The following is a 140,292-nucleotide window of genomic DNA, read 5'->3' as shown; positions in this document are numbered from 1 at the left end:
ATATGAAGATGTGAGCTTTGTGATCATGAATTTCAGTTGAGACAAATCAACCTGATTCCCTCTTATTCTATTTTAAATTTTAGTTTTATTTATTAAAAAATCTGAACATAATATCCATAATTATCGTATTATATGTAAGAGTTTCACTGCCCTAGAATTCCTCTGTGCTCCACCTGCTCATCCCTCTGTCCCCCATAACTCCTGGCAACCACTGATTTTTTTTAACTGTCTCCATACTTTTGCCTTTCCCAGAATGTCATGTAGCTGGAGTCACACAGTATGTAGCATTTTCTGATTGGCTTCACTCAGTTAGAAACATGTAATTGAGATTCCTTTATTTCTTTGTATGGCTTGATAGGTCATTACTTTTTAATGCTGAATAATATTTCATTATTTGGATATATTACAGTTTGTCCATTTACCTAATTAAGGATACCTTGGTTACTCCCAAGTTTGGCAATTATTAATTAAGCTGCTATAAACATTCTTGTGCAGGTTTTTGTGCGGACGTGCTGTCACGTTCTTTATGTAAATACTAAGGAGCATGATTGCCAGATTATATGATAAAGAGTTTGCTTGGTTTCGTAAAAAGCTGATGAACTGTCTTCCTAAGCAGTGTAGCATTTGCATTCCTATCAGCGTCACCAGCATTTGGTGCTGTCTGCCTTTCATATGCATCAGGCTCCATCTTCATAACTTTTCTGCATTTAAACTTTTAAAATAAAAGTTCTCATTTCATCCCCTGCTTCATTTCTTAAACATCCTTTAATGAGTACCTTAAAGTCAGAAATCTCCAGAAAATGAAAGTGTTAACTATATATTGAGAGCTAAAGACTGCAGAGCAAAGGAGTGATACTAAATTGGTGATGATTTAAAACCTCAGTTGAAAAATTCTTATAGCTAAAGAAGAGGTATGATATTTTCATATATATTTCCTTCTCTTTCAAATGTGTAAACTTAAGATAGTCTGGAGTATTGTATTCTTGGGAAAATCAGAGCTCTTCAAAAAATTGTTTATAATGTTTAGAAATTTAGACCTAACATTTTCATGGTAATTAGACTAGAGTAGACTTAGCTAAACAGAGCCATTTATTAGCCTGTTGTACATACAGCTTTAGACAGATGTATTAGATAATAAAGTACTGAAGGAAAATAAAATTGTAAAACTACTTTGAGGAGGTATCCAAGAAAATAAGGTAATTGTGGCATTTCTACTACCTACACTCAATTTAGAATAATAATAGAGTAATAAACATCACTGGTAGGTAAACTCACTGCGATAAGAAGCATAAAAGTATAGGTAGCAAATTTCAGTGAATATTAACATTCATTAATGAGCTCACACAATCAAATATTTAAAACCAAAGTACTTCAGTATCTCAGAGTTTTAAAGGATTTTTTTGTGTGTGTTTTGTTTTGCTTTGTTTCTTGCCAGCAGCCTTCTCCTTATTAATATAACAGAGGCCAGTGAAAATTCATATGAATAATTTTGTAAACACATTTTATAGAGCTAAATATTAATGTTCATAATTTATTATTGTAAATTATTCACAAAAATGAAAATCTAAAAAAGGATGATTTGAAAGGAAGGAAATATTAAGGGAAGTAGAATGAGTAGAGTTTACCTAAGTCATAAATTAGATGAAAAATATTTGCAATCAGTAGAGTTCTCAGACATTTCCCAACAGGAACAAAATGGGTATACAGTGTGCATAGTAAGAATGGTTACCACCTGCTTATGTACCTTTTGAAAAGCACAATACGGGGAATGTAGTAGTTCGGTTTAGAGCATATGAATGTCTATCTCTTTCTAAAAGTGCATAGAGGAGTTTGGGAACTGGTTTTCCAAGACAATCAAGCACAAAGCAAAAAGTATGTATGTAGAAGTCACAGTACTGGATTTTAGTTCTTATTTCATCATTTAACTGTACAAGACTCCAGCAGCTAACTGAACGTGTCCAACTTCATCCTCTCATCTGAAAGTATGAATATTCATAAATATTTCATCAAGTTGTAAGAATCAGTGTATTAGCATACATAATGGGACTTGGGCAGGGTTTGAAATATAGAAAATGCTCAATAAATAAGACATACTATCTTATTAAACTCTGACTGTCGGCCATAGATGAGTGGATGTTCTCTTAAGGGTTAGAGAGAGAAATTCTGCATCATTGTGGGCTTTTAAAAATTATTAGCTCACTTAAATTAATGTTATTTAAATTTTATTATTTTAATAAACTGTATACATATATACGCACATATATATACGTGTGTATATATATATATGTATATTATTCAGGGCTCTCCAGAGAAATAGAATCAGTAGGACACACAGAAATACGTAAGGAGAGACGCATGATGGGAATCAGCTCACATTTATTATTCTGGAGGCCCACAAGTCCAACGTTCTGCTGTCTGTGAGCTGGAGAACCCATCCTCTGCTTTTTGTTCTATTGGGGCAGCCCCTAATGAATTGAATGATGCCCACCAGCAATGGTGAGAGTGGACCTCTTTTGCTCCTGATTGTTTACTACAGGTTCAAATGCTAATACGGAAACATCTTCACAGACACTCCCAGAAAGAGTGTTTCCCCAGCTGTCTGGGCATTCCTTAACCCAGTCAAGTTGACACATGAAATTAACCCTCAGGCCAGCACAGAGGCTCACACCTGTAATTCCAACACTTTGGAAGGCTAAAGTAGACGACTTACTTGTGGCCAGGAGCAAAGAATAGCCAGGGCAACATGATGAGACGCTGTCTCTACCAAAAAGAAAAAAACACACACAGCTGGGCATGGTGGTACACACCTGTAGTCCCATCTACTCAGGAGGCTGAAGTGGGAGGATATCTTGAGTTCCGGAGTTTGAGGTGACAGTGAGCTGTGATGACACCACTGCACTCCAGCCTGGGTGACACAGAGAGATTCTCTCTGAATTTAAAAAAGTAAAACATGATATAATTCAACATAATATGTTGAATAATGTATATTCAACATTGTACCATTTAAACTAATATAATGCTTGTTGTGCATGTATCACCTCTCAGGAGCTTTCCATGTAATTCCTTAATTTTAAATTATTTCTGATTATTTTTATTCCCTAGCTGTAAGACCCCTCCTTACAAGATTATGAAAGATTTGCATAGAAATTTGGTTTCATCTCCAACAATTTATAGCACAAATTTGTCTTGTAAATAAAATCCAACCAGTAAAGACATAAAACAAGTTAAAATATTAGCTTTATTGTGAACTGAAAATGAAAATTTAATCAGTAATATTTTGAATCATGTGCATTTTATTTTCTTTTAGTAACAATCCCTGGAGTTAAAAAGAATCATGCATGGATATGTCAGTTTAAATGACAAGAGAAGGGACATTTGTTAAAACCCTTTTTATATTTAATAATGTCTGCTATTATGATAGAAAAAATTGTTTACAGTTACTTATTAGTTTCTTGAATTGTATCCTGGCAGAAATCCCACAATTCTTTTATCATGAATTGGAAAACATAGCACTTATAGAAGGTGACAATATTTAGACATTGAAAGATACATGGAATAAAAAAGCAAAAAAACTATACATCTTCATTAGACTCATTACAATATAATTCTTTTGCTTTTGAATACTATCGTATTAAATATTAAACTTTTCAGTTTGTGTTATTATGTTTAGAGCTGTATCAGAATCTACTTGTATGGTTTGAAATACTCATTTTGTAAAACAACAACAAAATAACTCATTGAATAAATCCCAGTTTGATGGTAGATTAGACAGAGGAAAAATATGTATCTGGATACTTCATTCTTCTGGCATTCAGTGTAGACTTTTGGCTGCTTCAACTGTAAAGACATCCAAAGAATGGCTTTCATGACAGCAGATTTGGCCTTTTCACATTTAACTCACACGTTTTGAAATAATGCACTTGCAAGATTAAAGCTGTGACTTAAAAAAAAAATCCAGTATGCCTTTGGTGGTTAAAATCATTTGGATGTAATACAATGTTTTATCAAGGACAATTAATTGCCAAAATCTAACAGTAAATATAAGTATTTTAATTTCTGAATATATTTTCAAAGTTCTTTGGAGGATAATTTTTGCAATATGTAATTTAGAAAAGTCGTTTAAAAACATTTTAATGGACACGTTTTAATTCTTACAAAGGGCTACCTAGTATAATTTATCTTTTTTATTTTTGAAATTAATTCATAGAACTCTGTATAAAGTTAAAACCATGACTAAACATTGAGGAAAAATTTTGATGACAATTGCTGCAAAATGTACTTCCGATATTAATCAAATAGGTTTAAAAACTAATTTCTAGCATCAGTTTCTCTGTGAACATACGAGCTTCTGTGTGTGGTCTTGTGTGTGGTATGTATCTGGAGATTTAGAATTACATAGACCAAAACTGCATCTTTAATAATCTACATGATTTTTTTAGATTTTTAAAAATGATTCAGAAGTTTGGATGTTTGCATATGTGGGAGGTAGATTTGGTATGATCATGCAAATCAAAAGGATTTTATTTTTCATGTGTTTAGCAGAGTATCATTAGTACTTCAGTTTTGTTTTTGTTTTTTTTAAATTTATTTTTATCATTATTATACTTTAAGTTTTAGGGTACATGTGCACAGTACTTCAGTTTTGAGTGCAAAAATTGGTTTATTTAGAGAATGTTCAATTGTGTTGTTGCAAGTCACTCTTCCAGGTTGCAGGCAGCCCATTATGAATAGAAAGATTCTGTTCCTTACAAGGGACTTCTTATTTCCTCTGTAACTTTCCCCAATGCCCTCCTCCCCAGGAAGGACTTACTCAAAATTTGGCAATGAAAACCAGTACCAATGGGAGATTACTTAAAGAGACTATTTTTCATAGAAGCTATTTTTACTTTGGTTGAAATATAAAAAGATCAGTCAGTTCTATTCATTTGTGAATTTTCACTAAATATTTTGACTCAAACCTATGTAGTTAACAATGCTGGATTAAAATTGATACTATTTTATTTTTTGGTGGAAACACTAGGCCCCATTGTTGAAAGCTCCTCCCCACTGGCTGAAGTAAGTTTTATGGAATTAAAAGGGCCAGTGCCGCACCCCTCTTATTTTTCTCTTTTTTTAACTTTCAGAAGCCCGGTAATAAAGGCTAGCATTTCGAAAGTTACCATGCATGGCCAGGAGAAGTCACAGGTTCAGAAGTGACTTCAGAAAACATTGTTTACACCTCTGACTAATCCACTAAAAGATATAAGAATAAAAAATAATAAAAATGAAAACAGAATCAGTAAGTCCTGAGGAAGCAGGGGAATCAATTTCCAGAGTTTCATATTGTTACTTAAAAGTGTTCAATGTTCAAGAAAGATCTGAAGGGATGCAAAGAAATAAATGGCCTATTCAGAAGTACAAATAAACTGTTCTTGAAAACGTTCTGATAGGAGATTCACTAGACAAAGATTTTAAAACAATTGTTTTAAAGATGCTCAGAGAAGTAAAGACACGGAGAAAATCAAGAAAGCAATGTATAAACAAAATAAAACAAAATGATAGAATCCTAAAAATACAAAAATATTTTGAAGCTAAAAATACAGTAACTGGAATAAAAATATTAGAAGATTTTAAAAGCAGACCTGAGTAGACAGAATAAAGAATCAGCAAACTAGAAGAGAGGACAATGAAAATTATTGAGTCTGAGGAATAGAAAGAAGAAAGATAGAGGATAAGTGAACAAAATTTGATCGATTTGTGGGAAACCATAAAACAGAGCAATATATGCATTGTGAGAGTCCCAGATGAAGATGATAGAAGAGGACAGAAAGAATATTTAAAGAAATAATGACCCCAGATTTTCAAATTTATTGAAAATTATGGAAATAAAGATCCAAGGAGCTCAGCAGCTCCAAGTATGATAAACTAAAATATTCTCACATCAAGACATATTCTAACAAAACTTCTGAAAGACAGAGAATATTCAAAGCTAGAAGACAAGTGACTCTTCTAGCTTTACAAAGTGACTCTTCTAGCTTTTTACAAAGAACTCCTGACCTCAGGTGATCCTCCTGCCTCAGCCTCCCAAAGTGCTGGGACTACAGGCATGAGCAGAAAGTGGTATCTTTAACACATGGAATGATCCAAACTTGTTTCATGATAATTTTTCCAACCATGTACTGAGATATCACTACAAGAAAATTCAGTGTTGATGTTTTAGCATGCAGTGATAAATCTTTCTCCATATTGCATGGACCTTCTTCCTTTATACTGATCTCAAAGGGCAGAATGTAAAGTCCTATTTAACTGGGAGAAGAAATATATCAGTATTTAAATGTTCTTCCTATATACATGTTACCTTATTTTTATTATTTATTTATTTATTTTGAAACAGAGTTTCTCTCTGTTGCCCAGGCTAGAGTGCAGAGGCGTGATCTTGGCTCACTGCAACATTCATCTCCCTGGTTCAAGTGATTCTCCTGCCTCAGCCTCTTGAGTAGTTGGGACTACAGGTGCGTGCTGCCACACCCGGCTCATTTTTATATTTTTGGTAGAGATGGGGTTTCACCATGTTGGCCAGGCTGGTTTCAAACTCCTCACCTCAAGTGATCCACTCGGCCTCCCAAAGTGCTGGGATTACAGGCATGGGGCCCCGTGCCTGGCATACATGCAAACCTTATTCTATACAAATGTGTTTGTGTATGTATAATAGTTTAAAAACCAACATTGTATCTATAAATAACTCTTTATAAAATGTTTAGTTTTCACTGTAAAAAACAAAAGGCATGATAATTACTGATGCCAAATAATCCCTAAAGAGAATCTAGCAAAGATGACTCACTCTAAACCACAAAAGTTGCCCCCATCTTCTTCAGTTTTTCAAGAACTGCAAGACCCAGTTAGTGTTAACTGATGGGGAGGTGGTAATCAAAGCGTCTTTATGAAATATAAACAGTATTTTACATTTCATGGGTCTTGCTAATTCTGAATGATACCTAGGAGAAATGCTCATTTAAAATAAATAAATAACTGGGTCACTGGACATTAAAGAGATCATTTGCAATGAATTAAAATCTATAATAAAATTCACACCTGTTCCCATGCTAGTATGTTCTCATGCTAAATATATTACAGTGTTCTATGAAGTAGTCTCTTTATGTAATATCATAAAATAGATAAAATTGTTTTACAAAGATAAAATAGTTCAAAATTATAACTATTTTCAAAATTGATTTTTATGTAGAAATAATAAAAAAAAGCCCTTTCTCCTCCGTCTGCTATTGCATTTGGGTTAAACTAAAGTTCTTTAATTTTATTATCACATATACATGTTAAAATATTAATTTTAATCATCAACCCTAGAATAAAAATTAGACAAAAAAGTACATACAACATGAAAAAAATGAATTCAAACATCAACAAGTGTTTCTACCTAAAAAAATAATACCAATTTTGATTCAGTATTGTCAACTACATATAGTGAAAACATTTGGTGAAAATTCACAAATGAATAGAACTGACTGATCTTATATTTCAACAGAAGTAAAAATAACTTCTATGAAAAATGACATCTTTAAGTAAACTCCCATTGGTACTGGTTTTCATTGCCAAGTTTTGAGTAAGTCATTCTGGGGGAGAAAGGGGATTGGAGAAAGTTACAGAGGAAATAAGTCCCTTGTTGAAAGGAATAGAATCTTTCTATTGATGAAGGGCTGCTTGCAACCTGGAAGAGTGACTTGCAAAAACACAACTGAACATCTCTAAACCAATTTGTGCACTCAAAACAAATACTAAAGGTACTCTGCTAAACACAGGAAAAGGATAAAATCCTTTTGATTTGCATGATCATACCAAATCTACCTCCTGTATATGCAAACATCCAAACTTCTGAATCGTTTTTAAAAATCTTAAAAATTCATGTAAAGGATTAAGATACAGTTTCGGTTTATGTACTTCTAAATCTACAGAAACATACATAAACATGAACACACACGTAAGCTCATATGTTCACATAGAAAGTGATGCTAGAAAGTTCTTAAACCTGTTTGATTAATATCAGAAGTACATTTTTCAGCAATAGTCATGATAATTATTTTTCAATGTTTAGTCACAGTTTTACTTTATAGGGAACTCTGTGAATTAATTCCAAGAATATAGGAGATGGCCGGTCATGGTGGCTCACACCTGTAATCCCAGCATTTTGGGGGAGGCCAAGGCGGGCCAATCAGCTGAGGTCGGGAGTTTGAGACCAGCCTGACCAACATGTAGAAACCCTGTCTCTACTAAAAATAGAAAATTAGCTGGGCATGGTGGCCCATGCCTGTGATCCCAGCTACTCGGGAGGCTGAGGAAGGAGAATCACTTGAACCTGGGAGGCGGAGGTTGCGGTGAGCTGAGATGGTGCCATTGTACTTCAGCCTGGGCAACAAGAGTGAAATTCCATCTCAAAAAAATAAATAAATAAATAAAGATAAATTATACTAGGTAGCCCTTTATAAAAAATAAAATATATCTGTCCATTAAAATGTTTTATAAAGACTTTTCTAAATTACATATTGCAGAAATTATCTTCCAAAGAAGTTTTAAGCTATATTCAGAAACTAAAATATTTACATTTACTGTTAGATTTTGATTCACACTGAAAATGAATTACTCGTCCTTTACACAAAACCTTTTATTACATCCAAATGATTTTAGCCACCAAAGACATATAGGATTTTTTTAAAAGTCACAGACAGCTTTAATCTTGGAAGTGCATCATTCCAAAATGTGTGAGTTAAATTTGAAAAGGTCAAATCTGTAGTGAAAGCCATTCTTTGGATGTCTTTATAAGCAGTCAAAAGTTTATACTGAAAGCCAGAAGAATTAAGTATACAGATAACACAGTTTCCTGTCCAATTTAGCATCATACTGGTTCAATGAGTTATTTTGTTGTTGTTTTACAAAATGGAACATTTCAAGATTCTGACACAGCTCTAAATATTATAACACAAACTGAAAAGTTTAATATTCAATATAGTATTAAAAAGCAAAAGAATTATATTTCAATGAGTTTAATAAAATGTATGGCTTTATTTGCTTTTTTATTCCATGAATATTTCAGTGTCTAAATATTATCACTTTCTATAAGTGGTGTGTTTTCCAATTCATGATAAAAGAATTGTGGAATTACTGCCAGAATACAATTAAAGCAACCAGTAAGTTATTGTAGACATAATTTTTTGTAATTTTTAAGTAGTAGCAAACATTATTAAATATAAAAAGGGTTTTAACAAGTGTCCCTTCTCTTGTCATTTAAACAACTGACATATCCATGCATGATTCTTTTTAATTCCAGGGATTGTTATTAAAAGAAAATGCACATGATTCAAAATGTACCAAGATTAAATTTTCATTGTTGGTTCACAATAAAGCTAATATTTTAACTTGTTTTATGTCTTTAGTGGTTAGATTTCATTGATAAGACAAATTTGTGCTATAAGTTTTTGGAGATAAAACCAAATTTCCATCCAAATCTTTCAGAATCTTCTAATGAGGGTCTTAACAGCTAGAGGATAAGGTAATCAGAAATAATTCCAAATTAAGGAATTATATGACATTTCATACAGGTGATATATATACACAACAAGCATTATATTAGTTCAAATGATCCAATGTTGAATATACATATTGTCATGGTTAATTTTTTTTTCTAATTCAGACAGAGTCTCTCTGTGTCGCCCAGGCTGGAGTGCAGTGGTGTCATCCTAGCTCACTGTGACCTCAGACTCCTGAACTATCTATAGTACTTATTATCCACACTGTATACCCATTTTGTTCCTGTTAGGAAATGTCTGAGGAACTCCTACTGGTTGGAAATATTTTTCATCTAATTTATGACTTGGGTAAACTCTACTTGTTCTCTACTTTCCTTAATATTTCCTTCCTTTCAAATTCACCCTTTTTTATTTTGTGAATAATTTACAGTAATAAATTATAAACATTAATTAACTATAAAATGTCTGTTGCTTTTGTTTTAATAAGGAGGAGGCTGCTGGCAAGAAACAAAACAAAACAAAACGCACACACACACAAAAAATCTTTAAAACAACCTTCAAGATACCCAAGTACTTTGATTTTAAGCATTTGATTGTATGAGCTCATTAACGAATGTTAATAGTTTTTATTGAAATTTGCTACCTATATTTTTACGCTTATCACTGAGTTGTTTTGCATACCAGTGATTTTTATTATCCTATTAGTATTCTAAATTGAGTGTGGATAATAGAAATCCCATAATTATCTTATTTTTATTAGATTCCTCCTCAAAGTAGTTTTACATTATTTTATTCTCCTTTCACAGTTTATGATATAATAAATGTGTCTAAATATGTGCAATAGGCTAATAAATGGTTCTGTTTAGCTAAGTCTACTCTAGTCTATATCGTGAAAATGTTAGGTCTAAATTTGTAAATATTATAAACGATTTTTTGAAGAGTTCTGAATTTCCTAAGAATACAGTACTCCAGACTATATCTGAAGTTAACGTGTACAAGAGAAGGAAATATATATGAAAATGTCATAACTCTTCGTTAGCTATTAGAATTTTTCAGCTGAGGTTTTATATTGTCACCAATTTAGCATCACTCCTTTGCTCTGCAACCTTCAGCTCTCAATATATAGGTAACACTTTCATTTTCTGGAGATTTTTAGACTTTAAAGAACTCATTCGAGATTGTTTAAGAAACAAAGCAGGGGATGAATTGAAGACTTTCATTTTAAAAGTAAGTGCAGAAAAATTATGAAGATGAAGCCTGATGAATATGAAAAGCAGACAGCACCAAATGCTGGTGAAGCTTATAGGAATGCAAATGCTACATTGCTTAGGAAGACAGTTCGTCAACTTTTTACAAAACTAAGCAAACTCTTATCATATAATCTAGCAGTCATGCTCCTTAGTATTTACATGTAGAAATTGAAAACATGTCCACACAAAAACCTGCACAAGAATGTTCATAGCTTAATTAGTAATTGCCAAACTTGGAAGCAACCAAGATGTCCTTCGTTAGCTAAATGGATAAATTGTAATACATCCAAATAATGAAATATTATTCAGCATTAAAAAGAAATGACCTCTCAAGCCATAAAAAGACATAAAGGAATCTCAAATACATGTTTCTGAGTGAAGCCAATCAGAAAATGCTACATACTGCATGACTCCAGCAACAGAACATTCTGGGAAAGGCAAAAGTGTGGAGACAGTTAAAAAACAGTGGTTGCCAGGAGTTGTGGGGGACAGAGGGATGAGCAGGTGGAGCACAGAGGAATTTTAGGGCAGTGAAACTCTTCTGTATAATACTATAATAATTATGGGTATTATGTTCATATTTTTTAATAAATTGAAATTTAAAATGCAGTTACTAAGAGGAAATCAGATTGATTTGTTTCAACTGAAATTCATGATCACAAAGCTCATGTCTTTTTATTTCCCAGAAAAAAAATATTTCCTGCTCCATTCACTCTCATCCTTTCCCAGAGTAACAGTTCATATTTATTTTCTCTCCTTCCCATTTTCACTCTTTGCTTGATGACTTTGTTTTCCCTTTCACTTGCAAAAAAAAAAAAAAAAAAAAAGTAATTAGACAAGAACTTCAAAATCTCCAGTTGCTACGTCTGCTCACCTTCATATATCCTTACCTACATTCTGTTATCTCTCCTTTTCATATGGGTGAATGGTCTTTGCTTCTAAATAATGTCCATCCCTTACTGTAACTAGATTCTGTGTCTTGTTGTATTAGTCAGGATTCTCTAGAGGGACAGGACTAATAGGATAAATGTACATATAAAATGGGTTATTAAAGAGTATTGACTCACACAGTCACAAGGTGAAGTTCTACGATAGGCTGTCTGCAAACTGAGGAGCAAGAAAGCCAATTTGAGTCCCCAAATCCCAAAAGTAGGGAAGCCAACAGTGCAACCTTCAGTCTGTGGCCGAAGGGCCTGAGAGCCCCTGGCCAACCCCTGGTGTAGGTCCAAGAGTCCGAAAGCTGAAAGAACTTGGAGTTTGATGTTTGACGGCAGGATGCAACCAGCACAGGAGAAAGGTGGAGGCCAGAAGACAGCTAGTCTAGCCCTTCCATGTTCCTCTGCCTGCTCTATCCTAGCTGTGCTGGCAGCTGATTAGAGGGTGCCCACCCAGACTGAGGGTGGGTCTGCATCTCCAAGGTCACTGACTCAACTATTAATCTCCTTTGGTGACACCCTCGCAGACACACCCAGGAGCAATACTTTGCATCCTTCAATCTAGGTGACACTCAGTATTAACCATCACACCTGTTATCTACTCATGCCTATCATTCCAGCAATTTTCTTGCTGCTTTTTCTGCATCTGAAATTTTAATTCCTCCACCAAGTTCTTCACATCAAAAAAACAAAAAAGAATGTATTTCATTTAATGTGAAAACAACCAACAAGTCTTAAAGAGCTAAGGAATAAATTTATCTCAGACATTTGATAACTTTAATTATATCTCATATTCACAGCTTATATTTATCAATATATTGTCGTAGGAAAAGAAAAAAGACTTCCCATAAACTAGAAGAAAATGTAAAATATAACCAACATATAAACAGCAATGTGTTAATATCCAGAATGTATAAAGAATAATACAAATAACACAAATAGTGAACAAAGGATACAGACATTATACAAAATATGAAAACATGAATAGACAGTTAATATATAATGCTTAATATTGGTAATCAGGGAAATGCTATTAAACATAGAACAGGATGATGTTTTACATTAGCCAGTTTGACAAAAATTTAAAATTTCAGTCAGAGAAGTTACAGGAGACTCTTATACATGACTTGTAAGTAATGAGATGGGGAAGGGAACATAGAAGTCACTGCCTCACAATCAATGGGGTTTACTCAATTCACTAGTCAGTAAGGTGTGCTGTCAGTTTCAAGTTTGACAATCATTTTAATGCTTTTTGTGAGAGTAATAGTTTAACAAAAATATAATTTTTATCAATCTCACAATAAATTTGACCTAACATTTTGAATTCCTTTAGACCCCATTATTTTATTAAGGCTAGTTTCCTGTGTTTTATTTTGTAGATACATAAAATAAAAGACAGAAAGATTTTGTAACATCAGTTACCTCTGGGAGTGCAAGTGGGAGGAAGTTGTTTTTTTGTTTTCTTTTTGTTTTTGTTTTTACTATGTATTACTCACCTTTTAAATATTACACTAGGATAATGTATTGCTATTCTGTAACAAAATTAAAATATAACATTTTAAACAGTTTTAAATGCAAGTAAAAAGTTCGGTAGATGAGAGATTCTGTTTCTAATCAGGAGCTAATGACTGATTCCACTATAAACAACTAGAAAAGTAGACAAATTATATAAAACAATCATTTTCAAACGGACAATCAGCAACTAAGGACTGTTTTTCTCCACTTGAGAAGAGAAACATTGTAAGGCCTACAGTAGCCCGTTATTTCTGCCTGGGGATACTTACTGGACCACACCATTGACAGCAGAACCCAGATGGAGCTTGGAAAAATCCCGGAATTGAAGAAAGAGAAATATTATTTTAGGAGGGCTAAGTGAGCATCTCAAATTTAAAGTAATGAACATACAAAGTTAAAGAATATACAAAGAAATATGCTGATTTCCGAATCAGCATAGGTTTCCCCTGAGTGGCCCAGGGACTGACTAATTGAGTGAGCATCCAGCCCTGGATCTCAGGTCTAATCTCCCCTGCTGACTGTCCAGGATCACCACCTTGAGCCATCTTCGTATCTGCAAATGACGGATTTTTCTCTGGCCCTCAGGACTGCATAAAGCTGTGCGACTACTGTGTACTTTTTATGAAAAGCACACAAAATTTCACAAGCAAATAGCATTTCCTGTGTTTTGGAGGATTAGGTGAAGCTTTGGAATTCAGTTATGGGTTAGACAATTTACTGGCTTCACCTTTCTCTGCATACCTGTGCCTGATTATTTTTCCTCTTTTTTATTTATTTTTTGTTTGTTTGAGACAGAGTCTCACTCTCACCCAGGCTGAAGTGCAATGGCTTGATCTTGGCTCACTGCAACGTCGTCCTCCTGGGTTCAAGAGATTTATAAAAGAACAATATAAATTCCTGTGGAATTCCCCTTCTACTTAAGAATTTAATATCGAATTAGTTTAACAAGGCTGCTTTTTTTGTGAGAGGCTGTGGTCGCGTTCAAAAATTAGAACAATGACTTGTAAAAATTCAACATTTTATTTATTCATTCATTCATTTATTTATTTGAGAGGGAGTCTCGCTGTGTCACCCAGGCTGGAGTGCAGTGGCTTGATCCTGGCTCACTGCAACCTGGGCCTCCCTGGTTCAAGGGATTCTTCTCCCTCAGCCTCCCGAGTAGCTGGGATACAGACATGCGCCACCATGCCCGGCTAATTTTTGTATTTTTAGTAGAGAGAGGGTTTCACCCTTTTGGCCAGGCTGGTCTTGAACTCCTCACCTTAGGTGATCCACCTGCCTTGGACTCCCGAAGTGCTGGGATTGCAGGAATGAGCCACCACACCCGACCAAAAGTCAACACTTGAAACTACCACCTGTTACATTCACTGTGTCTGTGATTGGACAGACGTTTTTCCGTGTCTGTGATTGGACAGATGTTTTTCCGTGTCTGTGATTGGACAGATGTTTTTCGGTGGCCACAAAATTAAAAAATGGACACAGAATACTCTTCAAAAAATTAAGGAAGTTCTATCTTCTCAAAAGGATTATAAGGCCAGGCGCAGTGGCTCACACCTGTAATCCCAGCAATTTGGGAGGCCGAAGTGGGCGGATCACCTGAGGTCAAAAGTTCGAGACCAGCCTGATCAACATGTTTAAACCCCGTCTACTAAAAATACAAAAATTAGCCGGGCCTGGTGGTGGGCGCCTGTAATCCCAGCTACTAGGGAGGCTGAGGCAGGAGAATCACTTGAACCTGGGAGGCAGAGTGTGGCGAGCCAAGATCGCACCACCGCACTCCAGCCTGGGCAACAAGAGCGAAACTCCATCTCAAAAGAAAGGAGAAGAGTGAGGATTATAAATATAATTCAAACTGGCATCTAAATTAATTTTGGTCCATATGTGTGTGCGTGCGTGTGTGTGGATGTGTGGATGTAAATGGCAGTAAAGGGTAAAAAGGAAAGGGGATAAAAAGGGAGATGGTCTAACATTTTCAGCACATTCTTTAAATACACAAAACGTACTAGAAACAATGGTGCAGTGAAAAAAAATTTCAAACTAGAAGAAAAAGGCAAAATTGACATTTTAAAGACTTTAGTTATGTATTATTAAATATATATTAAATAGAAATGTTATAAAATTTAGCGTCCCTATTTCCCAGTCTCTGTGAGAGGTTAGCAACCTAACTTTCCTAAGCCACAATTAAGCAAACACACCTGGCCTAATCACATGGACCAACCTGTCTCCTAATATCATGCAGGAAGCCTCAGTAGCTCATACAAAACTCTCCCTCCTTTCAACAGGTATGTCAACTGATACAATTACACAAGAATTGTATAAGATACTAGACAGAATCTCACAATCACACTCAGCCTGATTATTAACCCTTCTGCATCTTGCTCACCTAAATGTATCTACATTTTCTGTGAACTGAATAGCTTAGAAATGTATGTCATCTGTGTATTATAGTCTAAGTTATTGTAATACAGAAAGATGGACTTTCTTTAACTCCCATTTGCTGCCTAGAAATACCAATTATTTTTTGAGGATGGTAAGTGTTTCCAAGCATTCAGAAGTGGAGAGTGTAGGAAATCCACTGCAGAATGAAGTCTGTTTGTCATCCTCTCAGTTTCAACTGCTCTCCCTCCCGCATCTCTCTTTCATTGATGAGTATAGAAGATCAGTCACTTTTATATGAAATGAAAATCAATGAAACTAAGGTGTTGATTTGATTATCCAACCAACCATTTATTGAGTGTTCATTACAAGTCAAATTGTGTTCTGGAGAACAGCTCAGGAAATGAATGTTTGACATTGATGTACATAACAGAAATAAGAACATACCATTAAAAAATCAGACCTCTTATGACAATCCAGATTCTCATGTAAGTTTTGTGAAGCTCTTTGAAGGTGAGAATGTAACAATTCAAAAAAATTATTTAAACAAGTCATTCTTGAGACAGAAAAATGGAATTAGAAGATCATATATGGTTATTTCTCTAGCTGAAATATTAAGTGCTGTTTTTAGTCAATTGACAGCCATGTAATTCTTAGTTTTATATACTAATCATCAGAAATTAAAAACTTTAAAAAAGAATCCTGTCTCATTCTACTAATTAATTTTAAAATTTCATTTATTTGGTTATATTTCTCCACCTGGCCTTGAATACTTCTTGCCTGCCCAGCATTGTTTAATTAATGTCTAATTTGTTTACTTGGTTTCGTTCCTTTTTACCATGTTTGGTACACTTCTTATGAAGCAAGCGCGTAGAAATGTTTACAAGTTTATGGTCCTCACTCTTCCAAATCCCTAATGGCGGCACCCAGCAGATGCATACCACAATATAAACACATACACACACAAACCCCTACACACCCATACTCACCTGCACACACCCGCACATACCCATACCCACCTACACCCAGGCACAGCCGCGCACACCCAGGACCCGCACACACCAGGCACACCTGCACACACCCACACACACCTGGGCACACTGACCCGCACACAGACATACTGCACACATGCAGACTCACCTACACACAGGCGCGCACACACACACACCCATACCCACCTACACGCAGACACACAGACACACACCATCTCTCCAGTGGATCAACACATAAAACACTCTACAGGCAAAGACATTGTACATCAGCGACTACTTAGTGCATTACACGGTTCAGTAAATTATCAGGACTATTCAATTGAGGTGCGTCTACAGAGATTTCTAAAGCTATTTGAGTGCTAAGCTATCTAACTAGTGGTTGGGACCCTATTTGAATAATGCATTAAATACAACTCTTGAGGCTCTGAAGAATTTCTGTGCTTTCCGGTGAAGGAGTTACAAGATCCTGAAAACCCCAAGTTTGTTATATCTTTTAGTACATAAAGCTGATATCAATATGAGGATACTTTGTATTTACTTCTATTTGTGTTAATTTTTCTCTGCTTGTACGTTTTTATCTAACTGGGAGTAAGAAACATGTTAGGAAAAAAGAAGACAAATAAAATTCCCTTGATTACACTGTGCTTTGGCTCAGTAATCCTGCACTGCACATACACACTATAAATCGGTGTCTTGGGGGACCACTTTGGTATTTCATTTTAATAGCTCATTCTGGAGAATATATTTGAATGGATCGTGTATTACAGCGGATTTAAATGACCCATATAGAAACGAGTTTTCAAAAATATGTCTGAAGCCTGGATACTGCCAAATCATTTATCATCATAGATTAATAAAATACTAGCCATTAGTTACTCAGAAATTGTTCAATATATCTAAGACAACTTAGACATAAATAGTTATGAGTGAGTATGGCTCATCATCAATGTCTGTAAAAATTAATGCTGTCATTTATGGTTGATAAAAACTAGAAATTAACTTACTTTGATAGAGATAAATGAAACTGAAAGCAAGAAAATAGATGTGGAAAAATGTTTGTTTTATAGATAAGATTTTATGATGAAATTGTGTTCAACATGAATCGAATGTGTTTTGTATGCTACATCAGCAGTTAAATCATGACAGAATTTTTAATATTTCATTAACTTCAAAATGTAACTTACCAGTGAAACAATCTAATACAATGAATTGGGATAATGGGTAAGGATTGGTGTAAGCTGAAATCAGTACTACACTTTTAAAACTATGTTTCTTTTTGTATAAATACAAACACCATAGAAGCTGTCAATAAATTAATTGTACAATGCCTATCATAATACTTAAAGTTGAAAGAAAATCAATAAATGTTTAGTGAATAGAATTGGTGAATTGCTTTCATTTTATACAATTTTCTGTTCATTTTAGGGCTTACCAAAATTTGCAACTCTGAATAAGGCCTAATTATTCATTCCTTCAAATAGAACAAGACTCCAAGAATAAATGTGTGCTTTTTTTCACTCAAATATTCCAGTCTCTATCTGCTCCAAATCATACTAATCTTTCTAGAGTCTGGGACAGGTCCTGGTCTCAAGGGCACTGTTACCACCGTCACCATCTTTTGTGCCTCAAGGTGTTCAACCTTTCTTTTACTAGAATGGTTTTGGAAAAGTCTCGTTTCATAATACTTTAAGCACCTCAGATGTCTCTTTCACTGAAAGTCATATTCTTTTTTTTCCAGAAAATCGTATCAACCTCTACCTACATCTGACATCTCAGTGTAATTCTTGACATTTCCTTCTCCTTCACGTCTCCATTTCCAATCACCAAATGTTGTCAGGCTTTACCTTCTGTTTCTTCAACGAATTTTTCCCTATTGCCATCATGGATTCCAGCCCATCACTCTCTCACCTGGGCTACAGTGAGCACCTCTAAAGTGCTTTCCCTGATTCTTTCTCCAAAAAAGGTTTCTGTGCTATATCCAGAATGACTTACTTGAAATGTAAATACAATTTACATTGTACATTGCTCTTTTAAAGACTCCCAAAGACTTCACATTGGTAGTAGGATAAGTAGCAAGAGTCCAATATTGGGTTCAAGTAGTACAAAATGTCTTTATTTCTCTCTACCCTCCTCTTGTGGCATGAACATCATTGATGTAAACAATTCAGTAATATTTTATTCCTTAAATGTAACACATTTCTTGTCTCCTGGACTTTGGTCTTCTTATTCATATGCTTTTCCCACTACCATCCCATATTTATATAATTAGCTCTTACTCTTTATTTTGCACATCAGTCATCCAGACCAAGGGAAGCCTTACCTGGTATCCCTAAATATAAAAGGCTTTCATAGCAGTGCATAGCTTCTCTCTGTAGTAGGGATTATTTCAGTTATAATGTTTTTATATTTTTATTACTATTTATAATAGATAAATCTGAGCATGCTCTTTGACAATAGGTCAAAAACTTTGATACAATTAGTAATTCAGTACATAATTTTTTCTATAAGTCATGATTCTAGAGATTGAGGAGAAAAATGCAGAAGATAATCTTTCACAAGTGGAAGGATAAATAGCCAAGCAATATTGATCTACCCATACATCTCAAAAACTGAAGATATTCCCTGTTTTCAGGAGGAAGCAGGGACAGGGAGTTTCTTGCTTGTTATCCTTCCAACTCATTCTTTTTATGGAAAAAGTAATCTGATAAATGGCACAGAAAAGTTCGATTTTTACTGGTCTTCATTAATAAGGTGGTGATTCCAAGAAGTTGAAATAAAGAGACTTCAGAGCCTGTCTCTGTCAATCATTATCTTTGGGCTCTTGAAACTGCTTGTTGCACAAAATAGGGAGCCTTTGTGTAAGAGCCTTATAGGCAGGCTCAGTCCAGCTACTAGTTTCATGAATCCAACTTTTCCTAGCATGACAGAATGTCAGAATCCTGTGAGCCAAAAGTAAATAAAGATGAATACACAAATACACCCATGCGCGCGCACACACACACACACACACACACACACACACACACACACACACACACACACACACACACACACACACACACACACACACACACACACCGGCTTCTTGCATTCATTTTATAATTGTTGAATCATTTATGAGAAGTGGTTTGATTTTGTGTTTTCAATCTACCAATACTTGCATGGGCTCTGGCTGCAAAAATTTAGTCAGACTTTAGCATTTGAGAAACCATTCCCTGCTGAGAGAGAGAAGATCTAGATACAGCCTTTACATGATCAGTAGACATGTGAATGTTTTTAACCAGAGGGAGGAAAATGGCTTTCACATGGTTGTGTAGCTGGTTTTAACAGTAGCCTGCAGTGGCTTTTTCACAGACATAAATGTTACTAGTTATTATTAGGCTTCAGAGCATTAGGTTGTGGTTTTAATTTGCTTATGTTAGACATGAGACAGTAGCACTATCCTAGATGCCCTAAATATTGTTCCTTGTTACTTTTTCCCACTGAATCCAGAGGTAATTTGAGGTCTGTATCTAAAATGATCTTATATTCATGTGCTTGCCATAGATTTCTGGAGCTTCCGTTCTGAACACGGTCTCAAGTTGGCTCTTGAGGGCTAATTTCATTACATATGTTCATAGGCATAAATTTGAATTTATGGAGGATTGTCTTGTACATCTCACAGAATCTGGATTTACTACCAAGAGATTGTAAACTTTATCAAAAAGAAGATAAAGAGGAATAAGAGTTCTTGCTGTATAGTTCTTGCAGGTACATGGTTTCTCAAATGCTAACTCACCTTCTTTGAGTTATGCCTATCAATGCTTCTCAAAATAGCGAGAGTATGAAATGTCTGTAACTAGTTCACAATGAGAGAAGTAGCTTTTACTAGAAATTAATACATTACTTTTTCATTTAGTAACTATTCCTACAAAAATATGTTTGCTGAATAAATGAGCATGCTTATTGACATACTTGATTTGCAGTTTGTGTCAGCAGTCTAGAGACCAAACCCTAAGCCCCACTGAAAAGTTGAATAGAATTATTTGACAGTTAAGTATCACTGGAAAAGCCTGGCTCTAGGTCTCAGGAAGTGATCCGGTTGATCATGTGTTTTCAGTGTGTGGTCATAATACAACTGTGTATCAGTAGTGTACCTTAGACACTTTATGCACTCTACATATATTTTCTCATTTGATCCTTCAGTACATGTATAAGATGGGAAATAGACTTTTACAATTGAAATGTACTAGTTTTATTACCAGAAAAATAATGAAAAATAATGTTAGCATAAAATGTTGCATTTCAGTAAGGCATTGTAATTCCAAATTATTTTGTTAACTCAGTTGAAAGTGGAATTTTTCCTTGAGCATGCTATTGAGTTTAATTGTTCCAGTAAGGCCAAAGACCAAAAACCTCATTACAATGCCAATGTTATAGAGATCCTTCTTCCAATTAAAGTTACCAAAGATAATTGCTCCTGCCATAATGAGAAGATACTGGGTAAATTTTTTTTAAAAAAACCCATATTTTTGTTTAAAGCCATCAAAAAACTGTGGGCCTAAAGTTTCAATGGACTAGATTTCAGAGAAAAGCCCTTTCTAGGTGATAACAGATTAGCAGCGGAGTCTATCTCTGAGGACATTTGCTGAACACTGGGAATACACAAAATATTTAATCTACAGGGAACTGCAATAGGGACTGAAAACTAGAAAGATCATGTGGTCTCGCACCTACTTATTTTCACTTAAGAGACAGGGTCTCATGTCACCCAGGCTATAGTGCAGTGGAGTGATCATGGCTCATGGCAGCCTCAAACTCCTGGCCTCAGGTGATCCTCCTGCCTCACTCAGCCTCTCCAGTAGATGGAATTACAGGCACACAACATCATGCCTGGCTAATTTTAAATTTTTGTTGTGGTCACAAAAACCCAGTATGTTGCCCAGGCTTGTCTAGAACCCTTGACCTCAAGTGTTTTTCCTGCCTTGCCCCCCACCCCTCCCTGCGCCAAAGCACTGGTATTAATTACAGGTGTGAGTCACCACACCTGGCCTCCCTAGCATTTAGATACTAAATTCTGTTGGAAAAATGAGTGAAAAATAAAAGTAGTATTCTTAGTATTTCCTTCCCATACACCCATGGGATTGTTTAGTGTATCTTATATCTCACATAGAAGACCATTCCTCCATCAAACTATGCAAGAGAAGTATCAAAATTTGATTTTTGCCCTACAATAATCTCTATGCTAAAGCTCATTGTTTGATTTTGACAATGTCTGTTTTTATATCATAGTTGCAGAAAATCATATTCTTTACTTCATGAGATATTATTCTTTCCTACAAGTTTCTCTTTGTTTCACATATTTATTTGATTTTTCTTTTTCCTTATCCCTTGTCATACACAGGCACTCTAATGTGTTTGTTTGATATAGGTTCTTCACTCTCAAAGAAATCTTACAAAATAAGAAAGTTGTTTTCTGAGTGTGTGTATGTGTATGTACATGAACGTATACATTTTTCTTAAAGAGTATTGTGCCATAAATATAACTTTATTTCTATTTTTCCCATGGAGCATCACATCCTTCATGCATCCCCACACTGCTGTAGGTTATTTTAGGTTTGTTTATTCCCCTGTGGCTGCTGCATAGTTTTCAATAAAATGAACCAACCACATTTCTCCTATCCAGTTTCGCAGTAGAATTCACATTGATACCTCACTAACAAAAGATTCACTTCCATAAATAGTATCCTTAGGAAGACACTGGTCATGTGTCACAATTTGTCAGGGGCTATGTTAGTCTGTTTGTATTGCTATAAAGAAATACCTGAGGCTGGGTAATTTATTTTAATTAGAAAAGATGTTTATCTTGGTTCAGGGTTTTGCAGGTTGTACAGAAATCATGGCAATGACATCTACTCTGGGTGAGGTCTCAAGAAGCTTACAATCATGGCAGAAGTTGAAGGGGAGTCAGTGTGTCACATGGCCAGAGAGGGAGTAAGAGAGAAGAGGGAGAGGTCCCAGGCTGTTTTAAACAGATCTCTCATGAACTCACTGAGCAAAAACTCACTTATCACCAAGGAAATGGTGCTAAATCAAGCTTGTCCAACCCACAGCCTGTGGGTCAAATGCAGGCCCAAACAGCTTTGAATATGGTCCAAGACAAATTTGTAAACTTTCTTAAAACATCATGACATATTTTTGTGTGACTTTTTTTTAGCTCATCAGCTATTGTTAGTGTTAGTTTATTTTATGTGTGGTCCAAGAAAATTCTTCTTCCCATGTGGTACAGGCAAGCCAAAAGATTGGACATTCCTATACTAAATGATTCATAAGGGATCCACCCCATGATGCAATACCTCTCACTGGGCCCCACCTCCAACATTGGGGATCACTTTTCAGCATGAGATTTGGAGGGGACACACATCCAAACTATATCAGGGATATATACCTATCATTCAGATAGGTCATAGAGTATGCGTTTTATTTTTATGTTTTTGAGAGGGAATCTCACTCTGTCACCCAGGTTGGAGTGCAATGGCATGATCTCTGCTCACTGCAGCCACCACCTCCGGGGTTCAAGCGATTCTCCGGCCTCAGTCTCCTGAGTAGCTGGGAATACAGGTGTGTGCCATCATATCCAGCTAATTTTTGTATTTTTAGTAGAGATGGGGGTTCACCATGTTGACCGGGCTGGTCGTGAACTTCTGACCTCAAGTGATCCGCCTGTCTCGGACTTCCAAAGTGCTGGGATTACAGGTGTGAGCCACCGCTCCCAGCCTCAGGGTATGCATATTTTTATATGTCCTGCCATGTTATTTTCCAAAATGTTTGCAGCCATTTAATTTTCCATCCATTGCCCATAGAGGTTGTTTCTCCTCATATCCTCATCACACAATGTTATCTAGGATTCTTACATTTTCTAAGCAAGTGGTGAAAATACAGATCTCATTGTATTTGTGCATATTTGTGTTTTTCAGATTGCTAATAATGTATTGAAATTTGTTGGCCCATTTTTCTATTGAGTTTACTATCTTTGTTGATTTGAATATTAATAATATTTACTTTCCCCTATCTAGGCATTGTCAACATCTTTTATTACTCTGTTACATGTCTGCTAACTTTGTATGCCAGGCTTTGTTGAAATGAGTCTTTATGATTCTTCTACTTCTTCTAGAGTTTATGTATTTAATTAATTGTTTTGGTTTAGCAAATCTTGTATTAAAGTGTAACAACAGACCAAAATCTATGTTTGTTGGGTTCATTCAGAGTTAGAATTTGGATACCTTTTTGGTGTATAAATTCTTTTATCATAATAAAGAATGGCGATCATAATGCAATATGATTATTTCTGATAATCCTTATTGTTTTGTAGTCTACTTTGTTTATGTGGACAGGAGGACAAGACCTGAATGGCCTTGACAAACTAGCTTTCTGTACCTTCTAATTCTCAGAATAACTGTAGAATGTTCCAAGAAGACAATCGCCTGAGATGAAGAGAAAAACTGTCTGGGACAGTCTGGGCTCTGTTCTTGTTGCTCCTAGAACAGGATATTCCTGAAACTCTTAAAGTCAGAGAGCCAACTAGCACATGGGGTATAAAACTTACAGTGGAGAACTCCTTAGGGGTTCCTCAGCTGCAGTACACAGTGGGGCATGTGCAGAGGAGAGTCCGTCAACACTGGGCAACTTTTCTGACCTCAAGGGTCAGGCTTGCCATAGAATTTAGGCTTTTGCTGATTCTTTCTGCCCCTCTTTGAGTAATAAATTTGGTTTGCCTGACTTACTGTGTGAGCATTCTTCTGTTTCTGGAAGCTTGGTTTATATAAAACCTACTGCTAGATCTAGGAATCTATGCAATGTGGAAGTGTCATAGAGGTAAATAAGAAGCAACTTAACTTGAGTTGAAAACTAGCATATATGACATGGGTCCACTGCACCAAGGGGCAAAATGATCCTGCCATAAAGGCCACATATGACTATTCCAGACACATTCTCGAAGAAGAAGGATGCTGAAACTCAAATCTGAAGATCTTACCCAAGCCAACAAGAGGCTAATAAAGCAAGGGAATTCCACTGTACTCTGATTCAAGAGTGCAAGCTTCATCTCAGAGAAGAGCAATGCAATGGCCCCAGCGATCAGACCAGAAAGACCCTCTGCTACAGACAAAGCAGAGATCTAGAGAACAGCATGAAGACAATAAGAAACTTGAGACTCACTTTCCCTTTGTCTTCAGGCCACAGAAAGCCCAAAGCATCTGAACATCTTCTTGGAGGCATTTTCCTAAAAGAGAGCTATTGAAACTTGAAGAAAAATGTGAATCAAGAAACTAAATTTAAAGATACATTATTTTCTCCAACCATTCCTCACAAATTAACCACAGAATGAGTCTAGTGAGATAAAGCATATCATTTACACAAAATGCAGGTTATATGGTCTTTATATGAGCAGAAACATGTTCAAATTTTACTCCTTAAATGTATTTCTTTTACTACTAGAAATAGTAATTTTCACTTGATCATTACTTTATTTTATAATTATCTCTATTTAAATTTGTGTTAGCCCACTCCTGGGTATCTACTTAAAGGAAAAGAAGTCATATGAAAAAGACACTTGTACACACATTTATAGCAGCACAATTTGCAGTTGTAAAAATATGGAACCAGGTTAAGTGTCTGTCAGCCAATGAGTGGACAAAGAAAACGTGGTATGTATACAGCACGGAATACTACTGAGCCCTAAAAAGGAACCAAATAATGGCATTTGCAGCAACCTAGATGGAGTTAGAGATGATTATTCTAAGTGAAGTAACTCAGGAATACAAAAAAACAAATATTCTGCGTTCTCACTTATAAATGGGAGCTAAGCTATGAGGCTGTAAAGCATAAGAATGATATAATGGACTTTGGGGCCTTGGAGGGAAGGTTGTGGTGGTGAGGAATAAAAGACTACACATTGGGTACAGTGTACATGACTCGAGTAATGGGTACACCAAAATCTCAGAAATCACCACTAAATAACTTCCATGTAACCAAAAACCACCTGTTTCCCAAAAACGATTGAAATGAGGTAATATATATGAAAACAATGATAGTCTTGAGGTGCAGCATTCACCGGGTTTTGTATGGGAGAAAAACAGAGCTAAAATCAAACACATGGACAGGCAGTCAGAATAGTGTCCATCATATGCATAGTAAAATTAATATGAGGGCAAACATTCATGAGTGGAGTCCATTTGGAATAGACTGCGGTGAGGATGTATGCCTTAGGGCCCACATAACTCATGTTAGGGAGAAAACATATAATTTTACTCTATGTGAAAACATCTTTGCAAATAAGTCAATCCATGCTGTGCAGATGCAGTCCTGTACTGTAGAGTTAACTAAGAATAAGAATCATCAAAGTGGAAAAACCTCTGCCCCCTCTCCAAACTCTGCTTCACACAGGAGTAGTACTACTGGAGAGAAAAGCCGTACATGTCCCAAATGTGGGAAAGCCTTTACTTATCAGTCATTTCTCATGAGACATATGAAAACTCACACTGGAAAGAAACCTTATGAATATAACAAAAGTGGGAAAGGCTTTAGATATTCCCTACACCTTAATAAACATTTAAGAAAGAACATTCTGGAGAAGCCCTATGAATTTAAGGAATGTGGGAAAGACTTCAGCAAGCCTCAAGACATGCACGTATAAGGAGTCATGCTGGAAAGAAACCCTATAAATGCGACAAATGTGGAAAAGACTTTGCAAAGTCATTGGAATTAAAAGCTATCATCTTAAGAGATACAATAGTGGGAAGCCCTGTGAATGAAAGGTGGCAAAATCATCATTAATTTTTTCAACATATTGAACATGTGAGGAGGACATACTGGAAGGGAGTTCAATGAGTTAACATGCATGAGAACATCTTTCCTAAACTCTCATATCTTACAGAAGTGTGAAAAGAAACCCTGTGAAAGTAAAGTCTATGGAAAGCCTTTCATCTTCATTCACCTTGAGTAGGTGTTTGTTCTCACAATGGAGCGAAACTATGAAGGTAAGGAATATGACAAAAAAAAAAAAGCCTCAGTATTGCCTCAGACTCGTAGTTCATACAAGAAGTCACACTGCAGAGACTTCTTATGGAAGTAAAAAATGTAGAAAAGACCTCTTTAAACACTTATCCCTCTTGTTACACATGATTCCACACCCTGGAGGGAGACTACAATTGGAATAAATAAAGAAAGCTTTCAGTTCCAGCTCTTCACTTATTGGGCATGAATGAGCACAGGGTAGGACTGAAGCACTGTAAATGTGAACAGTTCCTGCCATGCTGTTATCGTTGTCTTATCCCTCAATTAGAACTCAAATTCATAATTTTGTAGTTTTTCCTTTCCTAAAAAATGGTACAAGATGATGGATATCTGTCTTTGCATCCTTTCAGCTCTACCACCTTAATGTTGCTATGTAGTAGTTTTGTTACAATTCACTTACATACACATGGTTTCATTTTCAATGTGAAGCCCTCTTTGAACTCTATTCAGTTTAGATTTAGAAATTGTGTGCTCCATGATACCTTTTTTGTCTGTTTGTTTTTATTGGTCACTATTTGACTGCATTGTGGTCAGAGTACTCAGTTTTAATGGTACCGATTTGGGGTACCCATTATGACTTTCATTTTGGTCTAATGTGGTCAGTTCTGTCCATTTCCCTGCCATATCCATTATTCTCATCTTCTTTACTAAGGGAACATAGATTCACATTTTAAAAGGAGCACTGTTGAAATGCCTTTATTTATTTATCCTTCTTTTATCATTTAATTTATGATTTTTTTGAAAAATGGTCTCACTCTGTCTCCCAGGCTGGAGTGCAGGGGCATGATCAGAGCTCACTGAAGCCTTGAACTCCTGGGTTCATGTGACCTCCCAGCTCAGACTCCTGAGTAGGTAGGACTGCAGGCATAACAGGTGTGCACTACCACGCCCAGCTTTTGTTTTGTTTTTGTAGATACTGGGTCTCACCATTTTGCCTGGACTGGTTTCAAATTCCTGGACTCAAGTGATCCTCCCACCTTGGCCTCCCAAATTGCTAGAATTACATAAATGAGCCACCATGCCTGGCCCTGATTAATGTCTTTAAGAGTTTCCCAGTTTTTCTCATAACTGCAGTGAGCAGAGCTTATAGTCCTGGCCAATGTGAAATGCAGAATTCACTGGTTTGGATTTCTGAAAATCTGTTTGGAAAGGGGAGAGTTATTGTTCCTCTTTTCTCTTCACCAAGTTCCCTTTGCTCTCTCTGCTTGCTGCTCTCTGGAAATAGGATGAAATGCCCTGAGTTGGGTTTAGCACCTTGAAGGCCATTGGAATGATGGTCCCAGTAACAAAACCTTCAAAATACAAAATTTCTCACTCCCCAATGGCATGTTGGGTATCCATGGCTGCCCTGGACTATTTCAGGACTTACTTCATGAAATTAACCCCTTGTAGAATTAAGAACCATTTTAGCAGAGATGTTTATAAGAGATTAAATGATAAACCTAAAAAATGAATAAAACATACTGTAAAAATAAAGAGAACAAACCAAATGGGCTTGCAGATTCTGACTGGCCACAATCATCCTTGACGCTTGTCCCCATGGATGCCTCACCTACTGTGACACTTGGAGAGCTGGCAGCCATCACTCAAGGAATAAAAACACATTGGCCTCTACTGCAGCATCAGGGAACAAAGCAAAAACAGCCTGTCAGCTCTCAAGAGACACACTTATGTGTATAAACATATGTTACATAAATTTATTCAGTGACTTTGAGATATCTTACACTAAACAGATAAAATTAATTCATTAATTTGCTAGTGCAAATTTCTGGCAACAGTACTCCAACTCCCCATTATTTATCCAGGGCTTGAAAATTGGCACACATCACAGATCCTTCAGTCATTCTCTGAATCAGGAGGAGAAAAGAGGAGAACAAAGAGAGCTCACTGTATGTGCCAGGCACTGGGCTGAGAGCTGCGCTTACATCGTCCCACTTGATGCTTGCCGTAACCCTGCAAGATAAAAGTAAAAACTCACACACACGCAAACTCACACATACACACACATGCTCAAGCACACACTAGAAACTACAGAACAAAGAAAGCATTGGCAACTAATAGAAGTATAGTGCTGGCCAAGCACAGTGGCTCATGCCTGTAATCTCAGTGCTTTAGGCCAGGAGTTCAAGACAAGCCTGGGCAACATAGCAAGACACCATCTCTACAAAACATTTTCTAAGATAAAAATTATTTTTAAAAAGGTATAATGCCTAAGGGCTCAGGGAAGCAATACCTTTATGGTTGTATGGTAAGCAGCAGGCAAGGCTGCTTATCAGACCAAAGTGGTAGTAATTCCAGGGTTCCTTTGCACACTTAGCCAGGAGCCTGGTTCACTTTAACCTTTCTACAGCTCTAAAGCTCTGGCAGGTGGGACCTAAGCATAAGAGAAAGTGATATTATGCAGGACTCTCTTGACTTCAAGTGAGTCCTTGACACACTTAACCTAACCCGATCCAGCAGATCATTGAATTATTTGTCGATCACAGCTAAAAATGTCCATGAGTAGATGGCTTCTGGCTCAGTGGGATCAGGGGTCAACTAATTTCAACCAAGGCTCATTCTGTCCCTTCATTTCCTGGGTCAGCTCTGCTTTTCAGGCAGGCTATTTTGAGAGAGCAGCAAAGATGGCCCCACATATTTCTTATCACTTACTTCCTTGCAAGTAGCTATTCCAATAAAAAGAAAGCACTCCATTCAAGGCAGTTTCATCAAAAGTGCAGGGATGACTTCCATGAGAACAGCTTGGATCACATGCCCATCCCTGAATGAATTACTCTGCTGATCTGATTGCCCAGGGTGGGTCAGCCCTTCCCAAATCACATGGACTAGAAATGGAAGAGTGGTCCTCCCATGGAAAAAAAAAAAAAGAAAGGATAGTGGGAAAGGAATATGGGTGGGATGGCCTCATCTCTTTATAAAAAGTATGACCATATTTGTATTCTTTTGTACACTCATATAGTCACTGGGAAAAAAATTGAGAAAAACCCACACACGACTTTCTACATGCCTGCGTGCTTTGTTTTCAACACCGAGCTGTGATAAATTTAATTCTTAAAACAAAACTTTGAAAACGAATAACAATTTGGACAATGGGGACACTTAGCTGATGCAACATAGGTAAGCAGTTCTTCCTTTGTGCCCATGAAGACACAATTCCCAGGAGCCCCCCTGTGGTCTCCTAAGACAAGCATGCAGGCTGCCCACTGGCTGCAGTTCCACCTTTCCTTTCCTGGACTCTTAGGAAGAAACAAGTTCTGAATTCAGCTGAACCGAGTTCAAGTTCAGGTGCTGTGACTCACTGGGTAAGTCTCTTGTTCTCCTTGAGTCCCATATCTTCATTGGTAAAATGGAGAGGTAGAGCTATTGTTAGGTTTTGAAGGCAAGGCAAGGGTTAAAGAAAGACAGAGAAAGAGAGTTGGCAGCTTCAACAGCAACACCTTTATTGCCAACAAAACCCTGCAGAGGGGTAAACCAGCTTAGTGTCAGCACCAACTGCCGCTCACAGGCTGGGGTAATCATGGGACTGGGAGGGAGGGGTCTGGGTAGTAGAGCTTGCTGCCCAGCAGGATATGGCAAGGATGTCCCTGCATTCAGGCTGTTGGGCCTTTGCCCGGGAGGATGTGGTAAGGATGTTCCTGCAGTCACGTGGTTAGGAAGGATGTTTCTCACAGCCCGAGTTCCCATGGAACGTTTCATTCTGACCAGGGTCTGCAAAATGGCTGGGGGTTTACAAAATGATACAGGTTAGACTAACAGTAACATCTCCCAGGTATATGGTTCTTCAAAGTAAACTTCTCTTTAGCATTTACAGTGTACCAGACAGGGTGCCAGGACCCAGGCCACAGGGGGAACAGGACAGATGAGGCCCCTGCCATCCTGGTGTTCATGTCTGATGAAGGAAGCTAACAGGTCATAAGACCAGGTCAGATGGTGGTGGTAATAAAAGCCATTACCAGACTGAGAGGAACTAGAAAAACTGAGGAAGCTGTTCCAAACACAGTGAAAGGGAGAGACCCCTCGAAGAGGTGACTTTTGAGCAGAAGCCTGAGAGATGTGGAGGAGGCAATGGAGAAGGACCAGCCCCCGGAGCCATCCCAGCAGTAAAGACCCAGCACCAGGTGGGCAATCAAATGTCCTGACCTGTGTGTCCTTCATGCTTCCTTCCTCAGTGGTGCACAAAGAGAAACACGGGGCAATTTTGCGCAGGGTCCATGGAGGAATCAAGAAGCAGCTGTGCTGCAGAGCTGGGGTGGGGATGAAATCTGGCCCAACAGTGAAGCTAGAAGCAGGTGCTGCTTACCACTGACCGCAACACAGGTCATGAAGCATAACCAGCCCCTGAAGGCACATCCATGGCCAGACCAGCTGACCAAGCTGTCAACATCTTAGTAGAGATCCCAGCAGATCAGATGAGCTGGTTAGGGGGAAAAAAAACAGGAAAGCTTCAGAAAATTCCAGAGGACACATGACACTTAGCATGAACTTCCCCCAAGTGGGATCTGTTTGGCATTGCTGGTTCTAAAGAGTTGGTACCACCACTCCCACCTGCCTGTTACCCAACCAGGGAAACACTCAGGGTACGGTCCACAGAATCAATCCCTGTGGAAGGGAAAAGGGTGTTTCTCATCCAAAACCAAGGGAGGGGACCCAGAAAACCACTCATAAGGAGCAGAGGGGCCTGCAGGGAGAGACAGGTTTCTGCTGCTCATTTGGGTATCTGCTTCCCAGCGGGAAAGGGGACCATGCAGGATAGAGGGGCTAAGGGGACCCTGGGCTGTGGGGCTAGGGGAGCTGCTGCTGACTCACTGGCGGAGGTGAGCCACAATACGAGGCTTAGAACCCCTCCCTGCAGCCTCTCCAGTCTAATAAGGGGATGGTAGTGTGGTCAGCGGGGGCATCCGGACTCAGTCAAAGGGCACAGGGAGTGATGTCTCCTCTGGCCTCCTCTTTCAGCTGCAGATTCTCCCTATGAGTTCCTGAAAAAGCTTCTCTGTGGCTCCACAAGCCTGGGGGGTGGTGACAGTTTCCAGATGACCCTAACCCCAGGGCCCTGTGCCATCCTTCCTGGTTCCCCCTGGCCCTGCTCACACCTTTGTAAACAGGTTTTTCTTAATGACCCTTCAGCTGCTTTGAGGTCCCTCCCAGCACCTGACTGTCACATTGCCCAAAGGGACCAGGCTTCTCGGCACAGGAACTGAGGTTCCTATAGGCACAGAGAAAACACTGTCCGTACGTTGGAATGGAGTCGGGAGTGGAAAAAAGAATGTTTGTTCTCAATGCTTACACTTACCAATTGTTTCCTTTTATCACATGAAGACTGTGTGGCATTTTGAAGTAGAATTAGTAATCTGCATAATTACAAACTATGTTCTTAAAAGAAACTGCTCAGTGCCATGCTTGACACAAGGTGGAACTCCAGGATGAGATGCGTGAGAAGCCAGGGTGCCATGGTTACAGACAAGGACTCTAAGTGCAGACTGCTTGGTTCAAACCTGCACCAGCAGTATGAATTTTGGCAACTCTCTTGTATTGCTCTTTGCCCCAGTTTTTTTCACCTAAAAACTAAAAGTAAAAACAAGGTTATTGTGAAAATTAAATGAATTAAATAAGCAAAGCACCTACAACAACACCCCGAGGCACACAATCAGCACTGAGCATGTTTTTCATTATTACTCTTAATGAGGTAAGAGTGAGAACACAGGCGCCAGCCAAGAGCCTCTGGCACAGGTATGAGATGAAACTTTTAACATCCTCCATTCATTCATTCGACCCTGATAAGAGGGGAGTCTCATGCAAGAGGAGCAAGCATTCACCTTGGGACAAGACAGGCAATGGTCAAAGTTGAACTCCACCACTGTTCAGCTGTGTGACTTTGGGCAAGTGACTTTCCCTCTGATCCTCAGCATAATGACAGGTCTATGAGGATTGTAGAAGCTGACAGAAAAATGTGTCTTAGTTTGAGTTTCCTGGAAGTAGATTCAGAGGAAAAGATTCAGATACAAAAATTTTATTTGGAGATGACTCTCAGACAGTAATTCTACTGCCAGTTCTTCCTTAGGGTGGTAATCCCAGGAAATACCCGAAGAGGAGTGGGAAACTGAGACAGGAAAGGAATGCAGCAGTTAAAGGGACCCTCATCAAGAAAGTTTCCACTGTGGCAGCCAAGACTCAGCCCTGCCAGGTACTTCTGAGAGATAGCACAGAACATGTGTCTCAGAGTCATCCCACCCAGAGCAGGGAGCTGGGGTATTTATCCACCAATACCCACCAGTCACTCCTCAGGGCTCCTTCCAAGGACATGATTCCTCCTGAACGCCCTGCCTGCACTGCACTGCAAGTGTCAGAACTTGGGTTGAGGGCAGGGGAGCTGACAGCACCTCTAAGCAATGAGCAGGAACACAGCTGGTGTGGACTGTTTCAGTCACTCAGTGACTCCAACACACACACACACACACACACACACACACACACACACACACACCACACTCCAACACAACACAGGGCATATGTACATACACATACATGCATACATGACCGTTACCCACTTATATCCTGGTGAATCCATGGGATAGATGATAAGGTGGGAATCAGAGGGAAGAGCAAAATAAAGGGGAGTGGAGATCTTAGGAACAAAATGCAAATTTAGGCAGAAAATCCAGGGGGAAGAGGAGTGGTCTGGACACCAAATGCCTGCTGGGTGGCACCTGCTCTGCATTCACTGTCAGGCATTTCCCAAGCAGCTTTGTGAGGTAGAAGAAATTCCCCTCAATTTACAGGTGGCAGAAATGTAGTTCAGAAAAGAAAACTGATTTTACTGTCTCATAGAAAGTTAGTGGGTGATAGATATGGACTCCCAGATCTTTCTGTCCACAAAGCCTACAAATTCTCCCTTGTTAGGCAGGCCGCATACCAGGCCCTGCTTCTGGGCTCTTCTCCTTTTCCTGTTAGGCAATCATGGAAGAATTGACAAAAACATTTTCCCCCTTCACCACCTGGAGCAGAGCCAATGAGAGGGGCTGGGGAACAGGCCATGAGGCTCTGCACCCACCATTCAATGTCTTCAGGACTGTGGCCCCTCAGGACTCTTGCAACACGTGCTGGCAGCACTCCTGGTGTCTGGGTGTCTTGTGAGGTTGTACAGGATCAAGTAGAGGCCACTGGCTGTGCTGTCGTATCCTAAGAGGCAGCCATGCAGGCTTGGGTCTCTTGGCTGCTTCAGCACCAGAGGATGGACAGCGGCAATGCAGTGAGGCCCTTGGTAGAACGGGAGGAGGGAAAGAAAGGGCAGAATGGAGTGATGTAGGGTCCATCCACCATGTCGCTGGATGGAGAGACCCCTGTTCTCATAGTAGCCCCACACCGGGACCACTGGCACTCACGAATATGCCAGCCTCCATTTACATGTCCTCATCTGACAACTCCTTGCCATTTTCATCCTGGAGACAAGACGTCTGAACACACTAGCTCTCAGGGCACCTGAGTGTAACCTGAGACAGTCTCTGGAGACCGTTCATCCAAGCAGGATCCTTCCCTTGCCATCTCCAGACCTGCCCCACAAGCTCCCTCCCTGGTCTCTTGGCTCTTGTTCACTCCTTCCAGGCAGCCTTCTACAGTCATCTCTAAAACATATCTGACTGTCCCTCCTATATCCAGTACCTTCCATGGCTCCCCAGAGCCCTTCAGATCAAGTGCAAGTTCTTTGATCAGACACTTGACCTCAAGCTCCATTGTACCTCCTCAATTAAGATCCTGGAAAAGCCACCTTGCCCAGCACAAGTGCATCAATAAAGTCCCAAGTCTTGAACGTGGCCTTGGCCTTGAGGAAGTAATCAACACCCTGGCTAGTGAGGGTGCATTGCTGCTCCAGGATGATGGTGTCTGAAGTTGTGCACCAGGTCACAGGCCCTGCAGAAGCATCGCCCCTCAGGAATGGGTAGTACAGGAAGTCCATGCACAGGCAGATCTACTGGTGCTGTTACACTATGAGGGCACTAAGCTCCAAGATGGTGGCAATATATTCACTGGATTCCTGTAGGGTGAGTCTGGGGAGAGGAAGCAGCTCCATAACACATATGAAAACCTGGAAGCACTTCCCAGCCAGAATCTCAGGACCACATTACACCCAGAAACAGGTGCCCTCTGAGCACACTTCTCTCTGCCTCCCACTCTGAGCTCCCTCCTGACCCCACATGCCCCAGCCTGGCCCAGAGCTTGGAGCCCAGTAAGTGTTCAGTCCATGGTGTTGACTGCTCCCTGGGCCAGGAGAGCCCTTGGTGACTCTGTGACGCCTCCTGTGGAACCCCTGCCTCTACCTTGGGACCTCCCAATTCCCATGGGAAACCCTCACAGCTCTGATTTGTGCCACCTGCCCTGGGATCCTCCAGCCCCATAGGCCTTACTTGATGCCTTAGCCCTCCCACAACATGAAATGTTTCTCAGAAGGTGGCTGATGTCCAGGGCCATCTGTGGATGTTTGCTGGGGACCTCTTGCTGATTTCCTTTGTGGTCTGTAGGGCAGGGCCAAGAGGAGAAACCAGCCCAGCCTCAGAACAGACAAAAAGCTCACCGCCACAATGACAACCACCACCTAACAGTCAGCAGTGTTTCTGGAAGGAAAGGAGGTTTAATTCTGCAGAAATCTCCTTGTTTGGCTTCTTTCTGAAGACAGGGAGGGTACCAATCCCTGCATACCTGCGGTGCCTACATTACCATCTGTGCCTAGGATGTGCAATGGGCCCCTGCTCCCACTGCAGGGTTGACATTCCCTCCACCTGGAGACCTGGGCTCCTGACATTGCCTGGCCTGTTTGTCCTGCTTTGGATGAGTGTGGAAAGGCTGTACCTGGTATTTCCCTAGGTCCTTGGTTTCTACCTTCTAGACATCCAGCAGGAGTGACCATGCCCAGCACCACACCTGAAATGGGATTCCCTTGTAGAGCAGCTGAGACATCTACAGATGGAAGAGTGCTCTGGTGAGACAGGCCACAGGGGTCTCTGGGGAGGATCAGGGGCTGGAGGATTCTGGAGGTTTCCAATCTTGGGCTCTGTGGGAACTATGATCTGGTCCTATTTTTTTCATTTAGGTCACCAAGAGACAACCCCTAACCCCTGAGCAAAGCATGGTCCAAGCTCTGGCATGAGATTCTCTTCCAGCAAAACGATGCTTGCAGGGACAGGAACAAAAGCTGGTGACCAGGCCTGTTGTCCCCCAGGTAAGGACAGTGTGCTACCCACCCTTTGAGAGGTGGTGGCAGGCCACAGCACTGGGTGCCTTTATCAATGGCTCCGCAGACACCGGTTATGGAGGTCCCATGGAGGTCCTCCCCTCTCCACATTACCTTCTTGCTGCTCCTAGATTTATTCTAGTCATTAAGCACGTTGAGTCATTTTTCTGTGCATTGGATCTGACATTTTTGCTCTCAGATGAAACATGACAAAGTAAGCCGAGCTGCCAGGATTCCTGGAGGGAACCTTGGACGCTGGGTCTTGGGCTCCAGGGCACTGATGGGACTGAATCAGAAGGAGCCAGGGAAGGACAAACACTGGGGCTCAGGCCCTATGACCCAATGGCCATTTATGGCCTGTCCTAATGGCCCCAAGACACCCTGTCCTCAGGCCACAGACACCATGGGCTTTGGTCAGGTCCCAGCCTCCCAGTAGTGTCCCGGCACTAGCAGGTGCTGACCCCTGAGCCACAACCACAGTTCTGGGTTTGGGGTTTGGTAAAACCACATCAGGGACAGAGTTCTGGGGCCAGGTTTGGCAGGAACCAATGCGCCTCCCAGGGATGGTGTGTCACTCCTACTTGCCATGAAATGTGCACATAGGCTGTCCCCCTGCCCATCCCATCCTTCTGGACAGAATGGAGGAAGTCAGGGAACAGGCAGGGTGGACAGCTGGGGTGCAGGGAGAGGGAGGTGCATGCTGGGAGCTCAGGCCCTGTGAGGGCTGTGGGGGCATCAGGTGGAGTGGGCTACCCTCAGTGCACTGGGCAGGTCTCAGGCCAGGCTCCCTGGACCCCGGCTGGGTGATGTGGTCACTCCCTGGGGGACTGCTGTCAGGCCCTTGCCACCCACCCTGGGCAGTACCATCCCATCTCAGGACTGGACTTTCTGAGTCCTAAGACAGGACAGTGCTGCCCAGGCCTGACAGACTGGGAGGACCTATTAAGTCCTCCATCCCTAGCCCAGCCTCACACACAGCAGGGACAGTCTCCTACCTTTAACTTCAGGGCACTGACTGACCCATCTCACTCTAAGGCAACCAAGGCAGAGCTGAGGACCTGTGCTAGGCTGGGAGCCAGTCCCCTCCCTAAATGGGCCTGAGGGAAGCCTCATCCCTTTCCCAGTGCACTGCAAGTTTCAGCCCAGGAGACACATAGGGAAGGGAGGATGGGGCCTCCCCACTGGCTGACCCTGGAAAAGCGGGACCTGGGAGAAGAGGGAGTGCAGGGCTGGCAGGGGATGCTCCAGGCCCATGGAGAGCTCAGGCTGCACAAAGGGGCTGCCCCTCCTGGGCTGGAGGCTGTGCCCTCTGCAGGATCTGAGGAAGTCCAGTCCTGAGATGGGACAGTGCTACAAAAGGTGGGTGGCAAGCACCTGAGAACAGTCCCCCAGGGAGTGACCACATCACCCAGCCAGGGTCCAGGGAGCCTGGGCCAAGACCTGCCCAGTGCACTGAGGGTGCACCTGGAGCCCACCCCACCTGATGCCCCCACAGCCCTCACAGGGTCTGACCTCCCAGCATGCACCTGCCTCTCCCTGAAACCCAGCTGCCCACCCTGCCTGTTCCCTGGCCTCCTCCATCCTGTGCAGCCCATAGACTGTGAGCATCTCTCCAGCCACTCTGGTCCTTCCTTTACCTTTGTCCTGTCAGAATCTCTGAGCAAGATCTCCCCGGTCCATCCAAACACTGCTTTGTCCACTTGTGACTGGACCATTGAACACCACTGGGCCATCCCAGCTGTCCACAGGGCCCTCGATAACATGCATTTCCCCTGACATCTCCCAGCAGTGCTCAGTAGCCCCCACTGACCAGGTCCCTGCTGACCAGATCCAGCATATCAGATCCTCCCCGACCACACCCTCACTGATTAGACCCCCATCACCAGGCCTCACTAACTAGATTGCCGCTGACAGGCCCACAATGACCGGGACTCCACTGACAAGGACCTTACTGACAAGGCCTCACTGGCAAGGCCTCACTGACCAGGTCCTTACTGACAAGGCCTCACTGATCAGGTCCTTACCGACAAGGCCTCACTGATCAGGTTCCACCGATCATGACCCCATTGCCTGGTCCCACAGATGAAGCCCCACTGACCAGGCCTCCAGGGAATAGCCTGTCACTGATCAGGCCTCTGCTAACCAGGCCTGAGGTGACCAGATGTCCTTGACTGGGACCCTAATGAGTATGCCCCACTGAACAGGCATTTACTGCTCACATCCCTGCTGACCAGGTCACCCTGTAGACCAGTGCTACAAAAGCCACCACTGATCAAGTCCTCTCTGACCAGGTCCCCACTGATTAGGTTCCACTGACCAGCCTGCCCTGACCAGGGCCCCACTGACAAGGGCCTCTGCTGACTAGGTCCCATGTGACCAGGCCACCACTGAATAGCACCCCTTGACCTGGTCACCAGTAACCCAGCCCAATCTGACAAGGCCACCACTAAGTCCCAGCTGACCAGGTCTCAACTGACCAAGTCCCACAGCCCAGGTTTGCACTGACCAGACACCAAACATTTGTCTGCCACAAGGAACCCACTCACCAAGACCTGCACTACCAGATCCCTCTAATGAGACCCTCTCTAAGCAGACCCCTGCTGACCAACCCCCACTAAATAGGCCTCAGTGACCAAGTCCCACCTGACTAGGTCCACTGAGCAGGCCCACACTGATCAGGCCCCTCCTAACCACACCAGAAGGCCAAGTGTCAATGAGATGTCTCATATGGCAGGAGTAGGAGCAAGACAGAGAGAGGAAAGAGGTGCCACATCCTTTTAGACAACTAGATCACATGAGAACTCACTATCACGAGATCAGCAGCAAGAAGATTAGCCATTGGTGAAGGATCCTCCACCCACACCAACACCCACTGTTTCCAGACAGCAGCCTCCTGCAGAGGCAGAGCCTCTTAGGAAACTTCTACTGGGGCAGTGCAGAAGGAAAATACAGGCTTTGAGCCCCCACACAGGAGACCACCATTCTCCAGACCCCAGATTCATAAGCCCACCAACAGCTCACACCCTCCATATGGAAAAGCTACAGGCTCCCAACACCAGCCCAGCCCATGAGAGCAGCCATGTGGGCTACACCCTGCGAAGCCACAGGTACACTGTCCTAGTAGAGGTTTCCCATGAGCCTCTGCCTCTGCAGCAGGTTACTCCCCCTTCCTACTAGCCCCCACCATTCCAGCACCCTACTGATGACCTACTCCTCCCCACGCTACCCCTCCTTTTCCTTCCACCCCAACCCTCTCCCATCCAAGATTAAATCACCTCCCACCTGGCCCACCTCCAACATTAAGGATGACACGTGAGTTTTATAGGGACACACAGCCAACCTGTATTATTCTGACCCTGATACACCAGAACCTCATATCCTTCTCACAGAGCAAAACACAGTCATGCCTTTTCAAGTTTCCAAGTCTTAACTCATTCCGAATGCAAAAATTTCAAAATCTCATCTGAGACAAGGCTACAGTCCCTTCTGCCAATAAGTCCCCGAATTTAAAAGGGATTTCTTTTCTTTCAAGGTACAACAGGCATTGGGTAATATTTCTCAACCCAAAAGGAAGAAATTCCCCAGAAAAATAACACAAATGCAAGTCCAAAACCCAGCAGGACAGTATTCACTCAATCTCACAGCTCCATGATCATCAAGAGAACTCACTAATATGCAGACAGCATTAAGGAGATAGTGTTTAACCATTTATGAAGAATCCAACCCCCACCCTCATCTTTCACCCCACCCACAAAATAATCTCCCCCATTCTCCCCACACCCTTACCTCCAACATCCACTCTTCTCCATGATTAAATCACCTCCCACCAGGCCCCACCTTTAACATTCCCCATTATAATTCCATGAGAGTATTGGCAGGGACACAAAATCAAGTCATATTATTCTGACTTGGGTCCCCCCCAATCTCATATCCTTGCCACACTGCAAAATACAATGATGCCTTCTGTACAGTCCCCCAAAGTCTTAACTCATTCCAGTGTTTACTCAAATGTCCAAAGCCCAAAGTCTCATCTGAGACAAGGCTACAGTCCCTTCTGCCCATGAACCTCTGAAATACAAAGCAAGTTAGCAACTTCCAAGGTGCAATGATTGTACAGGCATTGGGTAAGCATTCTCAGCCAAAAGGACAAAATTTGCCAGAAAGAAGCACAAAACACAGATGGGACTTACAGACCCCATGCAAGTCAAAAACCCAGCAGGCCAGTCATTGAATCCTACAGCTTCCAAATCATTTTTTCTGAATCTGTATCCCACATCTGGAGCACAGGGGTGGATGACTGGGCTCCCAAGGCCTTGGGCAGCTCTGCATCTGTGGCTGTGCAGGGTCTATCCCCCACAGGTGCCCTCATGGGCTGGGCTGCTGTGGAGTGCCTGTGCCTTTTCCACACTGAGGATGCAAGCAGTTGGTGGTTCTATGAATCTGGGGTCTCGAAAATCGTGCATCCCTGTGTGGGGGCTCCAACCCTATATGTTGCTTCTGTACTGCCCTAGCAAAGCTTTCCCACGAGGCTCTGCCTCTTGGAAAAGCTTCTGCCTGAACACCCAGGTTTTTCTGTACATACTCTGGAGTCTAGACAAAGGCTCCCAAGCCTCTAGTTTTGTGCTCTGTGCACCTGCTGGCTTAATACTATATGGAAGCCACCAAGGCTTGAAGCTTGCACCACTGAAGCAGTGATGCAAGCTGTACCTGTGCATCTTTCAGCCATGGCTGGAGCTGGAGCTGGAGCTGCGGGGATGCCGGCAGCAGTGTCCTGAGGACGGACACAGCAGCACGACCATGGGACTGACCCAGGAAAGCATTCTTCGGTCCTAGAACTCAGGGCCTGTGACAGCAAGCTCTGCTGCAATGGTCTCTGAAATGGCTTCAAGGCCTTTTAAACATTGTCTTAGCTATTAGCACTGGGCTCCATTTCATGCAAATTTCTGAAGCCTTCTTGAATTTTCCCACTGAAAATCAGCTTTTCTTTTTGACCACTTGGCCAGTCTGCAAATTTTCCAGACTTTTAAGCCCTGCTTCTCATTTAAATATAAGTTTCAACTTGAGGTCATTTATTCAGTCACACAGAAGACCACAGGCTGTTCAAAACAGACAAGACACCTCTTGAGCTTTGCTGCCTACTTCATTTCACCAGATATACCCTAAATCATCACCCTTAAGTTCAAAGTTTCAGAGGTCTCCAGGGCAGGGACACCATCCACCAAGTTCTTTGCTAAGGCAAAACAAAAGTAACCTTGACTCCTGTTCCCAGTAAGTTGCTCATTTTCATCTGAGATCTTCTAAGCCTGGCCTTCACCATCCATCCTTCAGTCACTCTTTTAATTATAGCTATGTAACAAGTCTCTATGGTCACCCTTTTAATTTAACACATCTCTACAATAGTCCAAATTTTCCGTCATCTTTCTGTCCTCTTCCAAGCCTTCCAAAATGTGCAGCGTCTGGTCATTACCCACTTCTGAACCTGCTTCTACATTTTCAGCTACCATTGTGGCAGCCTGGCAATGTGGTAAAAGAAAAAAAGTCCATTTTCAGGGGGAAAATTCAAGAAGGCTTCAGATATTTGCATATAAAAGAAGCCAAATGCTAATAGTAAAAAAAAAAAAATGAGGAAAAAACCTTGAGGGCATTTCATAGCTCCACTCTACAGTACAAATTTTCTGTAACATTATTTTTAAAAGAGGTTTAACTGGCTCATGTTTCTGCAGGCTGTAAAGCCAGCAAGTGGCTTCTGCTTCTGGGAGGACTCAGGAAGCTTCCCAATCATACCAGAAGGCCAAGTGACAATGAGATGTTCCATATGGCAGGAGTAGGAAGAAGACAGAGAGAGGAAAGAGGTGCCACACCCGGTTGTACAACCAGATCTCATGAGAACTCACTATCAGGAGATCAGCATCAGGAAGATTAACCAATGGTGAAGGATCCACCCACACCACCCTCCACTGTTTCCAGCAGAAGCCTCCTGCAGAGGCAGAACCTCTTGGAGAACCTCTACCAGCACAGTGCAGAAGGAAAATATGGGCTTGGAGCCCCCACATAGGAGGCCACCATCCTCCAGACCCCAGATTCATAGACCCACCAACAGCTTGCACTCTCAGCATGGAAAAGCTACAGGCACTCAACACCAGCCCAGTCCATGAGAGCAGCCATGGGGGCTACACCCTGCAAAGCCACAGGTGCACTGCCCTAGTAGAGACTTTCCATGAACCTTTGCCTCTGCAGCAGGCTACTCCCCCTTCCTACTACCCACCACCCTCTCACCACCCTACTAACAACCTACTACTCACCCTACCCACCCCTTTTCCTTCCACCCCCGGCTCCCTCCCATCCATGATTAAATCACCTCCAGCCAGGCCCCACCTCCAACGTTAAAGATTACAATTCACACCAGTTTTGGTAAAGAAACACAGCCAAATCATATTATTCTGACCCTGATCCCCCACAGTCTCATGTCCTTCTCACAGAGCAAAATATATTCATGCCTTTTCAAAAGTTTCCAAAAGTCTTAACTCATTCCAACATTAACTCAAATGTAAAAAATTCAACATCTCATCTGAGACAAGTCTACCGTACCTTTTGCCTATGAGTCCCTGAATTTAAAAGGATGTTCTTTTCTTTCAAGTTACAATAATGGTACAGGCTTTGGGTAAGCTTTTTCAATACAAAGGGAAGAAATTTCCCAGGAAAAAAACCCAAATGGGGCAACAGGCCCAATACAAGTCCAAAACCCAGGAGGCCAGTATCCTTTCAATCTTACAGCTCCAAAATCATGAAGAGAACTCACTATCACAAGGACACCAATAAGGAGATAGTGTTTAATCATTTGTGAAGGATCTGCCCCCTACCCCTAATTTTCACTCCTCACCTGCACAATAAATCCCCCATTCTCCCTACCCCCCATCTTCCAACCCCCACTCTCCACCATGATTAAATCACTGTCCACCAGGCCCCACCTTTAACATTCTGATTACAATTCCACATGAGTTTTGGTAGGGACACAGAGCTGAATTTTATTATTCTGTCCCTGGCTCCCCAAATCTCATGTCCTTCTCACATTGCAAAATATAATGATGCCTTCCCTACAGTCCCCTAAAATCTTATATCATTACAGCATTTATACAAATGTTCAAAGCTTAAAGTCTCATCTGACACAAGGCTACAGTCACTTAGGCCCATGAGCCTCTGAAATATAAAGCAAGTTAACTACTTCCAAGCACAATGCTTGTACAGGCATTGAGTAAGCATTCCCAGGAAAAAGGAAGAATTTTGCCAGAAAAAAACAAAACACAGATAGGACTTACTGGCCCCATGAAACTCCAAACCCAGAAGGCCAGTCATTCAATCCTACAGCTCCAAAATCACCCTTTTTGAAACCTTGTCCCACATCCAGGGTACAGGGATGTGAGAGCTGGGCTCCCAAGGCCTTGGGCAGCTTGGCACCTGTGGCTTTGCAGGGTTTATGCCCCACAGCTGCCCTCATGGGCTCGGCTGGTGTTGAGTGCCTGTGACTTTTCCCCACTGAGGATACAAGTTGTTGGGGGATCTATGAATCTGGGGTCTGCATGATGGTGGCCTCCAGTGTGGGGGTTCCAACTCCATATTTTCCTTCTGCACTGCCCTAGTAGAGGTTTCATATAAGGCTCTGCCTTTTTGGGATGCTTTTGCCTGGACACGCAGGCATTTCCATACATCTTCCAAAATCTATAGAGAGGTTCCCAAGCCTTTAGTCTCATGCTCCGTCCACCAGTGGCTTAACACTATGAGGAAGTTACCAAGGCTTCTAGTTGGCACCCTCTGAAGCAGTGACCCAAGCTGTACCTGTGCATCTTTCAGTCATGGCTGGAGCTGGAGCTGGAGCTGCAGGGATGCAGGCAGCAGTGTCCTGAGGCTGCACACAGAGGGTGGTCATGGAACAGGCCCAGGAAACCATTCTTCTCTCCTAGGCCCCAGGGCCTGTAACAGCAATGGCTGTTGCAAAGGTCTCTGAAATGCTTTCAAGGCCTTTTCCCTATTGTCTTGGCTATTAGCACTGGGCTCCTTTTCATGCAAGTTTCTGAAGCCTTCCTCAATTTTCTCCCTGAAAATCAGCTTTTCTTTTTGACCACATGGCCAGGCTGCAAATTTTCCAAACTTTTGAGTTCAGTTTCTCATTAATGTAAGAGTTGGGACTCATTTAATGTAAGTCCCATCCAGAGGTCATTTCCTCCAACACACATAAGAGCACAGGCTGTTCAATGCAGACAGGACACCTCTTGAGCTTTGCTGCCCAATTCATTCCACCAGATACACAGTAAATCATCACCCTCAAGTTCAAAGTTTCACAGATCTCCAGGGCAAGGTCACTGTGCAGCCACGTTCTTTGCTAAGGAAACAAAAGTACCTTTGACTTCTGTTCCCGGTAAGTGCTTCACTTTCTTCTGAGACCTTCTAAGTTGGGCTTTCACTGACCATTTTCCTTTGAGCCTTCTGATCACAAGTGTTTAACAATTCTTTACAAAGATCCAAACTTTCATTCATCTTCTTGTCTTCGAAGCCTTCCAAACTCTCCTGACTTCTGTCCACTACTCCCTTCTGAACTGCTTCTACATTATCACTATCTTTGCCACAGCCTGGCAATGTGGTAAAGGAAGACAAGTCCATTTTCAGGGGGAAAATTCATGAAGCCTTCACATACTTGAAAGAAAAGAAGCTGAGTGCTGATTGTCAAGACAATGACATTTAATAATTCTACTTTGCACTACTAATTTTCTCTATGATCATAAAGAAAAGAGGTTTAATTAGCTCACGATTCTGCAGGCTGTAAGGAAACATAGTGGCTTCTGAATCTGGGAGGACTCAGGAAGCCTCCCAATCATACCAGAATGTCAAGGGGCAATGAGATGATTCATGTGGCAGGAGTAGGTGCAAGACAGAGAGGAAAGAGGTGTCACACCCTAATATACAACCAAATCTCATGAGAACTCACTATCACAAGGTCAGTATCATGAAGATGGTGCTTAAACATTGATGAAGGAACAACAACCCACCCCCAACTCCCACTGTTTCCAAACAGAAGCCTGCTGCAGAGGCAGAGCCTCTTGGAAAACCTCTACTAAGGCAGTGTGGAAGGAAAATATGGGCTTGGAGCCCCCACGCAGATGGCCACCACCCTCCAGACCCCAGATTCATAGACCCACCGGCAGCTCACACCCTCTGTGGAAAAGCTACAGGCTTTTCCAAACCTCAACACCAACCCAGCCCATGAACACAGCTGCAGGGGCTCAACCCTGCAAAGCCACAGGTGCACTGCCCTAGTAGAGGTTTTCCATGAGGCTTTGCCTCTGCAGCAGGCTACTCCCCCTTCCTACTACCCCCCACCTGCCCACCATTCTACTGGCAGCCTACTCCTCCCCACCGTAACCAACCCTTTTGTGATACCCTACCTTGTTTTAACCTGATCGACTCTCCCTTAGCTGAGAAAGCCAGACGACTCCATCTTGGCTCCTTCACTTGCAGCCGCTTACACACTCCCCTTCCTCAAGGACTTAACTTGTTCAAGCTGACTCCCAACACATCAAAGAATGCAATTAATGACAAGATACTCTGGCAAGCTATATCCACAGTTCCCAGGAATTCACCCTGTTGATGGTACCTAAAGCCCCCACATTTGTGTCCTGTTGATAGCACCCAAAGCCCCCATGTCTATCACCTTGCGATGGATTTAAAGCCCCTGCACCTGGAAGTGTTTGTTTTCCTGTAGCCATATTTCTTTTTAACTTTTTTGCCTGTTTTGCTTCTGTAAGATTGCTTCAGCTAAGCTCCCACTCCCCTTTCTAAACCAAAACATAAAAGAAAATCTAGCCCCTTCTTAGGGGCCAAGAGAATTTTGGGCACTAGCGGTCTCTCGGTCACCGGCAATAAAGGACTCCTGAATCCATCTCATAGAGTGGGGTTTCTCTACAACTCACTCAGTTACAACCCTTTTCCTTCCACCCCCAACCACCTCCAATCCATGATTAAATCATCCCCCCCAGGCCTCACCTTCAACATTTGGAATTACAATTCCACTTGAATTTTTACAGGGACACACAGCCAAACCATATTATTCTGACCCTGATATTCCACAATCTCATGTTCTTATCACAGAGTAAAATACAATCATGCCTTTTCAAAAGTTCCAATAGCCTTAACTCATTCCAAATGTTAAAAGTTCAAAGTCTCATCTGAGACAAGGCTACTGTCCCTGCTGCCTATGAGTCCCTGCATTTAAAAAGGATTTCTTTTCTTTCAAGGTACAATGATGGTACGGGCATTGTGTAAGCTTTCTCAATCCAAAGGGAAGAAATTTCCCAGAAAAATAATACAAATGGGACTGCAGGCCCAATGCAAGTCCAAAACCCAGCAGGACAGTATTCACTCAATCTCACAGCTCCAAAATCATCAAGAGAACTCACTATCATGCAGACAGCATTAAGGAGATAGTGTTTAAACATTTGTGAAGAATCCACCCCCCCACCCTCATTTTTCACTCTCACCCACAAAATAATCTCCCCCATTCTCCCCACACCCTTACCTCCAACCCCCACACTTCTCCGTGATTGAATCACCTCCCACCAGGCCCCATCTTTAACATTCACCCTTGCAATTCCACATGAGTATTGGTAGGGACACAGAATCAAATCATATTATTCTGGCCCTTGCTCCCCAAATCTTGTATCCTTGTATCCTTGTCACACTGCAAAATACATTGATGACTTCTTTACTGTCCCCCAATGACTTAACTTATTCCAGCATTTACTGAAATGTCCAAGGACTTACAGACTCCAAGTCAAAAACCCAGCAAGGCCAGTCATTGAATCCTACAGCTCCAAATCATCTTTAGATCTAGAGCACAGGCATGTGATGGCTGGGCTCCCAAGGCCTTGGGCAGCTCTGCACCTGCGGCTGTGCAGGGTCTATCCCCCACAGCTGTCCTCATGGGCTGGGCTGGTGTGGAGTGCCTGTAGCTTTTCCACACTGAGGATGCAAGCTGTTGGTGGGTCTATGAATCTGGGGTCTGGAGAATGGTGCCTCCATGTTTAGCGACTCCAGCCCTATATTCTCCTTCTGTACTGCCCTAGTAAATGTTTCCCATGAGGCTGTGCCTCTTGGAAAAGCTTCTGCCTGAACACCTAGGTTTTTCTGTACATACTCTGGAGTCTAGACAAAGGCTCCCAAGCCTCTAGTTTTGTGCTCTGTGAGGCTGCTGGCTTAACACTATATGGAAGCCACCAAGGCTTGGAGCTTGCACCCCTGAAGCAGTGATGCAAGCTGTACCTGTGCATCTTTCAGCCCTGGCTGGAGCTGGAACTGCAGGGATGCAGGCAGCAGTGTCCTGAGGCTGCACATAGATGGGGGTCATGGAACTGGCACAGGAAACCATTCTTCTCTTCTAGGCCCCAGGCCTATGATAGCAAGGGCTATCATATGCAAAGGTTTCTGTAATGGCTTCAGGGCCTTTTCCCTGTTGTCTTGGCTATTAGCACTGGGCTCCCTTTCATGCAAATTTCTGAAGCCTTCCTCAGTTTTCCCCTGAAAATCAGCTTTTCTTTTTGACCACTTGGCCCGACCCATCCAGACATCATTTCCTCGGTCACACAGAAGGGCACAGGCTGTTTGATACAGACAGGACACCCCTTGAGCTTTGCTGCCCAGAAGTTCATTCCATCAGATACACAGTAAGTCATCACCCTCAAGCTCAAAGTTTCACAGATCTCCAGGGCAGGGAGATCTTTGTTCTTTGCTACAGCAAAACAAAAGTAACCTTGGCTCCTGTTTGCAGTAAGTTCCTCATTTTCATCTGAGAGCTTCTAAATCTGATCTTTACTGTCTATTTTCCTATGAGCCTTCTGATCACAAGTAGTTAACAATTCTTTACAAAGATCCAAACTTTCCCTCATCTCCCTGTCTTCAAAGCCCTCCAAACTCTCCCAAACTCTGTCTGCTATCCCCTTCTGAATCTGCTTCTACATTATCAGCTATCTTTGTGACAGCCTGGCAATGTGGTAAAGGAAGACAAGCCCATTTTCAGTGGGAAAATTCAAGAAGGCTTCAGATACTTGAATGAAAAGAAGCTGAGTGCTGATTGCCAAGACATTAGGGAGAAGGCCTTGAAGACATTTAATAGATCCACTTTGCAGTAATAATTTTCTCCATGATCATAAAGAAAAGAGGTTTAATAGGTTAATGATTCTGCAGGCTGTAAGGAAGCACAGTGGCCTCTGCATCTGAGAGGACTCTGGAAGCCTCCCAATCATACCAGAAGACCAAGCAGCAACGGGATGTTTTATATGGCAGAAGTAGAAGCAAGACAGAGAGAAGAAAAATGTGCCACATGTTGTATAACCCTGTTATACAACCAGATTTGCTGAGAACTCTGTATCGCAAGGTCAGCATCAAGAAGATGTTGTTTAACCATTGGTGAAAGATCTGACCCCTACCACCCCCACCCCCCACTGTTTCCAGGCAGAAGCCTAAGGCACAGGCAGAAGCCTAAGGCACAGGCAGAGCCTCTTGGAAAACCTCTACTAGGGCAGTGCAGAAAAAATATATAGGCTTGGAGACCCCACACAGGAGGTTACCATCCTCCAGGCCCCAGATTCATACACCCACCAACAGCTTGCATTCTCAGTATGGAAAAGCTACAGGCACTCAACACCAGCCCAGCCCATGAGAGCAGCCATGGGGGCTACACCCTGCAAAGCCACAGGTGCACTGCCCTGGTAGAGGTTTTCCATGAGGCTCTTCCTCTGCAGCAGGCTACTCCCCCTTCCTACTGCCCACCACCCTCTCACCACCCTACTGCCAGCCTACTCCTCCCCACCCTACCCACTTGTTTTCCCTTCCACCCCTACCAACCTCCCTTTTGTGATTAAATCACCTCCCAGCAGGCCCCACCTACAACAGTCAGGAATACAATTCCCCATGAGTTTTTGTAGGGAAACACAGTCAAACCATATTGTTCTGACCCTGACACCCCCAAATCTCATGTCCTTCTCACAGAGAAAAATACAAACATGCCTTTTCAAAAGTTTCCAAAAGTCTTAACTCATTCCAGCAGTAACTCAAATGTAGTAAGTTCAAGTCTCATCCAAGACAAGGCTGCAATCCCTTCTGCCTATGAGTCCCTGAATGTAAAAGACAATTCTTTTTTTTTTAAATTTTATTATTATTATACTTTAAGTTTTAGGGTACATGTGCACAATGTGCAGGTTAGTTATATATTTATACATGTGCCATGCTGGTGTGCTGCACCCATTAACTCATCATTTAGCATTAGGTATATCTCCTAATGCTATCCCTCCCCCCTCCCCCTGACCCACAACAGTCCCCAGAGTGTGATGATCCCCTTCCTGTGTCCATGTGTTCTCATTGTTCAATTCCCACCTATGAGTGAGAACATGCGGTGTTTGGTTTTTTGTCCTTGCAATAGTTTAATGAGAATGATGATTTCCAAGCTCATCCATGTCCCTACAAAGGACATGAACTCATCATTTTTTATGGCTGCATAGTATTCCATGGTGTATATGTGCCACATTTCTTAATCCAGTCTACCATTGTTGGACATTTGGCTTGGTTCCAAGTCTTTGCTATTGTGAATAGTGCCACAATAAACATACGTGTGCATGTGTCTTTATAGCAGCATGATTTATAAATGGTGCTGGGAAAACTGGCTAGCCATATGTAGAAAGCTGAAACTGGATCCTTTCCTTACACTGCATACAAAAATTAATTCAAGATGCATTAAAGACTTAAACGTTAGACCTAAAACCATAAAAACCCTAGAAGAAAACCTAGGCATTACCATTCAGCACATAGGCATGGGCAAGGACTTCATGTCTAAAACACCAAAAGCAATGGCAACAAAAGCCAAAATTGACAAATGGGATCTAATTAAACTAAAGAGCTTCTGCACAGCAAAAGAAACTACCATCAGAGTGAACGGGCAACCTACAAAATGGGAGAAAATTTTCGCAACCTACTCATCTGACAAAGGGCTAATATCCAGAATCTACAATGAACTCAAACCAATTTACAAGAAAAAAACAAACAACCCCATCAAAAAGTGGGTGAAGGACATGAACAGACACTTCTCAAAAGAAGATATTTATGCAGCCAAAAAACACATGAAAAAATGCTCACCATCACTGGCCATCAGAGAAATGCAAATCCAAATGACAATGAGATACCATCTCACACCAGTTAGAATGGCAATCATTAAAAAGTCAGGAAACAACAGGTGCTGGAGAGGATGTGGAGAAATAGGAACACTTTTACACTGTTGGTGGGACTGTAAACTAGTTCAACCATTGTAGAAGTCAGTGTGGTGATTCCTCAGGGATCTAGAACTAGAAATACCATTTGACCCAGCCATCCCATTACTGGGTATATACCCAAAGGACAATTCTTTTCTTTCAAGTTACAATGATGGCGCAGGCACTGGGTAAGCTTTCTCAATCCAAAGGGAAGATTTTCCCTGAAAAATAACACAATTGGGACACAGGCCCAATGCGAGTTCAAAACCCAGCAGGACAGCATTCATTTATGAGAACTCACTATCACACAGACTGCATTAAGGAGATAGTATTTAATCACTTGTGAAGGATCTGCCACCCATCTCCATGTTTTACCTCCACCCATACCACGAACCCCCATTTTCCCACATCCCCATTCCAACTCCCATTCTCTACCATGATTAAATCACCTTCTACCAAGCCCCACATTTAACATTCCCCAGTACAATTCCACATGAGTTTTGGTAGGGACACAGAGCCAAATCATATTATTCTCCCCTTGGTCCCCAATCTCATGTCCTTCTCATACTGCAAAATATAATGATGTGTTCTCTAACGTTCCCCAATGTCTGAACTCATCCCAGCATTTACTCAAATGTCCATTTGTGAAGGATCCACCCCCCACCCCTGCCTTTCAGCCCCAACTGCACCACAATCCCCCAACCCTCCCCACCCACCTATAGCCCCAACCCTCCCCACCACCCCCAGCATCCATCCTCCACTCTCCACCATGATTAAATCACCATCCACCAGCCCCCACCTTTAGCATTTCCCATTAAAATTCCACATGAGTTTTGGTAGAGACACAGAGCCAAAACATATTATTCTGTCCCTGGTCCCCCAAATCTCATGTCTTTCTCATATTGCAAAATGCAATGATGCCTTCCCTAGAGTCCCCCAAATCTTAACTCATTCCAGCATTTACTCAAATATCCAAAGCCCAAAGTCTCTTCTGAGACAAGGCTGCAGTCCTTTCTGCCCTGAGACTCTGAAATACACAGCAAACTAACTACTTCCAAGGTACAATGATTGTACAGGCATTGGGTAAGCATTCCAAGCCAAAAAGAAGAAATTTGCAGAAAGAAGCACAAAACACAGATAGGACTTACAAACACCCTGCAAGTCAAAAACCCAGCAGGCCAGTCATTCCATCATACACCACCAAATCATCTTTTTGGAATCTATGTCCACATCCAGAGCACAGGGTGGTGTGATGGCTGGGATCCCAAGGCCTTGGGCAGCTCTGCACCTGTGGCATTGCAGAATCTTTCCCCTACAGCTGCCCTCATTGACTAGGCTGGTGTTGAGTGCCTGTAGCTTTTCAACACTAAGGGTGCAAGCAGCTGGTGGGTCTATGAAACTGGGGCCTGGAAAATGGTGCCTCCCTGTATGGGGACTCCAACCCTATACTCTCCTTGTGTACTGCCTGAGTAGAGGTTTACCATGAGGCTCTGCCTCTTGGAAAAGCTTCTGGTTGGACACTCAGGCTTTCTGATATATCCTCTGGAGTCTAGATGAAGGCACCGAAGCTTCTAGTCCTGTGCTTTATGCCCCTGCTGGCTTAACACCATGTGGAAGTCATCAAGGCTTCAAGCTTGCATCCTCTGAAGCAGTGACACAAGCTGTACCTGTGCATCTTTCATCCATGGCTGGAGCTGGAGATGGAGCTGCAGGGATGCAGGCAGCAGTGTCCTGAGGCTGCACACAGCAGTGGAGCCATGGAGCTGGCCCAGGAAACCATTCTTTTCTCCTAAGCCCCAGGGCCAGTGACAGCAAGGGCTGCTACAAAGGTCTCTGAAACGCCTTCAAGGCCTTTTTCCCATTGTCTTGAATTATTAGCACTAGGCTCCTTTTTATGCAAATATCTGAAGGCTTCTTGATTTTCCCTCTGAAAATCAGCTTTTCTTTTTGACCACTTGTGCAGATTACAAATTTTCCATATGTTTAAGCTCTGCTTCTCATTTAAATATAAGTTCCAACTTATAGTCATTTCTTTGATCACACATAGGTGCACAGGCTGTTCAATGTAGGCAGAACAACTCGTGAGCATTGTTGCTTAGAAGTTCATTCCACCAGATACACTCTAAATCATCACCCTCAAGTTCAGTTTCACAGATCTCCTGGGAAGGGTCACTGTGTAGTCAATTACTTTGATAAGGCAAAACAAAAAAACCTTGGCTCCTGTTCCCAGAAAGTCCTTCATTTTCACCTGAGACCTTGTAAGCCTGGCCTTCACTGTCCATCCTTCTGTTAGCCTTTTAATCACAACTATTTAACAAGTCTCTGCAATGGTCCAAACTTTCCCTCATCTTCCTGTCTTCTTCCAAGCCCTCCAAACTCTCTAACCTCTGGCCATTACCTAATTCAGAACCTGCTTCTACACTGTCAGCTATCTTTTTCACAGCCTGGAAATGTGGTAAAAGAAGAAAAGTCCATTATCAGGAGGAAACATCAAGAAGGCCTCCAATATTTGCATTGAAAAAAGCTCAGTGCTAATAGCCAAGAGACTGGGGGAAAGGCCTAGAAGTCATTTCATAGCTTCACATCACAGCATTAATTTTCTGTATGTACATAAAGAAAAGAGGTTTAATTAACTCACAGTTCTTCAGGCTGTAAAGAAAGCATAGTGGTTTCTGCTTGTAGGAGGACTCAGGAAGCCTCCCAATCATACCAGAAGGCCAAGCGGCAATGAAATGTTTCATATGGCAGGAGTAGAAGCAAGACAGAGAGAGGAAAGAGGTGCAACATCCCGTTATACAACTAGATCTCATGAGAGCTCACTATCAGGAGATCAGCATCAAGAAAATGGTGCTTAACTATTGGTGAAGGATCCGCCCACCACCCCATATCCACCACCCACTCAAGCCTGAGGCAGAGGCAGATCCTCTTGGAAAACTTCTACTATGGCAGTTTAAAGAAAACTATGGGCTTGGAGCCCCCACACAGGATACCACCATCCTCCAGACCCCAGATTCATAGACCCACCAACAGCTCACACCCTCAGTATGGAAAAGCTACAGGCACTCAACACCAGCCCAGCCCATGAGAGCAGCTGCAGGTGCTAAACCCTGCAAAGCCACAGGTGCACTGCCCTAGTAGAGGTTGTCCATGAGCCTTTGCCTCTGCAGCAGGCTACTCCCCTTCTGCTACACACTACCCTATAGCCAGCCTACTCCTCCCCACCTTACCCACCTGTTTTTACTTCCAACCCCACCCGTCTCCCATCTGTGAATAAATCACCTCCCACCAGGCCCCAGCTGCAACATTCGGGATTACACTTCCACATGAGTTTAGGTAGGGACACAGAGCTAAACCATATTATTCTGACCCTGATCCCCTGAATATCATATCGCTGTCACAGAGTAAAATACAATCATGCATTTTCAAAAGTTGCCAAAAGTCTTAAGTCATTTCAGCATTAACTCAAATGTAAAAAGTTCAACGTCTCACCTGAGAAAAGGCTACAGTCCCTTTTGCCTATAAGTCCATGAATTTAAAAGGGAGTTCTTTTCTTTCAAGGTACAATAATGGTACAGGCATTGGGTAAGTTTTCTCAATCCATAGAGTAGAGGCTTGCCAGGAAAATAACACAAATGGGATCACAGGGCTAATGCATGTCCAAAACCCGGGAGGCCAGTATCCATTCAATCTCACAGCTCCAAAGCCATCACGAGAACTCACCATCATGAGGAAAGGATTAAGGAGATGGTGTTTAACCATTTGTGAAGGATCCTCCCCCCACCCCCACTTTTCACCCCTCACCCCCCCCATAATCCACCCATTCTCCCCAATCCCCACCTTCCAACACCCAGTGCCCTCCATGATTAAATCACCTTCCACCTGGCCCGACTTTTAACATTTCTGATTACAATTCCACATGAGTTTCCATAGGGACACACAGCCAAATCCTATTATTCTGTCACTGCCTCCCCAAATCTCATGTCCTTCTCACTTTGCAAAATACAATGATGCCTTACTTACCATTCCCCAAGCCACTATGCTTTTCTTACAGCCTGCAGAACCATGAGCCAATTAAATTCCTTTTTGTTATGATCATACAGAAAATTAGTACTGTGAAGTGAAGCTATGAAATGCCTTCAATGACTTTTCCCCATCATCTTGGCTAAGACCCCCAAGCTCTTAACTCATTGCAGCATTTACTCAAATGTCTGAAGCCCAAAGTCTCATCTGAGACAAAGCTGCCGTCTCTTCCACCCCTGAGCCTCTAAAATACAAAGTGAGTTAACTACTTCCAAGGTATGATTGTCCAGGCATTGAGTAAGAATTCCCACCCAAAAGGAAGATTTTTGCCAGAGAGAAGAACAAAACACAAATGGGACTTACAGGTCCCATGAAAATCCAAAACCCAGCAGGCCAGTTATTCAAACCTACAGCTCCAAAGTCATCCTTTTTTAATCCTTGTCTCACATCCAGGGCACAAGGGTATGAGGGCTGGGTTCCCAAGGCCTTGGGCAGCTCTGTACCTGTGGTTTTGCAGTGTTCAGTCCTGACAGCTGCCCTCATGGGCTGTGCTGGTGTTGAGTGCCTGTAGTTTTTATCCACAAAGAGAGTACAAAGCTCTTGGTGGGTCTATGAATCTGGGGTCTGCATGATGCTGGCCTCCAGTGTGGGGGCTCCAACCCCATATTTTCCTTCTGCACTGCCCTAGTAGAGGTTTCCCAGGAGGCTCTGCCTTTTTGGCAGCATTCTGTGTGGACACCCAGGCATTTTCATACACCTTCCAAAATCTATATGGAGGCTCCCAAGCCTCTGGGCTAGTGCTCTGTGCACCCACTGGCTTAACACTATGTGGAAGACATGAAGCCTTATAGCTTGTACCCTCTGAAGCAGTGACACAATCTGTACCTGTGAATCTTTCAGCCAAGGTCGGAGCAGGAGCTGAGGCTGCCAGGATGCAGGTAGCAGTGTCCTGAGGCTGCACAAAGCAGCAGGGCCATGGGGCTGGCCCAGGAAACCATTCTTCTCTCCTAGGCCTCAAGGCCTGTGACAGCAAGCGCTGCTGCAAACATCTCTGAAATGCATCCAACGCTTTTTCCCCCATTGTCTTGGCTATTAGCACTGGCCTCCATTTTAAGCAAATTTCTGGAGCTTTCATGAATTTTCCCACTGAAAATCAGCTTTTATTTTTGACCACTTTTCCAGGCTGCAAATGTTCCAAATTTTTGAGCTCTGCTTGTCACTTAAATATAAGTTCCAACTTGAGGTCATCTCCTCGGTCACACATAACATTGGTCACAAATAAAAGCACAGGCTGTTTGATGCAGACAGGACCCCCCTTGTGCTATGCTGCCTAGAAGTTCATTCCACCAGATATGCACTAAATCATCACCCTCAAGTTCAAAGTTTCACAGATCTTGAGGGCAAGGTCGCCCTGCAGCCATGTTCTTTGCTACAGCAAAAAAAAAGTAACCTTGGCTCCTGTTCCCAGTAAGTTCCTCATTTTCATCTGAGACCTCATAAGCCTGGCCTTCACTGTCCATCCTTCTGTCACTCTTTCAATCACAACTATTTAACAAGTCTCTACAATGGTCCAAACTTTCCCTCATCTTCCTGTCTTCTTTCAAGCTCTCCAAACTCGCCAACCTCTGGCTGTTACCCACTTCCAAACCTGCTTTACATTTTCAGCTATCTTTGTTGCAGCCTGGCAATGTAGAAGAAAAAGAAGTCTATTTTCGGGGGAAACTTCAAGAAGGCTTCAGATATTTGCATTAAAAAGAAGTCCAGTGCTAATAGCCAAGACGATGGGGAAAAGTCATTGAAGATACTTCATAGCTCCACTCCACAGTACTTTATTTTCTGTACGAGCATAATGAAAAAAGGGCTTAATTGGCTCATGGTTCTGCAGGCTGTAAAGAAAGCACAGTGGCTTTTGCTTCTGGGAAGACTCAGGAAGCCTCCCAATCATACCAGAAGGAAAACAGCAATGAAATGTTTCATATGGCAGGAGTAGGAGAAAGGCTGAGAGATGAAAGTCGTGCCACACCCTGTTATACAACCAGATCTCATGAGAACTCATTATCACTAGGTCAGCATCAAGAAGATGGTGCTTAACCATTGGTGAAGGATCCGCCCCCCCAACACAGCTTCACCCCCTACTGTTTCCAGACAGAAGCCTGCTGCAGAGGCAGAGCCTCTTGGAAATCCTGTTCTATGGCAGTGCAGAAGGAAAACAAGCGCTTTGAGTCGCTATGCAGGAGGCCACCACCCTCTAGACCCCAGATTCATAGACCTACCAACAGTTCACACCCTCAGTATGGAAAAGTGATAGGCACTTAACACCATCCCAGCCCATGAGAGCAGCCATAGGGGCTAAAGCCTGCAAAGCCACAGGTGCACTGCCCTGGTAGAGGTTTTCCATGAGCCTCTGCCTCTGCAGCAGGTTACCCCCCCTTCCTACTACCCACCACCCTCGTACCACCCTACAGCCGGCCTACTCTTCCCCACCCTACCCACCCCTTTTTTCTTCCACCCCCACCCCTCCCATCCATGATTAAATAATCTCCCACCAGGCCCCACCTCCAACATTTGGGATTACAATTCCACATGAGTTTTTCCAGGGCACACAACCAAATCATATTATGCTGACCTTGACCCCCCAAAATCTCATATCCTTCTCACAGAATAAAGTACAGTCATGCCTTTTCAAAAGTTTCCAAAAGCCTTAACTCATTCCCGCATTAACTCAAATGTAAAAAGTTCAAAGTCTCATCTGAGACAAGGCTACAGTCTCTTCTGCCTATGAGTCCCTGAAGTTAAAAGGGCATTCGTTTCTTTCAAGGTACATCCAAAACCCAGCAGGCCAGTATTCAATCAGTCTCACAGCTCCACAATCCTGAAGAGAACTCACTATCAGAAGAACAGCATTAAAAAGATGGTGTTTAACCATTTGTGAAGGATCTGCCCCCAACCCCTGCCTTTCAGCCCCAACCCCACCACAATCCCCCCCAACCCTCCCCAACCCCCAATCCACCCCAGCCCTCCCCACCCCACCACCATCTAACATCCACTCTCCACCATGATTAAATCACCTTCCACCAGCCCCCACCTTTAACATTTCCCATTAACCTTTGGTAGAGACAAAGAGCCAAAACATATTATTCTGTCCCTGGTCCCCCAAATCTCATGTCTTTCTCACATTGCAAAATGCAATGATGCCTTCCCTAGAGTCTCCCAAATCTTAACTCATTCCAGCATTTACTCAAATGTCCAAAACCCAAAGTCTTATCTGAGACAAGTCTACAGTCTCTTCTGCCCATGAGCCACTAAATTATAAAGCAAGTTAACTACTTCCAAGTTACAATGATTGTACAGGCAATGGGTAAGCATTCTCAGCCAACAGAAAAAAAATTGCTAGAAAGAAGCACAAAACACAGATGGGACTCATAGAATACATAAATGTCCAAAACCCAGCAGGCCACTCACTCAATCATCCTTTTGAATCCTTGTCCCACATCCATGGCACAGGGCTGTGAGGGCTGGGCTCCCTAGGCCTTGGGCAGATCTGCACATGTGGCTTTGCAGAGTTCAGCCCCAGCGGCTGCCTCTCATGGACAGGGCTGTTGTTGAGTGCCTGTAGCTTTCCACACTGAGGGTGCAAGCTGTTGGTGGGTCTATGAATCTGGGGTTTGGAGAATCATGCCTCCCTGTGTGGGGGCTTCAACCCTATATGTCCCTTCTTTGCTCCCCTAGTAGAGGTTTCCCATGAGGCTCTGCCTCTTGGAAAAGCTTCTTCCTGGACATCCAGGATTTTCTGTGCATCCTGTGGAGTCTAGATGGGGGCTCCCAAGCCTCTAGTCTCTTGCTCTGTGCACCTGCTGGCCTAACACTATATGGAAACCATCAAGGCTTGGAGCCGCCTCTGAAGCAGTGACCCAAGCTGTACCTGTGCATGTTTCAGCCATGGCTGGAGCTGGGGCTGCAGGGATGCAGGCAGCAGTGTCCTGAGGATGCACGCAACAGCAAGGCCATGGAGCTTGCCCAGGAAACCATTCTTCTCTCCTAGGCCCCAGGGCCTATGACAACAAGGGCTGCTGCAGAGGTCTCTGAAATGCCTTCAAGGCCTTTTTCCCACTGTCTTGGCTATTTGCACTGGATTCCTTTTTATGCAAATACCCTAAGCCTTCTTGAAGTTTCCCCCTCAAAATCAGCTTTTCTTTTTGACCACTTGGCCAGGCTCCAAATTTTCTGAACTTTAGATCGCCACATGAAGTTCCAACTTGAAGTCATTTCTTAGGTCACACATAAGAACACAGGCTGTTCAATGCAGACAGGACACCTCTTGTGCTATGCTGCCTAGATGTTCATTCCACCAGATACATCCTAAATCATCACCCCAAGTTCATAGTTTCACAGATCTCCAGGGCAGGGTCACCGTGCAGCCACGTTCTTTCCTAAGGCCAATCAAATGTGACCTTGGCTCTTGTTCATAGTAAATTCCTCATTCTCATCTGAGACCTTTTAAGTGTGGACTTCAGTGTTTATCCTTTTGTCAGCCTTCTGATCATAAGTATTTAACAATTCTCTATAGCTGTCCAAACTTTTCCTCATCTTGCTGTCTTCTAAGCTTTCCCAACTCTCCCAAACTCTGTCTTTTACCCACTTCTCAACCTGCTTCTACATTGTCAGCTATCTTTATCACAGCCTGGCAATGTGGTAAAAGAAGAAAAGTCTATTTTCAGGGGGAAAATTCACCAAGGCTTCAGATATTTCCATGAAAAGAAGCTGAGTGCTGGTTGCCAAGACAAAGGGGAAAGGGCCTTGAAAGCATTTCATGGCTCCACTTCATAGCACTAATTTTCTGTATGATCATAAATGAAGAGGTTTAATTGGCTCACGGTTCAGCAGGCTGTAAAGGAAGCATAGTGGCTTCTGCTTCTGGGAGGATCAGGAAGCCTCCCAATCATACCAGAAGGCCAAGGGGCAATGAGATGTTTCATATGGCAGGACTAGAAGCAAGACTGAGAGAGGAAAGAGGTGCCACACCCTGTTATATAACCAGATCTCATAAGAACACACCATCATGAGGACAGCATCAAGAAGATGCTGCCTAACCGTTGGTGAAAGGTCTGCCTCCCACCCCCACCTCCCACTGTTTCTAGGCAGCAGCCTGCTGCAGACACAGAGTTCTTGGGAAACCTCTACTAGGGCAGTGCAGAAGGAAAATAGGGACTTGGAGCCCCCACACAGGGGACTACCACCCTCCAGACCCCAGATTCATAGACCCACCAACAGCTTCCACCCTCCGTGTGGAAAAGCTACAGGCACTTAACACAAGTCCAGTCCATGAGAGCAGCCATGGGGGCTCAAACCTGCAAAGCCACAGGTGCACTGCCCTAGTAGAGGTTTTCCAAGAGGCTCTGCCTCTGCAGCAGGCTACTCCCCCTTCCTACTACCCACCACCCTCCCACCACCCTACAGCCAGCCTACTCCCTCCCACCCTACACACCCCTTTTTCCCTTCCACATCCACCCCCACCCATCCATGATGAAATCACTCCCTACCACTCCCTCTCATACTCTAATCCCTCCAAACCCTTCCAATCTTTGTTTGCTACCCACTACTGAGCCTGCTTCTACTTTTTCGGATATCTGTATAGCAGGTTGGCTATGTAGCAATAACAAAAATCCCATTTAAGGGGAAAAATTCAAGATTTCAGAAATTTGCATATAAAGAAGCCCTGTGCTAATAGCCAAGACAAAGGGAAAAAGGCCTTGAAGACATTTCACAGCTCCTCTCTGCAGTTCTAATTTTCTGTATTATTGTAAATAAAAGAGGTGTAATTGATTCACGGTTCTGCAAGCTGTGAAGGAAGCATAGTGTCTTCTGTTTCTGGGAGGAGTCAAGAAGCCTCCTAATTATGTCAGAAAGCCAAGGGACAATGAGATGCCTCCTAAAGCAGGAGTAGGAGGAAGACAGAGTGAGGAGAGAGGTTCCACAGCCTGTTAAACAACCAGATCTCATGAGAACTCACTCACTATCAGGAGGATAGCATCAAGGTGATGGTCCTTTATCATTCGTGAAGGATCTACCTGCACCATTTTATGACTAAATCTTTTTCCACCTAGGCCCCACTTCTAACATTACAGAATATAATTCCACATGAGTTTTGGTAGGGACATAGAGAAACCGTATTATTCTGTCCCTGACCCCACGAATCTCATGTTCTTCTCACACTGCAAAATACAGTCATGCCTTGCCAGCAGTCTCCCAAAGTCTTAACTCATTTCAGCATTAACTCAAAGTTACAAAGTCCAAAGTCTCATCTGAGTCAAGGCTAGAGTCTCTTTTGCCTATGAGCCTCTGAAATAAAAGCAAGTTCACTGCTTAAAGGTACAATTGATGGTACAGGCATTGTGTAAGCTTTCCATATCCAAAAGGAAGACATTTTCCAGAAAGCTTCTTATTTCTATCTGAGACCTCCTCAGCCTGGCCTTCACTGTCCATGTTTCTGTCAGGATTTTTGTCACAACCATTTAACCAGTCTCTAAGATGGTCCAAAACTTTCTCATCTATCTTTCTTCTTTTGACCCCTCCAAACTCTTCCAACCTCTGTCCATTACCTGGTTCCAAAGCTGCTTCCACATTTCCAGGTATCTTTATAGCAATGCTGCAATCCTCATTTGCCATTTTCTGTATGATTTATTTTGAAAAAGAGGTTTAATTGGCTCATGGTTCTACAGGTTGGACAGGAAGCACAGTGCTTCTGCTTCTAGAAGGCCTCAGAAATCTTTCAATAATCATAGAAGGCAAAGAAATAGAGTTGTCTCACATGGCAAGGGGAAAACACAGAGAGTAGGGAGGTGACATAGAGTTTTCAGTGACCAGATCTCATGAGAAGTCACTCATTATTGTGAGGATCGTACAAGGGGATGGTGCTGAACCATTCATGAGAAATTTGCCTTCATAATTCAATCACCTTATACCAGGATCAACCTTCCACATTAGGAAATATAATTCAACATGAGATTTGGCAGGGACACATAATTGAATTGCATCATCAATCTTTGAGTATAAAGACATCCACAACAGGCTTTATCCCGCCAACTTCTTTGAGACTCTTTATAGGGTTTGAGGTCTAGAGCATATACACTAAAATATTCATACTTCAAAAAGCAATAAAGTGGTATTATCATTCTTTCAAAAGTTACAGTGGTAGCGTAGGCATTCATAGCATGATTTAGTTCATGTTTGCTACTGTTTCTATTCTATCACCATATTAACTGTTTCTTATACAATTCTGTATTCAGCTCGATTTCAGTTAAGCCCAAAACCATCCTTGAACTAGCTCTTTGCTAGTGTTATTAATCTGCTGTAGAAAGTATCCTTGAACTGGAAACAGTCCATGATCAAGTATCGAGTCATTCAACACTATCAATTCCTGGGTGACTTTTTGAAAAAGTAGTATCTCTTGTTGCAAGAAATGCTACATCTGTGAGTCCATGTCTCTCACTGGAATTGGATGGAAGTGGTGAGTTTCAGCCAAAGTGGCCAGAGAAATCCTGTTCCTGTGATTCCGACATCATCAGCCTCTTCACCTCTGTCTTCCCTTCTGCCACATGTTGCCTGCTCTCCGTGACTTTGGTAAGAGCTTCCTTGTGTATGTGGATGATGTCCAGGATGTTGGCCTTGTGTCCCTGAGACAGCACTAACAGGTCCATGGCTGGGTCCAGGTCCTGCCCGGACTGATTGGCAAAGAGCTCATTGATTGTGTGGAAGGCATCTATACTGAAGTGGATGGCCTGGTCCAGCTCCAAGGCCTGGCTAAGGCTGAAGGAGAACTGGCAGCCTTCTGATGCTCTTTCTTAAAGCCTGTCACCATCACCTGCTTGCATATCAACTCATTGGCTGTGAAGTTGAGGTGAAGGCCCTGTTGTCCATCTTCTTAGTGAGGCACTTGAAGCCATCAATCTTGCTCTCCCACTCCTAAAGGTTGAGTGTCACCCTGGGGGTGGGCTCAGGGCCAGGAAGAATCTGGCACTCACCATCTCATCCTTCTCAGCCTTCCTCTTTCCCTGTCTCCAGGCTGTCTCTTCAGTGCTGGTGGGGCATATCAGGAAGTGACAAAAGATGTGGCACTGTGCCTGCACCCAGAAGCTGGCCGTGTGGTTCATCCACCAGATTGGGCCGTTTCTGCACTTGAACATAGACGCCACTTCACCATAGATGCCTTCGACACTGTCAGTGAGCTCTTTGCCAATCAGCCCAGGCAGGACCTGGACCCAGTCATGGACCTGTTAGTGCTGTCTCAGGGACACCAGACCAACATCCTGGACATCATCCACATACCCAAGGAAGCTCTTACCAGAGTCCTCCTCAAGATGGCCTGTGGTCTGCCTCTTGGCACCCAAGAAGCCCGCAGTGCTATAGAAGCCCCGATGCATGGACTGGAGCCCCAAAGGCAGTGCACACCCTGTTCCTGAGCCTGCTGCTTATTTTCTCTCTGTGGCTCCATTTGCAGCACATTTGTTGCACTGAGGCCTGTGCATGCCAGGCAAGGCCAAGCTGGTTCCTCAAAGGGGAACCAGCCACCTCTGCAAGGGTGTGCCAGGAGCCGGTGGACCAGCCACCAACCTCCTCACTCACTACCAGTCAGGGTAAATCAGTTCTTCTGCCCTGGAGGTAGGGCCCTAGCACCATCTGCTTTTCCTCAGGCCTCCGCTCCATCAGCTGTCAGGTGGTGGTCACTCAGGCTGTGGGAACTTGGCCATCCCTGTTTCCTCGAGTGGGTGAGGGTGGTGACTGCTCCATCTGCTCCTGGCACACCCTTGCAAAGGTGGCTAGTTGTTCTTTGAGCCAGCTTGGCCTTGCCTGGCATGCACAGGCCCCAGGTACTGAGAAGCTGCTCTGAGTAAGCTTGTCTTGGGCCAAATTCTAAGTCTGGCCAGGGCCACAGAAGGCCAAGTCTGCTGGGTGGTAATCCTGGCTGCTGCAGGGGGGCCCATGGTGCCCCTCCCTTCCCACGGCTCAGCATGAGGTCCAACTGGGACAGGACCCTTTAGGTATGGGACTTGTGCCCCAAGAGGGGGCCTCTGTCACACAGGTTGGGTGAGAAGATGTATGGCATGCTGCTGGCTGCCAGGGCTGTTGGGATGCACGTTCACCCTTCCCTCCAGGGACCTCAAAGTGACCAGCTTCCTCTTTAAGAATGACTTCCCAAGGCCCAGGAGCCATCTGGGGCTGCAGGGCAGCTGGCCGCATGCTGCCCTGGCTTCTTCCATGTTGTGCTGGTCACTACCCACCAAGGGGGGTCAGAAGCAGGCACCATGCAGGGCGGTTGTCTCTGGTCCTGTATCTTGGTTATCATGGAGCTGGACTGGGCCTGGTGACAGGGCCCTGATGGGCTCGTCCTGGGTGGTCACGGGGGTGATCAGAAAAGATGCAGAATGGCATTGCTGTGAGGATGAATGAGATGACTGTCAGCACAGAACAGGCACCCGGTGAGTGTTCAGGGATTACCCTCAGTAGCTGCTTAGAGGCCAAAACCACTCACCTGATAGTGACTGTCCCCAGGCCAGGAGGAAGAGAAGAGAGCAGGTCCCACTCACCTAAGTCTAATCGGTCAGCTGTGTTGAGATGTGCCTCCTACCTAGAAAACGGTCCTTCATGCAGAGCCACTCACAGACACTGCTGTGTGTCTCTAACTGCTCCACAACACAGAGGTGATGGGGGCTCAGCAACAGTGACATTGTGGGGTGACACAACCCACCACAACGGGAGCCTGCTTGGATCAACATGTCCCAGAGTCAGTGCCCTCTATCCCCTGAACTGACGTGTGCATGCAATGTGTTTGTGCATGTGTGTGTGCCTGTGCGTGTGTGTATGCATATGTGTGTGTTTGTCTTGCTTCTCTGGCCAGGCCTAGCTTCTCCACTCATGGGTGCACCCAGGTCCTCATCACTGTCACCACCAGGGTGTGTGGCCAGCATTAGAGCCTCTACAGGTACTCCCCAATCTCTGCCCTCCCCACCCATGGTGGTCTTGGGGATGCAGACAGAGGAGGGGCACCCGGTAGAGCAGAGAAGGCTGGCACCCTCTCTAGGTGGAACACAGGTCATTTGTAAAGTTGTAGGTCTGCCAAGCAGTGCTGGATTCAACACATCTTCTCACCTTCTCTTTCCAGCCACCCTCCAGGGTGCCCTGACTCACCTTCCCTGCAGATGGAGGCAAGGGGGCTCCACAGGCAAACCCACTGCCTGAGGTCACATAGTGGCCAGCCGGCCAGGTTCCTACTGAGCAGCCACCCCTGACCAGGTTCCCACTGATGAGGCCCCTAATGACCACTCCTCCATTGACCAAGTCCTACTGACCAAGTACCCAATGACCATGTCTTCCTAATCAGGCCTGCACTTAAAAGGCCTCATGGACCAGACCCCACTGACCAATTTTCCACTGACCTGGTCCCCACTGCCCAGGTTCCCACTGACAAGACCACAGCTTACCAGGTTGCCACTCACCCAAACCCCCACTGAACAATTCTCCATGGATCAGTCCCCAGCTGACCGAGCCCCGCTCTGACCAGGCCCTCACTGACCAGACTCCAAGCCACTAAGGCCCCACACTGAGCAGGCCCCTGGTATACTGTATAGGCCCTACCAACCAGTTTTTCATTGTTTATGTTCCAACCGATCAGGCCCCACTAATAAGGCCACCACTGACCAGGTCCCCCCACTGACCAGGCTTCCAATGACTAGGTTGCCAGGTCCCCACTGATGAGGCCTTTACTGAAGAGGCCACCACTAACCAGGCCCCTGCTGATCAGGTCCCAACTGACCAGGTCCTGATGACCAGGTCATGTCTGACCATGGTCCACTGACCAGGCCCCTGAGCAGCCGTGCTCAAAGTCTTATTACAATGACCCCCTCAGCTCACAGACCCTCCCTCCCTGCATGTGTGCCCAGAGGTCAGGCCCTGGGGATTTTTTTGGGACACAGCCTTTCCTCCAAGACACAGGGAGAGAAAATCAACCTCAGGCTCCAGGTGCTGAGTTCCACACTCACCCCCAAAGGCCCTCTGGGCCCATCTCAAAGGAGACAGTGAGGTGGCCTGGCACCGCCTGGACATGCCATCTATCCTATTCCTGAGTGTCAGAGTGTGAGGAAGGGAGGGGCATTTGGCAGATGAGACGTGCTGTGCTGTTGGGTCTCCCAGGGCCCTTCCCACAGAACCCCAATCTAAAGATACAGCACAGAGGCTACAGGAAGACTAATCCACAACCTTTGAGGCTCAGCCAGGGACCACAAGAGGACTGTCCCCAGACAGCCAGAAGGCCCCTCGCTAGTTTCTTTGTACCTCAGTGGATGTGGCAGTTGTTCTTCTGTTGGGGACCAGTGAGCATGCACTGGTGAGGGCTTGCCTGTGCTTCCTCAGTGGCTCCACCTCTGCTTCTAAGAAAAATTACTCATTCCAGCGCTGGGGCAGAGAAAATACAAGATTAGCTTAGAACATCTTCTGCCAGAAAGTAAAAAAGTGCTGACAGAGTAACAGGGACAAATCAAAAAGACATAAAGTCAGCTTGGAATGTCTACCACTGGCCTAATCTTGGGGAATTGGAGCACCAGAATCATGAGCTTCCCTTCTCCTTTATTTATTGGTTTTATTTCTCCACGTACAACAAAGAAGAGAATAAGAAAATAATCGTGGCAACCATTGTAGTAATAAGTGTTCAAACACAAGTCATCCATGAAATGCTAAATCTAGTGGGTTCTGAGGAGTAACCAGATATTTACAGAGCCTCAAAGTATCTCCATACAAAATACAGTTGAACTACAAAAACAAAATTGTAGCATTAGCATGGACAAAACTGGCAGGTACTCCTTAACTCTCCTAAGTAATAAAAACTGTAAAATGCAAATAAGCCTTCGATGACCTTAACTAAAGTATCAATGATGACTTGGTTGTTTGGCTGTTTAAACAGCTGACATTTGGGCAATTTGAGTATGTCAAACTCAATAATACAGGTTTTCATTTTCAAGATCCACTTAAAACTTAAGGAGGCTAAAAAACATTATTTAAAATACCCTATAAATTATCATCGTACATATGATACAAAAATATCCTACTTCAGTAAATATTGTAATGTTATATATTTTATGAGAAACAATTAAAATGTTGTGTAAATAGCCCAGTAATAAAGTTTTATAATCTTTTAAATCATACAATTTTTCCTTAAGACTTTATGGTTAAACATTCTCTTTATTAGATGTGGCTTACCAGTGGATTCTAGAGAAGAAAATAGATGGGAGCAAGTGTCCAACACAGCAACAGCTGGAACGAAAAAGAAAGAATTATGTTCTTTACCTAAAACACTTCAGTTAACTAAGTGTGAGTTTAAAAACTAAAGAGTTGAGAACTTCATCAGAGTTAATAAGAATGGGAAATATGTATGTACCTTTACAATACAAAATTACTATTTAATAATTTACACATGGCGTTAAGTCTAATTGTGTTTAAATATCAGAGCTTTTTCATTCTTCATTCATGTAATCAACAGCCACGTGCTAAGGTACTAGAACCAGCACTGGAATTACAAGATGAAGATGGTATGGCCCACCTCTCAACAGTCATATGCTATAACCTAAAAAAAGTCGGACAGGCAGGTAATGTCCATATAGAGTCATAGATACCATGACAGGTATACAGCAGGGCACTACTGGAACACACAGAAGGGACATCTATCCCACTTTTATGTCAATATCATGGGCTTTCTGGTGGAGGAGATAACATAGGTTGATACCTGAAGGACAAGGAAAAGCTTGCCAGACAGAGGGAAGAGGTGAAGGCAAAGAGCCTGAGGTGAGGAAGAGCCCTGTGGAGTTCCACACCATAGAGTTTGGTGCTGGAGCAAAGGGCAGAGTGTGGTAAGTGGTGAGAGACAAGGCTGAGTAACTTGACAAGAATCACATTGACATGGGTGTTTTTATTTCGTGGTGAAAAATTTGGAATTTTTCCTGAGAACAGACATAAGCCAATGACACAGTAAATGACAGGAGATTTAAAATGTCACCTGTCAAGTGACTGCTTATAAAGGGTTATTGCTCAGCTAAGGATTTCAAAATGAGTCTGAGGTCTGTTGGCCTTCAATCTCTGCCAAAACCCTGAGAACCTGATGATGTCTTTGTTTTCTGAGAATCGTTTCAGTGTGCTGGCTGACAGTTCCATGAGGATGGCAAAAGGGAAGAAATTGCAGAGCCAGTGAAAAAGAGATGCACAGACTTCTTGGGAATTTTTTAAGCTATGGAACATGATGAATTTATGGTGCATAAGTACAGTCTTCTCTGTGAAAGTTTTTGTTTTCACATCTTTCATTAGATGTGTGTAAGAAAAAAATACTTGATGTAGTATCTACTAACCCAACAATGAAAAGGAATGCCATTTGCTATTTACACTTTATTTCTAAAATAAACCTAAATTTAATTAATAAATTTTGGCAACATACTTCCCTTGTTTCTCTAATTATTTTTTCTACACAGTCCGGCTCCATCTAAAACAAGTAAAAATAATAACAATGTTTAAGTTAAACAAGAAACATTATAATGAAAATAATATATCACTTACAAAATGTGGCCTTTAGTATTTTTAGTGACTAGACATAACTTGAAGTTTGCTTAAATAGAAAAATAATCACATAAATAAAGTAAAATTTCTACTTATTTTAAGCTTAGATAACAGAAGATGTATCTGTGTAATGCTGTTTAGAGTAATCTGACAAAAATACAGTTAATATTGGTCTACTGCATACACATGATTTTAGAAACGTAGTGTTTTATTAGTACAAAGGTTAAACAATGGCCAGGCATGGTGACTTATGCCTATAATCCCAGCACTTGGGAGGCCAAGGCAGGCAGATCACAAGGTCAGGAGTTCGAGAACAGCCTGGCCAATATGGTGAAACCCTGTCTCTACTAAAAATACAAACATTAGATGGGTGTAATGGTGGGCCCTGTAGTCTCAGCTACTTGGGAGGCTGAGGCAGGAGAATCACATGAACCCAGGAGGTGGAGGTTGCAGTGAGCCGAGATTGTGCCACGACACTCCTGCTGGGTGACAGAGTGAGACACTGCCTCAAAAAAAAAAAAAAAAAAAAAAAAAAAAAAAAACGTGGTATGAACCACAGCTAAACTACAATCAATTAGAGAGTAAGCCAAAGCATCTCAAAGTATATCATCAGTTCAGGCAATAACGTGCAATTTCTAAAACCTAACTTAAATGCAGCTTTTAAAGACATTTTAAACATGTCAGTTTAGTCACATTTATTGAATAAACTTAGCAAATGGGTATCTCTTGAAAATGAGAGCTCCAGGGAATTAAAAAATGTAAAGTTCCCATTTCCTTTCTGTGTTAAAACAGCTAATTATGATCTTTACTTAACATGCATAAGTCAACAGAATAACTCAGTATTTCACCAAATTGAAAACAAGAATTATATTAGAGAAATGCAACCCAAAAGAGAAACAGTCATGTAACTAACCTCAGTCAAGTAGTTCTTGCAGTTATTTGAAGTCTGAGGGTTTGAAGTAGGAATTCTTATGGGCATTTGGGGAATATATTTTCTGTTGAGTCCTATACTAGTACGATTTTCAACACAAGGTGACTCTGGGCCTCACCTTGTAGGAAGAGTGCTGAGAAAATATTTCACCCGCTCTTTCTCCATACGGACCTTGGTGCTGATCATTGCTATTTTCTTATTCAACCTGTAAAGATAGCAAAGACAAATGCTTAGTATTTCATTTTTCCTTAAATGATTCTTAATGACTTGCAGTTTTAAAAATCTTGCCTTGAGAGTAAACCAAATTACCCACTAAACAGTGTTTTCACACTGAAGATGTGTGACAGCATACCTGTTGTAAGGAATTATGCTTTTAAAATCATTCTAAAGAAGCACCTGTGTTTCTAAGGTGATTTATACTGAACAAGCAGCTCAAACAAAGCAGACAGGGAAGAGAAATGGCTATCAGTGATGTATGGCTCAACAGGTAAAACTTGCTGCCTTCTAAAATGGCTCTACTTGTAAGATTCTGAAGATTCCATTTGAAATACTTGTATTTAAAGTGTAACAACGTGGGAAAAGGAATATGCTGATTTGCTTGATTATAAGAACCACTTCACTAGAAATAATTATATCAAAACATCATGTTGTACTCCTTAATGTAGATTAAGAAAACTAAAATGAACAAAAAAAATCTAGGAATACTTGTTTAGTAAGCCAGTTTTAGGTTTCACCCTTGTACATTTCACCAATTATCTAGGACCAATTAAACATCTGGTAATGAGGAATAATTCAGAGCAAGGACTCCTAGGGGAGAACTAGATTGTTTGGTTGTTGATCAAAAAGAACTAAAGCATCTCTGAAGGCAATTAGCCCCCAGCACTGTGACCAAGGCCCTGGAGGTGGGGCTTGTTCTTTCTGCTTCCACACACCCCTTCAGGCTGAACAAGGTGTTGTTTTTTAACCACTTTGTGAATTACACTTCTTGAAATTCCTGTGATAATTATTCCCTATTTCACAAGGATGCCTTTCTGTAACATCTTGAATATGTTACACAAATAGTCTTTCTTGAGGCACCCTCTAGTGATAGATTGTGCCCAGAGTAGCAGTACCACTTGACACTTTGGGTTTAGGTTGTGATCTACCAAAAAATAAACTCATAAATATTACTATTTAGGGAAATTCTGACAAGTAATTTAAAACAAGATCACTTTATTAATTATAAAGCTTCAAAAATACTTAGTGAAAAAAACTAACAGATTAAGTTAACTACAAGAGACTTTTCAGGGGAAAAAAGCCATACAAAAGCAAAAAAAAAAAAAAAAAAAAAAGAAAAAAATGAGAGGAGAGACAGAAACTATCCTTGACTAACATTTTAAAGGTAAGATTACTTACTAACATTATTTTCCAAAATTACATTGTCAAATTAGCCTTCACTTCCTACTAGTATCCTGAAGCCATATCACTGAAAATTTTACTTTCAAAACAAATTAATGAGCTTAATTCATTTTCTATGAGTGTATGTTTGGACTTACTTCGTTAATTTTTTTGACATGGAATTGTTAGCTTTCAATGCTGCTGCAAAAGCTTCCTTATATTCTTCTAATTCAGTTGTAACTTCTTCATAAGTAGTTTTCATTTTGGAGAATTTACATTCCACATCTTTAAGTGTGAGTTCCTTCTTATTTAGTGAAGCCATATTATCCTTGTTTAACTGCTCTAATTGTTTTTCATATTGTGCTTGTTTCTAAAACAAATGAAAAGAATATACTTTTAAAACAATTATAACCTAATTATTATATGTTTGTTGCCTTTCATTTTGAGTCAGTGATTCAAAGATCCATTTTGAATATGTTAAAAAAAGAGGCTGAAGCTTAAAATGTTTATCAGCAGTATCAAAACTAATAACTGAATTCAGAATTAAGTCTGATTTATAAAAATTTGAAATCATAATTATGTTAGTATTAATGTACTCTAGTCATATAAAAAGCAATAGAATCCATTCATAATTTAAAAAAGTGATCAACGAACAATGTAGCTTAAGACCAATTCAAAAGTATCACATAATTTCGAAATCACAACTTTTTCTTATGCCAACTGGTCTTAATCATCAAATGACTCCATAGTAAGAATCATTACTCTGAAAGATTGATTTTGTTATAATAATAATGGAATTTTAAATATTTAAAAGAAAAAACAGATGCCATTTTTTTTCTAGAACTCTACAAAGCAAATTGCTACAAGAGAGGCAGAGGAAACACAATATACACATATCCAAAATATAATTTGCAGTGAAATAAAGGAAAGCACATTACAGATAAACTTACCTGATTTAAAAAACTAACCTGTAAATGGATTTCTTCTAATTTTTCTACTGCCTGCCTTGCCCTTTCATCTAGCTCCGATTTATATTCTTGTAGTTTACTAAGTTCTACCATATTGTTTTCCATATGTGTCTTAAGATTTAATATTTCTTCTTCCAACATCTTTTTATCCTCCTCGGGTTTTTCACATTCCTGTTGTACTTTTTTCATAGATAATAACTCCTGTTGAATAACTTGACTGTCTTTAGCTAAATTGACACATTTTGAAGATACAGCTTCCTTCTCTGCTGTAAGATCATCAAACTGCATGAATAAAATAGTATAGCTTGATAATGAAGTAGGCTGAGAATAATCTAATACAAAACCAATAGCAAATTTTGAAATGCATTTACTTGCAATAAAATGTTATCTGTAATGCAGTGGATTCTTCAAATGTGAACCCTTAAATTACTCAGAATTTTAAGAACAAAGTTAAAGCTACCATGAGTCACAAAAATACATTATTTACTATCATCATCTTTGCCACAGAAATTTGCACTTCATCTTACTTTAATTTTTCTGATAATTTATTTTTGTTCCTCCTTAAATGGCACTAAGTTATCCCTTGGTAAAAAGTATCTATCCCCCTTCCCTCATTATCATTTCCATAATATGTCAAAAAAAGTTTCGGAGATATCATATTGAGTTATTTAGGCCAAAGTCAATAAATGGCTCTAGGAATAAGACTTTGAAAATAATATAACACTCTATACTAGGCATGGTGGCTCATGCCTGTAATCCTAGCACTTTAAAAAGCTGTGGCAGAAAGATTACTTGAGGCCAGGAATTTGAGATCAGCCAGAGCAACATAGTGAGACCCTATCTCTACAAAAAAAATTTTTTTAAATTAGCTGGGCATGGTGGCTCATGCCTGTAGACCCAGTATTGGGGAGACTGAGGCAAAAGGGTGGCTTGTACCCAGAGTTCAGGGCTGCAGTGAATTATGACCACATCACTGCCCTTCTGCCTGGATGACAGACAAAGACCCTATCTCAAAAAAACACAAAATAATGAATCCTATAAATAAGGATTCTGATGCCATAAGCCTTTCCTTAAACTGCAAATGTTTCATGCTAATTGGAATTGCATTTTAAGAAGTAATGATTCTTGGGGTAAAGGCCATAGAATACAGCACCCAGAAATAAATCCACATATTTCCAGCCAACTGATTTTGGATGAACGTGCCAAGAACATACACTGGGGAAAGGACAGCCTCTTCAAATGAATGGCACTGGGAAAACTAAATATCCATATGGAGAAGAATGATACTAGCTTCCGATGTAACACTATATAACAAAATAAACTCAGAATCAATTGAAGACTGAAATGTAAGGCCAAAAATTATCAAACTACTGTAAGTAAACATAGGGAAAATGCTTGAGGACATTTGTCTGCACAAAGATTTTTATGGGTAAGACATTAGAAGCACAGGCAAAAAACAAATGATAGACAAATGGTACTACATTAAGCTAAAAAGCTTCTGTCCAGCTAACAACTGAGTGAAGAGAAAACTTGTAGAATGGGAGACAATATTGTCAAGCTATTAATCTAATAAGGGACTAATATCCAAAATGTACAAGAAATTCAAACAACTTGACGGTAAAAAAAAATCTGAGTTCAAAATTGGGCAAAATATCTAACTATAGTTTTTTTTAGAAAAAAGAAATACAAATAGCCAATAAATAAATTTAACAATGCTCAGTATCACTAATCCTCAGAGAAATACAAATCAAATCTACAATATGATATAATCTTGCTTCAATTTGAATAAATTATTATCATTGAAAAGATTAAAAAAAATGCTGGTGAGGTTCCAGAGAACAGTAAACTCTTACATGCTGTTGGTGGGAAGGTAAATTAGTGCATCCACTATAGAAAACAACATGAGGTTTCCTCAAAAAATTGATAATGGAACTGCCGAGGGATCCAGCAAGCCCACTACTGGGTATTCAGGCAATAGAAAAGAAAACAATAGATCAAAAGGATACCTGTCCTCATATGTTTATTGTAGCACTATTCACAATGGCTAATGTATGGAATCAACATACATATCCATCACCAAATGAAAAGACAAAAAACTGTGGCACACATACACAATGGAATACTATTCACCGTATAAAGGAATTAAATCCTGTTATTCGTGGCCACGTGGATCAGTCTGGAGGATGTTATGTTAAGTGCAGACACAGAAAGATAAATACTGCACATTCTCACTCCTGTGTGGGAGCTAAAGAAAAATTGAGGGCTGGGCAACATGGCTGATGCCTGTAATTTCCTAGCATTTGGAAGACAAAGGCAGGAGAGTCACTTGAGGCCAAAAGTTCCAGAGCACCTGGGCAGCATAGGGAGATATTTCTATAAAGCCAAAAATCAGACGAGTGCAATGGTGCATGCTCATAATCCTAGCTTCTCAGGAGGCTGAGGTGTGAGGATCACATGAATCCAAGAGCTGGGGGCTGCAGTGAACTATGATCAAACCACTGTCTCCTGTCTGGGTGACTACAGTTGCCCAGAGCCCAGACTACACTAGCAAGACCCTGTCTCTTAACAACAAAAATCTCAAAGAAGTAGGGGAAGGTAGTTTGGTTAATGGATATAGAATTACAGTTAGATAAGAAGAATGAGTTCTGGTGTTCTGCGGCATTGTAGGGTGAATATGGTTAACTATGATTTATTGTATATTTTTAAAAAGCCAGAAGATTGTGAATGTTCACAATTCAAAGAAATGAAAAATGGTTGAAGTAGTAAATGTGCTAGTTAGCTTGATCATTACACCCTATTTACATGTAACAAAATATCACTCTATAACCCATAATTATGTATATATGTGTCAATTAAAACAAAAGAGAAGCTACATTGATCCCATTTAAAAAGCAGAATATGGGCCAGCCTTACTGCCTTCCTCCTAATGAATAGAATGCAGTAAAAGGGATACCATGTGGCTTCCCTATCTCAGACTGCTTTCCCTTGGAACCCAGCCCCCAGATTGTGAGAGCACTCAGGCCACAAAGAGAACCTGGCAGTGCCAGTGTCAGTGTTCATGCTGCCTGTCCCAACCAAGGTTCCAGCCAATGGCCAGCATCAACCGTCAAACACGTGGGTGAGCAAAGCTTCAGAGGATTCCATTTCCCCAACTGATAGCTGTTCCTAGGGAAGCTGAGGGGAGTAGAGATGAGCTGTCCTGGCCAAGCTTTTTCCAAACCACAGGTTCATTAACAAAATAAATGTTTTTCTTTTAAGCCGCAAAACTCTGGGTAATTGTTAGAAAAATAAGTTTTAAAAAGAGACAACAGGAAACATAACTTATGCAGCAGAAAAGAGTCTCCTTTAAAGTAGGATCTAATATATGTTGAGGTTAATTTATTGATGGCAAACATTACTGAGAAGCAGCAGATAACCAGGAGAGAGACATAAGCTGCTGAGGAGGAACTTTTCCTAAAACTCCTTCAATTATGAACTCTGATAACAAGGCAAGGGTGTCTCCTTGCAGTTTCCCCTCAAGTTAGGAAATAAGACTGGGAAGCAAGAAGAAGACATATGGTATGAAAAAAAATTAGAAATACTTGGTTACACAATCAAAATCAGACATTTACCTGATTTAAATTAACTATAATTCTAAAAGATAAGCTTTGAGTATTTATTAATCAATCTAGTATTTAATTTTTATTTTCCTTTTCTCAATGAGGAAATAAGGAGACCATTATGAAATGATTTTTAGTCTTCACAGAAGTAAAATAAACATAGTGTGCTTTGAGAGTTAAGCAATCAAATGCAATTTCTCCTTTACCTTACTTCAAGCTTGTTTGTTTGGAGAAGTTAAGACCATCCCATCTCTATGTTATACCACAAGGCTTCTCTATAGCACATAACTTGGCTCTGAAATTTTGAAAGTCAAAATACTAATCTACTATGTGTCTCTGATAAATTGCCTGAACATTACCTGATTTTGAAGTGCTGAACTCCTAAGACATTTTCTTGGAATGAGTTAAACTTTATATTCCAAGAATCCTCTACTGAGCTAGAAAGCAGAGCTGTGCATCTCTGTTTCAGTAAAAGGCAGTCAATACAGCTAACTGTGGTTTCTGAGAATGCAAGATCTGCACCAAGAAAAGGATTAGCCACAGTGCTACCCAAGAGAACCAGCTACCAGCTGGAAGGAGGATCTGTGAACTGCAAGATGATGACTTCACTTGATTTCCACTGAAGAAAGCTGGCGGCTCAGACTTAAACTTCTCCTTCCTGGATGGTAAACACCTATGGAAGATTCTATGAATTATAATGAGTTAGCAAAACATAATGCACTAAATATTAGACTATGTCAGCAGATCCTGTGACCAAAACTTACTGAAAACAAAACTATAGCGGGAGGCAATGGAAAAGAGACTAAAGATTTGAATGGAGAAAAAAGAAATAAAGTGTGTCTTATAGGCCTGGCTTCCCATCATGTCTTAGAGTAAGTAAGGTATAAGCTGGCCAGAGACTCCTTTGAGACACAAAAGGTGAAGTTAAAGATATTCCACTAAATTTAATTTTTATTATGACATAAGACAACTGGTAATATGCAACATGATTGAAAAAACTTCTCAGTAAATTCATTTTGGCCTTGGCATAAGAATAGACATAAACAAACTAAGAATTGATAATCTAAAAATAAACTTGTGCATTTACAGTCAATTGATTTTATATAAAGTTAACAAAAGAACAAAATGGGAAAAGAATAGTCTTTTCAACAAATGGTGCTGGGGCAACTGGGTATCCATATGCAAAAAATAAATAAATTTGGACCAAATATCTTATTTAAAAATTAACTCAAAATAAAACAGTTAACTGTAACAGCTAAAACTATAAAACTCTCAGAAGAAAACACTGGCATAAATCTTTGTGACTGCATTTCACAGTGTTTTCTTAGCTATGACTCCAAAGGAAAAATGGATTCAATGGACTTCAAAATTGAAAACTGCTGTGCCTGAGAAGACATTATCAAGAAGTGAAAAGGTAAGACACTGAGTAGAAGAAAGTATTTGAAAAGCATGTATCTGATAAGCGACTTACATATATAGGATATGTAAAGAAGCTTTGCAATTCATAAGTAACAAGATAATGCAATTTTAAAAATGGGCAAAGATTTTGAATAGATGTATCTGCAAAGAAGATGTAAAGATGGATAATGAGCACATTAATAGATGCTTGATGTAATTAGTCATTAGGAAAACGTAAATCAAAATCACATGTGGTATCACTTCACACCACAGGATAAAATCTTTGTTCAATAAAAAAGAGAAAATCAGTGTTAGGAAAAATGTAAAGAAATTAAAACCCTTATCCAATGCTGCTGGGAATGTAAAGTGATGCAGCCACTTTGGAAAACAAACTGGCAGCTCCTCAAAAGGTGAAGCATGAAGTTACCATATGACCCAGAAATTCCAGTCATAAGTATATACTCCAGAAAAATAAAAATCATGCAAGCACCAAAACTCATACATAAATGTTTACAGCAGCATTATTAATATGAGTCAAGAAGTGGAAAGAACCAGAACGTCCATCACCTTTGGGTGGGAAAGAACCCAAAGGTCCATCCCCTGGTGAATGGATAAATAAACTGTTTGATGTATCCATACAATGAAATATCACTTAGCAATAAGAAGAAATTAAGTACTGATACTGTATCAGCAGGAGACAGCAAAATGCCTAGGCAGATATGGAAGGGTCCCCGGAGAATCTCCAACCAGCCCCACAAGTGTTTACACCAGATGTTAAGTGCAGATAAGGGAACCTGGACTTGTCTTGCCTGGACATGCTGGCAGCAGACCAGAGGCCAACATGCACTGGGGGGATGGGGTGGAGCCACCAGGAATTCACGCCTTATGCAGAGGGGGATCCCGGCCTCTTCAGCTCATGTGCTCCTGGTATTCAATTGTGAGGTGGAAACCTGTTTGCAGGTCCCCTCTCCTTGCTGAGAGCTTTCCTTTCACTTAATAAATTCTGTCCTCCTCACCCTTCAATGTGTCTGTGTACTTAATTTTTCCCGGTCATGAGAGAAGAACCCAGATGTAGCTGAACTAAGGAGAAAAACCCCACATCAATACCTGCTACAACACAGATGCAGCATGAAAAATTATGCTAAGTGAAATAAGCCAGTCACAGTAGTCCACTTGCTTTTTATTTCAGAGGCTTATAAGCAAATCTATATAAAGAAGGTTGGTGGTTCCCTACGGCTGAGGGAGGAAGGGAAAACTAGTGAAGATGGCTAAGTGATGTGGGGTTTGTTTTCAGGGTGATGAAAATGTTCTAAAATTGATTGTAATGATGACTGCATAACTCTCTGAAAATACTAAAGTCAATGACTCGTATATTTTAAATGAGTGACTTGCATGGTGTGTTCATTATTTCTCAATAAACCTGTTACCCAGCCCCCCCAAATTAATTTGGTACTAGTGGTCTGGAGACAGGTACTGCTTGGTTTCAGATCACTGGCCAGAATTAAAGACAGACATAAGAGAATCAACAGCATGTCCTTTTTATAGAAAAAAGGTTTATATTTTAAAAACTATCCTTTTCATTAGTATCAATTGTGTAAAATTAAATGAAAAATCTTTCTTTCACTGCTTAAAGCACTGAGAGATTTACATTGAGGAATAAGACCTTGTTTTCTTTGGCCCCAATTTCTATCTAAAGGGTCTGGGAATCACACCCTTCAAACTATCAAATCTCATCAGATAGGTTTTATTAACTCTTATAATGTGGCTTCCTTTCTGACCTGATTCTGGTGCAGCATCACAGAGAGAAGAAGCTGAAGGAAATCAAAATATTTTACCACCAAATATATTTTTCTGACATATTTTGAAATGGCTGCTGCAGGGTCAAGAGATTGAAATGGCCCTCATGAATGCAGCCCAATCTCTCCCCTTCTAGGACTCCCAGATCTGGGGAAGATTGACTAAGAGGCTGATGCATTTAAAGTCTGAAAAGATATATTTACCCTCTATTTTCTCCACATATTTTGGCAGAATTTGGGTTTTTCCATTATCAATATGTTCCCAAATTACGTGATTTTTAATCCCAAAACTGATTTAAAATTACCATATGTTGGAATATAAGTTATTCTCCTATAAAGATACGTGCATTTGTATGTTCATTGCAGCACTATTCACAATAGCAAAGACATGGAATCAACCCAGATGTCCATCAGTGATAGACTGGATAAAGAAAATGTGGCATATATACACCATGGAGCCATAAAAATGAATGAGATCATGCTCTTTGCAGGGACATGGATGAACTCGAAGCTGTTATCCTCAGCAAACTATTGCAGGAACAAAAAACCAAACACTACATTTTCTCACTTATAAGTGGGAGCTGAACGATGAGAACACATGGACTCGGGGAGGGGAACAACAAACACTGGGGCCTGTTGGGGTCAAGAAGGAGAGCATCAAGATCAATAGCTAATTCCTGCGGGGCTTAATATCTAGGTGATGGATTGACAGGTGCAGCAAACCATCATGGCACACGTTTACCTATGTAACAAGCCTGCACATCTCACACATGTAATCTAGACCTTAAGATAATTTTTTAAAAAAAATTACCTTATGTTTTGGCTTCTTAATCAGAATATCCATTTTCAGTTGATCTGTTTTTAAGTCTCCATGGCAACCGAAATCTTCATTTCCAAATACACTTAACATATTTATTGTCATTTCCAGGAGTTTCTTATATCTGCAGAAATGTACAGAATTAGTAAGTCAAATATTTTTTAGAGTAAATATTTAATAATTGTTTAAACAGATATTATGTTATAGCATATCAAAGAAACACATCTATAAACTATGATCTTTTCAGTTTCAACTGAGCATAGTTTGGAAGCATTCTATATGAAATTGTAATCTTAGATAAATAATATGAAGAACAGTTTTATGGCATATATGGCAGGTAAAGTGTTATTACAACAATACAGTTTTTTTTTTTTTTTTTTTTGAGGTGGAATTTCACTCTTGTTGCCCAGGCTGGAATGCAATGGTGTGATCTTGGCTTACTGCAACCTCTGCCTCCTGGATTCAAGTGATTCTCCTGCCTCAGTCTCCCTAATAGCTGGGATTACAGGCATGTAGCACCACGCCTGGCTCATTTTGTATTTTTAGTAAAGATGGGGTTTCACCATGTTGGTCAGACTGGCCTTGAATGGTCAGACTGGTCTTGAACTCCTGACCTCAAATGATCCACCTGCCTTGGCCTCCCAAAGTGCTAGGATTATAAGTGTGAGCCACCACACCTGGCCTAACCATACACTTTTTGTAAATAAACTATTCATATCCATGTTGGTATGCTAAGATAAAATAACCTATTAATAAATATAAGCCATAACCCAGAAATGAGTAACCAAGATAAAAAAATAAAACACATACATTTGAAAAAGACAAAAAATTATATTTTGATATCCATTCACAGTCTATAAGAAGAAAAAAAGTACACACAAATAGCGTCAAGGACATTATTCAACGTAGAAAAAGAGAAGACCAAGAAAGAGGCAGAGAGATGTGCGACGATTTAAAGACTTTGAAGGGGAGATCTAGAGATCTTTGCTGACATAATGTCAACAAAATGAAAGAGATACAAAACCATATAGAGAAAGGCAATGACAGAAAAATGTAGATTAGAATCAGAAGACCAACTTAAGTGCTCCATAAATAAACAGAAAAGTAGCTGTGTTCAGGGCTTCAAAGACACATTCCATTTTTTTTAAAAAAAATCTGTGATCAAAACATGAATGCTCATTTTACTTTTAAGTTATACATATATTTTTGTATATATGAAATTTATTTCTGTAAAACAGAGGTTTAATAATAAGTATACTTTGTGTATACAACGGAGGTATCTGTGTAAAATGAGTAAATTTCCATATGTTTTATATCTAAAAGAAAAAGAAGCAGAAACAAAATATAAGCTATATATCAAGATAAATTTTGATGTTAAAGAATGACACAATAGGTCTTCTTTAAAGAATTTGAATGCAGCAGAGGATACTACAAAAGGAAGAAAAGATGACCACAGACAGCAAAAATATCTTCAGAAATAAAAATTCGAACTAGATAATGAAGAGTGCACTTGACATTATATGTCCAAGGCTTTGTCATTGTTTTCAAAATCATTAAAGAATAAGTGGCTGGGCATGGTGGCTCATGCCACTTTGGGAGGCTGAGTCAGGCAGATCACGAGGTCAGGAGTTTGAGACCAGCCTGACCAACTTTGCAAAACCTCGTCTCTACTAAAAAATACAAAAATTAGCTGGGTGTGGTTGCACACGCCTGTAATCCCAGCTACTCAGGAGGCTGAGGCAGGAGAATTGCTTGAAGGCATAGGTTGCAGTGAGCCAAGATGGCACCATTGCACTCCAGCCTGGGAGACAGAGGCACTGTCTCAAAAAAAAAAAAAAAAAATAAATAAAAATAAAAATAAATAAATAAATAAATATAATATTTTGGCATTAAAAAATTTTCAGATTATGTTGTTTCTCTTTTATACATATTTTTAATACAATTTTTTTCATCCCAACCTTGCCCCAGCAGCTCAGCTGACTCCCAACCCCATGATGCACATGCCTATAAAGTTGTGTTGTGAGTTTCTGAAATACATTTTAAAATAGAGTTCATTTAATTATGAAAATGGAGACATAAAATGAATTTGTATCTCGGTTTTAGTCAAGTAAAATTAGAGCTAAATCAATTAATAAATGATTAACACGTTCTACAATATGAAAGCCATACCCAGTTGCCTCTTCTTCTAATTCATGATTTTTCTTTCTTATTTGATTCACATTATACTCCAGTGATGATACTAACACAAAAAGTTTCCTTAATTCTTCATTTTCTTCTTCAGGCTTAAAAAAAAGTGTTTAAAATTATTTTTGTAAAATCTAGAGACCCTCTTTTATCTTAAAAATATTATTTCTCATAAGTTGATCAGTAATATGTATTTAGGCAGGGGTATAAAGTGCATTTTATAAGCCTGATGCCAATAAGGGCAGATTTCAAAAATAGTCACTTTTCTTAAAACCGCTAAAAGTGACACATACTTTCATCATTATATTTTCTGAAATTTAAACTGTCAAAATGTTTGTTACAAACAAGCGTTTTTACACATAAAATACTAAGGGTTAGTAAAAAATGTGTAGTTATATTTACATTTTACTTTTTAAAGATGCTCTAGAAACATTGTCATTAATAGTTTAAGATATTCCAAGTTTTCTTAAATTACATCTTACTAAGACGATTTTTAGAAAACTCTTATCTATTTCCCATTACATTTTTGATCCTCATCTGTCTTCGGGCTGAGCTAAATACTGTCATTCTCTGTAAGTATTCACCCACAGGTTTCAGTTTTTCCCTTTCTCTTAACCCTTTCTCTTTAAATAAAGTTTTTTTCTATAATAAACAAAAACACAACTTTTGTCTACTTTTTGTGGTTTTTCTATTGTCCTGTTTCTCCCCTTCCATTGGACTCTGTGACACATGGTCTCATCCAGAAATCTATTTTTCATCACTTATTGTATTTTTAATATGGAAATCTGATTTTTAATAATTCCAATAAAAAAGTCCAAGGGTCATGAAGGACTTTATCCTGCTTTACTCAGCAGCAACTGTGAGCAGTGACCAAATGTTCCCTCTGCTCCTCTGACCCCGCTTCATTTCTAAATGCAGCAACCTCTGTTTTTCAGTCCTATTCCTTTCTGTTTGTTTTTGAGATGGAGTCCCCCACTGTCACCCAGGCTGGAGTGCAGTGGCACGATCTCAGCTCACCACAACCTCCGCCTTCTGGGTTCAAGCGATTCTCCTGCCTCACCCTCCCAAGTAGCTAGGATTACAGACGTGTGCTAATTTTTCATATTTTTAGTAGAGATGGGGTTTCACTATGTTGGCCAGACTGATCTTGAAGTCCTGACCTCATGATCCACCTGCCTTGGCCTCCCAAAGTGCTGGGATTACAGGCGTGAGCCACCATGCCTGGCTGCTATTCCACTTTTTAAATTCTCTCAGGACTCCTAAAATCTCAAAACTTTGACCTAGATTCCCTAATCTACATTTCCAGCTCTGACCTTTTTCTTGAGGCCTCTTCCTTCTAGTACACATATTATAGACAATATTCTCAACCACACGCTCAGACATTGCTACTTGGTGCAGATTACTTTTGTAGATAGTGAATCTTGTCTATTTTATGTTGGTTCTTATTGATGTTACTTTGAGTATACCGTTATTTTCTAATCTCAAAGGGGGACAGTCTCACTGTTACGATATTGACCAGTATACTTTGTCCTTTTTTTCTTTCTTTCTTCTTTTTTGGACCAGTCTACTTTGTCCCTTTTTTTCTCCTTCTTTTTTTTTTGAGATGGAGTCACACTGTGTCATCCAGGCTGGAGTGCAGTGGCGCCATCTTGGCTTACTGCAACTTCCACCTCCTGGGTTCAAGTGATTCTCCTGCCTCGGCCTCCCAAGTAGCTGGGACTACAGGTGCCTGTATGTACACCACCATGCCTGGCTAATTATTGCATTTTCAGTAGAGACAGGGTTTCACCATGTTGGTCAGGCTGTTTTTGAACTCCTGACCTCAGGTAATCCACCCACCTTAGCCTCCCAAAATGTTGGGGTTACAGATGTGAGCCACGGCACCCAGCCCTTTTTTTCTTTTATAATGAAAACTTTCCCATGAGAATCAGATGATCAATTGTTTGCCTTTGTTTTCTTTTAAAGAGTTTCCTTTTCCATAGAGATATGGCATGATGAAAGTCTTGTTGTAAAGTTTCTAAAGTTTCTTTCGGGGGACACTCAACTATATCATTGGGAAGCTCCAGTCAAGTAGACATCTCCCTTCTTCCCATTTGAGATTCTTCATCTCAAAATGGTGTCCACCAAATGTCTTCATCCAGGTAGTCTCTTGCTTAGAAATTCATGAGATAAGAACCTTCTTGAGAAGTTAGAGGCTATTGATTGAGATGGTTTAATGCTGTCCCTTATATGTTTTACTCCCAAGGCAGACATCAAAGTGGCTAATAATACTATGCCTGATGTCTAACTCACTTCTATGGGAATCTATACAAAACGTTTTATTTATGAGACAGAGTCTCACTCTGTTACCCAGACTAGAGTGTAGTGGCTTGATCACCACTTACTGCAGCCTCAATATTCCAAGCTCAAGTGACCCTCCTACCACAGCCTCCCAATGTAGCTGGGACTACAGGCATGCATCACCATGCCTCTAAGTATTTATTTATTTATTTATTTTTTAAAGACAGGGTCTCTTTATATTGCTCTGGCTGATCTCAAACTCCTGGGCTCAAGCGATCCTCCTGCCTCAGCCTTCCAAAATGCTAGGATTACTGGCATGAGCCACCTCCTCCAACCAGGTGTTTAACTGGGGACTAACATGAAGCACTTAGAAGAGTACGTGGAACATAGTGAGCTACATAAAATACTTGCTATTAGCATAATAATTTTATTGTATATCTTAACAAAATTGTGTATATTAGGCAGGTGGCATGCCAATGGAAGTAGTCTCCTACAGCTGCACTGAATCATTCTTCTCACCACTGAGAGTTGCAGCAAATGGGGGGCATATAATTTATAACTTACCTTTCTCTGTGCATGACTCAGTAGGCAATGACTATGTATGTACTACAATGTAAATAGCACCTCCTGGATTGAATAGTACATAACTGACATGACCAGCAGAGACAGGCTAAAGACACTGAGCTGAAAACCCTGGACTCTATTGCTAAATCAAGGCTCCTGAATCAGTTTCCTCTGAGCAACTGTTGCTGTGGTGCTGGTTCACAAGCACTCTGCTGAGCACTCAGATTGAGAAGCTGTGCTATTGTTCATCAGACAAGCTGCAGCCAGAACGGTTCAGCTGACAAACTGGTAGCAGTCCAGAAATGCACTTCTGGCTGCATAGTGAAAAAACACCAATTTAGATTCTTTTTCACAGTGAGAAATACATAAACATGTGATTGAATGATTCTCCTTTATTAGACTAACTGATTTAGATTTGATATTTAATTGCTAAAAATACATTTAGAATATAAACCTTACTGTGTCAAGGTCTCAAAGAACAAATAATTGGTATGGTATAAAGTATTTAATTGTATGCTAAAAACTTCTAAGCTAAAATATTTTCCATGTATGCAAGGATAGGTGGCATACATATTATATATTATTCCCCCATTAAGCAAATTTATACTGAGACAAAATTATCTTCCATAAAAAAATAAAAGCCATGAAAAATTAAGGACTAAGTTTTCTGCACAGACTAGACAACAATTCCTAACACATAAGGTCAATGAGAGTCAGAACAGTCAGAGAAAGCTTCATAAAAACAAAAAAATTGTCTGCCAGGTCTGAATGAATGAGGCTAGATGAACAGAAACTGAGAAGGCAGAAAGGATAGCATGAGCAAGACAAGTGCTGAAATCTGCCCAATTAACTCTGAGGATAAAGCCCAACGGCAGGGAAATAAAAACACGTGTCCACATAATAACCTGTAACTGAATGTTTGCAGCAGCATTTTTCATAATAGCTAGAAGTGGAAACTAACCTAAATGTCCATCAACTGATGAATGAATGGAAAACCAGTATAGCCATGCAATAGAGTATCATTTAACTATAAGAAGAAATAAACTACCAATGTGTGCTAAAACATGCATGAATTCTGAAAACGTTAAGCTAAGTGAAAAAGCCAGTCACAAAGGGCTACATATTGTCTAACTCTAGCTAAGTGAAAAAGCCGGTCACAAAGGACTACATATTGTCTAACTCTATGTATATGAAATATGCAGAACAGGCAAACCTACGGAGACAAAAGTAGATGGTGGTTGCCTACAACAGAGGTAGGTGGAGGGACATGGAGGAAGGTTGCAGTCATGCCTAGGAGATGTGGCATTGCTTTTCAGGGTGATGAAAATGCTGTGAATATACTAACAGATACTGAGTTGCACATTTTAAATGGTTGAACTGTCTGATACATGAATTATATCTCAGTGAAACTGTTTTTAAAATCCAGTGGTGACCAGATAATTTTCTCACCTCTCAAGTTTTGATGTACATACTATATCAGATCTAAATATTTCTATACTTTTATAGTATATTTTAAATAAAAGGCAAATAAAGAAAATGCGTAACTTTTCAAACAGTTTGTAAATTAACATAAAACACGTACATTTCAAAGAATAGTATAATGGTCTTTCTATACAAGTTAACTTAGAATCAGCGAAATAGACACAGATTCTGTGTCCATTCACAAAAGTGAAGAAATAAGACAATTTTCTGGAACATTCCATTAAACATTGTCCTCTGATTTAATCTGGCCTGCCTCATCATAGCAATACAAAAATTACTTGAATATATGTTTAACAGGAAAAAAGTCAATTTTCTCTGAGGAATGATGTATAATTATCAACTTTTCCAAGGGTACATATTGTAAGAGAAAAGGTATGCAATCCTTTTTCGAAATGGTAGAACAAAAGTCACAATATAAAAAAAAAAGTACATTTTAAAGATAGTAAAATGGAAATAATTAATTATAATGAAAGTACAAAATAAAGCTTCTGCCAAAATTAGTATCCTAAAACATGTTATATAATTCAACCAGCTATAGAATAACTGTCGACATGTTAAATTCCATACATACTTGACTTTCCACTTGAAATAATTTCTTCTTTGAGGCCTGTGTCTCACCCAAATTAATGTGACAACATGATGTACCTTCCAGTGGAGACTCTAACATAGTTAATTTTTTTAGGCTGTCAGCCGCTTCTTGTTGAAGTTGTCTCACAACCACCTGATAAAATATTTTTGTTACTGATTTTATAAATTGCCTTATTATTAAATTATGTTAATAACATTTAACTCTAACATACCTACGTTGAAAATTATCTCACACACATCAATTCACCTTCTTTTCATCACATGTACACACTTTTATTTATTACTGAATTCAGTGAGGGATGCAGAATGTGTTATCCTCCTGCCAAATTGGTATTCTCTTAATACAACAGATTCATCCCACCATTCAATCATCTTAGAAGCTCAACTCAACCTCAAAGTTCCTAACACATTCAATCAACTGTTCAAATCCTTCCAACAGATTCCTGTCTCAGAATAAAAGTAACATTCCAATGGCCTTTGAGGCCCTAGGTAAACAGGCCTCTACCTCCCTCTCTGACTTCAAGCTCCTACAATTCCCTCCTGTAATTACTCCATTCCCACTGTACGTGAAGCCTGCCACCCCTCTTTAGTCTGAAAATGGGGATCTAATGCCTAACTCATAAATCACAGGCAGCTACAGTATCTTTGTACTGGACAAAGTTATATTCAAATGATAGTCATTGAGCCTTGAAATAAAAATTATGAGCTAATTATTAATAAAAATATTCAAAGTAAATTATGAATACCAGTGGGAAGACTAAATCAAATATGGTTTTGCTAAAATTTACCACATTTACCCTAAATTATAATTTTATAACAAGTAGATGCCTTTAAAACATTACGTGGTCATAAAAATACGTAATTTGAGACTGACATATTTTCAGATTTAAGTTAAATTAATATGAATAATAATAAAGCTATACCAACTAAAATATATAAAAAACTACTTAAAGCAAGATATTATAAGACACAGCAATACACTTCAGTTCATCTGGGAAATCTAGAATTAAGTGTCAAAGCAAATCACTTAATTAAATTTTAATTTGAAAATACTCATTTCAGGTAAAATACTCATTTCAGGTGTAAACATTTCCATTTATAACTTCATCATGGTCTTAACATGTGGCAACATAAAGACATTCAAATTATTATTTCAGTAGTACAGGACTATCTACCTTAAAATATGACTCTGTGCCTAATAAAATGTCATAGGTGACACAATGTCTTCTCTCAAAGTAAATCATCTCTCACCTCTATGGAAACAAGTTATGTTTCTAAGCTGATATAGTAAACATATTTTTCCTTTTTTTTAATTAAAAAGCTTTGTTGAAATATAATGTACATACTATAGAATGTATCTGTTTTAACATAAAGTTAAAAGATTTTTAGTACATTTTCTGAGCTGTGCAGCCATCTCTACAATCCAACTTTAGAGCATTTCCATCACTGCAAGATCCCTCATGCCCATTAGCAGTCACTACCAGCTTCCAGCCCCAGCCCTTCGCAAACATTAATCTACTTTTTGTACCTATACATTTCTCTTTTCTGGATGCTTCATGTAAATGGAATTATACAGTATAGTAAACATACTTTTTATCTACTGATTTTTATATTCAAGTAGGTTCAACATGTATCCAGAACCAAATGTTTAAATTTTCTTTCTAGAAGTTTGAAAATATTTATCTTCCTTGATACTTACTACTCTTTCTGCTTTCTGTCTCATATTGAAAGAGACTTTCTTTTAAATTATCATATTCTTTTATTAGCTTCTTATTTTTCTCTTCTAGCATGAGGTCTTTCTTTCCACTCTCAATAAAGCCTCTTTGGATATTAATTACTATCTCTTTATGATCCTCTTTCTGATGAACATCAACTAGTTGCTGTTCAAGCCATGGATTTTCATGTTGGAGTTGACATATCCTCTCTTCTACACAGTTCCACTTTCCAGTGGATTTACTCACTTTAGCTTCTGCACTTTGATACATCTCTTTCATTTCCTTTATTTGCTGCTGTGTTTGGCTTAGGTCGTTTTGTACAGTTTCTAAAGCCAATGACTTTTTTCTGAGAGTATCTCTTGTCTTACAGAACTTATCTTTTAAGGTATTGAATTTAATTGGTGTTTTAGAAAGTTGTTCAGTAAGAAACTCATCCTTATCTTCTACTTCGGAAATATCAGAACTCATTTTTACTTGTTCAGAAACATCTTGTGTTCTCTCTAAAGCAAGTTTTAGGTTTCTTTCTGTTTTCACACTTTCACTGTGTTTACTTATAGCAGCAGCCTGTCTAGACTGATAAGATTCAATTTCAGCTTCCAGTTTTTTCTTGCTTTCTTTTTCCTTCAACAGTTCAGAATTGAGCCTTATATTCTCAGCTTTGAGATCATTAAGCTCTTGTTGATACCGGAATGCTGTTTTTGTTATCATTTCCTCGTTGAGTTTTCTACACTTTTCAAGGGCAGCATTTGTTTCTTTAGCAATTTTAATGTCCTTAAGATATTTATTTTCTTTTTCCAGGTTGTCATTTTTCATTGTGCATATTTCCTGTCTGAGTATAGCAATATCTGTCTTCAAAATGCAATTTTCATCCATCAGATCTTACATTTCTTCATGATTATGAAAATCCTAAATAAAACAAAAGAAAGTTTTAGCTAGTACTCAATAAAATAACATATCATGATTACCTTTGAAGTTAAAGAATAACCTGCACATCCATGCACTAAAAAGGTTACTGTAAGTGGATATCCAACTGCAGAAAAAGTTGAAGCAAAATTTTGAACCTTATAGAGCATAAATTTCAAAAAGTTCAGAAATTTATTTAAAGTCAATGAATTTATAAAAGTAAACACAGACACACACATGCGCACCAGAGAATTTTTAAGAATTTCAGAATTGGAAAAGCCTTTGCCTGAATTACAACAAACTCAAAAGTATAAATTAAAGCATTAACAAATTTGACTAAATTAAAATATATCAAAAAAATAGCATTTACACTTTGATATCTAACCCATACACCACCCTATAGTAAGAACCTTAGTTCACAAGTATTTGGACAGATAAAATTTCCCAGAGTTACTACAGTTCTGTTTCACTGATAACATTCTATTTCAATTTGACTCTTTTAACACTTTTATAGTCAGTTATAAGAATTACATTTACTAAATCATAAATCTAGACATTATACTAGTCACTCCTATATATATTCATTGATGAACTCATCTAGTTACCACAATTTTGAGAAAGAAAGGTTAAAAATATAAGCAAGCTACAGGATTTTCACCAGGACTTCTGACTCTACTTCTAGTTCTCCAACAGATCACAGTTACTTCTGTGGTGTAAATATATCCATACAAAAGAAAACTTTTATTTCAAAACACCAATGGTAAATAAGATAAAATTTATAGAGCTCTTCTTAGAATATCATGAGATTATTTGTGATTGCAATAATTTGTTTCCTTTTTATAATATTAGGTACGGTAATCAATATGAAATGGGGGAAAGTACAAGGAACAATTTTACTGGGAACAAAATCTTTATCAATAGGTTATCACTAACTATATATTATGGCATATTATTGTTTTCAAAAGCTCTTTGTAATAAAATAATATCCTATGTGGATGCCAAGATTTATAATAAATATTAATAATTGTACCTGTGTCATCATTCATTTTTAAAAATGAGATAACATTTCTGGTTTTAGACCTAAATAATATATATTAAATCAAATGGATATTATAAGTAACATTGATAAAATAAAGTTTAAAATATAGAATTTTTACTAAAGATTGATTTACCTGATTTGGAGTATTTCTTGCAGTCTTCGGTTTCATCTCTAGTGATTGAACACTCAGTTCAAGGTGTTTTGCTTCAACTTCTTTCTTATACTGTTTCTCTTTCCTTTCTAATTCTTCTCTATTTTTTTTTGTACAGCATATTAACATTTGTTTTTTCTTCATTTTCTTGTTTTAAGGTGCATCTGCAGATAAAGACATTTATCTTAAAATTCATTTTGTTAAAAAATAGAGTTCATCCTGTGATCTACCTCTGCAGATGTTGTTTATTATCCTAATAAAATTTCTATGTTCTGGATTATTTTTCCTTTGCAGTTCTCATATATTTAATTTCTCACTTCAACATCTTCAAAAGAATGCATATTTGAAAAGTAGTAAGGAAAGAATATTCTGCTAAAGTTTTTATTACTAGTCACTCTAGTATATATTATAAAAAAGGATACTGGAGATAATTCAGTAAAGTTACAAGTTCAAAATTACCTTTTCAAATCACACAGTCATAATTATTCCCTAATTAGAAAAGGTCATTTACAATCAATTAAAATTTTAAAGTTACTATTTATTGACGAGTGTATAAGTTCACTAGAAATAAATTTTCATCTTTATGAAATACTGCAGGTGTCTCTCCAAATGATTTACAGAGTAAGATGTCTCTCACAAAAACTATATCTGCAAATGACTGTCATCCAAAACTAGGCTAAAGAGTCTAACATCTGTTACCCCACACTTTTTATGATTCTTTCTTAATACTTTCAATTCACCTTCTTATTACATATATTTTATATATTTATTAGCCTATTGTTCATTATGTGTAATATATAATTAATGCCCTTAATAAGTGTGTGTATGTTTACACAAGTTATGTTTTCCGGGGAAATCTAGTCCCAGAAGTGGAGTTGTTGAGTTAAAGGGATGTAAGGTTATTTGAAATTTTGATACACAGCACTAAGTTACCCTTCAGAAATAATTTACCAATTTCATATACCAACAGTGCCAACAGTGTATGAGAATGCCTTTTTCCTCACATTTGCCAACACTAGTAATTACTTTTTAAATATCAGCATGACTTTACAAAATATATCGTATTTTATGTTAATTTACATTTTTCTGATTACCAGGCAGGGCTAAATATCCCTGGTAAAAATATAAAACTTGTTAATCATAAGGAATATTAGTCCAATTTTGAGTTAGTTTATAGCACAATGACAATTATCTCCTGTGAAATACTGGTGGCCAGGCACAGTGGCTCACTCCTGTAAACCCAGCACTTTGGGAGGCTGAGATGGGCAGAACACCTGAGGTCAGGAGTTCGAGACCAGCCTGGTTAACATGGTGAAACCTCATTTCTACTAAAAATACAAAAAATTAGCCGGGCATGGTGGCACATGTCTGTAATCTCAGCTACTAGGGAGGCTGAGTCAGAAGAATCACTTGAACCCGGTAGGCAGAGGTTGCAGTGAGGCGAGAACACACCATTGTACTCCAGCTTGGGCAACAAGAGAGAAACTCCATCTCAAAAAAAAAAAAAAAACCCAAACAAAACAAAACAAAAAAAACACACTGCTATAGGCTTACTTACCTATCATGCTCTTCCTTCAGTTTCTTGGGAAATTGCTGAGGATGTGTTTTCCCAATCTTTCTTTGTTGGGTTAATCTGTCAGCAGCAGCAGCAGATGTACTATGACATATATTTTCTGATAGTTGTATTTTTTCACTTTTGATTGTATTATTTCCTTCTTTGACCTTTAATAAAAGTAATATGAATAATAATTATTATTTTATTCAATAAAAAGAACTTTTTCCCTGATTTTTTTCACTTGATTCAGGCTATCACCATTTTAATAAGTATTTTGTGCTTACTTTAATTTTATCATTATACATAATTATAATAATTATAAGGTACTCATCATTTTATCATTGAAATTTTTGTCATGTCTGCTCATTTCTGTTTGAGTGAATGGAAGAATTTTCCAAAATTTCAAAAAGGCCTCTTCTCCATTTTGTGCTTTTATTCCCATCCACTCTTTGCTATCTGACATAAATGTTTATGCTATCTGACTGGCAGAAACAGAGAAATAAAAAGACACAGGCATAACATATGTCTTCTGTCTTTACCACCTGGATTTTACATGAAATAGCCAGTTTAAGAGGATGTGACTTTGTAGGGCTTCAGGAACAGTAAAGAAGTTTTCCCTTTTCTGCACTAAGCTATTCTTTTCCCCACTGCCTTTTATCTCTCTCTCTTTTTTCTTTAATCCTGGGATATCAAAAAAGTAAAGTTTCTCCCTGAACTATGGGAACCAAAGTTTGCCACAACACAAGAAGCAGAGTGAAACTGCTGAGTTTCTAGTGCAGAATTCTGGAAAATGAGATGCTTCCCAGATTTCACATTCAATTACCACAAAAGTTTATAGGTGGAAAACATATGGTACAGTTACCTACTTTAGCCCCATTATCTACTGATAATGGGAGTCAAACCAACCAAGACATATGAAATGTTTCATCCGGAGCTCGAGGTGGCATTCCCTAGCATTTCATGGCACCAAATAACATGATCCAATTCCATATTGGTGAATTACATAAATTACCAGATAAATTTATCAAATTAGTCAGATATATTAAAAGTCTAACTTACGCAAAGCAATTTAATGCCTCAGAGTGTGGAAAAAGGCCTCATCTGCTTTTACTTTGAAAGAAGAAAATCTCTAGATTTTTGTCTATCTTTAGAACACAAGGTACAGAACTCATCCTTCTACTAAAGAGTCAAAGGCTAAATTTTTGGCTAAGAAATTATGCTTCTTACATGATAAAAATCATACATGCTAAAACTTACCATACTTTATTAAACAACATAATGTAAGGTCTGATTCAACAGAAATATTAGAGAGTGGTGATTTTTTAAAATATGTGGAAGTATATATTTGTTTTCAAAATATTGGAAATGACCATGATGGGACTATAAGTTCAAACAGTTTGAGCTAAGCAGATAAACTTGCATGCATGAAAACACATTAAACAGACTCATTTGGCTGGGAATATTCGTTGCAACTCTCAAGGCTAGACGTGTTTTTGTGGCTCGTCTCAGTCATTGCTTCCCTCCCATTGTATTCCCATTCTATCATTAAATAAATGTAATTCATCTCTAAATGAATACAGAAAAAAGAATCTAGAATCTAGAGCTTATTTCTTTAGCAATTTCTTTATGTTGATCTGGTTCAGAAGGTCACATTGTATATGGCTGAATTAGTTTCCCAGCTCACACGCCACTTGGAAGACTGATAGGGAGACTTAGGTTGAATAATGAACAAACATTATGAGAACATTCTCCAGAACCGTTATTTAGATAGCAGAACTAATCTACTTTGACACATAATTACACATTTAGATAACCCCACTGTAACTTTACACATGAGATTTTCTTGAATAGAAAATCTGACTAAATCAAATAATTGATAAACAGAAAAAAGAAACAGCAAGTGAACCTCTGTCTCTTTGAAGTTGGACTTTCTCTTTCTCCAAAGCCAGGAACTCTACTTGTAACATGCCTACCTCATTCTTTTTTACTATTATTATACTTTAAGTTCTGGTACATGTGCACAACATGCAGGTTTGTTATATATGTATACATGTGCCATGTTGGTGACCTTGGAATATCTTGCTGTGTCTTCTAGCTGTATATTTGATGTTCTCTCACTATGTGGCAAAGAATAACTCACATTTTATAATTCAAGATTCATGCTTTTGTAGTTATTAGCACTGGGATTGTCATATAGTGGCTTCTGGAGTAAGCACTGTATTGGTTTTCTGTTTTTATAAGTATCTGTAGCAGCAGAAATACTGTGGCTTTCTATCTGAATCATATGCTTCATTTCTTTGGGGTGGGTAAACCACAAACCAAAAACACTTTCTGGATCTCTAGACTGAGGCCAAAGCCTAATGTCTAATTTCCAATTAGTGGTATTTGGGTTTATATTTTTTGCCATTTGCATGTCAAACTCAATCATCTTCCATTTCAATCATAATTACTGGGTTCCTTAATTTTTGAGTTTCTGCATCATTACAAAAATTTTCATCATCTGTGTTAGAAACAAGCTATGTGTCTGGTTTGTTATCATTTTTATAGTCTGATTTATTTTCATTTAAATGAAGCTTAGAAGATGACTGGTAAGTGTATTTCAGGGACCTGGAGTATGAATGGAATAAAAAGACATTTGACATGGGCTTCCTCTGTTCAGGCGCTGCCTGGAATGACACAGAGTCAGACCCTCCAGATGCATTTTTCTCCTCACAATCAGGGACCTGATTCGTCAGATTAGAGGGCACTCCTTTTTCATTCGTCCCTCTTTAGAGTTACTATGTAGGAGCTCTTCCTCAGGGCAAGCAGTAATTTTGGAGTTTTCAAAACTTTTACCAATACTCAGCTTGAACTTGTTTGCAATGAATTTTAAAGAAAGTCATGAATATACAGATAGATTCCCTTTATCACAATTCTTACCCAGTTCTGGTTCTTGAGACTTTTTTTTTTTTTTTTTTTTTGGCAGGTGCAAAATGGAAAACAAGTTTGCTTATTTTGTTTCTCAGATGTCTTTTCTGTCAGAGTGCAGGTTTTAAAATTAGCTTTAATCAAGTATAAACAAAGAAATATTAGAAAATAATTAAAATTTAACTGTGAAAATTAATCTATGTGTTGCTACTCTTAAATTATGGGATTGTGACTAAAAAGCGAAAAATAATTTGCCTTGGCTTAACATAGAACAGAAACATGAACTGGCAAGCTGAACTCTCAGTGTCTGTTTGGACTAAACTTAATGCATTATGTGTAAAATCTACCAGAAATGAATTCAAAGATGATAGGTAGTATTATAAAAGCTTCCTCTCTTACAAAGACTTTACCTCAGCATACCAGAAAGAGTGAGCCCCTACAGTGCATGTGTATTTCTGAAGATTAACTAGAGACTAGGCAAACACTAAATTATTAAGAGCCAAACTGAACACCAATAAGAAAGAGAAGCAAAATTTTAAATTCTAATTCAAATGATATACTATGATAGTGTTATGTATCTAGAGAGATTTTCTGCTTATATCCACTTCTAATATATTTTAAGTTCCAGTAGTGATACTGTTTGGATTTTTTAAATTTTAGTAATATTTACTACGTATTTATGTTGAAATAAAGTTATTGTTTGTACCCTGACACCAAAGGTCCCATTCTGCAAGGTAGGAGTCTCTTAATAGGCAACTGGGTTGACTTTTATGACCCCATTCACTCCCTGAACACAGACACAGAAGTCAAATGGTGACCACAAAACAGTACAAATCTTTAAACCCGGGACTGGTGACCAGCAATATAAAACTGCAACATCTGAACCACTGGCAATGATGACTCCTTTAACACTAGTTTAACTCAGTGGCCATCGTTGCTAAATTGTTCATAATTTCTATTTCTTAGTAATATGACCCAGTATTTCATGTTACCTTCCGTATTATGAGTAGGGCTATACAAATAAAAGAGCAAGATAATTCTGAAAATTTTTTGCCTCAATTCCAAGGGTAAAGACAGCTATGAGTTATTAGAGATAGTAAGAATTACCAGAATAACTAATAGTTACTAGAGATAGTAAGAATATCTTAAGTTTCATAACTGGTTAAAATGTTTTAAAAATTAAATATAAAATTATGATCTATTGGATTCTAAAGGTATAGTCTAAAAGGTCATGTCATTTGGACTACGCTTTGTTACTAAAGCAAAAAAAAAATATTAAACAAGAAACTTAAATTTTCATATACCTGTGGTTGCTTCTTTTCACTTCTTTCAAGCCTTTCTTGCTCTTCCTCTGAAGCCACCGGTAAGGCTTGTTCTGTTGACAAATTCATTGGTTTAGTTCAAATGAACTAAGAACAGTTAGATAAAGACTATAATCTTTATAAAATAAATAGAGAATGACATTTCTTTGTATTTTATATTTTGAGAGTTTAAATGAAGCTGCATGTTTACTGAAATATTTACTTCTTTAAGAAATACTTCTAATTATCCAAAACGTCAACAAACCACTTGGGGAGACACTAGATATCACCAGGTTCAAGCCATACAAAATCTCATGGTCACTCACAAATTGTTCCTCCCAACATAAATCAACAAAACTGTTGGAAACAAAACAAAATTTTGAGATACAGCCAAAATATACAATGTACATAACAGTATCTTTTTAACAAGACACTAATTGAGTTGGCAGTTACTAATAATTTGCAAAATTATTGTTTATACCTTAATTAGTGTGCACCCCATTTTTTACATCACGAGTGTTTTCCTCTGCTATTCTGAAAAATTTATTTTCATCTTTTAAGACTCAGAATGTATGCTGGGCATAATAGCTCACATCTGTAATCCCAGCACTTTGGAAGGCCATAATGGGAGAATTGCTGAAGGCCAAGAGTTTAAGACCAGCCTGGGAACCATAGATAACCTTGACTCTACAAAAAATTAGACAGGTATGGCGATACATGCCTGTAATCCCAGCTACTGAAGAAGTTTAGGTGAGAAGATCCTTCGAGCCCAGGAGTTTGAGGTTGCAGTGAGTCTTGATCACGCCATTGCACTCCACCCTGGGTGACAGAGTAAGAAGTTATCTCCAACAGCAGAAAAAGAAAAAGAAAAAAATAAAAAAGCTCAGAATGCTGTGTGAAGTGTTCCTTGATTCTAGCTATCTTTCTGCACACACACAGATGTCTGCTTCGTTGGGGTCCCTTAGTACTTTGTCAATTTTTCTAGTGTCACTTTACCACCTGAACTGCATATCATGTCTTTACATGTCGATCCCCTTTGCTGCTACACTGTAGAGGACAATCTTTTGAATCATCTTTGTATAAACAGTCTTAATTTTGCTAAATAATTCGTTATTGAGTTCCTGCTAAGTGTTAGGCACTGGGGTATAAGGAAGGAAAATAAAAGCTGTCAGGGATGGCTTTCCTAAAGATCATGCATGAGCCAAGACTTAAGAGAGTGAGGTTAGCCAGATTAAGTGAGGCAGAGGGCAGGAAAGGGTGAGCACATGTCAGGCAGCAACAAGGGAGGGAGAGAAGCCTCCAAGAGAGTATGTATTTCTCTGCAAAAGAGGAATGGTGAGGGGGCCATTACCAGCAGCTCAGTAATTCCAGAGGAAAAGGCAGATGGGGAAAGGTCTACGGATGGAGATTTGGGCAGAAATCAGTTTCTTATTCTTTTCTTTTTTTGGGACAAGGTCTTACTCTGTCTCCCAGACTGGAGCACAGTGGCATGATCTCGGCTCACTGCAACCCAGCCTCCCGGGTTCAAGCAATTCTCCTGCCTCAGCCTCCCAAGTAGCTGAGATTACAGGCATGTGCCACTACCACCTGCTAATTTTTGTATTTTATTAGAGATGGGGTTTCACCTTGTTGGCCAGGCTGGTCTTGAACTCCTGACCTCAAATGATCCACCTGCCTCAGCCTCCCAAAGTGTTGGGATCACAGACATGAGCCACCATGCCCAACCCAGAAGTCAGTTTCTGAAATCCTTTAAGATGCTTGGACATTAGGTATTCAGGAGTGGTTCATGGATCTATTTACATTAGAGATAATTAACTCTAAATACTGTGAGGAGCATAAAATTCTGAGGCATATAAATAAATGAACAAAGATAAAATATAAGGCAATCTTGCAAAGATGATGCAGGCCTGAGGAGATGTTTTCAGAAATATTTAGGATATAAGTATCAGTGGCCATTATAAGAATGAATTTTTATTGAATGAATAAATGTATATATCTGGGTCCCTAGAGAAATACACTCTGCTCACTACTTTACAAATTTTATCAAATGTGAATTAAGTTAATATACATAAACTGTTTCAGTTACTTGTATTTACTTTACACTTTTTCTGTTTCAGTTTTACTGTGCCAAGGAAATGCATTTGGGTTTTGTGGTGGTGGTTGTTGTCATTGTTGTTGTTTTTTGAGATGGAGTTTCACTCTTCCTGCCCAGGCTGAAGTGCAGTGGTACGATCTCAGCTCACGGCAACCTCTGCCTCCCAGGTTCAAGTGATTCTCCTGCCTCAGCCTCCCAAGTAGCTGGAATTACAGGTATTTGCCACCATGAACAGCTAATTTTGTGTTTTTAGTAGAGATGGGTTTCTCCATGTTGGTCAGGCTGGTCTCAAACTCCCCACCTCAGGTTATCCACCCGCCTCAGCCTCCCAAAGTGCTGGGATTACAGGCACGAGCCACCATGCCCAGCTACATATGGGGATTTTGTTTGAAAAGTTCTGTTTCCTGGATCTACCAAGCTCATGAGAAAATAGAAGCAAACAAGTCATTTGCATAGGTAAGAAACTTTGGATTTACAGCTTGTCATCACTACTCTAGAAGATTATCATGTTTTGTAAAACAAAATGTTAATTCTAGACATAAGGGGAAAAAGAAATTAAAACTATGGGGGTGGGTGAAAAAATATTGCGTAATTTATTACTGTTGACCTGATCATATGACTAAGGGCACTGAATTTAACTTGTATGTGAAGTAGACCCCGTATTAGCTGAAGTTAATCAGTAGACCAGGTGTTCTAGCAGAATTAAATTTGATGCTCTTGTGTTATCTTCAAATGACACAGCTTTCTGAAAACCCGTACTCCTAGTGCATGATTATCCATTAAGACAAGGTGATGGAATGTGTGAATACAGCTGAGGAGACACCACAAGGCAAATGCTCAATGGTTCCCATTAATATTGGGAAAATCAACACTATAAAACAGAAAGCCATAGGCATTATTTAATATTTGTTTTTGGAAGGTATTTTTAGTGACACTGCCTACAGTTGTACCGAATAATTGCAAAATTAGAGATGTAAAAATAAAACAAAGGCACATTGTGTTTGAGTAGGAAATCTGTAGATGTCTAGCTGGTTTTCCCATCCAGTCCCAAAATTCTAAATATAATCATGGTACCCACACTCAAATTTATGTTAAATAACAACCTCAATGAAATTACTCTTTCTCCTCATTCTCTTTGTTATTTATATGTTGCTTTCCTTAAGGGAAGAATACAAATGCCTTGCTAAGAAGCATTCTGTTTGGTTGTAGGCTGCATAAAGGGAGTAAGCACAAAGTACATTTGACCACAAAATGACTTTTTAAAAGTTAGAACTATGGTAGCATGAAGACAACCGAGGTAATCTAGAATAAAATTTTCTATGCTTCTTTCCCTTCTTTGCTCTCTTTCTACTCTAATAACTGTGATTCACGCAGGTAATGAAGAGTATAATTCCCTGATAGAAACACAGCTCCAAGATTAATCCTTTCTTTAACTATGAAGTTCGCATGTCCAAAGTCTGTAGTTGCTGTCTGATTTTTGGTCACTGATGGTGATACAGATATTTATCATCAACTCACAACTTTCCAAATCTTTGAAAAGTCTTACTATTGATGGTTCAACTAGTAGAAACATAATCTAAAATATCTGAAAATAAAGTTTTTATTTATTAGAATGTAAATAGTAATACAAATTGTAATAAGGTGTAAAAGTTATTTCTTCACTGAAGCAGTACCATGTTGTCCTCTACCCTGCAAACACACCACTCACTCATGGTCTAATGTATTTTAAAATAATTGCTATTAACTCAGACAAGTTTACTTAACTTGTTCTAAGCTTCTGTTATTTACTACAATTTACTTTCAATCACTCAATGATCTCTATTATATATGTTGTTTTCCATGAGAAATTTGTTTATTAGTAATTAAGATTCTTCAGGGATAAGAAAATATTTGAATAACTAAGTTTGTGCATAAACACATTAAGGTCAAATGCGCATGACATTATTGTGTGTTTCTGTGTACTAGAGACAAAAACTTCAAAAAAAAATTTAATGAATATACATTAAATTAAAAACTGCTTTCATTAAACTGAGATAATCTTCCCTCAATGCATGAATACCTTCAGAATTCACATAGACCAAAGAATTGTATAAAATATATTAGCCTTAAAAATCTTATCTGTAGCTGGCACAGTGGCTCCCACCTGTAATCCCAGCACATTGGCAAGCCGGGGTGGGCAGATCACCTGAGGTCAGGAGTTTGAGAGCAGCCTGGCCAACATGCTGAAACCCCATCTGTACTAAAAATAGAAAAATTAGCAGTGTATGGTAGCACGTGCAGGTAGTATCAGCTACTCGAGGGGCTGAGGCAGGAGAATTGCTTGAACCCGAGAGGCAGAGGTGGTAATGAGCCAAGACTGAGCCAATGCACTCCAGCCTTGGTGACAGAGCAAGACTCTGTCTCAAAAACACAAACAAACAAACAAAAAACATAAATGTTCCCATATAAGTCTATGTTCGCACAAGATCTGAAGAGTAAACAACACTGTGAGACAGGACAGACATATATTTTAAAAGTTATATTCCTGGTTTCTGTAAAAATAAAACGGTTGAATTTAAGCTTTTAAGACAAGTCAAGGAAAAGAGAAAAAAATGCAAAAGTGAAACTTGAAAGGTCATTTCCCCATCAAGGGCTCATGATCACTGGACATTCACAAACTATATTGTTCAAAACATTAGTTCTGAATTTTGATCCGAGTATCCTTGGAGTTTCAGTTTCCTTCAAGGATGTCCAAGAGGTCAAATAAGACAATATCGTTTGCTATTTTCATTTTTCTTTTCTGAGAACAGCACAGCAAACTTCTTCAGAGAAATGAATTGTCCTAACTTCATAGGCTAAAGGCTCACAAGTCATAGTTCTAAGGACATTTATAAAATATGGTGGTGCATGCTTGTATTCTGAACTTTTCAACTTTAAACTCTCATATAGTAAATATTAATAGATACAAACTGATTAAAGAAAAGCCCTCTTAATCTGATATTATTTTTCTTTTTCTTTCTTTCTTCATTTATCAGCAACAGGAGAGTCTAACTAAATGTGGTTAATGTGGTATAAGGGAATACAATGAAAAGTGTAAAATGAATTAAACCAGAGATAATCATATCAATGTGGATACATCTGGAAAATATAATACAAAATACACCAAAGAAAGTGGCAGAAAGGTATGTAAAGTGTATAACCACTCACATACCATTTTAGGACACAAATAAAAAATTCTGCATATTATTTCTGAGCATCACAATACAGTTAAAGATTTCAAAAGGGCATTGAAATGAAAAACAACCAACTTATGATGTCAGTAGCCTCTATGCAATCATGTTTTAAAAACCTTAACACCAAAAAGTCTCAAAATCACCATTTTAAAATACTGTGTCTACCAGTTATAAATGAATAATTACTTTCCTCATTTTTAATAGTCAAAGATGCCACAAACACACACATACACACACCTATACACACACATACACACACAGTCTTGCTCACTAGAACATCTGATTGGCTTCAGATCATCAGTGTAATAACACTAGAAGCAAGCCTCTAAAGTTAAAACAGAAACTGACACGTTAATAAGTAAAGCTTTCCTCTGGGTAAAGATCAGAACTCCAACTAGCATATAAATCAATGGAAATATCTTAGAGTCTCAAAATTCACTGCTTTGAATCCCTGACAAGTATAAAAATTTTATACTGAAAACTTCATGCTATTCAAAATATTAAAAGAGAAACATCTGAGTTAAAGCTTACATTTTTAAAATCTTTTTTGTGCTTCTAAATTTATTTTTATTCAAATATGGATACCAACAATAACATTTATGTCAATGCCTTCCATTCAATTTTGAACCAACAGAATTAGGGGTAAGAATAATGTGAGTACTTCCAATCATTTAATGTACTTATTTCCAGCATTCCATTTGTATTGAATATGTACCTGCTCTCAATGTCTGTACATTGTTTCTTTGTACTACTCCTTTCACAGCAGGATCTTCCATTTCAGTGCTAGGCTGAATGGGTTTTAAAAGAAAATGATTCATAAATCATATATATTTTATACAATATGGAGTTAGTGATTCAAAAAATATACATAATTAATTACCTTCAAGGAAGGATGTTTTGCAGGAAGCCCTACAAAGCAAAGGGGATATGTCATCAATTATATGTAAGTATGACAGGGCCAACCAAACATTCATGCAGTATCACTATCGAGCTGAATTCTCATGACTAGCTATAAAAATAATTACTTAAGGTTTTGAGGGTTCTTCTTGGCTTCTTCTTTTCATTGCCTAGGACAGCAACATGACAGAAACATAATGAGGAAAATAGGAATATAAGATTCCTAAAATGCACAGTTTACATTTCAGTAGTGAGATTATGTTTCAAATGCCTATACCTAAAATAGGAAAGCATGGATATCTCCATGAACATGTGGGCTGATGAGGAGCAAATCAAACCTGAGGGAATCAATGTCAAAGCTGATGGTGAATGTACAGAGTATTTTAACTCAACACATCAGAGGCATTGCTGCCAGCACACCACAAATAAATTCCCCTTGTCCTGTTGCTGAGGAAATACACAGTTGGGATGACAGTTCAGGTGAATGTGTGATTCACCTCTCATCAAAGAAAGTGTTCTACATTGATCAGCTAGGATACACACTTATGAAATGACAGCTAATCAAAGTACTCATTTTTCCCATGACCACATGGGCTACTGCAACACCTACATTTCTCCTATCCCCTCATTTGGCCTTGAATTAGAGCTCCTTGATCCACTTGTGCAAGGCGTTCCATAAAACACATCAAATAAACCATGTCAAATAAGCTTCCAATATAAAAATATTTATCAAAAAAGAAAACACTGAATTACCACGGACTTGCTGGATATGAATACACATTTATATTTCAAAATCAGTGCAGTATTTATTGAAAATGAGAATTTTGGTATTCACTGAATGAATTTTATAATATGATTGCTTTTAAAATTAACTGAGTTTGGTATATTATCTTACACTGTAAAGGACTTTTATAAAACAGCTATCATATCAAAGAACTGTCTCCAAAAAAATTAGCCAAAGCATCTATATGCAACTTAATCTCATCTTATTCACTCATGTCAGTGAAACTTCTCTCTCTGAGGCCTGACAGTTATCAAGTGAAATGAGCTGCTGTGGTTTACCCCAACTCTAGCACTCCCTCCTGCCTCCAGTACCCTCCACAGCAATAACCTCTTTTGTGAGACTGGGCATATGCTGAAGCAACTGCAAGTGAGTTGTCTCAAGTTTACTTGGCTTTAACTCCCAAGACCCCAGCAAATGTCTTTCTTTCCTCCCTCTGTGTCCTTTCACAATCCCGCTTCCTTTGAAAAAGTGATTTTTAGATCTGTCGTCCTGATGCTTCCCTTCCTAACTGCTTTTTATGGATAATTGTGAGCACTTTTTTCATCTGTATTCAGCAGTAGTATACACCTGTAATCTCTCTTTTTTCATCCCATTTTCCTTCCCCTGTGGCTAGAATCAGGCTCAGAAATAAAAGGAAATTAATGCTTTCCCTGGATTCTGTTATTTTTTAAATCGCTCTCCAATGGTTCTTTTTCCAGATTTCTCTAAAGGAAGGCTATTCCCTTGATATTCAGAGCTGTGTCCAAGGACCAGCACCCACATCACCTGAGTACTCATGAGAAATGCAGACTGCCATACCTGCTGAATCAGAACGTGCACTTTCCAGAAGCTCCTCAACTAATTCATGACAATCTGAATGCCCTGTTTTACACTTTATGTGATTCCATATTGGTTTACCCTAATTGCCCTTTTTGGCCTAGCCTCAATTTCTTCCCTATTATGTCCCTGAATTTAATACTACATTATGAACCATAATGTTTCTAATGAACTTTTAATTAGGCTATACCTTCTCTAATTAATTTCTTCTGCATAAATCACCCAACACTATTCTTTTCAATTATGTTAATTTGGCCTATATGATACTATCCTATGAGGTTACAACATTTTCTTTAAAACCAAATTATAGCCATACATGGCTGACCATTTATGGTGATGTTCATCTATGGTAGATAAAACACAGGTCTGTGTGGTAAAGTACCTCAATCCTTAATGCCTCCCCAGTAGTGAGGATGGCAGCAAGAGTAGGAAAACGTTTCTCTAATTCTCTGACACATGTTGGTACTGGAAGCTCACTTTATCTTCCTTCCTATTTCTAACACCCGGTTCCTCCTTCTTCTACAGATCAATTTGACTTTACTACCCTCCATTACATACATCCGCGTATGTGTTTTTATTTATTCCATGTACACTCTGCCCTCCTCATTCTTTCTTTCTCTTTTATTCATTTCCTCTTCCCTCTCTCCTGACTTGCCTCAGGTCTTAGAGTATCTTAAAATGGAATTCATAACTCAGCTCTTTTAGTGGTACTCCCAATAGAATCAACTGCTGACCCTTGGTTAGAGACACAACTTATCACCATTTCACTTCTCCTTTACTTATTATACAGTTAATAGGACATTTTCTTTAGCTATTAGACTCAATTAGTGCCCATATTTTCAAAGAAACATTCCATCAAATGAATTTTTTTTTTTTTTAGATGGAGTCTCACTCTGTCACCCAGGCTGGAGTACAGTGGTGCGATCTCCGCTTACTGTAAGCTCCGCCTCCCGGGATCACGCCATTCTCCTGCCTCAACCTCCCAAGTAGCTGAGACTACAGGCGCCTCCCACCACGCCTGGCTAATTTTTTTGTATTTTTAGTACAGATGGAGTTTCACCATGTTAGCCAGGATGGTCTCGATCTCCTGACCTCGTGATCCGCCCACCTCGGCCTCCCAAAGTGCTGGGATTACAGGCGTGAGCCACTGTGCCCAGCCTCCATCAAATGCCTTTTTAAATAAAATAAGGTTCTCACCTTCTCCTTTTCCATTGACTATTCTGTTTCCTTTTCCATGGGAAGGTCCACGTAAAGGCTCTGACACTTTCTCGGGGACACACTGCTAAGGTAATATCAAGAATTAGTTTCCATTTTAAAATTATAATGAGTTGCATCAATAGTTTCTTATCAATCTCTTTTTATGAAACTGGGTCTCACTCTGTCAACCCAGGGCTAGAATGCAGGGGCCTGATCATGGCTCACTGTGGTCTCAAACTCCTGACCTCAAGCAATCTTCCCACCTCAAATTTCTGAAGAGCTGGAACTACTGGTGCGTACCATCATGCCATGCTAATGTTTTTATTGTTATCTTTGTAGAGACAAGGCCTCATTATACTGCCCAGTCTGGTCTCAAATGCCTAGGCTCAAGTAAATCTTCCACTTCTGCCTCCCAAAGTGTTGAGATAAGCAGTGTGCACCACCACACCCATCCCTAATCAATTTATTTAAATCAATCTCAATGTTGCCCAGGCATGGTGGCTCATACCTGTAATCTCAGCCCTTTGCAAGGCCAAGGTGGGTGGACTGCTTGAGTTCAGGAATTCGAGACCTGCCTGGGCAACATAATGAGAACACATCTCTGCACAAAAAATACCAAAAGGAGTCAGGCATGATGGTGTGTGCCTATAGTCCCAGCTGCTTGGGAAGCTGATGTGGGAGGATCACTTGAGCCTGAGAGGTGGAGACTGTAGCGTGCCAAGATCATGCCACTACACTGCAGCCTGGGCAACAGAGCAAGACCCTGACTCCCCAAAAATTTCAATTTAAAATGTGAGAATGAAGAGAGATACAAGCAAAAAACAAGCCTAATTGGTCAATGAAATATGAGCTTAAGCCAAGAAAGAAAAGAAACAACATGAAGTACAATAAAGTACATGGGGAAATAGAACTATAATAGAGCCTTTTGGTCTTTCATATCCCTGATAATACTAATTAATATTTATGCTAAAATTAGTTTTTTGTAAGTACTTCTGTGATAGACTTTATTACTATAAGACATTCAATTAGCTAAATATGGTCATCTACCACTACCTGAAAGAACACTATTATAACAGAGAGAGAAAACTGGAACTTTCCATCAACTTTCCACCCAGAAAAAGAATTGGTCACCAGAATTCTAAAGAGTAATGTATGGCAGAGACATGAAAAAATGCTCATCATCACTGGCCATCAGAGAAATGCAAATCAAAACCATAGTGAGATACCATCTCACACCAGTTAGAATGGTGATCATTAAAACGTCAGGAAACAGGTGCTGGAGAGGATGTGGAGAAATAGGAACACTATTACACTGTTGGTGGGATGGTAAACCAGTTCAACCACTGTGGAAGACAGTGTGGCAATTCCTCAAGGTTCTAGAACTAGAAATGCCATTTGACCTAGTCATCCCATTATTGGGTATACACCCAAAGGATTATAAATCATGCTGCTATAAAGACACATGCACACGTATGTTTATTGCGGCACTATTCACAATAGCAAAGACTTGGAACCAAAGCAAATGTCCATCAGTAATAGACTGGATTAAGAAAATGTGGCACATATAAACCATGGAATACTATGCAGACATAAAAAAGGATGAGTTCATGTCTTTTGTAGGGACATGGATGAAGCTGGAAACCATCATTCTCAGCAAACTGTCGCAAGGACAGAAAACCAAACACCACATGTTCTCACTCATAGGTGGGAACTGAACAATGAGAACACTTAGACACAGGAAGGGGATCATCACACACTGGGGCCTGTTGTGGGGTGGGGGCAGGGAGGAGGGATAGCATTAGGAGATATACCTAATGTAAATGACCAGTTAATGGGTGCAGCACACCAACATGGCACATGTATACACATGTAACAAACCTGCACATTGTGCACATGTACCCTAGAACCTAAAGTATAATAATAATAATAATAATAAAGAGTAATGTATAGCTTGAAAAGGTATATTTAATAGAACATGAGTTGGGGCTAATAAAAAGCTTAAGAAATGTTAATCTAAAATCTCAATATTAAGATTCCAGTTGAATGATACTAGAAAATATATTGTAACCCTCTTTGCTACTGATGACCTATTTCTAATTTATTTCCTTTTTAATTATGGCATAATTTCTCAACATAACACATCAAAACTTATACACCCTTAAATATTAAAAAATAATACAAATGTAAGCAATATTTTAAATACAATATTTAATTGTTAGATACATTAGGTATATTATATTACTTATAACATTCCATTATATAAAAATTCATTTGTCTATTTATTCAGATTAAACAACTATTAAGGCTGAATGTCTCATGCCTGTAACCCCAACACTTTGAGAGGCTGAGGCGGGCAGAACACTTGAGCCCAACAGTTAAAGACCAGCCTGGGCAACAAGGCAAAACCCTGTCTGTACAAAACTCAGCCAAGCATGGTGACACAGATCTATGGTGACATAGCTCTATTGTTTCAACTCCTTGGATGGCTGAAGTGTGAGGATCACCTGAGCCCAGGAAACGGAGATCGGAGTGAGCCAAGATCTCACCAGTGCCCTCCAGCCTGGGTGACAGAGTGAAACCCCATCTCAAAAAACAACAAGTAAAATGCTTCTTACATGGAAGACTGTATTCTAGGTACTCCAGGATACACACAAATACGTTTACTGACCTCGGGTAGCCTATGGTATGCAGGAGCTTCCAATGATTGTTTAAACAACTACATAGAAAACCTTCTGAAATTCAAAATTTCAGAATATGATATAAGGACTTTGAGTGGTTATTTTATTTTATTTTGCTTTTTAAGATGTAGTCTTGCTCTGTCACCCAGGCTGGAGTGCAATGGTGTGATCTTGGCTCACTGCAACCTCCGCCTCCTGGGTTCAAGTGATTCTCCTGCCTTGGCCTCCTGAGCAGCTGGGATTACAGGCATGCGCCATCATGGTTCATTTTTGTGCTTTTTTTTTTTTTTTTTTCTTAGAGACAGGGTTTCACCACGTTGGCCAGGCTGATCTTGAACTCCTGACCTCAGGTGATCTACCCACCTCGGCCTCCAAAAGTGCTGGGATTACAGGTGTGAGCCACCACGCCTGGCCAAGTAAATATTTTAAATAAACTACAATGACAAAATTATGATGGTAAAGTCTTACAATATTGGTATTAAGAGTCTCTGCTTCTAGAACTGGTTATTTGCAGCAAAATACATGTTATTCAATTAGATGAAGAGTTTTATATAAACTCTTCATGGACAACTCATAAACCACACAAAAATCCCTTTGCAATACAAATTTTGAGAACATAAATTCAAATTTCTACATTTCCACAATTTATATTTTTAAATCAGATACACTGTTGCCCAGGCTATTCTCAAACTCCTGGGTTCAAGCAATCTTCCTGCATCAAACTCCCAAGTAGCAGGGACTACAGGTGTACGCCACCACACTCAGCTATTTTTCTACAATTTTTTATATTTTTTTAGTCTCACTGCAGAACCAATAATGTAAGTAGAGAAACAATCTCTCCTAAAAACTGTATGATACCAAAATAATAAGTTTCCAAGAACAAAAGCTATATGCTATGTGCTGAACATTTTGCCACTAAAAATTACCAGGAGGATTCCATAATTACTGCAAATAATTTGATCCACTGAAGAGTTATACAGGCATAAATATTAAGAAAGTCACACTCATATGATTTAAAAGTCAAAGTGTTAGTATTTATCCAAATAGACCTTAACCAAATTTCATATTTCCTCTATTGGAGAAAGCATTTTGTAATGTGATTTTCCTGTCGCTACTTATTTTCCAGTTCATTTTTTTCAGCTCCCATCCTGTCACAGAACTTATCAATCTTTGTTAGTTACCAAAGTTAAACAAATTTTTTGAATCAACTAGCCATATGTATGTTTTTCTCTGACCAACTTTCCATTACCACCATTAAACAATGATAGGTAAACCACTGCTAAATTTGAAAAGTAAATACTATGCAAAACTACATTCGGAGTGAGAAAATTAATTTTACAAGAGACCACTTTACCTTAGTAGCAACACTCAAGTCTTTGTCATCCAATGCAGGCAATGAATCCACACACAGTTCATGGAAAATGCTTGAGAGCAAAAATACACAATGAAAATGAGCAAGTTGATTTCTTTACAATTTTTTTTAACTGCCAGTTTATATCCAGCTTCCCCTCAAAAAAGGAAAACATAATCTGGGAAAATGTCAGCGATCTATATATTAAATTATGATTCTTGATATAATTAAAATATGTCCTCTGTTCTAAAAATAGATTTTAGTTACCTATTTCTGCCTCCACCTGTCTAAATCTATAAAATATTCAATGAAAACTAACCTTGAACTTCATAACAAATAGTGACAGTCAATATATTGGCAGAGCCTGACGATAATTTACCCTCACAAATTATCTGTCCTGAAGCTGAACTTAAAATTCAATTAATGGATGGCATAAATTTTGCTACCTAAACTGGAAGAAAACTGATGACCTAAAACAAGGTAGAAAGATGCACTGTCTCTTTTCCATGATCTATCTCTGGTTAAAAGACTAATCTGCATCACTTCAAAATGGCAGTCTTGATACCTCAACATGGAACCCACTTAGGAAGGTCCTATTGCTTTCCTTTGCCCTAAATCGGTACAGGAAATCCCCTGCAATATTTGAAATGTGTGAAAGCTACATGTACAAAAGTCAAATAACAAAAGTGTATATTCTTATTGAGAATACTTTTCCCAGAAAGATTAAAATATTAACAATTATAAAATCCCATTATTTTCACTCTATAGGTCCTACCTTATTCAGGTCCACATAAACTAGCAAGCCCTTAAAAATTTTCATAGGCCCTCAGACACCCAAGGAGAGAGACTGCCAGAAAAACAGAGCCCTGGTAGTTGTACCTCTATTTCCCTAAGTACTAAGTATCTGTCTTCCCATGGGCTCCCACTTCCAGATTCCACTTCTGCAGGGCTCCACAGAAGTCTCCAATCTTCAAATCTTCAGTCTATGAAACCACAGATTCCTGAAAGGATGGCCTCAAATGACCAGGAGTAGGAGCTCTCTATATCCCTGCTCCTAAAAAACAAGCTAACTGGAGTCTCCATCACCTGCCCCCAGCTAGACACACTACCAACTACCCAACTGAACTCCATGACTGATTTGCCAGCCAATCATGTCCCTGACCCAGCCTACATGGACATGGGAAGGACATCAGTGAATCGGGAACAGAGGCAGAGGTGAAGAGGCCACCAGTCCTGGGCCACACATCTATGTAGTTCAGCAATCTCCAGCCCCTTAGTACTCCAGGGGCTCTAAGCCACCCCTCTCAGAGTCAGGACGGATGTAGATGATACCACATTTCTATCTGCTGTAGACACTCTTTCCAGTGTCTCAAAATGTTTTAGCATCTTTCAGTAAAAATCATCAAGTTTGTCAGTCCTTGATTTAAAAAAAAAGCAGCAAACTTTTTAGAGCTCCATTGAACCTTCTATTTTAATGTGCCTTTGTAGATAATTCCCAACATCTTGTGTCCTTCATCTTTATAATTTCTCTTTATCAAACTTGTCATAAACCCCAATATTTTGATCTCTTATTGAAGAGTCCATACTCCTATCTAATCCAGTGTTGTTTCTCTTCAAACTTGGCCTTCCCTTGCTCATTCCATTCTTATCTACTTCCATTGGGTTCACCAGCTAATTCCATTCTCATACCATCCACTGGGTGCACCTGACTCACTCCCACTTGTATTATTAAAACACATGCAAATAGGATATAAAAAGAAGAAAGAGTACTGGGCTTTAAAATGAGTTCAAATCTCATTTCTGCCAATTCCTATGTCTAAAAAAAAAGCATCCTAATCTCTTTGAGCCTCACATTCTCTATCTAGAGAATCACTTGACCAGAATATTCAATACAGGTAAAAATACTAGAAGGTATTTTAATTCATTCTAAGATTCCTTAAAATTCTGTAAGTCTATGTCCTCTTGATTCTGTCTATAGGAAAACTGGGAATACATAGTCAGCAGAATTTGAAAAGATAATAGAACAAAAGAAACAGCAAGAAAAGCAGAGAAGAAAGTTCTAAAAAATCAAGACAAGATTATAGAAAAGTCATGGAAAAAGAAACAAGACTAAAAAAAGTATTATGGAAGTAAGCAGAAATACTTGCCTAAATGGAAAACCAAACTGGGAAGTCAAATAATTTCTCTCTAAGACTTGCCTAAACTTGCTTTTGTAAAACTTACAGTCCTATGGCCAAAGCTAAGTAAGATCTGCCGTAATGCCTTTGATGGTAAAAACAAGATACTGGTTACCACTGAAATTGTCAAATTTATTAGGACAAACTATTGGACTAACCACATTCTAAGAATAACCTTAAATGAGAGTTTAAGGTATTTAAGGTATTTAAACTCTCATTAATTTAGATGTTAATTAAATAAATGAATCTGATTAATCTGATTCAGACCTATACCTTGATCCAAGTGCTGCACAGATGTCTATCAATCTATGCTGAGGAGCAAGAGAAGGGATTTGGAAGCCAGGCAGGCTGACGGTCAAACTGTAGGTCAGCTACTTGTTGACTATGGGATTATAAGGCAATTAATCAACTGCTCTAATCCATAGTTGTTTATTTAATAGTAGGTTATAGGAACACAGATGTTGTGATGGCTTTATGAGATGATAAATGCATAGAAGATATTAGGATGCCTAGCCCAGTATACAACACTCAACAGATATTAGTTTCTTCCATCTATATTTTCTTAGTTAACATAATTTTTTAAATCTATAAAATCCCACCTGACTGTAGATTCATCAGAACTTCCAAAATCTATTAAAAAAAGGTAGAATGCATTTTAAATCAATAATAAATGTACAGAACATTAAAAGCATCAGAATGCACAGTGATGCATGCCTGCAATCCAAACTACTTGGGAGGATGAGGCAGGAGGATCACTTGAGGAACCCAGAAGTTTGAGACCAGCTTGGGAAACATAGTAAGATGCTACCTTCATAAAAAAAATTGTGCACACTTGTGTGTATGCTTTAGATCCTGTTTTTTGTTGTTGTTGGTTTTGTTTTGTTTTGGTTTGGTTTTTTATAGCATAAGACTGATGCTTTGTTACAAAGCATTCCTTTGGGAGCATGCCTGGGACCTTATTAGAATTAACATTAATTATACCTATTGGTAGGTAATTAATGCAGTAAGAACTCTTCCCTTTGTATTTATTAGATGCAAAGAAGAATACATTTATTAAAATTTGGTATCTACAAATGAACTGCAGTATACAAGTCATCCTAGCCAAACCCTATGAGATTGAGTAAAAATGGTATTGTTAGCAGAACAGGTGTGATGAGTCAACAGTGTCAAAGAGCATGATTTCTGGACCAAAATATGAGGAGCAGTTAAAACAGAGTATACAGTAGTACCCCTTATCCACTATATGTGCAGAAAGACATACTTGACATGTTTTTCTCTGCTCTCACGCCACAGCAACAATCATCAACAAAGAAGGCTTCTGTGACCAAATGTGTGGAGAGTTTTTCCCCACCAACAAGCAAGCAATCATTCCTGCTGATGGCACAATTCAATTCTCACACTCTATCTGCAGATAACATCAGATTTAATTTATAAATTAAACTTTATAATAGATATGTATGTATAGGAAAATCAGTTTGTGATTCAGTACTATTCGTGGTTTCTTGCATCCACTGGGGGTCTTGGAATGTATCTCCCACTGTTAAGGGGGAGCTACTGCACTTATTTTGTTATGACACAACACAGCCTCTCTAGCTCTTCAGTTCAAACTCTTCAGTTTAGGATAAAACACCCTATCACCAGAAGCCAGCAAAACATAGGAATCAGACCAGAAACAGGAATCCTTGCAAAATCTTTCCAGCTGCCAGTGGAGAAGAGCTCAAGAGAGATCAGTGTGTTACTCTGGTTAATACTCTTCTGGGGAAGGTGCTGGGTGGTTTCCTTAGTTGTAGCTATTTGCTCTGCCCTACATATAACAAGGCCCAAGTTCACCTGCCATTTTACATCCCACAGAAAGAACCACTGGATAGATCATTCCTTTAAGAGCTTATCCACATTCAGAGAGAAGCTTAAGAAACACTGGGGAGGTGTGGCAGGCTGCTGGGCAGTATTATCTGATGTGAAAAATATATAGAAAGAAAACTACCAATGCCCTTTTACTACCAGAATGTTCCAATGCTTGCCCTTCTCCCTAGTAGGAGAAAAAAATTCTTTTTCACCTCACATAAAGCAAAACTCCCTTGCCATCCCTCATAACAGAATCTAGTTGTAGGTGAGTCATGTCATCATAATACAGGCTGTTGTCAACCTCATCCCTCAAAGGAAGAGGATCAGTGAGGAACATATGTATTTACCTATAGCATTCACTGCCTGGTCTTATTTCCAACCAAAGGTAAGTATGAAAGACTTTGTGATTCCAGTTTTATAAAGTACAACCCCTTGCACTTGTCCCCTTCCATTGCTAGACAGTGTATCTGGACCCACCTCAGAGCAAGATGCTCCAGTTTGTGCTGTGTGGTACGGCATGGTGTCCTTTTCCTCAACCCTTTCCATTATGTGCCAAATATCTATACAAATCATGTTTTCTAAGTATGTAAAGCATACCTCATCAGCATATATCATTCTTTACAATGATAAAGAAGCAAAAGAAAAACAAAAGTACAAAGAACATCTTAAATGACTACCTTCAATTGCCATGGAGCTTTAATTTTTTAACTATTCAAAAAGATATCCACTGTATTATTCCAACTATATGACTCTTCTGAAAAAAGTAAAACTATGAAGACAGAGTAAAGATCAATGGTTGCCACAAGTTGCTAGGGAAAAAGGGAGAGATGAACAGGCATAGCATAGAGAATTTTTAGGGCAGTGAAACTATTCTGTCAATAATATAACAGTAATAGATACATGTCATGTCATTATACATTTGTCCAAATTCACACAATGTACTGCATCAAGAGTGAAGCCTGATGTAAACTATGAACTTTGAGTGATTATAATGTGTCAATGTAAGTTTATCAGTTGTAACAAATGTACCACACTCTGGTGGAAAATACTAATAATGGGGGAGGCTATGCATGTGTTGGAGGCATGGAATATATAAGAAATCTCTGTACCTTCCTCTCAATTTTGCTGTGAACCTAAAACTGCTCTAAGAAATAAAGTTATTGATTTACAAAAGATATTCACAGCTGGGCTCAGTGGCTCATGCCTGTAATCTCAGCACTTTGGGAGGCATAGGCAGGTGGATCACTTGAGGTCAGCAGTTCAAGACCATCCTGGCCAACATGGCAAAACCTCATCTCTACTAAATACAAAAATTAGCTGGGCAAGGTGGCAGGCACCTGTAATTTCAGCTACTTGGGAGGCTGAGGCAGGAGAATCACTTGAGCCTAGAAGGCGGAGATTGCGGTTAACCAAAATCGCACCACTGCACTCCAGCCTGGGAGACAATGAAACTCCATCTCAAAAAAAAAGATATTCACTGTCTATGCATCCCAGGATCTCCACAACAATAATTAAAATAATAATAATAAAACAAGATGGCCGGGCGCAGTGGCTCATGCTTGTAATCCTAGCACTTTGGGAGGCCGAGGTGGGTGGATCACCTGACGTCAGGAGTTTGAGACCAGCCTGACCAACATGGTGAAACCCCATCTCTACTAAATACAAAGGATTAGCCGGGCATGGTGGTGCATGCCTGTAGTTCCAGGTACTTGGGAGGCTGAGGCAGGAGAATTGCTTGAACACAGGAGGTGGAGGTTGCAGTGAGCCAAGATTCTGTCATTGCCCTGCGGCCTGGGCAACAGAGCAAAACTGTCTCAAAAATTAATAAATAAATAAAAAATAAAGATATTCACTGAGCCTGTTATGATGATATATTTAAGCAAGACACGGTGACCCTAAAAATTAGAGATCATTGAAGACCAAAGTAACAGCATGTGGTCATTATATTTCTCAAATTGAAGTATATGAAATATATAAAATAAATAAATTTAATTGCATGCTTAGGTAAGAAAATATTGATAAAAATGATTGAATATTTTATATTATTTCATAATTCTAAACAGGGACTTAGCACAATATGAAAACTAGATTATTCATGTAATCAAAATAAAATACAATTTTTATTCTAATTTTAACTCAGAAATTATTATGCTTATTTAACAATTTTACTGAAAGCTTAATGAGATAAAAAGGACAGATTATAATTACCTAATATTGCTATGGTAACTTATATACAAATACCTGTTAGTCACCAAAAGTCAAAAGGAACCAGCATTACAACTTAAGATGGATCATACAACAGAAATTAGTACCAAGTTACCTTATCTTATAATATTATGTGTTATTAAAATAAAATTTTAAAACACCACCAAAAATTAAATTGGGGCTATAAGCATTGTGCAGAAAAGATTTCATATAGCAGGCAAGAGACTGCCATCCTTAGAAAGGCCTGCATGCAAGGCTCGCCCTTGGCTGGTGTTTAGGAGATTAGAATTGGGAGGGTTTCCACCATTCCCTGAGAAGAGTGGCTCACTGTGTCTAAAGTGTTTATAGAAACAGTGTGGTTACTCTGAACATCTGCTTTCCTTGTAAGAGTCTGGAATTTGGGTACATGTAAGGGAAAGTAACTTCCATAGAAAAACTTGGATACTTCATCTCTAATGAGACTCTGGTACTGGTAGACATCACTGCACATATGTTGTCAAAATGTGAGCCTGGGAGAATTAAGCAGATCCCAGGAACTCCACAGGAGAGAACTGCCGGAGGCTTGTGCCTGGTTTCCTCCAGAATTGACCACAAGCACCTTTTTCCTCTACTAATTTTGCTTGTCCCCTTTCTTGTAATCAATTAAAGATCTGAGTATGACTATTTGCTGAGTCCTGTGAGTCCTTCTAGTGAACCACCAAACCTGGGGGTCTTGGGAAATCTTGACACAAATACATTGTGTAAGATTTGTATTAAGTTGATATGATACATGTAACTGTAATCAGATGGCTATTTCACAGAATAATTTTCCCTAAACTGTTTTTCTTTTCTTTTTTTCCCTTGATATTTGACTTGGAGATTCTTGTATTTCTATATCTATCCAAATGAATAAAGCCATAAAAGAAATAAATGACACAATAATGTCAGAAAATAATGTGAAATAAGCAGCAATCCTATTTTAACCAAATAAAAAATAGAGAATCTGGGTGATTGACAATATGTTCTACAATATGAATGTTTCCAGGAAAAAAAATGAAAAGGTGGTCAATTTTCTGCAACTCAACTGGGCTTAATTCCTTTTTATAATAATTGTGCAGGTCAGGTGCAGTGGCTCACACTTGTAAATCCCAGCATTTTGGGAGGCTGAGGCAGGAGGATAACTTGAGCCCAGAAGTTCCAGACCAGCCTGGGCAATATAGTCAGACCTCATCTATTAAACAAAAAAACAAAAAACAAAAAAACCTTAAAAAGAAAATTAGCCAAGTGTGGTGGTGCATGCCTGGAGTCCCAGCTACTTGGGAGGCTAAGGTGAAAGGTGAAAGGATCATTTAAGGCCAGGAAGCAGAAGTTGCAGTGAGCCAAGATGGCACCACTGCACTCCAGTGCAGAGCAACAAAGGGAACAGAGGGAAACATTGTATCAAAAATAAATAAATAAATAATTGCGTATCAGGCCAGACATAACCATACAAAACTGTAGTCCCAGCTACTCAGGAAGATGATGTAGGAGGACTGCTTGAGCCCAGGAGTTCAAGGCTACAGTGAGCTATGTTGGCACCGATGAATAGACACTTTATTCTAGCCTAGGCAACATAGAGAGACCCCACCTCCTATAATAATAATAATTGATTAATTGTGCATCATTCAAGTAAATTGTATAACTGGAGAAAAACATATGACATTGAATATACTATAGTAGTCTACTACTGATCATAGAGTTCCTGTTTACTTGCTTCTCATCTTTTTCTTTCTTTCTTATAAAACTAAAAACATGATTCACCCATTAAAGGCAGTTCATCACAAAACAAGTCAAAAACTCAAAAGAATTGCATCCAAACTGTAGGATGTGTTATCTACCGCTCCCTGCGAACAGTTGGATTTGGTTATTACGAATCAGCAGGACTTTTAACTTGATGTCTGTGTGCACATGCATGCACACATATGTACGTGTATATGTGCATGTGTGTATGTGTATGTGTATAAACGATGACAGACAAAACCATTTTGCTTGTGTAAGAATATGTAATATAACTTGTGCTTCTCACGAAGGAATTGCTTTTCTGTCTTCTGTGCTCAGTAGCTATCTTCAAAAAATAATCTCCTATTTGTATGGGTGCACGCTGGTTCAGTTTTACAGTTCTTATTGCCATTTATTTATGGTACCAGAAAGGGATTGCTGAGTTCCTGGTTCTAAAGATAGTTACTTTCTTAGTGACACAAATCAATATGTAATACAGTTCACCCTTCAACAGCAAGGGTTTCAACTGCAGGGATTCACTTATATGCAGATGTTCTTCTGCCTCTGCAACCCAGAGACAGCAAGATCCACCTCTCCTCTTCCTCCTCAGCCTAATCAACCTGCAGATCATGAAGACCTTTGTCAGGATCTAATTATGCTTTATGAAAAGTCAATATATCATTCCTGATGATTTTCTTTCTAACAGCTTCATTTCTCTAGCTTACTTTATTATAAGAACACAGTATATAATAACGCAGCACAAACAAAATAGGTGTCCATCAACTGTTTATGTTATCAGGAAGGCTTCCAGTCAGTGGTGGGCCATTAGTAGCTAAGATGAAGGAATCAAAATTTATACTCAGATTTTCAACAGCACAGGGATCAGAGTCCCTCACCCCCACATTATTCATGGGTCAACTGTAATTATTTGTTTACTAAATATAAACAATTTATTATAAAAATGAAATAGAAGATCCATTTGTATAACAAGTACAATTTGTTATAATGTGACTATAGAGGAAACACACAACATACTAACTTAAAAATATTTTTTCTTATTTATGCAAAAATATTATATAGGATTTTAGGGATCATAATTAAATAAAGGAATTTTTTCAGATAATAATGTTTGAGATTATAAGATAGCTACAACTACCTTCTTAAATAAATCTGAATTTCAAACTAAAGAAGTTAAATTTTAAAAATTAATTTACATATGTATATACATATATGCACATTTAATTTACATATATTTTTAAACTGGTCTTTTTTTTATTAACACTACCTTAATCTTACATCTTACTTTTTATTTTCTTATCAAGAGTAGGACCACCAAGAGAAATAAGAAATTCACTATCAGAAGTCTTACCTGGTTTGTCATTTTTAAGTATCACCTTTTTATGTTCCAAAATTTGTTGTTGAAGTCTATGTATACAAAAGTAATAAATAAAATTGCTATTTTAATACTGAAATAAAAAATATTTACCAAACATATTAAATTCTTAAACCATTTCATGCAATATCAGACCTAATATCAGAATTTTAACGTCCCATACACTTCAAATTTTTAAACCTTACAAGCTTATTAAGCTTATAATTAAAGAAGAAAAGAAAGTGAAGTACTCATAAATGGAGGAAGCACAGCTCAGTAAATTAACTCTAGTTAGCTGGATATCATGCAATGTGTCCTGCACTCAGAATAAGTCCTCACTCTGTAACTAATAGATATTTTGTTTTCAGACAAGTTTCTTCTCTTAGGCTCCATGGTTTCTTCTAAAAAATAAGGATTTTGCTACCTTACTTCAGTAGGTTGTTAGGAAGATGTACTAAGATTACATGTTTAAATGTTCAGGAAATAGTAAAGCAATGGAATAATTTATTCTTGAACTTTATTTCTTGGTGTGTGTTTTTCTATAAGTTCTAATATTCAATTGTTGCAGTTTTCAGAAAATGTTATTAAGTGATAATTTTGGTTATTAGTTGTATTCTTTGTGGCTTATAATTCAGGGCATTTTACCTAATTCATAACTAATCTGATTAAAATAGATTACCTAATTGTCTCCCATCACTGAGCTCATCAATCACACCAAAGGCAGAAAACTAATAGGTGTGAAAACCTGGGCTTGGACAACTACCACTCCTTCTCTACCTCCTCAAACTCTGAGCCAGCAGATCTGTGCTAGGACGCTGGATCTCCATGGTCCTCTCCAACTAACAGACAAGACAAAACCCTGCTTTTACTGTTTTTCAGTTTCATGAAGGAAATGCAAGTTGACATTTTGTCATTTCCAAGACATGTACTAGCAACAAGTAACATTCCCTTATTACTCAGCTCTGTTCTCATTTCAGAGATCACCTTACATCAATAGTTTTATAGTGATAATCACAATTTCAATATTGGGTGTCTTCTGTTTTGGTTTCACTCACGCTACTTCCTTGGAGCTACTCAACAAATAGTCAAATGACCTTCCTGGGACTATGCAAAATATGGAATGCTTTCTGAATCTGTGTGCCATCCCTAGGCAGCAGCCATGCTTATCTGCTCTGTATTGATCCAATTTTAAAATATGTGCTGCTGAAACAAGTACAAAGCCCTGTTTGATACATGGATACTCATGAGTCATGGGTGAGGCTTAGCTCTGTTAAATCCAGCTCACCTACTTTAGATTCAGAGAATTTTATTGAATGGCTTCCTGTGAGGTCGAATTTTAAAATATATTTAAAACACCAGGAAGAGTTGTGATTAGCCCAGATTTTCATTATCATAGAGACATATTACTTGAGGGGCCAACTGCAAGTTGGTTCCCACTACTCGGTGGAAAGATAATATGGAACCTTCTGCTATCTAACCAAAGCTGCTCCACAGGATGTTAAAAAGCCTCAAGGTACAGATCTGATAGCAAAAGGGAAAGGGAACCCTAATCTCTTCCTGCAACATTATTTGAACATCCCTGACTGTTGAGAGCAATCCCAACTAATATTGGTTAAAGAAAGACAAACACGGGTCTCAAAGGATAACATACCTTGAACGCCTAGCCTAGGTCTAGCTAAGATGTGGGCTCCAGATAAGGTTTTTAGTGTAGGGCGAGGATCAACTTGCTCAATATTTGTGTGGGTAAAGCTAGGAGGCCTAGCTGCCAGATCAGGGTGCTGGCAACAATGACTGAGCATAAGTACATAAATTAATAAACACTGTATCTTTGAACTCTATGTATGAATCACCACAAAAACTGAGGGGTCTGAATGAGTGAAGGCATCCTGGTGGCAAAGGTCAATCATTATCAGATTGCAGGACTGGTTACAATGGCAACAATACAGGAAGTGAGTCCATTGAAACAACAGAATGATCAGAATGGCCTTTTTCCCCCTTCTTCTGACTTGTAAAGAAAGATTCCCTTCCCTGGACTTAGGAAACCCCTTAGCTTCTTGGAAAATTCAAAGAAGGAAGACACAAGAGATAGCCCCAGGGGAAAATACAAGATTTTCTGCTAAATTGGACATTTCAAGACCCAATAACTAATTAGAAAAGTCAGGTCAGGCATGGTGGTTAGCACTGTGAGAGGCCGAAGCAGGAGGATTACTTGAGCTCAGGAGTTCAAGACCAGCCAGGGCAACAGAGTGAGACCTTGTTTCAAGAAAAAAGAAAAAAAAAGAAAAAAAAAAAAAAGAAAAGAAAGGAAAGGAAGTCAAAAATGTGGCTCTTTTCATCCCATGCATGGGGATTATACTTAGAATAAAATGAACAACATTGAGATCCCTAGGGATAAAGGTCTTAAAAATCCTGAAAACATCTTGCACTCTACTTCTAACTAATCTAGACTTCTGCTTGATTTCTGGCTAAAAGGTAGACTAACTCATTGCTATTTCAAACTATCCGAACCAAACTAGGAACTCTCACCTAATGTATAAGATGGAATAGTTGCAATTATTTTAAACTTCAATTCAATATTAACTGGCCTTTTAACATAAACACTTACTTTGTCAAATGGCGAGAAATAGCGTAATCTTCTGCATCTCGTCCACTCATGTCTTGAGTAAAGACATTAATATTTTGCTTAAGAAGGATGTTGACAATACCTGGTGAATCATAGTACACAGCAAGCATGAGGCCTGTTCTAAAATAACAAAGAAATTACTCCACTCAAGAACTTTAATGAAGACTTTTTTAAACAGCTAGTTTGATACACTTTACCAATTTAATATCCACCTGTCAGTGTAGACATAATAACATTTTGCATGTACTAGCTTGGGTCTATAAGCATCTAGGGTGCTCAAGTGTTCATCTTTGTAAATTATCACCAAGGCTAAAAGAAAAGGACAACAAGGAAGTCTCTTGTCCCACTGGGGTATGACATAATACAAGTTGCTAACTTATAGTCCTTTGATGGCCAAGAAACTGTGCTGAGGTCACTTATCTAAAGTAGGCAATGATTTAGATGAAGATTTCCCCATTGCTTTCCTAGTCTGATATATTATAATTCAAATCAGCTAGGGGTCAGATAAGAGTTATCTGCAGGCTGAAAACAACAACAACAACAATAATGATGATGATGACAATACTAGTAGTAATAAACTAAAAGTCCACACTTTAAAAATTAATAAAACTGGCCAGGTGCAGTGGCTCATGCCTGTAATCCCAGCACTTTGAGGAGCCAAGGAGAGCAGATCACAAGGTCAAGAGATCAAGACCATCCTGGCCAACATGGTGAAATCCCATCTCTACTAAAAATACAAAAATTAGCTGGGCATGGCAGCACGCACCTGTAGTCCCAGCTACTTGGAAGGCTGAGGCAGGTGACTCGCTTGAGCCTGAGAGGTGGAGGTTGCAGTGAGCCAAGATCACAACACTGTACTCCAGCCTGGCAACAGAGCCAGATTGCATCTCAAAAAAAACTTAATAAAACTAATACAAAACCCTTTAGCTAATAAAAGATTACAGTAACAAAAACATCCAATTATAAATAACAAACACTCTATATTATAGGAGAAGATGAATCCTACTATATACTGTTCTTTATATTACTCAGTCCAAATATTTGCTGATCTATCTGATTATTCATGGTGATATTTTTTACTATATGCCAATAATTATGTTAATCTTATTATTAATATTTCTGACTTCAGTGACTGTTACCACTCTAGAATACACAGGTTTTTATTTAAAAAAAAAAAAAAGAACTACTGTACCGTCTCAGCCTATCAATGGCATGTGTACTTGCTTTGTTTTTCAATACAAATTCCACCATTTTCTCTTTCTTGCAAATTATAGTGAATAAAAGTGGGGTATTATTGTCCTATAAAACAGCAGAAAAAATTAATAATTCACAAAATTACATATTTCTCAACTGAACTGAAAATTTTCTCTAAGGTGCTTTGAACTTCAACATACAATATAAAAAGGAAGTAAATGAAAAGCAGTCCCTTCCTTCTCACTCCTCTGTGCTTTCTGATGTGCTGCACTTTGCCTTGCAAACAACCTTCCTGTGTCTCCCCGGATTAACTGTGGTCATCACCAAAATTCACTTTAAACATTTACCAGTCCCAGGAATCCTTGCTTTGATCACAGCACTTAGCATGGTACATTGTAATCATTTCACTGTTTCCCACTGAAACCAAGAGCTTCTTGAGGCAAGGGCTGTATCTTTTGTCTCTATAGCCCCAAAACCCTAAGACATAGTAGCAAACACTTTAAATTAATGATCTAAATTATTCTTACTAAAGCAGTGTTTCTTAAACTATATTCCAAAGAATATTTGCTTTACCAGAAGTATTATACCCCAAGAGAAAGACTCCATGACCATCTGCATTTGAGAAGTATTATAAAACTGTATGTTATGTCCGATAATCAAGAAATCTCTTGAATTTTACCTAATCCCCATTTGACAATACTATTTGTGGCAAACATTAACATTTGAGGAATTAAGAGTTTTAGGGGTACAGTTGCCAGAGCTTCCCAATGCAGGTGGAGGTTTCTTCTGGGTGGTACAAACTTGCTTGATTCACTTCTATCAATGGTGTCAGGATCCCAGATGCCAATGTCAGGCACTCCTGCTCCAAATGGGTCACTATGGCAATGAGCTCTGAATTAAGAGAGATTGGCTTCAAATGCACTTATTGTCCTTATTATTAAATAGTCCATGGGTTTTTTCCCTAATACAAGAGAATAGATTTTTATCTTTACTGTTAGAAAGCTCAGTATGTTCTGTGTAAGAGAAATAGGTTTAAAAAACTTAAGAACAAATATTTAGAAAACCAAAGCTCAGTAAGAAATACTATTCTCAATTATAATGGTAATCCTGGGACCCCAGGGCAGCTCTACTTTTTAAATCCATTTTTATTGGCTTCTACTTAAAGGGCTACTTAAAATTATTTTTTATTTTAGACAAAATATAAATCAGAAATAAAAACGTAATGGCTTATCAATAAAAGTTCTCATGCTGATCCATATGAATTATTTCTGGCATAATAAAAGCCAGTAAGTCACTTGCATTTCTAAGGAAGAGCACTGAGGAGAAAGATGTGATGTCTGCAATATTCATAAATTATCCAACTATAACCAGGAATAACCTAAAAAGGCTTCTAGGCATTCTTATGGGCAGATAATTATTTGTGGTATATATAAAGAAAAGAGTTTCAAAAACTTCTAAATTCTAAAATTCAACTCCATAACTGAGGGATTTATATACTCTATAGACTATATATTATAACAAATATGTGCTGACTTAAAAACCTTGAAATCTTTATCAAAATGTACTATAACATAGGAGTTGTGAACTCAGATACTTACAAGGACAAAGGAAGGTTGCCTGAGTAAGGAAGTACTAAGGTGGGCACAGCAGCAAACTGCAGAATACATGCCTTCTCTAAAGGGGCAACCTCTGCACAGCAGACCAAACAGTGATAGAAACCCAGGGGACACCAGATTTGATTTTTTAGAATAAGCCTGAAGTCCAGATTTCTATACCAGTCTTCTAAATTTTACATGTTGATTCATCTTATAGAGGCAAACAAACAAATCTGTGTACCACATTAGAATACAGCCCTTGTGTTTTTATATTCGCTATTAATGTTACTAAATGATTGTGTATAATCCAGGTATTTGCATGTAAAATATTTTCTTTCTCTAGTATCATATGTTTTACCAAAAAATCAGGCTCTCATATATAATAAAAATTGCTAAAAAGGATTCATAATACCTGCTTCAAGAATTTTTCCAACATTTATTCATTTAAAATATATTTGTATATAATTTTCCCAGATTGTTAACCAAATAGATAATTGGTTCATAGGACTGCTAAAACTAAATTATTAAAAGAATTCATATCTGTATTTTTATTAACTCCATGGACTTCAGTATTTAAAACTGACATTTTGGTTATGCTAAAGCTCTATAAACTTAAAAAACATACTGAGTTCATAATACAACTTCAACTAAAAAAATTGGTTTAGGATTTGCTACTATTGTAATTGAGAAAGCCCAACTTGTAATGAACATTTGTTGACATGTAATCACGTGCATGGTGACAAAGGGACATCAAATCATGAAACGGTCAGCCTCTACTTATTGAAAGATTACCCGTAAGCAAATTTCTAAAGACTCTCTGAATGTTAGTGAATGATTAACGGTGGGAAGGAAAAAAGTGTTATTCTGTAAGCTGAGAGATATTGCCAGTAATATTTCCTTTCACTTCCCAGTTACAGATGTAGAGAAAGACAGATAAGTCAGGCTAATATTACTGAAAAGGAGAACTTTGAAGGAAGTAGCACCTATCAAATGCCAATTCTTCCAGAGATTTCTTATGTTTTTGAGATACAGAAATTTATATGTTGCACTTATCTATTCTGGGGTTCTTAATCAGGAGTGTATATGAAACTTGAGGGATTTTTTAATTTTCATTTATTTTTATTTTTTTGCTGTTACTGTTGTTAGAGGCAAGAGTCTCACTATGTTGCTCAAGCTGAACTTAAACTCAGGCTCAAGCTGGGACTACAGGAATATGTCACTGGGCCCAGCTTCAAGAAAACATTTCTAAAAATGTTTAGGCCTTATTAGGTCTATTACATCAAAATCCTCAGGGGAAAGCCTACAATTGTAGATTTTTAACAGAATGTCCTCAGGTCACTGTAATCCACAATTCTGAGAATTAGTGCAGCAATCATTTCAGTCTCATCTCTCACCCGCATGGCAAATTCCCTTTATCAGTTGGTCATGTGGCCAAAAAGAGAAAAGAGTAAGAGATAGTATCATTTATTAAAGCTCCAGTTAAGTTTCCTGGGTATGGGTAGAACACAGACAAGTAAACTGAAAATCCCAGTTGATTTTGCTATTTACAAGCTCCTTATCTCCCACCTTCCCACCAAGACATTCTAGGTTTGAGAGGAGTCTTTAGACTCTTATCTAAGTGGCTGTTTCTGCCAGCATGGACAATAAGTCAGTTAATAATTTGTTCCACCTTCTGCTGAAGTTTATCTCACTTCATCACCACATATTCACTGCCAATCTGGTTTCCTCAAAGTCTTCCTAAAATTCATCTCTAGGCAAGTTTCAACTCACTCTCATTTTCAAACCAAAAATTATTAGACCCAAAGCTAAGGAGTGCCTTGTCTCAACACATAAACTGGAAGAACAACAAACTAAGAGAAAAAATAAATACTCTTCTTGGCATTTTCCCTCATTACCTAATTTCCAAGTGACCTGCGTATTTCTGATTGTTCTCCTTTTCCCTTCCCATTTTTCCCTCTTAAGCCTTGTGCCACTGAGAGATGATACATCAGTTTTTCAGAAAATTATCAGCAGCAGCAACATGTCCACTTATTGTAAGTTGCTTTAGTTTTCTTTGAGTTTTAAGATAAAGCCTATTTCCAGGGCATATTTTCTTTCCTGTGTTGTTTTACACTAATTAGGGGGAAAAAAAAGGAAAGAATAACCCTGCGTAGAAAAAAAAGTTGAAAAGGTTTTACCTTTAACAAATTCACAAATATTTTCCAAAGTGCGTTTTATAAAGCTGTACCCTTTAATGCTCCTTTAAAAGTATCAATATTTAAAATAAAATCTTAGACAATTATTTCAAAATAATTTGCATTTGCATTCAGGGAATGGTTGAGCTTCCAAATATAAAGAATTGACTCTTACATATGTCAATGTTAAAACAAATATTTTGGAAAGAAAGTTGATTGATCTATACCTTGTCCAGTGTTTCAATATTTGCACCATGGGAAAGCAGTATTTCTGCCAGTGAGGTGCTCTCACTATACGCAGCATAACAGAGAGCGGTGTTGCCGTAGATATCCTTAAGGTTTGGGTTGGCGCCATGTTCCAGCAGAATAACGGCACAAGCCTCTTCCTGGCAATGCACAGCCTGTCCATGTTAGACCAAGAAACAGACTGTAAATTCCAAGAATTCAAAATACACATTCCTCAGGTTTCACCAACTAGTTATATTTAAATGAGATCAATTTATTTTAATTCTGTATATGCAAATCAAATCCACGTCACGCTAAAAGAGTTGGCTCTAATATACCTGTATCAAAGGCATTCTGTTTTCTTTGTCACAGATATCAATCAGGCATTTTCTGCTAACCAGGAGAGTGACCAGTTTCACATGGCCACTGGCACAGGCCAAATGTAGAGCAGTTCTACTAGAGTAAGAGGACTTTTTAGGAAACTGTAGTGCAACATCTCAAAACATACAATCATTCATGTAACTGTAAAAATTGAATAGCATGTTTTTCCTCTGCCTTCAAAACAAATACTTAATTTTTTTGAAGAAAGTACAATACTTACTAGCTCTTATTGCTCTCTGCCTTAATGAAAACAGCAGCCTATTTGAATAGAAAGAGCTCAGTCTTTGGATTCAGTTCAACTAGGGCTTGAGTCCTACTTTAAACCCTGTCACTTACCAACTATTGCTTAGCCTTTCTGTGTCTCAACTTCCTCATTAATAAAGATGACAATAGTAGCTATCTCATAGGACACCACCGTGATGCTTAAATGAGAAGCTATGTATTTAGAATAGTTCCTACAATTCAATAATTGTAAGATTTTTGTTTTTTGAGACTAAGTCTCACTCTTTTGCCCAGGCTGGAGTGCAATGATGTAACTATAGCTCACTGCAGCCTGGAACTCCTGGGCTCAAGCGATGCCCAGGCTAGAGTGCAATGATGTAACTATAGCTCACTGCAGCCTGGAACTCCTGGGCTCAAGCGATCCTCCATCCCCAGCCTCCTGAGTAGCTGGGACTACAGATGTGCACCAGCATGCCCAGCTATTTATTTAAAAATTTTTGTAGAGTAAGAATCTCACTTTGTTGCCCAGGGTGGTCTCAAACTCCTGGCATCAAGCAATCCGCTCACCTCAGCCTCCCAAAGTTCTGGGATTACAGGTGTGAGCCACTGCACCCAGCCAGATATTATAATTGTTACTATTACTACTACTTCACAAAAACATTTTAATTAGGTAAAAGATACAATTATACCTACTTTGCAGGATGGCTTAAAGAGTAGGTCACATTTTAATACTTCTGACATTGGAATGCCACTTATATTATTATAACTATAATTGGTAGCACTTTAAAAATTATCTTATTGATATATAAAATAGCGGGGCATCACACAATCCATGAGACCTTACATTAAGTAGAATATGGTGTACTCAGCAGGTCTAGGGCAGTTCTAGGCATATAACTGGCACGTAAATACATTTTAGTTCTTAAAGGTACTATGGGGATAGAGCACTGAAATAACAATAATGCATTTTTTAAACAAATGAATTCCTTAATTTTCAAACAAATTGAAGCCAAAGGAAACTCATGATTCAAATGAATACATATGGCTCATTTTGTTCAATATTTATACTTACAGAATATACGCAAATAAGACTTTACAATGATTAATATTAGTATTTAAGACTGAGAAACTTTTGAATGGGAAGTTAAAGGTTATCTTCTACTATTTTCTAACTTCAGAAATGCTTTTGTTTGAAAGGTGGGAGACAAAGTTTCAAGGAGATTAAGTCCCAATATTCCTATTTTAAATCTCTCAGCTTGTGCAGGCAGGGCAGGGAAACATGAAGTTTTTAAGGAAAGAAGGGTCCTGAGAGATAGTAGAATATGTCTGCTACATAACAGGTACTCAGGTTATGTCTGATGAATAAATGGAATGAAAGAATGGATAAATACAGTGGGGAGTTCAATATTTTTAAATAAACTCCTATAAAGCAATATTTTTGCAATAGTAATTATTTATATGTTATTTTTATTTTTAAAGAATACAATTGAAATGATTAATCTATCATTGTTTGCATAAATTGAATGAATATATAAGAAAAACATACGTACATAATATATAGATAATAAAATCTGGAAACAGATAAAAACATTCCCTTTTTACTTCTGAAGAGGCTAAAAGTTCAAAGAAGATAACAATACACACAATAATGATAGAAAATAGAAAGCGAGAAATTATTTTTAATATTGTAAGATTCATATTCCTCTCTTCCCAAGGATTATTCCTTTATTAATAAACTTTACTAGTTTTGTACATGCTCACTGCAGCAATCACAGATAAGAGAAAGGAAAAGAACTTTACTTAAAATACAAATGCTCAGAAATTACAAATTTTATATTTTGTACATATTTTTTGCTAAAACAAGACCATAGTATGTTTGTGTGTATGTATAATTTAATTGATTTTTTTTCCTCACTAGCTATAACAAAATACATCTTCACACATCAATATACTTCTGTATCTATTGCCACCTTCAATGGTTCACATATTATTCCATCCTATGGATACAACTGAAATTTATTTATAGGATCCGTTCTATGAGTTCTTTTTAAAATAAGTGCTGTGAAAAATAAAGTGCATGTATCTTTATTTCCTAAGGGTGTTTTAGTATAATGGAATTGATGGGTAAAGGGCATACATATTTTTTAAATGTAGTACTTACCACCAAATTATCTATTTGAAAAGTAATCAGCAACTTAAACTTTAAGCAGGAGTATAAAACATCCTCACAAATATTGTGGATATAAAACTGTTTCATTCCTCTTTTAATTTAAATTCTTATACCGGAAATGTGAAGGACCTTTTCCTATGTACACAAGTAACCTGCAGATCTAGAAAAAAGTACTTTGCCCAGTTTTAGAGTTTTTGATGATTTGATTTGAAAGAATTCCCTGTAAAATGAAAATGTACTTTTCATCTAATGTGTATATATACATACGACTTTTTATCTAATGTGTATATATAACTGATATATATATATATAACAGATTATATCTGTAATAATATATATGGTATACATATCAGCAATATATATATCATATGATACATAATAAACAATATAGGCTGGGCACGGTAGCTCATGCCTGTAATCCAAGCACTTTGGGAGGCCGAGGCAGGCAGTTCACTTGAGCTCAGGAGTTCGAGACCAGCCTGGCCAACATGGTGAAACCCCTTTCTACTAAAAATAGAAAAATTAGCCAGGCATGCTGGCACCTGCCTGTAATCCCAGCTACTTAGGAGGCTGAGCGAGGAGAATTGCTTGAACCTGGAAGGCAGAGGTTGCAGTGAGCCAAGATTGTGCCATTGGACACCAGCCTGGGCAAAGAAGTGAGACTCCGACTCAAAAAAAAAAAAAAAAAAAAGAAAAAGAATATAATGAATTCTCTCTAAAATGAAAACACACTTTTCATCTATATATATATATAAATATAGTTAATCTTTTTCAAGTAAGCTCTCTTTTGTTTTTTTTTTTCTGAAACACAGGCAGTTTTAATTTTTAGTTTGTTAAATCAACCTTCAGAATGTCTGCTTATGAGGTCATTCTTAGGAAGGCTTTTGTCAACATAAAGTGTACCTGTAAAATAAGGGTTTGTGTTTTCTTCCGGTACTTTACTCATTTGCATATGTAAAAATTTCAATCTGTATTCCATCAGGAACTCATGTTTGTGACATAACATTTCATTAGTTTTCTTCAAACAGCAGACATTTTTTCGTTAATAATTCATCCTTTCCTACTCATTAATCCTTACGTATATCTTACATAATTTCACTGTTTCTAGGTTGCCTATTCTGTTCTATGCGTTTGTCTTTTCAGCTGTTAGTAAACAATTAATTGTAGAAATTAATAGCACATTTTGATATCTAGAGGAGCAAGTGTTTTTTCACTCCATTATGAAATTTTTTAAAATGTCATCACAATAGTGAAAGACAGCAGGTGTCATACAAAAATGTTAAAACCTTGATATTTTCATTCGGTCTACGTAAAATTGATAAACACAGAAAGAGCACATTTTGAGAAAAATGTGCCTTCCCATTCAAGAACACAGAACCCACCTCCCACTTCCAAGTTTCTGTCTAAGAACCTTCAGTAAAGAACCTACCTACACAGGGGGATACGGATGTAAAACGGACAGTTTTATCTGATAACTTTTCGCCTACTGAAAATAACTCACGGTATTTTTGATAGGGGAATGAGTTCTTTCATTAGGCACCTTCTATAATGTATATAAACCATGTTTTAAACGTGTACGTTAAAATTAACAACACCGTATATGCTTAACTTTGTGAGTTAAATCACTCAAATTTTCCACCAACTGCTCCAGCCAGGGACTTATGAGGGATGGAAAACAGCTGAGGGTCCGTTTGGCTCCGCCGCTCAGAGGGTGCCCGGCGCCCTCCAAGGCCCCGTCCCAGGGGCTGCCGGAAAGCCGGACCTGGGGACCCCCTCCCACCCCAGGCTGAGCCCCCGCTACCTGTGCTGCTTGTCCAGGGCGTCCAGGTCTCCGCTCCTGCGCGCCAGACAGCGCTCCACCTCCGCGGCGTCTCCCTTGACAGCCGCCTCGTGGATCTTCTGCAGTTGGGAGTCCCGGATTCGGTACCCGGAACCCATATAGACGTGGTCTATGGAGCCCAGGACCGTCTGGCCCCTGCGGCTCCTGAAGCCGAACAACTACATGGTGGTGACTTCTCAGACCCCCAACCACCGACTCTTGAGAGGGGGCAGCTCCCTGTCACCTTTTCACCTCCCCCGCTGCTACGGCCGACCCAGCCCCAAATCCCCTATCCAACCCCAAATCCCCGATCCAACCCCAAATCCCCTATCCAACCCCAAATCCCCTATCCAACCCCAAACCCCCTATCCAACCCCAAATCCCCGATCTAACCCCAAATCCGCGATCCAACCCCCAACCCGCGATCCCAAATCTATTATCTAATCCAAAATCTGCGATCCAGCCCGGTCCACCACAGCCTTCAGCAGCGACACTCGCAGCCTCCGACCTCTCAGACCGAGTGAGCCTAGCAAAGACGTTGGGCGCGCGCCTGCACCGCGGTGGCAGCCCGGCTCCCGGAAGTCGCTCGGAGGCGCACGCGCTGGCAGGTGGGGCTGCAGCTGCAAGAGGGGGCGGGCCTGGGAACCACCGCGGGTATGGGGGTCTTGCCATTCTCAGGATTCCTGCGGAAACGCTGTGCGTTCGCTGTGCTCCAGGAGCAGGAGCAGGAGAAGGAGAAGGTCGCCCTCTGGAGTCTGGAGTCTGGGGAGAGGAGGAAGGCTCCTTGTTTGGAGGCCACTGGTGTTGCTGAAACCTCTGCCGCCACCTGCAGGGCACCCCCTGATAGCGCCCCTAACCTGCCGCCCTCTGTTGGCCCCGGGATAGCGCCCCTAACACCCTCCCCTCGCCGCTGCAGTGTAGAATCCAATAGCGTCCCCAACCCGTCCCCGCCTCAGACGTTGCAGCACCGGATAACTCCCCCAACCTGCCCCCTGCCGTGGGCCATGCAGCAACGGATTGGACCCCCAACCAACACCCCCGCCGCGGGCAGTGACGCCCCAGAAAGCGCTGCAACCTGATCCCCGCCATGAATCGTGCAGCCACGGATCCCTAAGGCCCCCAACCCGCTCCCCACGATGGGCAGTACAGTCCCAGATAGCGGACTGTACCCCCCAGCCGCGGGGTATGATGCCCTGGATAGCGCACCCAACCCCCACCCCCCGTGGACAGCTTAGCCCCCGACAGCTCCCCTAACCCTTATGCCACTACCGAGAATATGGTCCAGATAGCGCACCAAACCTGACCCCCGCCACAGGCAGTGCAGCAGCTGATAGCTCCCCTAACTCCCTTCCACTGACCACAGTACAGCCCCCTAATGGTGCCCACAACCCACCACACCTCCCCACCTGCCACCGGTGGGGTATCGCCCCCAAACTGCCCCTTGCCGCTGGCAGTGTAGCCTCCAATAGCGCACCCGACGTCCCCCTCTATCATGAGCAGTCTGGCCCGCGATAGCGCCCGAAACCACCCCCTCCAATCACCTCCCTGTACCCCCCTTTCCCGCCCCCCCCACCTGCAGTGTACCACCGGATACTGCCCCTAACCTATCCCCTGCGGGGGGCGTTGCAGCCCCAGATAGCGCCCCCAACAAGCCCCCCGCCGCGGGCGGTGCAGCCCCCATACCACCCCCCACCCCACTATGGGCAATGAAGCCAGACCAGTGAGCACGCCGACCAGTCCCCCAACCCCGGCGCCGCCGGCAGTGTAACCACAGTAGCGGCCCTAACCCGCTCCCTGTCGCGGGCAGTGTAGCACCCAATAGGGCCCCCAAGCGGCCCTATTGCTGCTGGCAATACAGCCCAGGATAGTGCCCCCAACCCGCCCCCCCGCTGCTGCGGGCAGCACAGCCCGGGATAGCACACCTAAAGTAGTGACGCCCGGAATAACACCCCTACCAGCCCCCGGCCGAGGCAGTATAGCCCCGGATAGCGCACCTACCCCCTCGCCTTTCTATGCTCTGGCCGGCTGCAGTGTCCGCTGCTGCCACCCACCGCAGCGAGGCGAGCCAGCGAGGCCAGCCGCAGTCCCACAGACTCTAGCCTCCAGCCTGTGGTAGGTGCCTCTTCTTTCCCTTCCTGTATCCAGGCAAGGAGCAGCTCTCGCTGCCAGCCGCCTGTCTCCATCGCCGCCACACACTATGCAGAGGCAAGCCCTGGTGCCACAGGATCCAGCCTCCAGCCCCCAGCGTGCGGCGGGGGACTCCGCTTTCGCCTTCTCTAAGGTGCGAACGGAGGGGCTGGGAACGCTGAGGCACAACAGCCTGCAATGGCGCAACTCCCCCTTAGCATGCTTTATATACTGAGGTTATGCAAGCCAGGTTCCTGGACTTCATGTTCTGATTGGATGAGAGAAAACCGCTAGGCCTGCTAGTTGGGGGCGCTATCCCAGACTGTATTGCCGGCAGCAGTGAGGTGGGTTAAGGGTGCTATCCAGGGCTGCACTGCTCGGGGGTGCGGGTGGGGGGGTTTCGGGTTGAGGGCGCTATGGGGTGCTGCAATGCCCACGTGCGGGGAGAGGGGGCAGTTTGGGTGTGTTGGGTGCACTATGGGGGGGGGGGCTACACTGCTGGCGGCGGGGGCAGGGTGGGTTGGGGGCCATATCAGGGGCTGCACTGATTGCTTTAGCTAGGATTTCCAGTACTATGTTAAGTAACAGTGGTGACAGTGGGCATCCTTATCATGTTCCAGATCTTAGAGGAAAAGCTTTCCATTTTCCCCCATTCCATATGATTCTAGCTGTGAGTCTCTCTCATGTGGTTTTTATTATGTTGCGGTATGTTTCTTCTGTACCTGGTTTTTTGAGGATTTATAACATGAAGGAATGCTGAATTTCATCAAATGCTTTTTCAGTTTGTTGACATAATCATACTGTTTTGTCATTTATTTGGTTGATATGATGTATCACATTGAGTGTTGAATGACCCTTGCATCCCAGGGATACATCCCACTTGATCGTGATGAATTATCTTTTTAATGTATTGCTGAATTTGATTTGCTGGTATTTTGTTGAGGATTTTTGCATCAATATTAGAGATACTGGCCTGTAGTTTCCTTCTTTGATGTCTTTGTCTGATTTTGGTATGAGGGTAATAATGGCCTCATAGAATAAGTTTGGAAGTATTCCCTGCTGTTTTTCAAAATAGTTTGAGTAGGACTGGTACTAGATCTGTAAATGTGTGGTGTGAAGCCATCAGCAGTGAAGCCATCGGTTCCTGGGCTTTTCTTTACTGGGAGACTTTTTCTGAAGTCTTCGATCTCATTACTTGTTACCGATCTGTTCTGGTCTTGGATGTTTTCACTGTTCAACCTAGGTAGGTTGTATGCGTCTAGGATTTCTACTAGGCTTTCTAATTTATTGGCATATAATAGCCAGTTAAGATCCTTTGAATTTCTGAAGTATCAGGTGTAATGTCTCCTATTTTATTTTTTGATTTTATCTATTTGAATCTTCTCTCTTTTTTCTTAGTCAGCCTGGCTAAAAGTTTGTCAGTTTCGTGTAGCCTTCCAGAAAACCAACTTTTTGTTTAATCTTGTGTATTTTTTTAATTTCAATTTTATTTCTGCTACGATCTTTATTATTTCTTTTCTTATTTTGGGTTTAGTTTGTTCTTACTTTACTAGTTCTTTAACATGTATCGTTTATTTGAAGTTTTTCTTCTGTTTGGATGGTAGGCACTTATAGCTATGAATCTCTGCCTTTGTACTGTTTTTGTCATATCATAAGTTTCGGTATATTGTGTCTTCATTACCATTTGTTTTATGAAATTTTTCAATTTCCATCTTAGTATCTTCACTGACCCACTAGTGATTCATTCAGGAGCGTATTGTTTAACTTCCTTGTGGCCGTATGGTTTCCAAAATTACTCTTCTCATTGATACCTAGTTTTATTCTTTTGTAGTCAAAGAAGATGGCCATGGAGACAGCAGCGTGATCGGAGTGGTAGCAGGTGGCTGTCAGCAAGAGCTGCTCTGTGCCCGGCTGCTGGAGGCTACAGCCTGCGGCCCCGTGGCTCGCCTCACTGTGGTTGGTGGTGGTGGTGACAGACTGCGGCCCCGTGGCTCGCCTCACTGTGGTTGGTGGTGGTGGTGACAGACTGCGGCCCCGTGGCTCGCCTCACTGTGGTTGGTGGTGGTGGTGACAGACTGCGGCCCCGTGGCTCGCCTCACTGTGGTTGGTGGTGGTGGTGACAGACTGCGGCCCCGTGGCTCGCCTCACTGTGGTTGGTGGTGGTGGTGACAGACTGCGGCCCCGTGGCTCGCCTCACTGTGGTTGGTGGTGATGGTGACAGACTGCAGCATGACCAGAGTGGTAGGATAGGGGCTATCGGGGCTGCACTTTTCACAGTGTGGGGTGGGTTGGGGGCGCTATCTAGGGTGTCACTGCCTGCATTGGGGGTACTGGTTGGTAGCATTATATGGGGCTGCACTGCCCATGGTGGGGGGTGCGTTATGGGCGCTCTCTGGGGCTGCAATGCCCACAGAGGAGAACAGGTTAGGGCACTATCCGGTATACGCTGCTGGTGGCGTTGGGGTGGTGGAGGTGGGGGGCGCTATTGAGGGCAGGACTAGCCATGGGGGGGGCAATTTGGGTACTGTTGGGGGCTGCACTGCTGGCGACGGTCAGCAGAGTTGGCAGCGACAGTGGTAGCATCCAAGGAAGGAGCAGTTCTCCTCTCCCTGGACTCCACACTCCAGAGGGCAACTACTCTTGCTCATACTGGAGCGTGGCAGACGCACAGTGTTTCTGTGGAAATCCTGAGCATGGCAGAGCCCCCACACCCACCGTGGTTCCTGGGCCCATGCACTCTGGGTCTGTGCCAAAGAGACTGCCTGGCACCCCCCGGTATGGAGTAGCAGACACCACTGGGGACAGGGCCCTGTACGTGGAGGCATCTGGAACAGGAAGTGGCACCTGGGTGCAGAGGGTTGGCTGGGTCTGAGTTTCTGCTGCTCCTGCTCCCCAAGGAGTGCAGCCCGGGTGGGCCCAGCAGTTCCTGTGGAGGGGGAGCCAGGCACTGTGGTGTCTCCAGCACCCACCCCAGGCCCCAGTTTCTGGCCAGCTTGGGCCAAAAGGAGAGGCTGGACTTTGAAGGGTGGGTGTGAGTGCCTTCACTGAAACTGGCCCCTGCCACCCAGTGGCTGGCATGAAAAAGTGAGGCTCTGGCGCTACCACCCCTTGCATCTTCCTCTAGGATTTTCTGGCTTTGTCCTCCCAGCTGCTCCGTGCCAGGAGGAGAAGGAGACACCTGGAGCCTGCAACACCGCAGCTCACCTCTCTGTGGGCTGGTGGTGGCAATGCAGACTGCAGCGTGCTGGAGTGGTAGGAGGACAGGTGGCTGCGGCCAGGGTGGGGGCAGGCCTACAGCGGTGGCCAGGCTGCGGCAGTGGCCAGGTGGTAGGAGCCTTGTAGGGAGGGCCGATGCATTCACAATGGGCCTGGCTATGCCCTGCCCGTGCTGTGGACCTGGCCCTGTACTGCCCTGCCCTGCCCTGGACCTGCCCTCCCATTACCTGGACTGTCTCAGCCCTGCCCTGCTCTGGTCCCACCCTGGCCCTGTCTTGGCCCTGTGCTACCCTGTCTCTGCTCTGGTCCTGCCCTTGCACTGGCCCTTCCCTGGCTCAGGCCCTGGCCCCACCTCTGCCCTGGACCTTCCCTGAATCTGCGCTGACCCAACTTTGGCTCTGGCCCTGCCCCCTGTCCTGACCCTGACCCTGCCATGGCACTGGCCCTGCCAATAGTCATGGTCCTGGTCCTATTCTGGCCCTGACCTGGCCTTGGACATGTCCTGGCCCTGCCTTGGCCTGTCCCTGCCCTGGCCCCACCATGGCCCTGCCTGTTCTGCCCTCTCCCGGCACTGACCTTGCCCTGTCATGGCCCAGTGGTGCCATTGCCCTGCCTTACCCTGCCCTGGTTGTGCCCTGGCCCTGCCTGGCACTGGCCGCTCCCTGGACCTGCCCTGACTTTGCCATGGCTTTTGCCCTGCCCTCACTATGGCCTGGCCCTGGCCCTAGCCCTGGTCCTGCCATATCCCTGGCCCTGCCCTTATCCAGGCCCTGCCCCTGCCTGTGCCCTGGCCCTGGCCTGGAACCTGATCCTGCCAAGGACCTGCCCTGACTCTGCCTTGCTTCTGGCCCTGACCCAGACCCTTTCCTGGTCCTGTCCTGGCCCTGGCCTTTCCCCGGCCGTGAGCTGGCAGTGGTCTGCCCCTGGTCTTGCCACCACCCTGCCCTGCCGTGCTCTGGCTGTGTCATCACCCTGCCCTGGCCCTGCCCTCACCCTACTCAGGCTTTGACCCTGCCCTGGCCCTACCTTGGCTCTCACCCTAGTCTTGGCTAGGGCCTGCTCCGGACCTGGCCCTAGCCCAGACCTGGCCCTGACCCTGGCCCTGGTCATTGTCCTGCCATAGCCCTGGCCCTGGCCCTGCCCTGGCCCTGAAGTGACTTGACCCTGTTTTGGCCTGTCCCTCCTCTGCCCCTACCATTGCCTTGCCCTGTTCTGCCTTGTCCTGGCACTGACCTGGCCATACCATTGCCCTGCCTTACCCTGACTTGGCCGTGCCCTGGCTCGGTTCTGGCCCTGGCCCTGGCCCCGCCCTGGACATGCCCTGACACTGCCTCAGCTTTGGCTCTAGCCTGGCTCTGCCTTGGCATCAGCCCTGCTCTCTCTATGGACCAACTCTGGTCCTGTCCTGCACTGGCCATACCATGCCTTGCCCTGACTCAGCCCTGACTCAGCCCTGGCTCAGCTCTGGCCTTGGTGTTGCCCCTGGTCCTGCTGTGTTTCTTGCCCTGTCCCTACCCTGGCCCTGGGCCTGACCCTTACCCTGGTCTGGCCCTGCTCTTGCCCTAACGCAGCCCCTGGCCCTGTCCTGGCCCTGGCCCTTCCTGGCTTGAGACCTTGCCCTGGTTCTGTCCTGGCCCTGACCCTGTCCCGACCCTGAAATACCGGCCCTACCCTGGCCTTGCACTGCTCTGGTCCTTGCCCTGACTCTGATCCTGTCACTGTCCTAGCCCCAGCCCTGTCGCTGGTCTTATCATGGCCTAGACCCTGCCTTGGCCCTGCCCTGACCCTGTCCTAGACCCCGGCTGTGCCAAGAACCTGAACTGTCCTTGCCCTTCTTTTGCTCCTGCCCCGAACCTGGTCCTGCCCAGGCCATGGCCATGGTCCTGTCCCTGCCCTGGCTGTTCCCTGGTCCTGCCCAGGTCTTGGCACTGGCCTGGCCCTGCCCTGCCTTGGCCCTATGCTTTCCTGGCCCTACCTTGCCTGCCCTGGCCCTGCCTTGGCCCTAGCCTGGCTTTGACCCTGCCCTGGCCCTACCTTGGCCTTCACCTTAGCCTTGCCTGGGCCCTGTCTTGTACCCAGCTATAGCACAGACCTGGCTGTGGCCCTGGCCCTGCCGTGGCCCTGTCCCAGACCCTGGCCCTGCCAGGTACCTGTCCTGGCCCTGCTCTGGGCCTAGCTTTGTCCCTGGTTTTTAGATGACCCTGACCCTGCCCCCTACCCTTGCCCTTTCCCTGGCACTGGCCTTGGACGTGTCCGTGATCCTAACCCTGGCCCTGCCCTGGAGCTGCCACTGTCTTGGCCCTGCCCTGGCCCTGCCCCTGCCCCCGCCATAGACCTGCCCTGATTGGCCATGCCCTGCCTTCACCCTGTGCTACCCTGGGCCTGCTCCACCCTGCCCTGCCCTGCCCTGGCCCTGCCCTGACCCTACCTTGGCCCTCGCACTGACCCTAGCATAGACCTGGTCCTAGTTCTGGCCTTGGCCCGGCATTGACCGCTGCTCTTGACCCTGGTCCTGCCATGGCCCTGGCCCTGCCAATGATCCTGACAGCCCCAGCCCTTGGCCGTGACCCGGAACTGGCCCTGCCCTGACCCTGGCCCTGCCCTGACCCTGGCCCTGCCCTGACCCTGGCCCTGAAGTGGATTTGAAGGTGTCTTGTCCCTGATTTAACCTGGCTCTGCCTTGGCCCATCCCTGTCCTGGCCCTACCATGGCCCCGCTCCTCGCCTGGCTCTGCCCTGGTCTTTTGCTGGGCCTGACCCAGACCTTGGCCCTGCCCCAGCCTTGTCCTAGACCTGGCCATGGCCCTGCTCCTACCCTCCTGATATTGCCCTTTCCTGGTCCTGGCCCTGGCCCTGCCCCGGCCCTGCTCTGGCCCTGGTCTGAACTCTGGCCCTGCAATGGACCTGCCTTGTCCCTGCCCAGACTGTGGCTCTGGCCCTACCTCTGCCCTGGCCATACCCTTGCCCTGGCCTGGACCCTGGTCCTGGTCCTTGTCCTGCCCCAGCCGTGGCCCTGGCCCTGTCCTGCCTGTGCCCTGTTCTATCCAGGGTTGGCCCTGCCATGGTCTGGTCTTGCTATTGTCCTGCCTTTGCTATTGTCCTGCCCTAGCCTGCCCTGCTTGTGCCCTAGATCTGCCCCGGCCTTTGCCCCTGTCTTGGTTCTAGCCTTGACTCAGCCCTGGACCTTCCCTGACCTTGCCTCAGCCCTGGCACTACCCTGGGCTTGCCTTGGCATTTGCCCTGCCCTCTATGGCCTGGCTCTGGTCCTGCCCTGCTCTGCTCTTGTTCTGTCCTGGCATAGCCCTGGCCCTGCCCCTGGTCCTGCCATATCCCTGGCCCTGGTCCTGCCCTCATGCAGGCCTGCTCCTGCCCCTGCCCTGGCTTTGGCCTGAACCTTGGCCATACAGTGACCCTGCCATGACCCTCCCCTGGCCCTGCCAAGGACTCGCCCTGGCTCTGTCATGGCCCTGGCCCTTTCCTGGACTTGGATGTGTCCTGTCCCTTATTTGCCCCAGCCCTTCCCTGGCTCTGCCATACCCCTTCTCTGTTCTACAGGGGTAGGGCCAGGGTTAGGACCAGGCCAGGGCAGGGTCAGGACCAGGGTAGGGCCATGGTAAGGCTTGAATATGGGAAGGGCCAGGGCAGCGGCAGGGCCAGGGAAGGGTCAGGGCCAGGGATATGGTAGGAGTAGGGGCAGAGCCAGCACTAGGGCTGAGCCGGGGCAGGGCCAGGGCAGAGCAGGAGAGATTACATTAGGATGTTATTTAAAATTTTTAAATTTTTAAGGTAACTATAGTAATAATAATATTGTTTATACTATGTTGTTTGTAATAGTAATAATATTTGCAGTAGTTAATAATCACTAAATTTTAACCAATACTTTCTTTGCTTCTGGTACAGTTCTATGACTATAACTATATAAATATGTATATATGTGAGGCATTAATTCTCACAATAACTCTCTGTGCTAGTTACTTATAGTATCCCCATTTTCCAAATGTAGGAAACAGGCATAAAGAGGTTAAATACTTGGCTCGGCGCAGTGGCTCACACCTGTAATACCAGCACTTTGGGAGGCCAAGGCTGGCAGATGGCTTGAGCTCAGGAGTTCGGGACCAGCCTGGGCAACATTGTGAAACCCTGTCTCTACTAAAAATGCACAAAAGTAGTTGATTTGTTTAAGTTCCTTGTAGGATTCTGGTTATGAAACGTTGGTCAAATACACAGGGCATGGATAGGGCAGGGCCAGGGACAAGGTCAGGCCAGGGAGGGGCCAGGGCCAAGGCAGGGCCAGAGCTGGACTTGGAGGTGTGCTGGCCTGATTTGCCCTGCCCCAACCTTGGCCCGGCCCTGCTCTGGCACTTCCTGCCATGCCCTGTCCCTGGCCTGAGCATTGGCCCTGGCCCTATGCTGCTTCTGGCCCTGCCCCGGAGTTGACCAAGCGCTGCCATGGCCCAGTCCTGCATTGCCCTGCCCTCCTCTGCCCTGGTACTGCCATGTTCCAATATAATTTTATTTAGAAAAGCTGACTCGGAGGCCGGGTGCATAGGCTCACACCTGTAATCCCAGCAGTTTTGGAGGCCGAGGTAAGTGGATCACCTGAGGTCAGGAGTTTTAACCCAGTCAAGGAGTTTGAGACCACCGTGGCCAATGTGATGAAACCCCGTCTCTACTAAAAATACAAAAATTAGCAGGACGTGGTGGCACATGGCTGTAATCCCAGCTACTCGGGAGGCTGAGGCAGAAGAATATTGCAAACACCTCTATGCACATAAACTAGAAAATCTGGAAGAAATTAATACATTCCTGGACACATACACCCTCTTAAGACTGAACCAGGAAGAAATTGAATCCCTGAACAGACCG

The 140,292-nt window shown here is 40.7% G+C and overlaps 1 non-coding gene and 2 pseudogenes across 1 annotated transcript; all 3 read right to left on the bottom strand.

The window, feature by feature from the left end:
- Positions 1 to 30,231: 30,231 nt before the first annotated feature.
- LOC129011851 (ankyrin repeat domain-containing protein 18B-like) lies at positions 30,232 to 81,003 on the bottom strand (annotated as a pseudogene).
- A 6,389-nt stretch (positions 81,004 to 87,392) lies between these two features.
- LOC129011852 (putative ankyrin repeat domain-containing protein 20A2) lies at positions 87,393 to 130,269 on the bottom strand (annotated as a pseudogene).
- Positions 118,791 to 118,897, bottom strand: LOC129011977 (U6 spliceosomal RNA). The gene has a single exon (XR_008493491.1). It is a non-coding gene; the product is annotated as a U6 spliceosomal RNA (small nuclear RNA).
- Positions 130,270 to 140,292: the final 10,023 nt, after the last annotated feature.

This window comes from Pongo pygmaeus, chromosome 14, assembly GCF_028885625.2.
Source record: "Pongo pygmaeus isolate AG05252 chromosome 14, NHGRI_mPonPyg2-v2.0_pri, whole genome shotgun sequence".
NCBI lineage: Eukaryota > Metazoa > Chordata > Mammalia > Primates > Hominidae > Pongo > Pongo pygmaeus.
Note: the sequence above shows the minus strand (reverse complement) of the source record. Positions and strands in the feature narration are given on the sequence as shown.